The following is a 128,933-nucleotide window of genomic DNA, read 5'->3' on the forward strand; positions in this document are numbered from 1 at the left end:
ATATATATATATAAAATGAGAGAGAGATGATAGGACAGGTATTTATATTTTAAAGCCCAGTACAGAACTTGCAGTGCCTCTGCACTATATTTCCACCAAGACACAACTGAATTAAGTTCAGAAACGGATTATGGCTGATCCAAAACAGCTGATAAAGTGTGATTTTTCTACTGTACCATTAACTCGTACTAATGCTCTGAGCAATTTAAGGTATACTTTCCTCCATCACAAAACTAAACCTTTGCCTTTTTTCAAGTCATTTTGTTTCTAACAAGGTTCTGGAAAGCGAGATAAAATAGACAGTGCTTAATATAGAAAGGCAAAAACTAAATTCTTTCTGCATTTGAGAATATACATGGGTCACTCTTTGCTGCCTGAGGTTTTCCAGAATCATTGTCCAAGCCATGCACAGAAGAACTTACGGATACTGGATGAAAGTTTTTGTTTGTTTGTTTTTAAAGAAGAACACTGAAAAACTCCACCAAAGATTTCCAATCTCTTTCTTTCCCTTTCTTCTCTCAGTGTAATCTAACTCACTCAGCCGAGCTGGAACTGTCAGATTCTTTTAGACAACAGAAAACCAAAGTCCTACACACATTCCAAGCAGACCCTGCTGAGCAAAGAGGCTGCCACCACCAGCTCAGCCCACACAAAGCACCTGCTCGTGGCTGCTGGGTTAGGCACCCACAGAAAAGCCTCTCCGTTTCCCTCGTATCATCACATACTGTACTACTACTGCTACTACCACCAAAATGATTTCTGATTTCAAGTTAGCATTCTGCAGTATCACAACAAGACAGTGCAACATGAATGCGCTTCTGGAAGCTTGAGACACCAGAGTTGGTGTGGAGGATGGAATAGAAACTTCCCAGCACTACCAGCCACCAGAGTTCCATTCTGCTTCCCCAGCAGCTCCAAGGGGCAAACTAAAACAAACACAGATTTGCACTGAATAAGTGGCAGCAGAAACGTGTGGGAGACAGTTGGCCTATCTGCACCAACAAATTGCCATCTGCTGAAAACCTTACGCTTCTAAAACGTCTGATAATTACTTAGATTTGTTTTCACTGTGTCAAGATATCTTTGCTACACAACTCGGTGAACAATTCCATCCTTCTACAGCTCCCTCTTGCCAGCACTTCTTCAACACGCACTGAATAATAGCATCTATTTTCTTTTAAATTTCCAGTAGTTGTAAATAGAGGTAGCCGAGCTACTATTAAAAATCACGTTATGCTTCAAAGAGGAGGAACCTTTCAAATGTTGAAGTTACCACTTAGCTGCACAATCTCTAATAATACTATAAAAATATGAGAGGACAAAAAGAAAATAGATGCAAATAACTTTTGCATTTGGCACCTTTTGTCTAGATATTCATACTTCTCAAGTATTCTCTTTTAATAAAGTTAATGCACACATAGGACACACCACATCAAAGGTTTGCTACATATTTACAAGGCACCAACCCTTTGTCACTTTTTACACGAATAAAGAACTGATAGAAAGCACATCAGGACCCTCATAACTGTAGTATGGACATACTTCAGTTCAGCACAATTCACGACTGTTTGGCCTGGGAAGATTAAAATAATCCAGATCCTTCTTACAATATAGAAACTGTAAACATTTTATAGCTGCCTTTAGGATTGGTGTATTGTGCAAAAGTTATAATTATTACTGTGTATAAGGATTTATGGCAAAAAACCACATAAAAACTCTGTAAGAAGGTGCTATTTCTATAATACAAAAACAAAACAAGGGAGAGAAGTCATAACCATGATTCAAAATGTCACGTTCTTATTGAGAAGCTGGAAGCCTCTTTAATGCGATGAACTCGTAGTGTGTGGGGAAGAATTTCTGTAATTTAAGGCCTAATGAATAAGGCTTGCTTTGACCAATGAAGCGTGGAGATCTGAAGTTTTAAAACAAACGCAAACTGACATAATGGAAAAGCACCACTGTGAAACGTGAGTGGAGTCCCCGCACAACTTGCTTGGTAGATTTTCTGGTAAAATCCCTGCAGTAGAAGGCCATTGAAGTTCAATTTAAAATTGTTCCAAAGTTTCTTATCTGTCAATAATTCCATCCCATGAGATGGCTGACCCTGGCTTTTTCTGTCATTTTCCGCACCCTGCCTGACCTGGAAGTACCAAGGTTCAAAGGATCCTCGGTGTGCACAAAATTGTCATTATCAGAATCGTCATTATACAGGACAGTTCTCCTGCCCTCGTTCCTCGTCCTGATTCGAGGCGGTCTGCTGAATCGGCCTCCAAACACGTTTTCACCAAACTGTCCTCCAAACAGAGTTTCAAATTCGTCATCTGTAATTCGGGCACGTTTTGCTCTGGTGGCTCCTCGTGAGGCTCCTCTGCCTCCTCGGCCTCTTCTTCCACCCCTGCCACCACCTCTTCTTCCTCTGCCACAGCCTCTTCCACCTCTACCACCTCTTCCCCCTCTGCCCCATCTCCCCCACCTCCCCCATCTACCTCTCCTCCCTGTCCCTCTGCTCTGCCAGGTCCTTTTCCCACTGGTGAATTTTCTTTTGATTTTTCTTTTGGGCTTTCTGGATTGTACAACTTTGCTGTAGTCGTGGTCTCCATCAATGTAATCCTGATCTGTTCTAGATGTTGATTCAGAGTCTGAATCAGAGCCACTTCTGCTTTCAGAACTTGAACTAGATCCTGATTCCCCACTTTCTGATGAAGACAAACCAGATTTCTCCTTTAATTCTCTTTTCTTCTTTTCTTCTTCCTCTGCGTCTCCCTCCTCTAGATGTTCATCTTCTGATGCACTTATTAGCTTCCTCTTCACTCCTGTCCGAGGTTCTCTGCCATCACCATTTGTAAGTGGTCCATCGGGAGAGTGATCTAAGCAAACACAAAATTATCCAGTTATCATCATAATCATGTCTGAGCTAAACCGGGCCACGGAAACTGGGATTCACCTCGTACGTCTTTGTGGCATGCTCTGCAGATGATCCAACTCTGAGCTAGCCACCAGAGATGACCTTTAAGTTTTGTGTACCCAAACTGGTGTTCTAAGAGAAAATGTATCGGACCAGAAGTAAATACAGTTCATCGCGTACTGAAGCACAGACTATAGACTCCCTTGACTAAGAGTCCAATACAAACCCACTCAATAAAAGGAGAACAGAGTGACATGCTTGGACACAAATGTCTAACAACACTTTGACAAATCCAGGGACAAGAAAAAAAGCTCCAAAAATCTATTGCAAACCCCCTCAAAATATCCATTAAAACAGCAGCCTGCAAGTAGTGCTTGTTTCCTATCCAACACAGGTTCTCAAAAGGCTTAGTTCAGGGAGCATTTGTGGCAAACACAATTTCAGAACAGCAAACAACCCAAAAATGCTCACTGGGATTTCTGAATGCCTTGAATTAAAACCTACAGTAAAGCGCTTTGCTGTCCTGGGACCAAATTTGTTTTTAAGGTTACTCTTCACTGTCAGGTTTGTAAATATCTTCTTTCACACCAGATGCAAAAAGCTCATCTGCCATACACAGTACTGCTATAGCACAGTAGCATGGATTTGAGAAAGACTACAGAAATTTCAACCAATGATCACTCAATGTCTACCTCAGTGAAAGTTCTGATTGATGCGCCCCAAAGACAAAACAGTGAAGGTTTCAGACTGTTTCCACTTTTAATTATCACTCCTTATTTCAAATATAACAAAAATATGTATCTTTTAAATTGGAATTATTTTATTTATCATCCGTTTCAATTTGATTACTAAAAGGATAAGGTTTTGGGGTGGAGATTCTTTCAGCTTTTTTGCCTTTTTGTCACTCTTTAAGAAACTACTTCTCAAGACATTTAAGAGCAATCAAGTTTTTTCCATCAGGAGAAATTTTAAAGGACTCTGCTGAATTACATGTAGCATTATATGCATGCCACCATTCAGACAAGAACTGCCAAGTAATAAGCTAAATGACTTTGAGTATGGGTTGGGGCTACAGTATATTAGATCCAGGCAAGAATACCATAAGATCAATGAGAAGCACCAGCTTCCTTTTCTAGTGAAATTAGTCATGGAAAGAATAGAAAAGTTATGTCCCACCTTGTTTCACTGGTGTAAGTTTACTTCTGATTGATTTAATTTTCCCTGGATCAATGGTATTTCCACTTCGGTTCTGTGCATTTGAGCCTGAGGAAGATGGCTGGACTTCCACTTCTTCACCAGTGGCTGAACCCAGAGGTTCCTCTGTTGTATCTGAAACTTAAAATGGGATGTCACTAGCTCAACAGAGTATCTTTCATCCTCTATTTATACATTTGAAATACACATCTAATTTTGGGAAGTTCTGTAGTTAGTGGCCTAAAAGTCAGGAGGTTAGTCTTACCAAGCTGCCTCTCCAGTCATGAAGAGACATAGATTCTTCCGCAATGTAACCCAAAGTAACTTAATGTATTTGTAGTTGCCATATGAAGGAAGCCTATATATAGGAAGTCCAAGCTCAATTAATTCTTAGCAAGGACAGACCAAGTTACCCTATTCTCTGAACCTTACCAATAACTTACCAACAAACAGAGGCTCATGGTCTGCTAACATGATCCACGTATTTACATGACTTTGCTCCTTGCTTGTTCAACAGGTAAGTTCTGCACGTGTCTCATGAATATATTTAAACTGAATATTAAATATCCTCCAGTTTTTTTATCATTCTGCAGATAAGCTGCTACAGGAGAAAGGATGCCTATTAGAAAAATTCTCACCATGAGATGAAACTGAAGAGCTGGTCCTAGTCAAAGGCAATGAGGTATTCTGGTTGGTTTTAGGTTGAATCTTCATTTGCTTCTGTTTCCCTTTTGGACTGAAGACACAAAACAACCCAAAGAGATAAAACTGTTAATACCAAAGGAATCAACGACAATAATTTCCCCTGCAAGATATCAGTTTGGTGTTTCTTTTTGCATTGAAGTCATAACACAAATGATCTTTTTCCCCTCATTGCCTGCAGAGATGTAGTAACACTAAACATAGTTACAACATCCTGTTTGATAAAGGCATTTCAGTTTTTAAGAGCAAGGCATGTGAGGGGTTTTTTTTTGTTGTTTTTTTACTCTTACTTTTGAAACTGGAACACTCGGTTTCTATAGATAATGTATCATACAGGAAGTGTTAAAACAGCACTTTTTCAACCTTTACTAAACAACAGCAAAAGTAAATATGCTTTTCCATTTTATCCATAGTAACTACTTCTAATTACATACACTTACACTTAACAGAATTAGGCATGGAATCTGTGCTCATGATTTCACCATCCAAAAGAATAAATGTATCAAGAAATGAGCAGTACCATCACTGGCTGCCTATTTACAAAAGTTTGTCTACTGCTGTAATCACGCATCTCAAATGATACTGATAGCACAGCTTACTAGTATTACGTTACCTAGAGGCTCTGCTAGTTGAGGGTGAACTGCTGCTGCTTCTTAGTCGTTTTCGGTACCGGGGCCTTTTCCTCTTCTGGCATTGCATTGCTGACTTGTACTCAGAGATGATATTCTTCATATGATTTTCAAATAAGGCAGATAGTCGAAGTGTCATGCTGTAAATCTGGGGTAAGAAAGCATGGCCATACTTAACAGAATTTCACTAAATGGAAGATCAGCAAAAAAGTATAAAAAACTGCCCAGACATCAGCTTCTCAGTGCAAAGGAAAAATTCATGGTTACTACAACTAGAAAGATCTTTACAGACAATTTCCATTCATGATATATGTTTATTCTTATGACATAAAGTGTTTATCCTCCTTTCTTAATCACCATAAAGCATGGAAGCAATCCATAAAATAACTCGAAGTACCAAGGGGAAAAAAAACCAAGCAACTCTGTTGTCCCCTCATCTAAGCTTTTCGTTATAGTTCCCTAGTGAAGAGTCCTTGCACTCATCCCTTTAGAGCTGCAGAGTAAAGCTACCTGAATGTCTTCACTCCTAATTTTTATAAGTCAGGTATCAAAATCTTTAATCTACTTCTTTGTCTTCTTTCTAGGCCACACCTCTGACTATCCCCATTCCTAAATTCACTCATGTTTCTCTGACTGTATTTCGGACTATTTACTCTGTTCAAAATTTTACTTTGAATGTTTTTTTTTTTACTTATAATTGTGTAAACTCATAGTTCAAACTAAGCACATACAAAAATAAAACTTATTTTCTTTCTCATGTCTATACTCTTCTGTTGCATACAGTCTTAAGGATGTCACATAAATACCATCAAGACAACAGTATCAATATCTTATACCTCTTCCCATTTCTTGCAGTCTTTCTGAATACCAAACTTCTTTGACAAGGAGTTTTCTTTCCATTCACACAACTTAATTCCTGTCCCCTGGCTCTTACATTGCAGCAATGTCTCCTTAGCTCTGGCATGTACTGTCCTGCCCTTCTTGCCTCCACTTGGGATGCTGTTGCCAAGACAGTAAAACAGACTAGAAAACCTCAGGATGTTGACACACATTTGGCAGTAGATGAACCTACAGTGGCAGAAGGCCCAGCTGTGTGCCCCAGCCCTCCCACAATGATCATCCCATTGAGGCACTTCACAGCATTTAAGCAAATGGATATTGATGGACCACTTTATTAAAGTAATCTGGGAGTTGACTCACAAGCTGTTCAGTTATAAATACACAGGGAAGTTTCCCAGGGGGTGCACAGCAGTAAATAATGCACCACACCAAGTTTAATCTGACGTCAAGCACATATAAAACACCCTGAAATCATCTGTCTTGTTGCAACTCTACTGATATTCTCTCTGCTCAAGCAAGCAAAAATTACTAGTCTTTATCTTCAGAGCTTTCCCCAACCCACCTTTCATCCTTCACATACTTCACTCATGCAAGGCCAAGGTATTTGTAAACAAGAACTTTAAATTTTTACTTACTCGAGACTTTTTATTAGGAGTGTAAGCTTTAGAGTTGCAGAATATTAAACGAATATCTTTGTAGAATTCCAAGGGACTAGTGTAATTCCCTGCTTCCAAGGTTTCTTTCACAGTGCTGAAGTCCATAGGAGTGTCAACAATATCTCGGTAATCCTATAAGAACATTCAAGAGTGAAGGCTGATAATAACAACGTCTATGGCAGACAACCAAAAACATCTAAATTATCGCTCACAACAATGGCTGTTAGGTAATCATTTGCACCTAGGATAGAGATTTGAGAATTACTGAAGCTAATTCTCTGAAAACATCAGTGCACTGAACATGATCCATTCCAGTTCATAAAGGGAAAGATTGGAGACATTTCTAACGTGAAACTTTGCCAAAGGAACATCAGCTTATTAATATTTTAAGTATGGAAATTGTACTTACAGGATAGGAGAAGAGGTCAACTGGCTGTCTAAAAGGTTCAGAGTCCTCTCTTTCATAAATCAGATTTAACAACTGCTTGCATTGCTCTTTCCAAGCATCAGGACTCCCTTTCATGGGCTGCCTTCTTATTCGTCGTCTTACCTGCTGGGAAACAGATATATTCAAGCATCTTTCAAAATATTCAGAAGTTTCACTTTAAGTTTCTATTAATTTACTAGTGTTCTGATTTGAAGTACATTTCCATAATTAAAAACAGAACTGCAAGAAGTTAAAGCATAACTAATGGCACAGCAATAAACAGTTTACAAAATGCAGAAATATGCTTTTTCTGGCAATAGATAATTACTCAAATCCATACAAAGCACACAGTATTTCAGATTCCAGCTTGCTACTGTTGTCACTTTTCCCTCAATTCTGATTGCAAACTGGATTTGTTCTAGATATCTTTCAGATCAAACAAGCACACAAACAAGATTATTCAGCAACATCCTTAATCTGGCAGCACTGACATTTGTGTGAACTGAATTTACACAGTTTGAACTACCGACTATAGGCTGATGAAAGATTTAAACTATTTCAGAACTAAATGACTATTTCAGTACCTGTTCTACCTGTCTTTGTAAGCTAAATCGACCAGAAAGATTTACTCACTCGTCGTTTTCCAGAGGAAGTTCCTGGAGCATCTGAATCTACATCTACTTCTGCCACCTAAAGGAAAAGGTGATGATTACACACGTGAAAGCTTCTGTGCACACAGAGCAATGGAAACAAGGAGGGTTACAACAAAATAACAGCTAATACAATTACAAACTACTCAAATGAAAAGACAGATTTGAGCAAGACCGAAACCAGTTTCAAATCAGAAGTTTACATAACTTCAGAGCAGAAAGTAGAAAAAAAGGCAGAAAAGCACTGCATCTCTTTTCCAATCCCAATTTGCTTCCATAGAAATTACACGTAAACATCTGAGAAATATCAGTGGCTTGTCTTCAATCCTTGGGAATTCAGCTAAGTCTCAGTCCTGCTGAGCTACATACCTCTGCCTAAACACTCATGCCACAAGCAGCTGTACTGAGTGTATTCTGACTTCATGTAGTCTCTTACATTAAATCCAGTAACTTTTTCCAGATACTGAATTTAAAAATATAAGTTCTCACAATGATATATAATGGTCTTACCTCTTCCTCCTCGTCGGTACTGCTCAGATCTTCTGCTTTCACCTTATTATATATATCTAATATATCCGTACAACTCTGATCCCTGTAGAGCAATAAGAAATGTCAAAATATATCATTCATTTTCTTAGAAACTCAGGACATCAGGTCTATGAAGATGACAAAAAAATAAAGTAAAATGCCTACCCAATGAAGCGAAGTAACACATCTGTAACGATTTTGGCTGCTTTGACTATAGGACTGTCTGGCTCATTGAAAGTCCTGGCATTGTGTTCAATGTATCGTACCTCCCACATCAGTGCAGAGATCCTCCTGAAATAAAAACAACAAAAATGAAAGGGCAGGGGAAAAGAAGGGGTACATCATTCACTTTCTGATTTCAGTAGATATTTTGAGTTAAATTTAATAAAGAAATAAAATCGAGTAGTTCAAGTACACAGGAAACAGGTTGCCAGAGACAGAAGGGCGAGAGGTTTTTGTTCAGACACTGCTTACTGCCCCATTAAGTGTGCAGGTTTTGTGTCCAAAAGAAATGATCATATAATAAGACTTACTTTCTACAAACTCAAACAGAATCTCACTTTATGCTTTCAGTTTACCAAATACGTTGCCTAAGCGGTATTGCATGTTATTTAGTTAAACATATTTTGCTCAAATAGTCTACAGAAAACATACATTACAGACAAGAAAATAAACAAACTGACCTATAAAACCTGTTTTCAAGTCTCCTCCTGATTGTGGTGAGGTCAGTTGGATAAGCAACTACAGTGCAATACATGGGATAGGCACTAAGGTCCACTGGAACAGCAAAGGGATTAGAAATATCTGAAAGACAAAAGATAGAACTAATTCATATATCTCAGATGATATCAGCAGGAATGTTATAAAATAAATAGATGCCTTATAATAGCTTCTGTGTTTCATTCCTAAGAATTCAGCAAAAGTAATACATGGATACCACATACACTAACAGACTCTTTTCAATTATAATGCTAAGAACATTTCAAATACTTCATGCCAACTCCCAGCACGCCACCTTATCTACTATCCAGTCACGTGTAGCCACACTGACATCCTTAATACTTCCACCTTTTCTCACCAAACATACCAAGGGAAAGAAGTTGCTCAATTCCCCGAATTACTCGTTCACATTCTTCATCTCTGGAATGGGCCCCCCATTCTCCCTCCTGGGGTTTGTAGAGAAGAGCTGTCAGCTCATCTGGAGTCACAGGGACTCCGGCACCAACCTCCTCTGGATAAGCAGCTAAATATGAAGAATTCAACAACAGTCAGCACTGGCAATGACACAAAACTATTTTCTTTAAGTACAGATATGAATTCAAGACATACTTACTTCCTTCTGGAATTGGCTCCATGTCCCACGGACTCATTTTCTCTCTTTCATTATTGTCCCAGCTTTTAAAAATAAAGATAAAATACATTCAAATACATAAATTATTTAATTTTTCATCTGACTTAATATAATAACAAATATTTTTCCTCCCATGCACTCACAGTGATGATACTTATGATAGAAGTGTTGCTTTAGGAATAAGATAATCATTAATACATAAAAAAAAAAAAAAAAGCAGCTTATTATATATTTAAATGGAAAAAAGCATCCATGTTCCTGAAGTATAAACCGAGCACGTCAATGTGTCTGATATATTACAACTATGTAAGTACTTACTGAACAGAGTAGCACTGGAAGGAACTATCAGGGTATTCTGCCTGAAAAGGCTGCTGACTCTCCACAGTTCCAAACCACCAAGCATCATCTATTATACTGCGAAACCTATCCCCTATAAGGAAAAAGGACTTTTGCAGAATTTATCTTTTCTCTTTTCTGTTACAGGAATTGCAGTAAACAGCAAATAAAGTTTCCAGTGATCACTATAGTATCAAGTGTGACACAGACTTTTTGCATCGCGTTATAAAGATGCTGCACATCATCTTACAAATCACAAGCCTGGTTCTAAAAATTCAGGCTGTGGGAGTGCCACAGGAGTATCAGGGAGTGACAAAACACAAGATTTGTAAATTAATTACAAAATAAAACTTATATTCTTCTAGAATCTTCACCAGAAAGTAAAACTATTAATAGAGTATTTAGTAAAATTATTTTACATTAGGATGAACACTGCTTGAAAAAGAATCTGTATTCCTAAACATTAGAATTTGCTGTGATGTGAGCACTTCTTCCCCCCGTTTCAATGTCTGAGATATTCACAGAAATTCAAAAACCACAACCACTAAATTTTAGCCTATTAAGCAAGCAAAGAAACTGCAAAACATATGGAAGTGGAAGCCGTTACCTATTTGCCAGTTCCTCTCTTTGGCTTCATTATAAAACTGATGCAGCACAAGGAAGTCAATAACATCCGGCATATCATGATACCTTTGTGAAATAGAAAAATATTACTTCTGTTACCCACAAGCATTGTGCCACATGTACAATACAGTCTCCAAACACAAACAGTCATGCATTTTCTTTTTCATGTTTGGTATAATAAAGAATTCATGCCATCGTGTCTTGAAAGAGAAGAAAGAAAAATGGGGGAAGCTTCCAAGCCTCAAGAAAATTTCTTAAAGAACACCATCAGAATTTCAGTTACTCACTTAATGGAAAATGATTCTCCTGTCATTTTGCCTGTGATTGGATCTAGGAATGCAAGCTTCAAGCAGCAAAGTGTAGGGGGCCCAACTTCATATTTAATTCCTACAGTCTTCACAAATTCTTGTTCCTATTAATCAGCATGCACAGAACAACATCATTTTAACACGCTTACAATAGAAACATCCACATTAAAGAACCAGACCTATAAACAACAAATAAATGTTTCCAATTTGCAGCCCATATAAATTCACCCAAAAAAGTTTACTTGAGCAAAAACTAAAAATTAATCACAGCCTCCTTAAAAAGAAAACTGAAAATAAAAGATGTTCACAAATACACCAAGGCTCTGAGCAAGACGCCCACAACTTATTTAACTTTTGTGAGAAGATTTTAAGTCATGTTACTTTCTGTTTCAACCACACTGATGGCACCAGGGGTTATTCCTGACTAAAGCCAAGGCCTCTCACCCTTGTATAGCAACATACAGGGGAATGAAAAGGAAACTCTTCCTTCTGAAGAGGACATTCAACATTAGCATTGTACAATCACATCTTGTCAACCATGAGCAGGTGTTAAGATGGGTATCCTATGTGAAATAGTATTTCCTTATTCTTTGAAAGGCATCCTGGTGATGTCTTTAAAGATTACAGGTGGAATCACTTTGTACCTAGCACTAATGTCAGGATATTTTTCCAGTAAAGCAATTCTTTTAATATGTATATGAATATTAGCACTTATTTGTGTTCTTTGCTAGATATGAAATCTAAACAAAGCAAAACATAATATGAAAACATTGAGCACTTGGTGTCACTGGACTCGGTAATTCAAAGTAAAAAGGTTAAGAAAACATAGAAGAACTTAGTAAGCATGATATCTAGCTAAACAATCTACAATACTTTTATTCTGTTAAAACATGTACTGTAATGTCTAACTCTTCCAAGAATTTAAGAACATACACAATTATATGTTTAACTACATTTTGTTCAAGGAAGCTTGTGCATGCATTAAGATCTTTACTTGCTGCAATCACATTTAAAACAGTGATACCACCTAAACGTTCAGATCATTGCAGAGCACTGATAGAACTATAAACATCTTTTTGTGGGGTGGATTCTGATTGAATGAGTTAAGAGGGAAAAGAAATAGAAACACAAAAGGGACCCCTGGCAGCCATCTAGTCCAACACTCTAATACTGGCTTATAATGCCAAGTTAACTACAGGGGCACTGAGCACAGAATCACAGAATGACCTGGGTTGGAAGGGACCTCAAGGATCATGAAGTTCCAACCCCCTGCCTGGCAGGGCCACCAAACTTCCGCAATTACTAGATCAGGTTGCCCAGGGCCCCATCCTACTTGGCCTTGAACACCTCCAAGGATGGGGCATCCACAACCTCCCTGGGCAGCCTGTTCCAGGACCTCGCCGCTCTCCTCGTAGTAAAAAAGCGCTTTGAAGTAAAGAGCACTTGAAGTAAAAGAGCACTTTGAAGTATCCATTTAACTTACCCTGAGTTCCATTTTGTTCCATGGTTGTTTTTGCATGTTAATACTGTAAATTTTTGCTTTTCTTACTGCCCGCACATAAGCTTCATGGCCTTGCCTGAAGTATATGATCTTAAATGAGAATTAAAAAAAAAATAAAAAAAGTTATTTTGCTGATAGTTTTGTTCCTGTATAGACTTTCAAACTTGAGATCATTACAAAGCATACACATTTGTTTGAAAATGCACAAACAATTCTTCTTTCTATTCATTGCATGTGCACATAAAGGGACATAGAACAGCTACCTGTAAACATCTGCTTCCCTAAGTCAGCTATCTTGACCACGAGTCACTGAAAGCTACATTTAATAGAGCCAACAAAAAAAAAAGTTCCTCAGCCTAGATGGGAATTTAAAGACTGCTACAGTCAGTATTACCTCATCTCCCATCTGTGGGACAAAAGGTGAGCGGCGGGGTATGGTATCCAAGATCCACTGTGGGGCGAGCCACTCTTCACTGGGTTCCCCTTCCATTGAAAGCAGTCCGCTTGGTTTCTTAAATATATTAAATTTAGAGCACAAGCTGCAATTATTGTGGCATAGTATGCAACACCAGATTATAAAGCGTGATCTAAAGATAACTATAGAGGGCAAAATCAAATGCTGGAACCTTCCAAAAATCTCAGCTAACTTACAGATGGTAAGAAACGTTCATTATCAATAAAACAGAAGATTAAGATGTTCACAAATAAAGAGGCTATGTTTCTTTAAAATACACTGCTGGTCTTCTTTAACAATTATTAGGAAAAAACATAAACCATTTAAAAAAAGAAATGCATATTTATGCAGTAAAAAAGGCTCTCAAATTAAGAATGCCAACCTTTTTTCTAGGTTGTTTTAGCTTCCTTCGTTTTTGCTCCACTCCTTTTGTTCCCTTCAAATTTTCATCTTCAGAACTACTACAGATTTTCCGAGCTGCCTGCCTTGTTTGTCTCTTTGGAGGCTGGAGATTAATTCCAGCATCTGCTGTCCAGTCAGAATATTCACTTGATGAATCACTGTAGATAGCAAAATTGTAAGAAAGAAAACAGCATTTCAGTTTTCACACAATGGAATGAAACGTCCAAACCTTCTACCTGTTTTCTTGGTTATGTGAAACAGGAGCCAGGATCAGGGCATATTTCCACTCTCTTAAAGAACAGTTAAGTGATATCTTAGCAGATTGTTTTAACAATTGAAAAATCCTGGTAAATCTAAGAATTCTGTTTGGTACTTATTCTAAATACCTCACTGATCCATAGACTGCCTTTATAAGAAGTGAATTAATTGCATGGAAAATAATCAGAAAATCTCTTGAAAATACATTTCCAATTTTAATACCCAAATAAAACACACAGTATCTATATTAGCTCATGTCCCTTTCAGTCATAAAAGCACAGCATTAAGAAAAGAGACTGTGGAATCTGTACATATTGACAATGGAAAAGTTAACTACTGAAACATGAACAGAAGATATGCATGCATTTCTATTGATATTTCTACCAGTTACTACTAAATGGCATTAATTTTTCAGTAAGTTATTAGTTTAAATGGGGATTTTCATAGAAATGTTCTTTCAAAATTGCTCTTCATTTCCAAAAATAAAAAGGAAATGCTTTAAGTAGGATTAGGAAAGGAGGCACTCTTCAAAAACTAAGACTTTCTCATACAGATTCAAGTCAATGTATTAAAGTCACTCAAATACACAAAAGTATTTACTTGAGAAGACTCTGGAATTTTTTGTTGTTAACATTTTAAACAACGTTAGTCTAGGACAGTTTGCTTCAATCTGTCATAGGCTGTAACAAATCTGTATCTTTACAAGGTTTATTCAGTAACATTTCTTCCTGAACTTACAATCATCGTTTCACAATATCAAAGCAAACGTCCAATTTATCTTACTCAAATTACTTAATAAAGAGGCTAACAGATCTACCTGGAGCTGCTGTCACTTTGCCATGTTGCCACAGGATCATCCACAGATGCATCACTTGTGCCAACTGTCTCATCTTCCTGTATTAAAAACAAAAAGGTTTCACTCTGGGACAAGGTTTTACATGTACCATTTTTATTTACAAGTTATACAGTCTGCTTTACTTGAGGAAAGCATAGTTAAGGACTAATTTAAATAATTCCACAATTTCTTTCTTTATCTTATTATTATGCTGGATACTTATGTAATTACTGGTGAGAATTTTAACAGTACTTGCACCATAGAATGAATTCTTCTTTAAGTGCTTGATTAATAAATTTTGGTGTCACCTGTCCTTATAGCTATTCTGTATGTTCAGTGCATTTACAATTCTCAGTCTCTCTTTACTTTGCATGTATCCCTACTGAGACTTAGTTATATATAATCTGGTATATTTTAAGTTCTTCTATTGTCAGTAACAATGATTAATATGATCATCTCTTTCAACAGCAGTCTAAAGACGTAGATGAAATTTAAGTACTGAATCTGATCTAGAATATACGTGCAGCATGAACTCCACTACACGTGAATGTCCAAAACTACAAGTGGTTTAACCCGATCCATTTAAAATTACTTGAAAATATTTCAGATTTCCAAAAATACACAACCTGTTTTAAGCTAGCTTTGAATATTTTACTAGCACTGAGGTAAATGACTGTCCTCTCTCCAATATGCTACAGTAACACCACAAATCCAAAGGATTCAACAGTTTGAGTGTTATTTTTTAAGTGGAGAAACCCTTGAGCCCTAGCAGTAACAGTGCTCTCAGCACATCTGTTGTCAAAACACAATGTTTGTGAACCAGGAACATTTGGGAGGAATCACTTGACACATCAGACCTCTGAGGAGCTGTCTGACTCTTCCCGTGCACGTGAGTTTTGACTTGCTCCTTGCTGACTGTGCTCTATTGTGGAGCGGGTCTGGTATGCATGCTGGCGCTTGCGCTGGTTCCTTCTCAAAGATCTTCCACTTCCTGGTTGGTAATCGTTCTTTAATCACATGAGAGGAGAGACAAAAAGAAAACAAGTACATATTCCATCCAGTAATGAATTATGGAGTTAAAAGACGTCTTTTTAAAGTGACTATCAATTCTATCCCATCTACAAGTGCCAACCAGGAAACCTCGATTTAGAATCGAAAAGACATCTTTTACAGACCCATGGCTGCTCATTTCAGTGTAAGTTGGGTTTTTTTGTGTGGGTTTTTTTTTTTGTTTGTTTTTTTAGTTGGATGGTTTTCATTTGTTTGTTTAATATTTAAACTACTTTTTAACATATCTTTCTTTCTAAGGAGCACTGCTATGATAAAACACAGTTTTCCTAAAACAATACCTGCAGCCTCTGGATAAGACAAATATTGGCCACCTAATGGGTGGCACCTCTAATCTTACTCCTAGTTTCTGTAAGTCAGTCTGAGCATTTACCATGACACTGTTCTTTTGCTTTCCCAGAGTCATCCTACAACTGAGCCTTACAGACATAGATTTACCACTATTTTCTGCATAAAATATAAAAACAGACAAGTTACAGTTACAGAGAAAAGTAGGAGAACCAAAGTAATAATTACCACTATTGATCTTCTAAATCATTCCCTTTCATTTTATTTTTTAGCTGAGTTCTCAGAACTGTTTGACACCCTGGTTCTCACTTCTGGTGAATCAACTCACCCGTTGTAAGGTATGGGATGGTTTTCTCTTCTTTTCAACAGTGTATAAACCGATTTCAATTTCACCTTTGGCAGCTCGACATTCTTCTTGGACCCTAATTATACACAGGAAACATCCATTTTATTCACTAAATCATTATATACTCAATAGTCTCTCTATAAATGAAAATACTTCTGTGCCTCCTGCTACAAGAAATCTGGGCACAGGTCCTCCTAACAGCATTCACGTATACTTCACTCCAAGGAAACTGAAATGTATTACTATTAATGTGGGGTTTGTTTGTTTTTAAACAAAGCTTCACAAAGACAGAAGAATCAGAAGATTGAAATTAAAATGGAAAAATGTATATTTTGAGAAACACTGAAAACAGATTTAATCGAGAAGGAATTACTATTCTTAAACCTTCAGCAGAAGCTACCACTATTCCAATTCTACTGTCTGAATTTCCAAACAAATCCCCAGAAAACTGAAATTATTTCTGAAAAATCATTTTTTAAAACCTACATGAGGTATATGGAAGAACCACTAAACATCATACAACTTAATCTTTTTCTGTCTCATTTGGCTTCTTACTTGCTGATGCCTGGAGGAAGCTCATTCACCACCACTCTTCTGCTCCATGCCATGAGATCTCTCTCTGTTGCCATTTGACTTCGGGGAGCGTTGTGATGCATTTGCCGGACCCCTTCAATCTGACCACTTCTCCGGAGACCAACATTTGGTGGAGATGCAATTTCCAAGGCTGGACTTCGAAGAGCTGAGGGGGTAAAAAGATTTTTCTTCATTTCTATGACCGATCAATATAACCCAGAATTTAATGATTGCAAAACATCTTTTTGGAACGCTAATTAGATGTCAGGTGGCTTTGTCTTTTGATTCAGATGAAGGTTTTTACATATTGGCCACAGACTACTGCAGATGCATTTGGTTCTGTAATATCACTGTGACTTGCAACACCTTAGAGATGTCTGTGGCAAGAAGAGAACATAACTATGAGAAAAATCATAAAGGCACTTAAGTGACCCTCAAATCAAAACCCTGTCTTCTGTTTCAAGGCTTTTAAGTCATGAGTCTTAAACTCTGTGGTAGAAGAAAAGAGGAGATCATCACCTAAAATAACAGACTGCTGCAAAGTTTAACATTTCTCTTGTGCCTGTAGCTGTATTTGTAATGTTTACCTAGTGTGCACAGGCACGCTTTTCATCAGGTGGCAAAATAATGCAGTGTTACACATTCAGAAGAAAACAGAGACTGAAACTTTGTGGTAGCAAAATGAGAAAATAACGCTGATAAAATCAGAATTGCTGCTGTCACTACATTAATTTACCTCATTACTTGGGAAAGCATCAACAATTCCTACATGCCTAAATATGGCTAACAGCATGAAAAAGAACTGCATTTACAATTGTACTACCCTCCATAGAGATATTCAGCTATTAAAATATAAATCGCTTCATATACATTCTAACTGATTCACATAAATGGGTCAGTTCATGTGGGAAAAACACTGACAGTGCCAGTACTGCAAAGTAACTAAACTCATTTCTACTCTCACATACAGAAATTCCCTCTCACACAAACACAGGGGCACCTGTACATATTTTGCCAATACAACTGAGGACTGGGATTACACATCAGCCTATCATAAGAAGCAGAAAGGACTTCCTGTGAATTGAAGCTGCCTTCTAAGCCACATTCATGACAACACCAATTCAGATCAAAGTGAAAGTGTATTTAATGCAGTTTCCAGTAATATCTTTCTTGTTCCTTCTTGCATTTAAGCTCCAAATTTAGCATTTTAAGATGTGCCAGGAAATTGTAATACAAAAGTATAATCAGTCATATAACCTAAAATTAATCTATTAGTGATGTATATTTTTTCAATGCTCAGGATGACTTGCAACACAAGTCCACAGCATCTGTTCTGTTATGACAACTGCACTCAATCAGCTGCTTCACAGTCAGCTGCTCATATCTGAGTTTGTTTTAAATTTTTAATCACTTTGCATATTAAAAATACAGTCACAGTAGCAGAACACTCACCAGGAGAACAACCTCAAGCTTCCTCGGGAAACACTAAGGCAGAGCAGACATGTTTATTTTATAAACACTGATGCTCAGCTTTAGCATTTGTGCTGCACAAGGAAGCCATTAGCCTGTCACAACATTGTATTCCACTGGCATTCTCTAATTACATACTGTTAACTTGACATTATTCAGTTAGAAAGTATAATCTCCATAGTGATTAAGTGACATCAAGACAATATAAGGAACTTTATTTTTAGAAATGATTTATAATGGAATTAACACATTAACAGTTCTAATTAATCAGATAATGCCCAGTTAGTAAGGTGATCGGCTGCATCTTCCACATTTAACTCCTTTGACAGCATTAGCAAGTGCCCCAGATAGCTTAGTAATACGTGAAAGAACAAAAGAAAGTGTACTCAAAGACATAGTCCTAAAACACAAACTTGAACACATTTTGATTAGTATCTTACTGCTCTTTACCTAAAGAAATGAGAGGGGTAAAGAGGGGAAACTTACCTCCATTAACAGAGTGAGATCTATTGAGTGGAGGGTTTGGAAGAGTTTCTCCTTCATTAATTAGTCTCAGATCTTGTTCCCTCTGTAGCTCTCTGATCATCCCATCAAGGATACTCTCATCTTGGTCATTAGTTTGCTGCCCAATGACTTGTTCAACTACTTCACCATCACCTTAACAAGAACAGGGTCATGACTGCTTAGAAAATGCTTAATTTCTGATTTATAAACACTACGGAAACAACCAAATTTTAAGTTGTGCTGTCTGCCATGTGGATGTTTATCTGATTACAGGCCATCTTTCTGTTCTTAGAATGGAGGCAAAGTTTAGAAGATCATCTACAAGAAAAACCTACATCTACAGACTTGTGCATAAAATAAAAATAAGCACTTGGCAATAGCAGAAAGAAATTATACTTCAGTAGGTAACAGTGGAAGACCTCTATCAGAGATCAGTATTATGAAGAGCCTGTCTTACTTTCCTGCTTCCTTACTGACATACATAGTCACATCAAGAACAACCGGACAATAGTTTAAGCATGTTGCCATAAATGTACTTAGAGGTCCATAGATTTTGGAATACTGGATTTTGGAATTTTTGTCTTATCTCCAAACTAGTTAATCCCATATGTTTCTTTTATGCCATGAAGGTACCCCATTTGTTCTTCTACCTCTAGACTGATTTTAAACCACTTGTTTCAGAAGAAACTAAATTAATCTTTACAGTACTATCGTGCTGAACTGGTGCTCAATACTGTGCAATACATGTATTATGCACAAGACTTAAACGGCGTACCATTAGCTACATAACCCAGCTGAGGAATAAGTTGCTCATCCTTGCAATTTTCTCTCCCTGGTACCAGCCGCTGGAATCTCGTGGGATGAGGATTTCCATCAACATCCACCAGAAATGGAGGAGGCATAAGATGTGGAGCCTGTTGAGTCTGTTCGTCCAAAACATAGTTATTTGCATCACGGATCAGTGGTCGGTAATCTGTATGGAAGAACATCTGATCTGGAATCTGCAAGAAAAGCAATTTAGTAAATAAATAAACAGCCATTTGCAGCTGTTGTGAAGCTTTGGAATGGCTCCCATACCCACATACCACAACTCCTACACTTAAAATCAGCAGATGAAATGTTATGACAGAGAACAGACGCCTACCACAACTGTGTTTTATTAACAAGACTTGATGCAAATATTCAATAGTAAATTATGCCAAGGTGAATTGAAAGAAAACGTCTTGTTCCCTTATCTAGAGATTCTCATCTAAATCTTTTTTCTTTAGATAAACAATAACTGCTCCCTTATTAAATAAGTATTAGTCCAGGGCATGGGGGAGACAACAAACTAACACAACTACTCCTAAGACAAAATGAGGTCAAGAGAGATGAGATTAAAATTCACTTAACTCACCTTTTCATAATATTTACTGCATCCAAAGCCAAATAGCAGCAGATGTCCATGAGAGTCTGTGCAGGCAAAATGCTGTCCATCTGGTGAGAACTTGCAATCAAAAACAGCTCCATGGCCTTGGCCCTCAATCTGTATACAAACAGAGCATCCCTTTCAAAACCATGTATTCTCTATGGAAAGAAAATTTCACCTGTGCTTCATCAAGTACTAAATCTTAATTCTGTGAACACTCAACTCACTCAATACTTGCTTTTACTTTTCTACTCAACTATTTAGTCAAATTGCTTCTTTGCCCTGAAATTTCAATGCTACTTTTAATGTATGTTCTGAAACAAGAAGTCTAGATTTATTTTAGTGGAAGATACAGAGCAAGCCTGTGGCAAGGAACTCATACACATATTAGCTTCATACCAGCACGTTTCAGAGCCTCAGGTGCCAGGAAGCTAGCTCAGGTACTGAAGCAGCACAGCTACATTTGCTCAGCAGTGGAATCAGACCAACAAACCTGACACTGCAAGGATTAAGATAGATGCCACACAAGACAACCATACTGTTTTCCAGACCATAGCACTGTGTTACAACACAGAAACTTACTGGTTTTCATTGCTCTACCTTGGGAATGACTATTATCTTTTGCACATACGCAACTATCTAAATGAATAATATTCTGATGTAGCAGATCTCATGGAAGACTTGCAGCTACACTTAAACACACAGTAAACATATTTGGGTGTTGTTTTCTGAAGAGGTGTTTTTCTGTTCAATATGCAGGAACTTTCCACTAATTTTGTTGTAACACTGCTGTCAGAAAGTCCATGATGAAATATACTCTTGCCTCAAGTCTAGTTTTACACATACGTAAAAAAACAAAACTCCTTCCCTGATTATTCTTACCATGTTAAAGTAATTACGAATTTTTGTTCCTTTGTCTATATCCCAAATGAAAATATTTCCATCGTGACCCGCAGAAAGTACGATCCTTTGGTCAAATGGATGGGCCTCCAGAACAAACACTTCATCATCATGACCCTACAGTAAAAGCAAGGTAAAAAAAGAAAGTCGTGTTTCTCCACATAATATCTCTGAATATGCCAATATTTAGTGTGAGGGTATCTAGAACAGCTCATTTTATTAGATCTTAGACTAGAACTGCATCTATACGTAGCTGACATTTTGTCAGAGGCTTGGCGTTATCATACTTTCTGCTTCAGACTGTAGCTCAGCATAAAAGGAGAGGGGAGAAGAAGCAAAAATCAGCATCAAGGACAGCTGAAGCCCTCTAGTCAGGGCAGAAGCTGTGGCCTCCTCCCCTCTCAGCCAGCAATCAGCAGGGTCTAGTAGCACTTTGGTCATCAGCTCCTTTCCATGTGATACACATCCTCCCAAAAAGCACGAGACAGCCGGCATATTTCTGAATAAAGCATTGCTTACCAGGAGGCATGAGGTTGCAGCTCAGTCTCCAATCACTTTTAGAGATCACTTATAACAAATAGGGATTATTCATTTGAACTTTACTCACAGATAAGCTATGAAGAAGCTGCCCTGTGGACGAGTTCCACACTTTGAGAAGGAAATTGTTGACTGCAGTGATGACAGTGGCATCATATCTATCCCAAGCCACCATTGTAACCTTCAGTTTAGTCACCTTGTCCTCCCCAGATGCTACATTGTTTCTAAGAAAATTCATAATTTAAAGAAGAAATAAATCAGTAACTGCATACAGAAACATTTAACAGCACTAACTCAATGTGAAGTAAGGGAGAGCACGACCACTGCTGGCTAAGGAGAAGGAAGGGGAGCTTCTGCTGTAGCAAAAGCCAGATACAGAAAATACTCAGTACCATTAAGATTTATAGTTCTCTCTCCTTAAAAATAACAAGTTTCCCTCCTGTTCTTCAATAACCATCCTCACCTACCATAACTCCTTCTTCCACTTCTATTAAGTCTTTTTCTACAAGACATTTTTTCTTATCGGTCATCAACACAAACAACTCATCTCTTACCTGAAAGCTTAGGGAAAAATGCAATGTTAAGAACTGCTCTATATATGCTTTTCTATATTACAAGAAATTCTGCAAAGCAACTCAGGTTATTAAAATAACAGGTTATTAACTCAGGTATTAAAATAAGAAATCTAAAAGTGTGTTTAGACAGGAAAGAAGGTTGTTATGGAAAAGAACCAGTGTCAAACCTCTCACCAACCTTCTGCCTACTGTCAGTCGTCCTCAAGTGAGTAAATAAGTATTAGTGGCCTAAATTTGTTTATCAGAATAGTAGCCGAAATCACAAAAGAAACTGTTATTTGTAACAATGGTTGTGTAACACTAGAAACTGCCAAATGTCCATATTTACATTTCTATTATATAGTGTGCTTTTTGTGCGTGTGTGTGTTTTAAACTCAATTAACTCATTATAATGTTAACTCTATCCCATAGTACAAGAATAAAACAGTATACATGACATAAAATGAATACTAATGACCGGAGGAAAATAAAACAGTAACAGCTAGAACTTTTTTGAGAGGTGAGAAAAAACAAGAGTTGTTTTGAACACGTATATGCATATGTTTATTTTAAAAACATACGGGTCTGCGTAGGATCAATGAGGCTTTACTACAACTCTCTTTCCATGAGATGAACTCTATTTGACATTCTTACTTCATCAATAAAACATCAAGTATTCCCCAACCACTAGAATCAGGAACATACCAATTAATATTTTCTTCTGGGGGCTAATTAACAGATAGGCCCATGGCATTTTCAATACACCACAAACATGCATTTTTAGTTAACTTAAAATTAAGTAAAGAGTTTTAAATTCCATGGAAAATTTTGGTTTTTATATAAACAAGGGTAAGCAGCATGCTTTGTTTAGTTTTCTTTACCCCGTCATTTTGGTTGCCATATCCAGGACTACACTCTTCCATTCTTGCTGATGATATTGCCATATTCTTGCCGTTCCATCTCTGCTTCCACTGACAAATCTTAAACTATGGGAGGAGGTGAGAAACAAAAACAAAGAAATGAATCATGGAATTGTGAATAAGCATTAAGTCACTGCTGCTTCTGGTCTAATACCCAAATGCCCTTCTAACATTCGCACTGTCTGGTAGCTTCACTACGGAGCTTTCTATCCTCAGCAGCATTGCTCAGGGCATACTAAATCCTGTGGTAAGAATGTTAAGCAGTTTGGCAGAGGACTGTGATTCCCTCTGCAACAAATATACACACAGGTACATGTATAGAGGTAAAATACTTGGAGATGCATACTTGTGTGCATACTCTTGCCTTACTCTCTATATGCCCACAAACAGGCACACATAATTTGTCATAAAAATCTCCACAAACTACTACCACAGAATAAAAAGCAGCTACAAAATTTGGCAAGCCAAGAGTCCACGTGTTCAAGTCAGTACAGAAGCTAGAATGTATTTAATACTTTTTCAACACTTATTCTTTATATTGTTTGCGCATCTCTGATCTAGAGAATATAATTAAAAGACAGCAAGGTTACAATTTTCATATCAGATTTTGTACAGCAGAAAACAGTTTATATCTCACAACACTAATTACGTTTGGTTATAGCTAGCAGATGGCCTTGGAATTACTTCAATGTCGTAATTCATACAAGCTGCACATTCCCTTTTTAATGACATCAGCAAATCCCTTGAGCAGTTCATGGTGGAAGCAAAGAAAAAGAAATGACATGCCAAGAGTCTGCATAAATTATAATACATTAACTTAGGGAAAAGGTGAAGACAGAGAAGGGAAATACCCATGCTGAACAAAAGTAGTAGCCCTGCCTGTGAAGCTGAACACAAAACTATACCTTAAAGCTTTCACCATCAATATTACAGAAGTCATTTTTGTTGAGAATTTTGACAAAAGCTCCTTGAATAACACGTTTTCCCAGGAAAGCTGACTCCTTTAAAAATGCATTACATTTACATACAGAAACAATTGTTTCATGTTTTCACATGTCTTGACCTGGAATTTTTCATCATCATGAAAAGAGTGTTTGAATATACCCATGGCAAGTTTTCCTGCTTTATTTATTGTTTTTTTAATATAAAGTAAAAACACGGTCATAACTTTTCCATTTAGCACATAATATTCAGCAACTACATGACTTAATACCCTCAGTGGGACTTGTGCTCTCACATTCCTTGGAAGGAACTGTTTGTACAGTTATATCAGTACATTCCCATATAATTTTCCACGACAAAGGTTTCTGAGTACAGGTGCAGTTGCGCTGTCAAAGGCACTGCTTTGCTTGGATGGCTCCTGCATGCACAAATCCCTTAAACCTTCTGCCAAGCAAAATAAGGAAAATGAGCAAAAGCTGGCATACAAACATTTACATTAGGATGTTGGTCACTAATCATAGCTTGTCACACAGCATTCCAACACAGCTGTGCTGGAGAAGCTTGACACACAGATATGCCTATAGGAACCTCTCATTGTGGGCATCCTGACTGCAGCTCCTACCGAAGCAGCAGCATCCTGACTTAATGCGTGCTCAAAAACCAAAAGCTTTGGAGGTGGGAACAGTTCATTTAATAAATATTAGGACTACAAGATTACTGTAGTCATCTACAAAAATTAGCCGGAAATTCATAGATTTGCCTAAAGATTCACAGTTTTGCAGACGTTGTCAGACAGAAGCAAACTTTTGTAAATAATAAAGCAGACCAATAAACTTGCCCACGAGACCCAAAGGCCTTTATATCCCACTGAAAAGCTGTTCTACATATAGCGTAGTTCTGAAGTTCATTTTTTAATTATGCACAACAGATACTCAGCTGCCCAAGTATTTGTGACTCCTTTCCATCACAATTCAAACAACACATCAATTTCTATTTCTACTATCCTATTCATCTTCCTTTCATCAGCTACCGCATGAGGTTGTATAACCTTTTGGCCTGTGAAGATAGGATTTCTCCAATTCTAACCTAAGAGCGTACTTCTTTGAAAGTCACATATTTGAGAGTTCCCATACTAAAGAGAGGATGGAACAAGAGTAGCTGAAAAAGAGGATAAAGTGGCACTTTTGTCTGTACCTCACTCACTACAGAAACATGGGAGATCTCCTTTGAATGCAACAGCTAACTGAAGTGCTGCTATCACTGGTAGCTTGTCCAGTCCTTCGCCCCTAAGCTGACCATCAGCACAAGCTAAATCTGGCACAGAGAGGTGTGGTACAGCCACCATAACACCCCTTTGCTTTCTGGTGCTCCAGAAAAAATAGATGGTCAAAAGTCACTACCAAATGACAGCCACAGAGATGAACAGGCTAAGTACATATGTTTTCTCTTCCCCTTGTCCTAACAGGACTGAAATGATAAAGCAAAGTAATTGGAAAATGAAACCCCAGATTCTACCATAAAATCTGAAAACCTGAATACATTCAGATGTTAATGCCAACCTTCTCAGGTAAAAGCATCTTGCAACAAAAACCTCATTAATGAAGATCAGATCACAGCTCTTTGCAGATGATTACACGCCAGACTATGAAGAACACTTGCTTCTCTGACCATCTATGAATGTGTGCCAGTTTTAGCTTTTGCTTAGCTTATGTTTATTACAGTGCTCTAACTCCAGGAGTATCTTTTTCTGTACTAAACAAGCCTACCTGTGAGGTGAGACACTGAAAAGATACAAAATTTGGTTTCCTCAGTTTAAGGAGAAAAAAAACCAACAGCACCAAGAAAAGCCCAGTCACAGAACATTTTTCTTGTTACAGCAGAAGACAGCAAGACTAAGCTTGTGGATATGGCACACATCTTCCACTACATCTTAAATAATTTGCCTAAGATTAATCAGAGCCCATGTGTAGTCTTCCTGTTGCACTAAGTTTACTTTGGAAAGTTGTTTATAAAACTAAATACCATAATTTCAATGGAAAAATCCCAGGGAGGCCACTCACCTGTCTCCATTGTTACAGAACTGGACTGCGACAACTTTATCCTAAACAAGGGAGAAAAAATAATAGTAAGTGCTTTGTAAGATGAAACGCTCATCCAAAAAGATCTTATTGTTGAACTGCTATTTGGCAAATTACACCTTCCTATGCATCTCCTGTAATACACGATCATACAAATTTAAGAAAAGTCACACCACATTAAAATTTCCCCAAGCAGGTATTTTGTGTTAGACACTGGAAAAGAAAAATCTCAGGAGCAGTGAATCCACAGCCTTCCAGAAGGAGCTCAGAGATGCAAAGGATTTCTAGCTCAACCTCCCCAATACCTGCATATTTAGGAGGAAGAAGCTGCAGCAGCTCTTCTGAACACAGCCTTCCTGCAATGTGTGACAAGGCAAACCTTGCCTGGGGACCCCGTACCTTTTACACTCCACTGTTAGCAGGAGTAAGGTACTCCCAGCATCCCCAAGGCCTGGTAGGTATTGCACTCCATGCAATGGTAAAAGAAGGACTTGTCTGCATGCAGAAGTCTGCAATTTTTAGGAAGGACATTAAAGCAGTTCAAAATATTTTGTCCAACAACAACAGGAAAAGCAAACAAACGTTGGTTTTAATTCCACTTCTTAGTTGTTGAGAAACTAACATTAAATTTTAGACATTTGTTTAAAATCATTATTTTATTTTGCTTAATACTTGTATTGGCTGTGTGTGCACTTGGTAGTCTTTGCTCCAACGAATGTCCCCAGGTCCTGACAACAAGTGTCCAGCCCAGGACTCTTTCAGGGGCAGGCAAACAGCAGTCTGAGGTACTGAGCAATTCCAAAAAGTCAAAGGAGTTTTGGTTTATTCCAATGCTGATGTGCTGAATACAGAAGTCAGGTTCTTCCCAGACAGCAAAACATTTGCTAGATTTACTGACTTGAAGCTCTGAGGCATAAACACAGAATTCATGACTCCCACTGAAGTTCAGTTAATCAATTTAGTCCTCAGCCCTAATGCACAGAATATTATTAAAATGTGCGGCTGGGCTATTACAGTATAAAGATAAATGCTTCAAGCTCCTCATCATTGAGAAGCCTATCAGTGCTGTTGTAAGTTGGCCTTTCTGATATATTGTTTACCACAAACATAACAAATAATGCTATCATCCTCTGTTCTCAGTAACAATTAAGAAGTGAAGACAGATTTGACATTATTTTAGTAACTGCTTTTTATCAGATTTGAGTAAAATCAAGACATTACAGAACCACAGAATCACAGAATCACCCGGGTTGGAAGGGACCTCAAGGATCATGTAGTTCCAACCCCCTGCTTAGCAGGGCCACCAAACATACACACTCACTAGATCAGGTTGCCCAGGGCCCCGTCCAACCTGGCCTTGAACACCTCCAAGGACGGGGCATCCACAACCTCCCTGGGCAGCCTGTTCCAGGGCCTCACCACTCTCCTAGTAAAGAACTTCTCCCTAACATCCAACCTAAATCTTCCCTCCTTCAACTTGGACCCATTTCCCCTAGTCCTGCTATTGTCTGCTCTTTCAAAGAGTTTACTCCCCTCCTGGGTGTATTTAATGGAAACCATCAAGACTCAGAAACCTGGAAACTAGCACTGAAGGTTATTATACAGATATTCCGAATATTTTCAATTTTAATGAGAATCCTTCTGCATCACCTGAGAAAGGGCGCTCTTAAGTTTTCCTTGCATTCTAAATGATCCAGAGTCTGATGCCATACTCCAAAATCAGAATTACTCTGAGATCATTTTTATTACATGGTTCAGTCACAAATCAAGTTAAATATTCAAGAATAAATTTAATAGGAATAATTACATCTTGCATGAAAACTGTTTAAATTTCCCACCCCATCACAGACTCTCTTCAGGATGAAATGAAATCACCCAGTCCCTCCATTTCCTGGAATAAAGGTTTTCTTGGGGGGCAGGAGGGGGGTGATGAAATAAAATACATGAAATATTTTGCACACATCTCAGGCTTCAGGAGTATTTTAAAATAAGTATACGACAAATTTCAAGTCATTAAAATACCACAGTGTTGAGAGCCAACCAAACTCTAAAGACAGAAAAAAAGTATTACACTATTAGTGTATACAAAGCCTTAGTTCTTGAAATAAGGTACAGAAGGGAGGAAAAGGAAGATTTCCTTTCTGATTTGTCTCTTACCGTGTGAGATTCCAACTCAGCCATTTTCTCTGGAGACTCTGAGCCCAAATAATATATTCTTATCACGTGGTCAGTACTACCTGTTGCAATGAACATGCCACCTAGGACAGACAGTGGTTTTGGTGAGAAGAAAAGTCACCCAAGGAACAACTAATTTCAATTACTGCTTTATTGTCAAAGAAGCAGTTTTAAAGAAGTTTTAAACTGAATAATCTCAATGTAATACAAACACGCATCCTAAAAAAAATAAGTCAACTCTGACAGCTTTTGCTTTAACTTGTACTTTTTCAGACTATATCAACTTTAACATAGCAATGAGGTCTGCAACATTTTACAGCTGTGACCAAAGGAAGATAAAATTGCAAGTTATAGCACTCATCAACTAATTCTGCTGCTCTCCCCCATACCTTCAGAAATTACCACAGTGCTCTCAGTCAGCCTATGAAGAACAATAGAAAGAGAATAACTTGATATCCTCACTGGCCATACCAAGTATGGAAGCACATCTATTTGAAGCGCATTAGAGAAATTATTGCTGAACTGGGAGTCAGTGATTATTTTCTTGCAGTGTTTGTTCGCACTGCTAATGATATTGCAGGAAAAAAAAAAAAGGGTGCTTGTGCAGCTTATGGCACTGAAATGGTTTTAGTGATTTCAGGACTCCAGATCTTAAATAAGGATCATGTTAAGGGTTGCATGGTTCTAGAACAGTTCTCAACTTCAGGTAACAAAAATTAATCAGAAATTACACAATTCTGCTTGTAAGAATCACTATTTTTGAGGATTAAGAGCTGTAACAAAGGATGCCACTGAAGCGGATATTTTCATGCACATTCGAGAGAACATAAGGACTTGGCCATTTACAAATCACTCACTAGATTATTTTATATTTCACTGTTCAGTACTAAGTAGATTACTGAATAGCTGCTCACTAATGAGACAACTCTGTACCCTTCTGTGCTCCCAGGCTGGTCTGGCCTCCACAGTTCTGTTAAGCAGCAGCATGTGCAGCCTGGGCAGCCAGGGGGAAAGAAGGAGGGCAGAAGTGCCCTGAAGGAAACACTGTGAATTACTGAAGCCCAAAGAAGTCTCTAAGTAAGGAGAACCGATTCTTCTAGAATACAGACAAATCTGGAATTGGCAAAAGAGCCATCTCTAAACAGAAGCCACCTGTCTGGAAGATTTCAAGAGCTTTCTATTGAAAATCTCTAGTGAAAGACTTCTTACTGAGGTGGTAAAAACAATTAAACAAGCACACACACACACAAGAAAAGAGATTGTTTGAAGAGATTCAAACAATCACAGTTTGACAGTGCTGTGGTTAACTGAAAAAGGCTTAGATATCATTTGTATTTATAAAAAGTAATAGCCCTGTCACCCACCAAAGGAATTATGCTTTCCAACTACCTCATATTGCATACGTACCAGAACTGAAAGATGAACAAGATATCTGAACACCAGGCCTGGATCTCTCCGCAAATTTCACAGGGCGATCCCTACATGTGACATAACAGCATTTTTATTCTTCATCACTTTATTCCAGCACTGCAACTCAGCTGGTAATGTCAGCACGTTCATCCCAGAACTCTTTGTTTCATAATTCATACCTTATTTTGATAGAACTGATTTTCATTTGTTTACTAATAAAAACCATCATTTTCTAAATTGAAAATATTTAACTTATGTATAATTATATTAACCAACTTAAATCTATTTAAAATAGAACTTGGCAAGCCATTTGTACAATAGGATTTATTTCCTATGAGGTGTGATGTGATGTGGGTTTGATGACATTTATAGACCCGTGTTCTTCTGATCAAAAGCAATGAAATATCTGCACTTGTACATTTCACACAAGGATGTGGTCCTAAACACAAAAGCATTAAGTTCTTCCACAGCACTGCCTAGCAAAGCACAGACAAAGGAAAAAATATCCTCCACTCTGCATTGTAATGCCATGGACTCTGCAACGCATGTAAGCAAGTGTTCTCTGCCCCACACACTGCTGTTATGTATGGTAGTCACACCATAGTCATCCAGCAGCAAGTATATAGCAGAATGCATCCCCAAGGAACTTGTTCATTGAGAAAGAACATGCCCTTAATTATCCCAGCATTCCTCTCCACTTTAAAATTCCAAATAAATTTGTCCTTCTTTAAAAATAACAATAATCTGAACAGGCTTACTTAAACTTCATGGTGTTAGCATGCCACTGCCAGAAACAGATTGTTCCATCAGCACCAGTAGAAGTGAGGTATCGTGTTGTGCCTTTTCTTGCTGGAGAGAACTGAAAATAAAGTTTTGCATTCAATCAGCTAATTTCATTCCCCCCTCTTACATGCTACAAGTTTGTAAATGAATATTGACAAGAATCCTTTTCATTAGCATGTTAACTTTCTCCTCAGGATTACAGAGAACAGGAACAAGCACAAACATGGAAAATGAACTTCCATAAAAATAAAACCAAGGAAATAGAAACAAAAATAAACACATTTTGACTAGCAAGTCTATTTTTGCCATAGAAAATTTAACTCTGAAAGGAAACAAGCTTAGTCCCTCTGACCAGGGCAACAAGACGAAAGAATACCACTGTAATTCTCTGTGTGCATGACATTTTCCTGTTTTTTTTCAAAAAGTCATAAAGAATTATGATTATTTTCTAAATTATCAGAACTTAAAAAAAAAAACAGCTTGCTGGGGACATTATATATGCACTGCATATGTATACAATATATAATATTTTATTTATATAAATATATATATAATAAAAAATGAGGTTGTATAACATTATCTTAATAATAAAGTAAATAAATTGCAACAGAATTAGAATTGGAAAAAAATTGGAAGCATAGGCAAGAGAAAAAGAAATGAGGTTCCCAATTGCTGTGCACACAGCTATCAAGGATGCCAGCCATGCCCTCTGACCCTGCCAGTTCATCTGATGCTCCCAGCTGTGACAAATCTACACTGCCAAACACAATGGAAAGAGAACTTTTATTCCCATTTGCTAATCTACATTTGTTAGCACCATTTTATTTCAACAGCTTATGAAGAAGTGTTATTCCTTACCTGTATGGAAGTAATGGAAGCGGAATGGCCCTGCAGGACAGCAACTGGGGCACAGGTTCGAAGACACCACACTCTGACAATCTTATCACAACTGCCCGCCGCAAGCAGTGTGTTCTCATAGTTAACAGCCATGTCAGAAATCTCGGCTGAGTGTCCCCGCAGCGTTGAGAGCAGGCGCCCATCATCTGTGGCCCAGATTTTGACCAAGCAGTCATCTGACCCCTAATACAAAAAAAAGTTCCAAAGATTATAAAAAATAATACATTATTTGTTCATGATACACACATGAACTGTGGATGAACAAGTATCTAAAGCACCTCGTGGTCATGAACTGCCAGATGAACAACTTCAGTGAGATTCCATAGAGACACATCTGAGTTTGGGAATCATTTTGTGATGGCAGAAATTGAGATGTTTCTAAAACAGAAGCTGCTTTTTTGATATGTACTAATATACACTGCAAAGATAATACCTCTGAGTACCTTCAGTAGTAACCAAATTTCAGGTGAGATGTTCAATTATGTATTTCTAACAGGCACGCTCATCTGCATGAGCAGGATCAGTCCAATACTAAACGTAAGGTGACCACAAGGCTGGAGGGAGCTCTAAGGAAAATGAGAACTTAAGCACATGAGGCACCTCAAAACCTCTAACAGGTCCTGAGAGCTGCCAGTCAGATGTACCATGAGGTTTAATTTTTGTTAATGGAAGAAAGTTGGACCACTAAAAGAGAGTTCATGGATATCACGCGCAACTGAGAGAATTCAATTTGGGACAGGATACAATCCAACAGCAGCTTATTGTAAAATTCTTCTACCTCTAATAGCAGCTATGTAACCTCACACTCAGTGAGGTTATTAACAATTTTTAGGCAGTTCACAGATACCTGAACTATTCAAATATTAAAAAGAATACTAATTTTAACCCTAATTCAAGCAGAAAAAAAGAACAGCAGAGTGCTACATTCAAGTCTCAATCTCTGATCCTCCAAAGTTCTCCAAGGATTAGCACTAAGCACTCAGGCACATCAACACAATAACACTAAACGTAATGCCAACACCATTTGACTTTAAATTACATTTTATTAGTTTCAGTACTTCATAAAACTGTAGATGAGAAAGATTTTTTTTAAGGTACAGATAAAAATGGAAAGGCCCTCACTGTGATCCAGAGTAATTACCATAACAATATCTCTGTTTGACCAATCCATAATTAGTGGAAAAGCTAGCAAAAAAAACAAAGGTTATAATTAGCCTTCCAGGTAAACTGTGCTAGATAGTTATCAATAAAAGACAAGGGCAAAGAAATGCCAAGACAGGGATTAGCATTCACTGTTTAAAAATGCATTATTAGTTATTAATTTTAAAAATCTGTTGGTCTTTAAATACATGCAACAAAAACCAAGCACAGTGTCATAGAAATGTATGGTATATATAATGGAAAACTGAAAATGTTATTCATATATTCATATGAATATATACCGACATTCTATGTATTCTATAAAGTACATTTAGCAGAGGTGTAAATTGCAGATGAAGTAATGAGGCTCTTTCTTTGTCACCAGGTTTTTACTGAAATGTAAGAGAACTGCCAGGATTTCCAAGGTTAACAAAGGTAAAATGTAGTTTAAAAAAAAAAGAAGCATTAAGACTGAACTCAGCAAGCAGTAACACAATAATTACAAAGTCCAGAATAATTCAGGTGCCATTCAGCAAGGAAGTCGATTAACCAATAAAAATGAGCACTCATTTCAAGTGAGAGCTACAAGATCTGGACTGGAACAGCTCTTCTGGAAGGGCTGGCAAGTAGACAGCTGTAGATAGCTGTTTCAGTCTACCGGAGCCAGAAGCAATTTTAAAACATCAAGTCAAGTGAAAAGAGAAAACTAACAATGAAAAAGATGGATTTTCATATGTATCAAAGTTTTTCTCCCCTTCTTTTTCTGGAGGCTGTTTCTCCATCAGCAACAAAGAGGCTTGTTAAGGAACTCAAAAAAAAAAAAAAAAAAAGAAAACCAAACTAAGCAAAGTAATCTTCAAAGAAAAGTAAAATTATTAGGCTTACTGTAAAAATTCTTCTCCCACTGCGATCAAAGGCTATACAGTAAACAGAAGATAGATGCCCTAATATCCTCTTGTGCATCTTCATCTGTTGGTAGGTGGATGTTGGGAACAAGTGGCTGAAACGTCCACATCCAGTTAATTGCCGTGCAGAAAGGATGTTTACTGGAAGGAAAAAAAGTAATAATAAAAATTAAGACCTGGATTTTGCATCCAGAACTCATAGTAAACAAATATTGTGTCAGTATAAGGTTTGGTAACGACTTTTATCATCTATAAATCTGAACCTCTGCCACCTTATCAGAACATTCTGTACAGTTTTCCAAAAAATACACAACCGTGAAGGAAAAAGTTTTTAAAACCCATTACAACACACAATACCCCTGGTTTCCTAATAAATATTCACAGAATCATAGAATGACTCAGGTAGGAAAAGACCTTAAAGATCATCAAGTCCAACCACAACCTAACCGTGCTACCCTAACTTTAACAACCTTCTGCTAAATCACGTCCCTGAGCTTCACATCCAAATGCTTTTTAAACAAATCCAGGGACAGTGACTCAGTCACCTCCTTGGAGAGTCTATTCCAGTGCTTAACAACCCTTTCTATAAAGAAGGTTGTCCTGATATCCAAACTAAACCTCCCCTGGTGCAACTTTGGGCCATTTCCCCTTGTCCCCAGTCACCAGTGAGAAGAGACCAACCCTGCTCTTGCTGTAAACACCTTTCAGATACTGCAAGAGAGTGATAATAATAATAATAATCCCCTCAGCCTCCTTTTCCCCGGACTAAACAGCCCCGGTTCCTTCAGTCTCTCCTCATAGGGCATATTTTCCAAGTCCTTCACAAGCCTTGCTGCCCTTCTTTGGACCTGCTCCAGCATCTCAATGTCCCTTCTGTATTAGGTGCCCAAAACTGAACACAGTACTCTGGGTGAGGCCTCACCAATGCCAAGTACAGGGGCAGGATGACTTCCCTAGTCCTGCTCGCCACACCATTCCCAATACAAGCCAGGATGCCATTGGCCCTCTTGGCCGCCTGGACATACCAATGGCTCACATACAACTGACTGTCCGTCAATACACCAAGGTCCCTTTCCCCCAGGCAGCTTTCTAGCCACACCTCCCCAAGCCTGTAGGGTTGCCTAGGGTTGTTGTGATGAAAATGCAGGACCTAATAATTGGTCCTATTGAAACTCACAAAGTTTGCCTTGGCCCATTGACCCAGTCTATCCAGGTCCCTCTGTAGTGCCCTTCTCCCCTCAGGCAGATCAACACTCCCTCCCAGCTTGGTGTCATCTGCAAATTTACTGAGGGTGCACTCAATCCCCCCATCAAGATCATTAATGAAGATGTCAAATAGAAATGGCCCCCGTCCCAAGCCCTGGGGGGACAGCAGAACAGTTTTCATAATCACCAGAAGTTAAACCAAGAGTTCAGATCATGAACAGGCAACAGATACACTCTGTGGACTTTGAAAATTTGGTATTAGTAATTCATAATTCCCATATAACAATTATCACAAATTTATTTTTGGATGGCATCACTTTTGTTTGTTTGTATTTTAATATGCAATAGAATAGATTCATTTTCCAAGGACCCTACATCGTATGTCAGGATCCAAAGTTTTCTATATGTTTTCCATAAAGCCTCTCTCATTATTGGCAGTAGCAGCAACTTCCTTTCATTTTTATCACAATATAAGAACAAGAAATACGCAGCACTGATGGAAAGAGCTTCAGTCAAGAGCATCAAGCACCAAAAAACTGGAACAACAAATGATATCAATATTATTACTCCTAGGGGTCCTGACCAAAAGAGGCTGAAACCTCAATGCACAAAAGCATGAGGTGGAAACAAGCACCGCTAGCAGATTTGCTGGAAGTAACTATGAACCTTTCCACTAGGAAATGAGAGGAGAGAGTAAGCATGAAATTGACTTCCAGGGCACACCACTGCAGGAAGATCATCATGGCTGCAGAATACAGAAAGACGCTAATTCTAATATTTGATCCAATGTATAATTTGAGATAATTCCTGGTGTTTAATTTTACCTGTCCTAATTCATACCGCTTGAAGTTTTGACTTAAGAGTTTTGAGAGTTCTTTCTGAACGCCACTCGAGATAGGGTTTGCAGAGTGCTTGCAATAGGAGGCTCCCTGCAGATCCCCTTATCTTCTGTACTGCACATTGCAGTAGGCAGGACTTCCCAGGAGCCATGGGAAGCTCTTGAGTGCCTTAGTTTAACAGCGTAATGAACAACTTGACCCGTTTTCTTAATTGCATCATCATACTTTTTACTTGTCTACACAAACACCAGGGGAAAAAAAGACCATGGAAGATGTTAGAAAATTACAAAGTCAAGAAGCATCCTTTCAAAGAGTTACAGACTGGTTACACATTGCCGTACCTTTATAAGATCAAGGCATTTAAACACAAGCAGAGAGATAAGCAGAGCAGAAAAATGAATTGATCCAGGTTTACAGAAGGTATTTTTCTTTCTCAGTTTTATGCCCTGAAATTTGGGCTATTTTTGATAATGCAACAAAACATATTAGGAAAAAGGCACAGTAGCACAAAAGAAGCCTGTGCTTGAAAAAAAATCATCAGGCTCCCACCATGACCTTATCTTCAGTCAATATTTGTTTTTCATGCAAAAACACATACCCAGCAGTACTAAAGAAGCAAAATGCACTAAGCCAAATTAATTTACTATCTTCCTACTGTTCAAGCAATACCTGATATTATATAGGAACTGTTCTATTATATAGAAACTGCCTCCCCTAGCAAAGTAAAAATGAAACTTCTAACCTTTCTCCCCACCTCTTACAGGATGGAACTGAGGTCCCTTTGTGATAAATGCAGCACAATGGTACCTTCTGCTTTCAGACAAACCAGCTTAACACCTGACTTCTTAAGAGCACTACAGTTCCTTCTCCCCACTGCTGGAGAGTTGTTAGGGAAAAGCAGAGATGGAGCAACTGAGCAACACAGTAATTCTTTGCCCTCCAAAGCATTCAAACACACAGTAACAGCCTACCTGACTTGAAACAATTTCAGATGGCTTTGAATATTTTTAACCACACACACACAAGAGTGTGAATCAAAAAAAGCCTAACTGTATTTCAATGTATTCCCAATAACCACAATACCTTCTGTGCACTGCAGTGTTCTCTGCTGGAAATGTACCACTGCTCATTGTTGTAACTCACACCAAGGACACACTGTGCACAAGGTGTAACAACAGCCAGGCACAAGTGCATCTTTGAACAAAAAGAAGGAAGCATTCAATGCACCTGATTCTTACCGTAAAAAAGCTAAATGTACATCAGAAATGTTTACCTCACACACAAAGCCATCACCAAGATCTCAGTCTACCTTCACTTCATAAACTCTCACTGCCTTCAAAAGAACTGCCAAGTAGCACTCATACATACATCAGAAAACAACAAGCCATACACAAATCTAGTTCTCCTATCTTTTGGTGGAAGATTAATGAGTGTAATACCTAAGTAGAAGATAAAGAGCCCTGGGAAACCTGTTTTCTTTAGTACAATAAAGCTATTATACTCAAAGTCTAAAATCATAAAACAAAAACAAAAAACAAAAACACAAAAACCAAACTGATTCCTACAGAGAGATTTAGCAAAATAGCACCCCTAAAAACTTTGAGCAACACATCTAATTATCTGCAGCACTTTGTGCCATACTAGGCCTAACAGCTGTCAAGTCCACTCCCATTCCCCTCACTACTTACTCCTAAGAAAACCTTTCAAAACTGTCTTGATGTTACGTGATATTAGCTGTGAGCATACCTATGCTTCATTTCTTAAAAAGAAGACACTTCTTTCTGCAAACAGAACTACCTTCTCAGATAAAGTTCTGCTCTTCCAGCTGTTAACATGACTGCTACCCATGTGCAGAGATGCCATGAACCTCGTTGGTGCTGATAGCCTTTCACCAGCCAAAACATTCCTTACTCACAACCTTCACAATCTCCAAAACACTCGTAACTGCCACAAAGAACTTGGCACACACTCCCTTTGGGAAGGAGAGATTGCTGACCTAAGAAATGAGCCACGTTTGTGTGATCCTTCTTGCAGCACACTGGCAGGAATGTGGACTCCTGACTTCTTGAGCTGGGGAAAGCCCTGGCTTACAGAAGCACCAACCTGCAGCATTATCTTGGGGTGCCATGCAGTAAGACACATGCATTTCTCTGCTTCTCAGAGCCCTTGGTCCTTAAACATACACACTTCCAAAAAAACCTGCACTTCTAGTGCAAGTACAGGCATCACTGCAGTGAGTTCAGAGGACTCTAACGCACTGTAAAACAGTAACTCCTCATAAGGGGCAATCTATACTGCTAGAGAGAGCAAGACAAGTGTAACATCAGGCCTGAAGGCTGGGTACCTCTCAAAGCATGCAGAAGAAACACATCATGAGCCTGAACTTCACATGGACACTGGGACACACACACAGTTGGCTCACACATGCCAAATACTTTCTCAAAGAACGGATGTGTCACCAAGACAGCCAGACCCGCTAAAAGCACAGAAAGAAAGCATTCTGGCTTTCAGAGATGCTGACTTCACGGAGCTTCATTCAGTTCTAAACATACCACTACCTCAAAACCAGCAAAGAAACAGTCTGAAAGGCCACACTCATCAACTTCACCATGGTACCCTGCTGGCAGCAAGCTTAAATCTTTATCAGTAGAATGGAAATGATATAAGAATACTTATACCCACTATTTCTACATGACTTAACTGTCTGCACAGGCAATTACACAGCGGTTTCATTGCATGACTATACGTGATGCTGGGCACCCATTCCCTCAGCACAACTTCTTCCAACACTTCAGCAAGTACTTCCAGAAACCTCCAGGCTGTCCATCTGACTGCCACAGGCCACCCCAGCCTGACTAAGTCAGCACAGCACAGGAATTCACAACCACGTTGAAATATTCAAGAGCCTTTGAGTACTTCTTTGTTTAGTGATTTAAAACAAGACACAGACGCTGCAGCACCACTCACCAGAAAAAAAAATCCCCCTCAATTTTGCACAAATACACACAGAATTTTTTGACACCCATTTCAGGAACAGCCATTGGGAATAACAAAACCAGTTTCTGCCTCCTGTACACCTTTAGAACAGGACATTTCTGTATTTTTAAACCTTGTTCATATTTTTCTCTCTGGCTGGTAGTTTGTATATCTACTCCAAGGAGGGTTGTATTCTTCTAGAAATTGGTATTTACAGAAAGGATCTCCTGGCTCTAAAGACTCGTTTCCACAAAACACTTTTGTGTTTCTTAATAGCAGTTTGTGGGAAAATACCAAAAACAAGAAAACATTCTGTTCTCTAAGTCACTAAACAGACACCAAGCAAGCAGAAGAGACCTTTGTTATGATAGCATGACAGTAGTGAAGCACAATCCACCACTATGTTTCATCAATAACACCGTGTATTCCAAAACCTCTTATCAAAATGTTCATCCAAATTCCCCTTATGGAAATACAACTTCTACAGTAACTGAGGTTATACAATCAATCTACAATCCAGCTCATTAGCAGTTCACCAACCTAAGCACTAATTTTAAAGTCAATTCAGAATCAGTCTAAAAGAATAAATACAGATATATGCACAGAAGTAAATTCTCCAATATATGGAAATAGTTCCTTCTTTTTTAAGTGACATAGCTCAAATTACCTGACAAAAGCAGGAAATCTACTAAGGTAATAGTTAATCATGAACAAACTCTAGGCAAATATCCATTTCTTTTTCATACAGAAGATCCATATTAACTTCACTCTTCTGACAATGTTGCTGGAACATCATGGACCTTATGCAAAGTGTGCCACTGGTTTCAACCACAAGCAAACTCAACTTTGTCACTTTTATGTCAGACAAAGGTTAATTTTTAGTGAGAGAGTGAGAAAGTACAGAAACATAAACAGAGGAACAGACATAGTAAAAGCAGAAGACTGTCACCATGATCCCTGCATCTCTAGAGGAGAAATGGCTGTGAAGGAGGATGGAATCTCCTTTCAAAAGATAAATTATTTCCAGAGATTAGACAAGGAAAAAGAAGGGAAAAAACAAACAAACAAACAAACAAAAAAAAAACAACACAACAACAAACAAACAAACCAGAAAGAAACACTATCCTAAGTAATCCCAGCATTCTGATTTTTAAGTTACATTAATCATGCTAGTTGGATGGAGTTCAACAGAAAGACTTCCCATTAAGGATTTCCACTCAACAGATAAGAGAAATGCACATGAATGAAGCAAATCAGGGGATGTCCACACATCTGCACAAAAACTCACATGGTAATCATATAATCAGATCAGATCAAACACCCCAATATGAAAAGAAATCATGACAGACAGAGCTTACATTTTCGCCTGCAAGAATCAAACTTGTTTGCTGTAAAAACGGTTAATGAAAATTCGGACCGTACTAGGAAAAGATCTTTCAGTTTAAGCAAAACAGCTCTTTGATGATAACTAAGATGAATGCATATAAACATTAAAGTTCTATACAAGTTCTTTATTCAACTGAAAGCAAATATAAGTGTCGGTTTGGTGATTATTTCCTTTTATAGAGAAGGATGTTGCAAGTAGTCTGCTTTCTGTCATTGCTGAACTAAAACCAATTCTTGAGACACAAAAGTTATCTGGGAACCAGGTGCTTTATTCCAGCTAAAGTTCTTGAATGAAAGCTTCTCCACATGCTCCTGTGACCATGCTTATTCAATCATACAGGCTTCTTACCTGGCTGTATCATAACAAATAGATTAAAGCCTATTTCTTTCTCAACAGGAAGGTGACGTGCAAAGTCATTTATCGTGAACGCAATGTTTTAACATGTGTGCATATATTATAGAAGGCTGAAATCAGAACAGTGCAAAAACAGTTATTCTACTGTCAGTGAAGACTGTTTGTTAGATTAATTAATGGTGACGTCACAAAAAAAAAGCCACTAATGAAAACACAAATTAACATTTAAGCCAGAAAGAGTAAATTTAAGATGGAACATTAATAATAACACATAGAAGGAAAAACCACCTCATCTGTTTCAAAACTCACCCACGTTTGGTGGTTTCCCATAATTTACAGGTAGTTCGGGAGGCCGGCCTCTGTGAAGAGCTGCAAATGCTGACCCCTTCCATAGCGTATGTCTGAAATCTGCATGGGAAAGATTAACAGAGGGTTAGAGAAACCATCGGCCAAGCCAGGCTGACCTATTCTTCATAGAAGAAACAGCATCAAGGAGCACTCCCAGCATCCTTGTCTGTCATTTCTCAGTCTCTAGGCTCAACTGTTCTCATGGAAAAATAAGATTCATCTTTTTAAGTAGTTTGTCATAAATTTAATTGGGGGAAGTTGTTAAGCTGATTTCTCTTTCCAAAGCAATACGACTGTAAACGTTTTTAGCTTGGTTTTGCTTCATTTTGGTGAATGGTGTCTAATCTGCTGGTAAGAAAGAGAACAAAACAGTAGGTGCACTTTGTATTGACTGAATTCTGATGTGATTTTAGTCTTTTTGGAATCCCAACACGTACAGGATCTCTCCTTACAAACTGTACACTTGAGAATACACTCACATACATTTTCTCCCTGAAAAGAGAATTTTTTTTCAATAAATCTGTTTTCTTGCAGTTGGTGGCAATGTGCCCTATCTTCAGACACTCCTCTGCACCCCTGTGCCCCTTCCCCCGAAAACAGCTTTTAAAACGAAGACTGCTTTCTTTAAAGGCACTCCAGCTACATGCTGCCAACTGGCCTCAGAGAGCCTTCTCTCCAGAACAATAGCAATTTTTCTAAGACTGTTCAGAGAGCCTCAGAAATTAGACCTGGACTTCTTCCATTTCTGGCCATCTGGAGGGGAGAAACGAGCTGCCACAGTGAATAAGAACTGAAACGGAAGGACAGTGCCACAGATTGGTAGATCCGCATATCAGCACCTAGATCTCTGACTATGCTGTGTGCAAGGTTACATGACTCAGAAAGACTCCTGAGAGCACGGTCTGATTACAGTCCGAACTGTGCCACCAAACGTTACAATGTTGCACCTTAAAAACAGTACTTAAACTTTCCAAAATTGATCAAAATAACTGCAAATGCTAATGGTAAATGGAAGCTTCCTACTGAGGCACAACTAAGAGTAAACAAACCCATGTGTGTCAATTTTAAACAGGTGCACTGTTCCACACTAGCGAGTGCACACCAAGTTGCACAGTGTCACAGCATCTTTTTTTCCTGAAGGAAAAAAATCCCGTCCTAAGTCCAGCACTACATATGTCAGCAATTCATCTAGCCTCTGTTCCCTAATTTACTCAAAGATCAGCTCCCAGCATAGATACATTCATTTCCATGTTTTCTTCTAAGATGCAAAGTGATGTGAAATGAAGAAATGTTTTGCTGCAAGCCTCCCTGCAAATCTGAGGTTCCCAATCATAACAAAACATGGATTCATCCCCAAGCTTTGGATGAGTGACTGCAGGCACCACATCCATCAGGTGACATCAAATGGATCAGCAAGAAGATACCACCCTGGTTACACATCTGAGTCTGACTTCAAATGCAGAAATTTTAGTGCTTGTTTGCCACTGAAACAGGAAGGTCCAGCTCTCCACCCCTGCTCCTCTCTCAGGAGGATGCTCCTGCTGCCTTTGTCACCTCCAGCACTCTGATCCATCAGCTCATTTAATTCAGTGCTGTAGCAATACCAAGTTTTGCAACAGTTGAGCTCTGAATCAGCACATCATAGGATCAGACAAGTTCTGGCTCCTACAGGGGAGAAGTGGCAGGGAGGAGGGAAGGGAGGAACCAACCACTCTTTTCAATAGCAAATGGCTCTCAGATCCACTTAGTTGTAACACAGAAGTGTGCTTTCAGGAACATTATCTCAAGCAGAGCAGTTTTTCAGAAGGATTAGACTGGTGTCCGATTCAAGAAGGGAACAGGGGATTTTGTTCAAATTAACTTCAAGCGAGGACAAGCAGGAAACTATCACCAAAGAATGTCTAACTCTCTCCAGCCCTCTAACTGATGCCCCAAATGCCACCCTACCCTTCAACCTGTCTGCACGGACAGACAATCAAATAATGGGACACACCAGAAAGACAGCCCAGCAAAATATAAACTGTGGTAGGTTGTTTCAGACACACACATTTATGTTTTTGGAAAATATATGGCTATTTTTCAGGTGGATCAGATCTCCATTCCAGTTCATCACACCATTGACACATATACCAGTCCAACAAGCTGGAGAAGTAACAAAATCAGGCAATAACAGACACAGAGATAGCATTCCCAACCAAAGCCACACTAACAGGGCCAGCAATAATATGGTCTTGCTAAAACACAGTTAAGTAAGCAGGAGCTGAAAAGCAGAGAAGATAAACCAGAGTTTACGCAAACGAATACAGATAACATAATATGGATTGAAATAAAAGCTTTTACTCCTCAAAACAAAATGCAGACAGACACAAACTGAAAATCTTACCTTTTGCTGCCCTTAACAGAGATTGCCGCCCAACACCCAGCAAAGTCTGCACACCTAAGACACTCTGTGGGATTTCCTTGTCTAAAAGCGGTCCAAGTCTCTCACAGATCCTAAGAAGATAATCCGGAGGGATGTGTGCATTGACAGCCACCTAAACATACAGATAACACAGGTGTCCGAAAATTGGTTCATTCTTGCTTCTGCAAGTATTTTTCTTTTCTTTTTTTAATTCCTATTCAGATATTAAAATTAGTTACTTTAATCATTTCTAAAATGAAGATGGTGAAAGCATCCTCAAAATTAATTATACCTAAGGTATCTTTTAACATGTCACAGAATGTGGAATAAGTCAGACTAGAAAATCAAGGCAGTAACACCCAGAGTAGTAATTTAGGACGCTCTTTAATAACAAAAGATCCCAGAAACACAGCATTCTCAGTGCACTGGTCTAATCAAATGAAGTATTGCCTGGGGGCTTCTCCAGCCTGTTTTACCCTTCAGTTCATTCTTCTCACATGTACTGTTTTGCTTAGCTGAAAAACCCTTGCGTTACTGTAAGAAGTGCACATACAAAGCCTGAAAACCCTAAATATTATACTTACAGCCATACCAGTCCCTATTTTCTAATTGCTAGGAACTTTAAGATCCACATTTGTCAGCTCCTAATTTGTTATCCTGAGAAAACATTCCTCCTTTTCTGCTTCAGAGGCTGTTTTCTACGGGGATATGATAGCTTCCCCAACAGTCTGTGCAAACAGCAAATAAGCTTTGCTGCCTTATCTAGAGTGCCCTGTACCTGCCTGACTCCTGCTACACCCACTAGCTGCCAACAAAAATATGCAACATCAGAGTCCACTTTGCTCCTTCAACCCAGGATGTAGAGCTACAACCACCTCTTTTCTAAGATCAACAACAGCAGGCCCTTCAGATCCTCGGTACCTGTGACTGAAGACTGAGAAAACACTGAACCAGAACTATATACAATTGCTGTAAACGTTGCAACATAATGAAGAATAAGATGACACTAAAAGAGTTTTTTTTTTGTTTTCCCAAGTCAGAAACTAATGCCAAGTTATATTAAAGCCAACCTGAAAAGGCCAGAACAGCATTCATTGTAAAGAAACAGCAGCAGGCACATGCCTATGCACATACCCCCTCCCACCCAAACACTGCAGCTGTGTCCAGTTGCACCTGATGCTGGTGAGGAGCTCTAAGCACTCTCCAGCAATGCAGGCACCTCCCCACAGTGCAGGACAAGTTTTTGCCCAGCCTGACTACTCAGTCGTTTCCCTTGGCATCAGCCCTGGTGCTCATCTATCACACTGGAAGCTGTTTTGGCTCCCCAGATTCAGAGAACATTTAACCCACAGAAGTGAAAGGCTTTCTGCAGAGCTGACTGTGATTCAGACAAGTGTCAGAGCTGGTGAAAAGGAGAAGACCACTTCTTTTAACAGTAGAGCATCACCAGACAGGTCTGGCTACCCTGTTCACCTCCACCCCCAAGAAAATGCCCCAGAACAGCAGAGGGAGTGGCAAGCAGCAGGAAAGAGGAACAGACAACCACTTCATTGATGTGTGCTGCCAAAACACTACTGGTTGCGCTGTGTCATCACGGGTGTTATTACCACATGTCATTGGGAAATGGTTCGTTCCAATTGGGCAGCAGCAGTGGTGCTACAGGGCCCAGAGCAGTGAGTCATGCTGTACAATGTCATCACTGCGGCGCAAGCAGGATCAGCACTGTTCCACAAATCAAACGAATCACAGCCTTTTCTAATGATACATACAAGGTATTATTTAATTGAAATCACTCAAACACTCCCCATCTGAATGGAAACTCTTACAGAAGGGTAAGGATTCACCATTCAACCTCTCTCAGTCACTGCATGCCAAAGATCTGCAAGGCAATAGCAATCCATGTGAGAGGCAGGCTCCTCCAAAGCCCTGATCTTTGTAATTCTGCAAGAAATATAAACCTGGTAACTTCATTAACGCAGGCCCACATCATGAATTTTCATACTACGAGCATTAAGGAATGAACGTCCTGTACCACAAATGCCATCCTGTGATGAGCAGTTTCTGCAGCCATTCAGACTTCTTTTTCCAAAACCACACAGTTCTAAAACGATATCAGCAGTTGCCCAATTGTGCAGCCAGTGAAGTTCAGGATGTAACTACAAATTGCCACTAGTTGTAAACTACTCGATGTAACAGTAGCCAAAATGAGATACAAGAATTATCTGAACTTTTCTATTTATCTTTCATTCTTAGCTGCTGTGGTAGCCTCCCTTCACTAGTAAGAGAAGGATGTGAAACAAAGGCAATGGAAAATATGCAATTTGTAAATTCAGAGTACAAAATGCTCTTTTACATCTCTGATAATTAGTAGCACGTTTCTCAGTCAACAGCTATCAATTTTAGCAGTTATTCAAGCTCAAAAGATGAAAAGAAAGCCAGCAACCAATCCAGAAACGGAAAAAACTCCCATTTCAGTTTTGGAGTAGAAATCCTCCTCGCTCTGGAAACCTGACAGAAAGGCCAAACCATTCTCTCAATGTAACACAGCGAAACACGTCCCTTTTCACTCAGGAAGGTGTCGTTTGAAGCCTCGCTGCTATTCCACTTCTGGAGAGAGGTGTTGGATTAAGCCTGGCAGCAGATATCCTACTGTGGAGACAGAGCCTGGCTCTACTTACACAAAGCACACATTATTCAATGAGAACTGACTGACTCAGTACATCTATTCAGACACGGAATGCTACTTGATTGCTTAAAGACCTTTAAGGCAGTTGGGTTTTTTTTTTTTTCTTTTTTTACAGAGCAGCAAGGGAGTGAGCACCAACACATCTGCAGACCTGCCAGCACTCAAAGATCAAAGATGGATGCACCAGAGCCCCAAGCATGTGGCAGCTATCTGCAGATGCCTGGCAGTGATTTGTCTGGGTGGCTGAGACACTAAGCAGCTCAGGACACAGACATCTGGCTGCTCCCTGCCAGACCAGGAAAGTTGGCAAACCCAGCACGGAGCCAGAGCTAAACCAGCACCAGGGAGCTGCCGGAGCAGATAGATCTCAGTGTTCAGTTTTATTAGACTGTAAACTTTCCTCAGTAATATTTAATGTGGAGCATATTGCACAGACTGGGCACCTATCAAAGAGGTCGTTCCCTTTATTAACACGCCCTACTCATCAGCTCTGCCACCTGCAATCAGAACCATACCACACTAAAGAAGAAAGGCTGCGTGGCTCTCCTTCCCCTGTCATTTACACGTTTCTACAAACCACAGCAGCCTAAGTGGCCCCTAATCTGTATATTAATATTGTTATTACCATAAAGCTAGGCAGGCAGACAGCAATAGAAGTAAATTCTCCTAGAGATTTTTTTCCATAGTAACTTCCAACTAAAACGCTTCAACTGCAGCATGGAGCAGAACAAGCAATTTTGTTTTCAGGTTCCCAAAAGAACTTGAAACAAAGCTGCTGCCTCTCACCTCTGTGTGAGAGAGCTGTACGTGGATTTTAAAGACCACCCCAAAACATAAAGCTGCAAATACATGGCAGAGAAAAATGAAGCCTCCCACATCAGATTTGCATTCACGGAAGGACAGAAAAAGGCAAAGCTTAACATCAGCTACAGCCATGTTTGGCGTTCCACCTTTTTGCCACTCGGCAAGATTAAACTAGCAGTAAGCACATTAGCACCTCCCCAGATACATTAGAAAATATCGTTAGAATATTAAAAGCTATTTTTGAAAAATAAATAGAAAACTAGGGGGAAAAAAGAAAGCAAGAAACTCATAATACAGGCCAAAAACATGCTAAGCAAGGAACTTTTAAAGGACTGCTTTAAAATAACTCAGAAGAGCTGAAGGCATGCTAAGTGAGAGCCAGTTCTACAGTCATACTGGGATAAATTATGAAAATGGTTGTTGCCTTTAGATGCAACAATCCTATACAGGTTAAAATATCAGAGCATGAGATCGGCACAGCACCACAGAAATACTCTATGATAAAGCAACTTTACTGGTCTTACAGATCTAAAAACTTGAATAATCAAGTAAAGTCAGTATGTCCTTCTAAAAACCTCCATGTAAACAGCTGCAGGTGAACTTAATCACAACAGCTTGAACTAATATGCAAATATGCTGCTACAGAGATAAGCAGCTGCAAATAAGGAACTATTACTGAAGTCACGTAAGGGCTAGGAGAAAGTCATACCCCAAAACCTGTTTTTGTTTCTGATGTTGGAAGTATTACAACATAATCTCAGACTGCTAAGAAAAGAGTCCTTACTGGGCAGCTACGACACAGGCAAGAAGCTTGCTGATCCCTGAAACAAACAAACAAATCCCCTGGAATTACTGCTGACAGTTTTTCCTCCCCAGAACGGCTCAATAAACAGGAAACAAACAAACAAAAAGACAACTCTTTGTGATTACTACTTATAACGAGACGTCTGTATTCCCAGGGTCTGGAATGAGATAGCTCTGAAACACCTCTTCAGGGAAGCCCAGGGAAACACTGCTTCAAAGCACTAACTCTGTCTAATGCAAAAGCCGCACAGAGGAGGGAAGGTGGAAAACAATGTGGGCCTTGCAAGGCCCCTTCCCACCAGGTCCTGGGGCAGGCAGGCAGCTGTGCAGCAGCAGATTTCTAACCTCCAGGCAGCCACACCACGCTGCTCTCATTTGCCAAAACAACAATCAATTAAGAATCAATTGACAACTCTATCAAAAAGCAGCAGAGGAGACCAGGAGGACCAAGGCAGCTGAGCAAGCAGGAAATTGCTCTAGACCTCAAATATGGAAGCTCAGATTCTGGACTTCCACAAGATGTCAACAATATGCATATACACAGAAATTCAAAAGCCATTATCCACTCAATTTCCCCAGGCAGGGTAGGTTGGATCTATCATATAGCAATGACATTTTCCTGAGGTGAGAAAACCGCACCATCTCTCTGCTGCTAATGCTGGGATTGGCAATACCTATAAATAACAGCACCTTGGATTCACAGCTAGTTTTAAATCAATGCAGATGGACAAGGCAGAAACCCAAAGCCAAATCCCATAAGCTGTTCCACGCTAGTGCAGCCATCCACAGATACAAATTCCCCACTCAGATACACTGTCCAACAGCTGACGTTCTGTCTTTCCTAAAATTAAGCTTAACTTCAGCACAAAGAACAAAACAGTCCTTGCCAGAATAGGCCGTCCTTCAGATAGTTCTTGAAAACCAGACCAGTCATTTTTATCAGGAATAAACAAAAATAATTTCCAAAAACTGTACGCTGATAATCTAAAGCAGCTCAGCTCGATTTGGCTGTTCAGCAGCTGGCTATACATTAAGCTGCTGTGGTTAATTTAAAATAGAAGCACTAATAGCGTGCAAGTTCAACATACCTAAGACCCTCATTATGAAAGTAAGGACCCTCCCCCTTTACAAGCACGTTTCAACATCCCAAGACCACCAGCAGCCAATAGCAAAGTAAAAACCACTTGGAGCATGCAGACCTTTGGAGCACACCTGGACAATTATCTGGACAGGCAGCCATATGTTGCACATAAAAAGTGCTCCAAAGTGGAAAGAAGCAGGAAACACAAAGGGAACACAAAGGGAACGCAAATGCACAACATGCTCTTGTTCTCTGTGTGGCTTTGCTCACTAGATACAGTGTATCTTCAAGTATTCTCCTGCCTGAGGGTGCCTGACATGTAAAGTGAAAGACTAAGTTCAAATAAGAAAGAAAGAAAGAAATCTCTTTAACTGAGAGATTTTGGATCTCGACTGAAAGCTTGAGGGATGTGGGAGTAAATGTTAACTAGATAAAAGCCACCTGGTAGGTGATTTGGTTGTTCCATCTTTATCATTTCCAAAAGCCCTCAGAGCAATAGCACACTCTACAACAAGAGCATCAGTATATTCTCACAAAAATACCAGCTCTAAACTAAACAGTCAGACTGAGAATGGAAAACTAAGCTGAAACATCAGCAATCAGAACAATAAATTCTTTGTCAGATTTGCAGGAGCAGAATATTGGGCAAACAAGCAAACAAACCAACCTAACTTCTCTGGGTTTGCAGATCTCTCATTTTGCTCAATTACCTCAGGCCTGTCTGACCAGTGCAGTTGCAACACAAGGCAAAGATTGTAACCGATTGCTTCCTGCTTCTCAGTGGTCAAGCAAGAGAAATGGGCAGAAAAATCCCCACCCCTGCCAGCATCAGTAATTATTATTAATTTTTTTTTCTCACGAGGTAAGATAATTAAAATCAGAGTTTTTTTCTTCTCCACAGCCCTGGCTTTGTTCTAAACATTACATCCAGCCATCTAGCTAGCACAGAAGTCAAGTAGTTCAGGTTAATATACAATCACGTGTACTCAAAGGTCCAAATTCCAGCTTCATCACACTCTAAGCGGAGAGGGAAAAAGGCTTTCCTGCTGCATCCTTGACAGCAAAAGCTTCAGCCTGAGGATAACTGAAGTTCAGCTCATCCCATATAGCATCAACCTGTGTTGCTGCAATGATTAGCTCGTGGTCCTGTTCATTAACCAGCTAAACAAAACTAGAAAAGAGATTATAAGAAAGGACAATTGTTGATTAACTTAAAATAGAAGAAAAAGATCTTATACTTGGCTTTGATAATTCTACACACCAAGAAGCAACTTCCCATTAATTCCAAGCCTCACTTTACTCCAATTTGCTTCCTGATTCTGAAAATCTTAAAACTGTATGTCTCCAGCAGCACCACCTAACACAGAAGAAAAGGCTTTAACGCTTTCCTACCCACACCTCACAGAATGAAGTGGAAAAATGCAGACACGGTGCAACTGATGAAGCAAAACAGTCTGAAATCAGACTTCACATTGTAGCTGCTAGCACTCCTCACTGTGTGCAGGCACAAGCTGAACCTGAACTGGCCTGATGTTAGATTTCTGATTCTCTAAGACAATCGCACACAATACTGAGATTTATTGAATGCAGTACTTACTCCATTTCTGCTTACTCAATAAACAGCTCCAGAATTATCCACCAGAGGAATGACAAAGCACAATCACCTTAAAATCTCAGTATGTTTCGGAAAGGGAAAGCCAGCAGGTACCTCAGTGCCAGGAGCTCTCCCACCTGTACCTGAACATCTGAAGTAGCACTACAATGGAAAAAACCAACCGCAGAGCAAACTGCAGGGCAACACTTGTGCTTCAAGCTCACACCGCCACGGTGCTCTGTGAGGTGGGAGCACAAAGCTCCTTCGGGTGCAGAGCAGGATGCTCACCGTGTGTCCACACGGCTTCGCCAAGCTGACGGCTGCCAGGTGCAGTGTCAGCGCTGTCACCTGGAGCCGTGGGCAGTGACGACAGGGCCGCTTTTTTCTCCGGCCCTCAGCGGCCATGCCTTCCCCAGCGTAAGGCAAAGCCGCCCTTCCCCAGCGGCGGGCACGCACACGGCTCTGACCACCGCTGCCAGCTTCCCCACAGATACCTCACAGACTTTTTGTGTTTTCAACACCACGCTTCCCGAGCAGGGCCCGGAGCAGGCCGCGCTCGCAGGCCCAACACCACGAGGCGGCCCCGCCGCTCTACCCCCGCCGCCGCCCCCGGCCTGAGCCCGCCGCCCGCACCCTCAGCGCCCCGCAGGCCGGGCGAGACCCGGAGCTCCCAGCCCCGCACCCCCGCCGCCCCACCAGTTCCTCTGCGGCGCCGGAACCAATCAGCCGCCTCCTTGCATCGCCGTCCGCGCTACTCCGGCTTGTAAGGCGCGGCGCCATTCGCCAGGCCGGGCCCCGGTACGTGCCCTCAGATAACCCGCCCCGGCCCCACAATAGCGCGTCGCAACCCCCACAAACCCCGTCCCGTTTAACCCCCCTCCCCTCACCCGGCCCGGCCTCGCCGCCCCGCCGTGCCCCCATTGCCCCAGCCCGGTGGCGGCTTCGGGTTGGCGGGGCGAAGCCGTCGGGCTGGGCGGGGGGAGCGCAGTGTGGCGGTGCGGGGACTCGGGGCAGCCGCCGGCGCGAGGGGGCTCACCAGGTCCTCGAAGCTGCGGCGGTGCTCCTTGCCCTGCCAGTCCAGGCGCCGGGGTATCAGCTGCGGGAGGGAGACGGGGAGAGAGAGAGAGAGCGGGAGGAGGGACGGAGCCGGCGGTCAGACCCCTCCCCGGGCGGCCGAGGGCAGCCGGCCCCGCTCTCGGCCCCGCTCAGCGCCCCCAGCCCGGCCGCACCGCGGCCCCCGCAGCACCGCGCCGCGCGGCCCCGCAGTGCCGGGAGGGGCCGGGCAGCGCCGTCCCTTACCTGGTGCTCCTCCAGCTCCTCCACCAGCACCTGGGGACACACACAGCACGCACACAAAGGACGTGAGTCCGAGCCCGCAGCGCCGTGCCCCCCCCAACCCCCGCCCGCCGCCGCCGCCGTCCTACCCCGTCCCTTCTGCTTCCCTTCCCGGCTCCTCTCCCCGTCCCGTCCCATCCCCTCCAGCCCGGCCCGGCCGGCCGGCAGCCCCGCTCACCTGGGCGGATTTCTTGCAGGGTCCGGACTGCAGGAACCTGGCGATCAGGTAATAGAGCTCTGCGTCGGGACAGGGAGGGGAACGGGAGAAGGGAACACGGTTACAAAGCGGGCGGACGGCGGCGGAGCGTCCGCGGCCAGCGCTACCCACCGGCTTCCAGCTGGGTCGGGGCGGCCGCTGTCGCCATCCTCCTCAGGAGGCCCGAGGGGGAGGGGAGGTGGCGGATCGCGCCCCGAGGACTCGGCGCTCCTACAGCGGCCGAGCGCCCATGGAGGAGCCCCGCTGCCCGTGCGCGGCGTTCGCCCCGCTGCCGTTCTCCGCCGGCTTCATGGCATCGCCGTTCGCCCCATAGATAGCCCGGCCCGGAGAAGGCAACCGCCGAGCTGGGTGCAGGAAGCGCCGCCGGCCGCGCGAGGGCGGTGCGGAGCGGCTGCGGGCAGCGGGGAAGCGGCGGGGCGGAAGGGCCGGGCGGTGACGCGCGGCGGAGGGCCGGGGCGCGGGGAGGGCGCGCTGAGGCCTATGGGCCCCGGCAGCCGGCGGGCGGGAGACCCCGGGGTGTGCGTGTGGAAAGAGCGAGAAGAGCGAGCGGGCTCCGCTGCGCCGCGGGGAAAAGGGCGAAGCCGAGCGGCGTTCTGTTGGGGGTGGGAAGGGGCAGGGCGAGGGCCGCGGGTGTGCTGGCTGCTCTGCTGGAGGGCCTGGCTGGAAAAAAAAAGCCGGGGGAAGCATTTTGTTCGATTTTATCAGCGCGTAACGCAGTGAAGGTACGGGAAATAAACTTCAGTTGCGCTCGTGGAGTTGTTGCCTCTGAAGAAGAATCTGTTTAATTCACCAAAAAGACAGGGAAAACGTGAGATTTGGAACACCCAGGAGTGTCCTTGCACACCTCACACTGACTGCCACAAACACAAAGGGGTTCCAGGCAGAATGCCGGGTTTGGGGCAGTCACAGGGCACCCTTGTGATGGCATTAATGAGAATTCCACCGTAAACACAGAAGTCTCGAGACAACATTCAATTTCTGATGCCTCGGGAGTGCCCTCATACTCTATTAACATAGATGGGAACTTGCAGCCATCGATACGTGATAGCTGTGATCATGAGTGACTCAGAATTTCAGTGGGGCTGCTGTCATGGTCCCCAGTATACCAGAGGCAAGGCGATGTGGTAGATAGAAATTGGGCTGCGATGGCTTTGCTAGATGAGGTGCTTCTTGTCATCACAGAAGAGCCCGAGTTGGAGGGGATCCACAAGGATCATTGAGTCCAGCTCCTGCGCTCACCTTAGCTCACAGTCAGTGCTTCAGGAGCTGAATCGCAGTTGTTTCCTCCCAGTGTCCAGGAAATAAAGACATGGATGATGCCGCATCTGTTCAAAGAAAACACTGTGCAATATCAATCTCAATAGACATTCTTGAGGGAAACAAGTACTTTTTCCAGAAGAAGTATCCTGTCCAAGCTTCACAAATGTATTTCACTTCAGCAATAACTTACTAAAATATTAGGTGAATTGACAGCATTCCTTCCTTAAGATACGTTTGTGTTTTGCTGCCATAAATACCTGATGTTTGGTGTTAGAATTTCGTGAGCCTTGGCAGGGTAACAATCACTGTCATAACTGAAAAATAAAGGAATAAGACAAGTCATCTTCATGCTTTGAATACCAAGAGCTGAATCATAGTAAATTGATGCAGTTGAAACATTAAGAATAAATTCATTTTCACATGTATTTATAGTGTGTGTGCATGACTAGACACTGTGGAGTGCTATTGCAGAGTTCTTCCTGCTGTTACCACAAGGATGCAGCCCATCCTGTTGGCAGCCTGCTCTCAGGATGCTTCAGGACACCGGAACGAGTCAGGTGTGTGACATCCAGGTGCTCTGCATGACTCGCCTACACCTTAATGCAGGTGTGGAAGTTGTTTGTGGCAGGCGCTTGGGTTAGCTGGCTGACGCATAAACTTCATTTTCTTCTTCATCCTCCAAAGCTCTCAAGCTGCTAATGAGAATTTAAATAGCCAAAATAAATAAATGAAGCATCCCCGCTTAACCATCGTAGCTCTTGGAATTTTTTATAAGGCGGATTCTTGGTTATCACTTAAAGAGATGTGGGGAGACACCTTCCTAAGCTGTTACCTCAGCTCCAGGGGCTTTCCATTAGTAATAACTCTTCCAGTGTGACACTGGAGCCTTTGAAGTTAGTCCTGCTAGTCCTATGGGAGTTTGGGTGTAAAGTAGTTCTGGAAACAAATTACCTTCTAGGAAAAGAACCTTCTGATATTCTATATCTTTAGAAGTAATATTGCTCTTTCCTGTCTTCAGAACTGATAATTGCAAGCTCGTCTTATTTTGTATGCTAGGAATGCAAAGGAAGAACGTAGATAGTGTATTGTAATATGTTTTGAAAGTGCACATCAATCTTTCTGAGCTAAATTTAATTGTCAGGAGAAAACACAGCACCATAAACATTGTGTAGCACCAGGTCCTCCTGTGTTCTAATAATACCTAATATATTCTTGATGGATATGGCATGTTTCTTTACCCCCCTTGGCTGATGTCTTGCTGAACCTTTCTCCTCACAATTTGCTTTTATGTGAGCTCGGAGGCAGTAGCATATAAGCTGCACCACCACAAAAAGGCAGGATTATTCTTTTAGGGCCTGTCTGGAGCCAGTGGGAATTCCTACAGGAACTGAAATGGGCTCTCAAATTGAAAGCCAAGTTAGAAAATGTTCCCAAACGAAGCTCATCTATCCCTTGTGTGTGTCCTCCCCACACCATTAGCACTGGAAGCCTTGCTGCATGCCTAGGTGTTTATACATACAGGTTCTCACAGCTCAAAACTCAGAGGTGCTCTTTAATGCAAAAGGCTGTGCCCTTGTTGAAGCCTAGGCTGATTCATGCATCGACAAGAAAGGAGCACATTAGTAACTATGCAGCTATTTGTTAGCTATGTGTTGCAGAGTATGGGTGTACAGACCGCGGCCTGCATTCAGGCGAACACAAACAGCTCATTAGTCATGCCTGGAGCAGCCACTGGATAGCTTCCCTTGGCCAGGCTCCTTCAGGGCAATTAGGGCTGGGGTTTCCATCTCCGCAGTGACCCCCCAACCTTCTTCCTGTGTTGCTGTTCCTGTGGCTCCACAGCTTCATATCGTTAACATTCTCCCAGTTGCTTTATGATCCCCCAGGGCTGCTCAAAGCACTGTGATCAATAGCTCTTCCTGCTTCTTCTGAGCTCTCCCCTTAAGGAGTCATCTTCCTGGTGAGTAATGCCCATCTTCAGGTGCACCTTTCATTCCCTGGGAGCTCCGTGTCACAGCACACTGCAGCCACACACAGATCTGCAGCTCCATGACTCATCTCTTTCTGGATCCTCTGCATCCAAGAAGCATCGTGCTGGACAGCAATAGTAAATCTCCTAGTGAAAGCCAGATTCTGTGCTGCTGCTTATTCCTGTTTCTCCAAAGCAGAATTCTGTTATATAAATGCCAGCAGCAGCAGTGGCACTTAGTGCTGGAGAGAAACATAGTGATGCAACAGTCTTTGCTGTTGAACAACAGATGTACTCAAAAGCAGAGATACTTTGAGGAAGAAGCTACACTGTTTCTTTCCATGCTTGTTCTTTTTAAATAATAGTAGTAGTAGTAATAATAATAAAGGGATGCCTTTGAAGCCTTTTGAGTGGAAATTTTAGATAAAACTTCAATCTACATTGAAGTTACATCATTGTCCCACAGAATAAAATCAGTCTCATTCTGCTATGGCCAAACTTGTCAGATGTTGCAGGGTCACTTCCCTCTCCCTCATGTGACCTTCCCAGACAGCGCAGATCATCACAAAGTGTCTCTGTAGAAAGCCTGAAAAGATGGGTAAGGAGTGCTGAATAAGTACGGGGGAAAATCGTGACAAACACTGCGGTGAGATCTTGTTGAGGTTCCAGATATGGGTCACAGGTGAAGCTGCTTCTGGAGATTTCAATTTCCTGCATGCATGTGCATTTTTCATACTGTCACAGACTCAGTTCTGCCTTTCTGCCCTCCTACTGATACTGCTTAGTGCTAATAAGTACCCTGGTTCCCCAGCATAGCATCTCTATATATGCATCTTACTCCAAGTGAGAACCTGCAGGGAAGAAATCTCAGAAAAATGCCTCCTACTTGTGCCGTTGTACAATTAACTTACCGAGACCATTCTTAATATTAAAGAAATATGATTAACTTTGTGCACTTAGCCCTCTGAAAAGCTTGGTTCTGGCGACTCTCACCTCGAACGCCCATTGCTTCTGCCCATTTGATGTTGCAAAAACCTCTCAGAAAAGCTCTATTTTGTTTTTCTTGGAAGAAACCTCCAGAGGTCACGCAGTCCCCATCCTGCACAGAGCAGGCCTGAAATATCACGTTTGACCAGGCAAGCCTGAACACTTCCAAGGAAGGAAGATTGCCCAACCTCTCCGGGCAACCCAACCCCTTCCAGTCTGACCATCCCTGTGGTCCAAAATCGTTTCCTTATCTGGACTTCCCATGTTCCAGCTTGTGTCTGTCACCTCTCACTCTAATGCTGTTTTCTAGCTTTAGCACAGTGTCAGGACATGCCTGGTGAGTTTTCCCACCACTGGACAGAAATACGGCACAGCTGCAAATCAGAAGGTTGAGGTTAGAACCATGCGGGTGTGCTGGGTTGTACCTGGGGCTGTACCTTTCCTCTCCAGTAAATGTATATGGGATTGCATGTATCTGAATCCCTTTGGATTTAGACTTTATCATCCATTTTTTAATATGCATTTTGCTAATCTTGGGTGTTTCCTTATGCAGCCAGGTGAGACACAGGGTACTCGTTGTTCCTGAAATGAAATCCAAGTTTTTCTGTAACCGATACAAACATAAGTGCTATTTAGAAGCAGTTTCAGAACTGGTGCTTTGTACTTGACAGCTGAAACCAAATACAGGCATTGAATAGTCAAGTCTTACTTTAAGATGGTATCAAAATGCAGTAACCTCAAAATGAAATTTTGGCATTGTAGTTTGTTCGAGTAAATAAGAGGTGCGAAATAATTGACAATCATAATTAACACTGGCTGGCGTGCAGAGGTCCTGTGTGCCGACAGACATCCTCTCTTGACAAAGAAATCTCCTTTCCACGTTTCTTTTTCTCTTGACGGCATGTGTTAAATAACAATCCGGTACCTGCCGGTGGTTATGTAAGATCTGCTGGAGGATCTTTGCTATTTTTACGTACCCGATCATCTCGCTTCTGCATCCCTCCTCTCTGCCCTCTGGGTGGTGCTCCATAACCAAGAGTTCCGGGTAGCACTATCCCACAGGAAAGGCTGTTGGGAAACAGGGCAACGCTGTCCTTTGTTTCTAAATTCCGTCTTAAAATAGTTCGTCTAAGTTGAGAGATTTGTTCTGTGTGATGTAAACGTGGTGCCTCTTCCTCTGGTGAAGCTGCAAATCCGTTTGCTAGCACACAAGATGCCACCTGCCTGGAACAGGATCAGCTGTTATTCTGCCGGCCGATCCATATCTCATATTTCTTATGGCAGCCATTAACTGCAGTTAGCTGCTGCTCTGCTTGGAGGTACGTACATCACCCCTGCCGCTGTGCAACTTTTATTTGCTTCGTTTTCAACACAAATTAATTCTCTCTGAACATTATGTAAACATTTGTGTCTCTGTTTTACATACAAATAAATGCAGAATTTCAAATATGGATGGAATGCATACAAAAACAGGCAACAGCAGCCTGCGTGCCGATGTGCCCATAGCTCTGGAAACAGAAGAACCGGGTGAATAATGCCAGCACAAGGCAGTCTGCCACCGCATCACCGAATCTCAGCGCTACCCCTGAAGGCGCCTGTAACTCATCAAGCTCTCTAAGCAGGAAAAATTACCTATAGCTGCAAGTGTCGAGGCAGCTCTCCTCATTGGTGGTGTTGCGGTGGCAGTGCCCATGTCTGTAGCTCCGGATCGGGTCCTGCCTCTCCAGGAGCGCGGCTTGGTGCATGCTCTCTGTGCCCGGCGTCGTGCAGCTGCTGAGCGCAGTGCTCATGCAAATGGCTCCTGCTCTGCTCTCTCGGGGGACGATGTGCACAAAGGGCTCTCCTCAGAAATGCTACCTGACATTTCCCGGCTGAGATAATTCAACAACTTCACATCCTGATGAATCCTTGTAGAGACTGTTGGGGTTTTTGTTGTTGTTGTTTGTTTGTTTAATTTGCAGGGCCTGATCCTGCATCTTCAGCTTTTCGTGCTCATAGCTTTCCAGTCAGTCAGCGTGGCTCAGAATTCAGCATGTCTGTCCCCGCAGAGCTGGGAATGCAAATGCTGCTGTCACTCCATCCACCAAGTGCGTTGCTTAGACCCCTCTATTCTTTCTCTTCTACGTTGTCAGATTTGTTTTGCATTTTAATTTGGTTTTACAAAAGTAATGAGTATTTTTGTGAAGGACCCCACCAAGTTACTAAGAGTTTTATAAGGTGCTGCTTTATTTCACTAAAAATGCACATTAATTTTCTAAATATGTTTCTCAGCATCCATAACATGTAAACACGGTTAGTAAGTTCATTAATACTCTTTTAGTACAGTCTTATAAAAATAGAAATTAAATAGAAATTAGCGCACAAGGTGATATATTAGAAAACTGCCTTGAATAAGTTTACCCACAGCAGAAAGGGTTCCTAATGGGTCTGCAAAGCCACTGATAAAGCTGCTGGGCAGGGACCACATCCCCTTGTGGGTGCCCCCTCCAAACAGCAAAACCCAACCCTTTGCTCTCACAGGGCAGCTCCAAGCCCCACTCCCTTCTGTTGTCCTCCACCTTCTCTCACACTGCTGTGCCCGTTTTGAGATGGGAGGACTAAAACTGCAGGTTGTCCACTGGCATCACAACACTTGTTTTTATTTGTTCCCCGTTCCTTCCTGTTAGCCTTTGACTACCTCTGAGCATCACGTATGTCACTGCAGAGCGGTCAGCACAATGAAGCCAGCATCTCATTGAACTGTCGTAGCTCAGAGCCCATTTCTACTTATCTGTAGTTTCCATTGGCATTATTTTGCATTATCTTTGTTTAGTTTCATTTTTTGTTCCATTCCTTCAGTATCAGGCCTGGCTCTGGCCAATGAGCTTCAAACTAGTCAGGCAGTCAGGTAATTCATGTCTGAGCCCTCCTCTAGGACTTCTGGTCATTGCCATCCCATACTGGAATTTGGCGGCCATTCATTTTATTTGTTCAGCTTAAAGCCTTCTCTGCTGATCTTAATAGTGAGAAATGTTCTCAGTCTCATCCCTCTTAAAGCAGGGCTTTGATTTGGAAACCTCCATCAATTCCTCTGTAGGAAACAGTGACCCGTGTAGAACCATCGAATCACAGAACCACTAAGGTTGGAAAGCACCGCTGAGATCCAACCCATCCCACCCCCACCATGCCCATAACCACGTCCCTCAGTGCCACATCTCTACAGTTCCACCACACCTCTGGGGATGCTGACTCCACCACCTCCCTTGGCAGATGTTTCATTCAGCTCTTGAACTCGCAGCATGTAGTGGATGGATACATTCTTTTATAGCCTTCCAGCCTCTTATCTTTGCAAATACTTTTTTATTTATTTATTATTATTTTTAATATCCTCGGGAGTTCAATTTTCAGAATCTCCGATCATCAGCTCCTATTTTCTTTTTTGCCTCAACTGATCAGAGCTTTAGAATCCGCTCACCACTACGTGTGTTTTCTTTCTTATCTCCATTGGAACACGGCTCACATTTTTGGGATGTTCCTTAAAGCTTTTCTTGATAGAATAAGTAATATAATTTTAATGTCTGGCAAAGTGCTTTTCAGCACCTCCAAATACTTACCCTTGTGTCTTTTATGCCAATAAGGAAAGCTTTTCTGTAGAGTTATGAGGTCCATGAGCTCTGTGTGGCTGAGTGCTGTCCTGGTGTTCGATGAGAAACAGCATGGAAGGCTGGAGGATGTGGGGTGAGGCTGTGAAAGGCAAATGGGAGCTTTACAGACAGAATTCCAGTCATCCATATTTATTTTCATGAGGCATTACAGCCTTACTGCTGGGCTGTAGGAAGTGAGGAAGGCAATTGCACAGGCTATAGGTGAAAAAAATAAAAGCATCTTTTTATTCTGCACATTCTTGGGCAGTTTGCTAAATTACAGGAGCCCTGCCATGTTCCTGCTGAGGTCTCCTCCTCTCTCTGAGATGTCTGTGGACACCCTTCTGTCTTCCCTGTCAGTGCGGTAGATCTCAGCCCCTTAATATTTTTACTTTGTGCTTTTCTCCTCTTTGGATGACCTGGTTCCCTACAGACGCCATCGTTCTGATCCTCACCTTTTCCAAAGCCCTTCTTCTCATCTTAGCTTTGTTGCTGCTGCATGCAAGCTGCCCCAGACACTCCAACCCTTACACTGGCACTTTTTGTCTCTGCTGTAACCTTCTGAGATGTTCCCAGGATGGCTCAGCACCACCTCATCTCTCAACAGCTTCACCCAGTTTCTGCTAGGAGCAAATTGCTCCTGGCACGTCCATGAAGTTCTGGCAGCCCAAAGACTTGTCTCACTTGGTTACCCTTCAGCAGGAGCCACGGGCTGTCCCCGCAGCCCAAATCCAGCTTGGAATTTTGGCAGAGGGAGGAGGCCTTCTGCTCATGGTTAGGTTTTCATTTGGGCAATTAGCAGGCAGACTCTGAACTCCCTTCCCCACATCCCTGCTGCAGCCCCGGGATCCGACCACATCTGGGCTGACGGTTTGTTGGGCTTGACAATGCGAGCGCAGTGAATAGGCTGCTCAGCACTGCCAGCCATTTCCCTCCAATGGCTGCAAAATAAATGGTGGGATGTGTTCCAGTGCAGTGCTGCAACCACCCAAAATACCACTATAAAATTCACAGGCACAAAATAGAGTGAGTGCATTAAGCAAGGCTTAGGGGGATTATCGAATTAAATCGGTGCCCTCTCCACCCTTCCCCCAGTCAAAGATATTAGGAATCGAAATACAAAAAAGGGTGTTAAAACGGCACAATGGGCTCCACTAAAACCTATAAAAGCAGAGAAACTCATTGTTGAGGCCGTTGCTTTCTTCCAGGCTCCTATTGTGTTTGGGCACAGTGATTCTGCCGGTGATGGGAAGGCTGTGCGTGGGTAATCCTGGGAGCCACCACAGCCCTAACGCTGCCGGAATGGCTGCGCCGGTGGCATTCCCGCACAGAAAGGGAACGTCACAGGGCTGCGTGCCCCCAGCGCTGCTGCCTGCTGCTCTGACTGCGGCGTCCCCGCAGCCCCACAGCCGCACAGCCCTGCAGCTGTCATCTGCTGCCTGCATCGCAGCGAGGCTTGCAGCACCCACGGGTCTGCTGTGTGCACGCAGCCTGTTTGTTAATCCGAACGGGGCTTATTGGGAATTAAAAAACGAAAGCAAACAAACAAACAAAGCAAGCAAAACCAGCCTTTAAACGTGATCTACGTGAACAGCTTATGGTGGTGCAGCAGAACAGTGCCCAGCACGCAGCCACAGCTGATGCTGTGGCATCATGGAGTGGGTTTTAGGCTAATGTGTGGTTCTCTGTCTCTGCTTTAATTAAAAGGAGTACAGAAAAAAATAATGAATTTAAATATTTTAATAACTTCATGGCATGAATCATAGAATCACCAAGGCTGGAAAAGACCTCCAGGAGGACCTAGTCCAACTGTCCACCTACCACTAGTATTTCCCCACTAAACCATGTCCCTCAGTACAACATCTCAGTGGTTCTTGAGCACCTCCTGGGCTGGTGAGTCCATCCCACCCCTGGGCAGCCCTTTCCAGTGCCTCACCGCTCTTATGGTGAATGAATTTATCCTGATTTCCAACCCGAACCTCCCCTGGTGCAACTTAATCATCTGTCACTGCTACTGGGGAGAAAGGGCCAACCCACACCCTGGCAGGCAGCTGTAGAGAGCAGTAAGGTCTCCCCTGAGCCTCCTCCAGACCAAACAACCCCAGTTCCCTCAGCTGTTCCCCATCAGACCTGTGCTCCAGACCCTTCACAGCTTCACTGCCATTCTCTGGACACGTTCCAGAGCCTCGGTGTCTTTCTTGTAGTGAGGGGCCCAAAACTGAACACAGCACTCCAAGTGCTGCCTTAGCAGCGCTGCTCACAAAGGGAGGATCGCTTCCCTGCTCCTGCTGGCTGCACCATTTCTGATACAAGCCAGGATGCCATTGGCCTGTCTTGGCCACCTGGACACACTGCAGGCTGATGTTCAGCTCAGCTCTGACTAGCATCTCCAGGTCCATTTCTCCCACACAGCCTTCCAGCTGCTCGGCCTAACTGCAGGTATCGGCCCTTGGTTGTGTTGAAGCTCACCATGTTGCTCAGTGATCCCGCCTATCCAGATCAAATGATTAGATAAGACTAGATTAGATATTTAATATATAAATACTTACAATCAAATCTGAATTCATACTACATGTACAGAATACATATTACCCAAATGACTACAGAACCATTCCCTTACCAGGGAACCCCTTTTCCTCCTGCCTTTCTTATTGCTATTACAGACCCCTGTAATCATGTCCCACAGTATTTAAAGCCTTTACTTTAGCAGAGTAATAAAATAAACTCGTTGTGCCTGGGATCTACGGAGCAAGGAAATGAGACACCTGTGTGGCAGCAAATGGGATTTACGGGATTCTGAGCTCTCTGGGCTGCACACGGGTTTTGTTGCTGCACGTGCACCAAGTGCCTGGAGGGAGAGCTGCGGGCACAGCCAGAGAAGCATCGTTAATAAGTGCTAATTAGTAAAGCCACCGGGTTTCCTTTGACCTTCCTGCACAGCAGCGCTGTGAGGTGTGGATGGAAGGACGAGATGAGAGGAGCATCTTTGGGTGGGAGCCCTGCGCTCCCCCATGGCCCTCCCCTGTGCCTCTGTGCTGCAGTGCAGCTGAGTGCAGCTCTGTGCTGTGCTCGGGGTGCTGCCTGCGTGTGACAGCATGGCCTGGGAGAAAACCAAAGCTGCGGCTTTCCAAACACGAGTAATATTGCTATGGCAACAAAGGAACTCACCTGAAAATGAAATGCGTGCTGGAAAGCAGCCCTATGTATTCAGGGAGCAGAGAAAGACAGATCCTGGTTTGTTTATTTATTTATTTAGTAGCTTTCCTGAACTCTTGACCTATTAAAAAAAATTCCATTTCTACCCGAGATGAAACGTAAACTGAACGTGACCCAACCTCTGCCGCTAAAAGAAACTCCCCCCTGGATCACCCCACGTCCCCCACGCCTTCTCCCCATCGCTGAGGCTCCCATCGCTCAGTCCTCCACTGAGCCCATCCATGCTGCGCACCTGATAGGGAAACGCAGTGGTCTGTCACGCTCATCTATAATAATGGATTTTTATCTGTAGTTATGGGTTTTTCTCACTGTTAATTGCAGTGAGTGAAGAACTGAGATACTTTCCATCGTATGTGCATGTTACCCTATGAATTATACATCTTTCTTTCCAACATAGCAGCCGTTCCAACAGTCAACCCAAGCTGCAACTTCAGCCTCTTCTCTTGAACGCTGGAGGGATTCCTCTGCTCGCACCGGTGCTGAGTCAGAAGGACTTCCCAGCAGCAATGGGGCAGGACGGGGCACCCTGCTGCCCCACATCCCAGCCCCAGACACGGCCCTGAGTGGGGGCTGCCTCCCCCTCAGGCGTTTTGGAAGGGAAATGAAAAAATCAAGGGAAAAAAGCATGGTTGAAGCTGCTGCGCGCTGCCCTTTTCCTTCCCACTTTGGAAGCCCTTTTGAACGTGCAGTTTTTCAGCAATTTGAAGGAAAATTGCCCTGAAAGAATGAAACGGCAACAACAAAAAAATCTGTCTTATTTTTTTCCAGCAAACCCCCCTGTGCCACACAAGCAGCTGCAGAGAAATTCTCTTCCAAACAGATGATGTAATGGGCTTTGTCAGCCAGCGCTGTAATGAATAAAAACCTAGACCCTAAAATCATCCGAGCTTTTGATGAAGCCCATAAGGTTTGTGGTGCGGGCAATCCCCAAAAGGCCGGAGCAGTGGGTTTTGTCATGCAGATGGCAGCGGGAGGGCGGTGGGCACTGGGGCTGTGCCGCACCGGGCAGCACAGGGGGAAACGGGCAGAAAGCAGGGCTTTTGTGTTCCCTTAACATAAATGGGTTGAAGGAAGATGCTGACTGGTGATGTTGGGGGTGGAGGCACGGCTCTGCAGGGCAGGAGTGCAGCTTCTGCCCCGACTGCTGCCCGCTGCTGCCAAAGTCCAAGGAATTCATTTTTCTTAAGAATAACCAGCCCTCGAGTTATGAGAAGTGAGCCATATAAAAGGTGTTAGATTTCAATCAGGAAAGGCAGCTGAGTCGCGCTGGCACGCTTGGAGTAGAAATAGATGGGGATGGAGCCCTCCCCGTGTTCAACCTGCAGAGGGATCTCCACTGGCTGCCATGGGCCTCAGCTTCCAAATTTGCTTGGATTTCTGCTGTTCCTTTCCCTTTGGGCTCAAAGCATTTCAGCAAGAAGCACAAAGTGAAACAGGGCACCTACTTGCTCCCCTCACTGCAGGATTGGCACTGCCACGGTCCCTGTCCCTTGGGCAGAGGGGCACCTGCATGTGGGTTCTGCTCCATCCCGCTCGTCACCTGTGCTGCCCAAAATGCAGCCCAGAGTCACGGATGGTGAGGAGAGGAGAGCCCCAAGGCTCCATGCTGGAGGCTGGAGCCAGGCTGAGCAGAGCTGGAACATGGCTGGGACGAGTCCCCAACTCTGCAGAGCAGCCACCGCCGTGTCGTGGAACCGAATGCACAGCAGGACCAGGCAGCAGGGACGTGGGGACAACTCAGGGCCCCCGGCGCTCCGTGCCCCCCGGATTTGGGGATCCATTTGGGCAATGAGCTCCTCAGCTTAATTACACTCTGCGGGAAATGTGGCCGATCTGCATCTGCCACTGGGTAATTCCGTGGGGCACCGCTTTGTCTGCTTTGTCTTCCAACACAAGAGCCACCGACCCCTATTCACTTCCCCGTGCCACCGCATCAGTCTCTCCACCTCCCTCCTCCTTGTTCCCCTCTCTGTCAATTCTTTGCAAGACAAAAAGGGCAATTTATTTAATTGTTGCTGATATAATGTGCTAGAACTCTCAACAGTTAATTACACTTGTTAATTATTTTAATTAGTCCCAGGGTAATGGTCCAGGTATAGTAGAGCACCCCACTGGGCTGCATGAGCACGGAGCAGAGCGGTTGGGGTTTATCCCGAGGTGCTGTGTCTCTATAGCGCACAGCACAACCGCCCTCCGACAACATGGGTGGTGAAATAGGAGCAGGGAATGCTTGGCCTAGATTTGCAAATTCCTGTTTGCAGCGTGGAAAGATTTATAGGAGGAGGCCTGAAGGGAAGGCAGCTCTCACAGGGCTTCCCTCAGACCGTGAGCTCAGCCCTCCTCTGTGCTCCTGGTGCCAAACGGAGCGGGGTCCTGACCTGCAAAGGACAAGCAGATCAGCTCCAGCACACAGCAACCCTGGGTGGAAGCTGTGGCTGCGTCCCAGCTGGAGCGCACCCACCTCCACTGCAGCAGCATGCGGATCCAAGCAGCTCCCTCATGGTTACGGAGCAGCATCCAGCGGGATCCCCGCAGCGAGGGTGAAGGCAGAGAGCTGCTGCCATCAGAGCCTTCCCTCCCTGCTGCTGCTTTCATCTTCCCAAGGGAAAAGCAAACAGAGGGGAACCAGAAAGCTTTGTGGCTACGAAGTCTCACATCTGGTTTTAGCTCCAAGAAACGCACTCCCACCCCCTCCTTGAATTGTTAATGTTAAACAAACAAAACCCCGGTGATTTTTCTGGATTTCAGTGCTTGGACCACTTACAAGCAGCTTTCGCTGCGAATTCCAGGATTGCTCTCACCTCCATCCCTAAGGAAAGCAACGCATCCCTCTTGGCAGGGAGGGAGATGCTGCCAAATGGCAGAGCTCCATGGCTGCAGCACCACAGGATGAGCAGCAGCCCAGGGCTGCAGGGCGGGCAGTGCCTGGCGGCATGCAGGGCACAACGCTGCTCCCCACAGCTCCGAGTCCTCAGCCGGCAGCCATCTCTGGAGCAGCACAGTCCTTGAGTCCAGCGAGATGAACCTGGTTTAAATCTGGCCCTGCCATTGTATTTTTAGGTTTCAATGCTGCATTTTTGTCTGCATCGATTCCACCCCCCGCCCCTCCAATCCGCTTTTTTTTTTTTTTTAAGGAACGTCTGGAAATGTTTAAGATGTGTCCAACTGTATTAAAATGCCTTGGAGAGCTTTACGGTGTCAATTTGATTTCCGCTCTTTTAGAGAGCGCTTTCCGATTTGCCTTTTTGTTCATTTCATATCACATAAGCACCTACTTCATTTCACTTCTTCCAGGTGTCACCTCTTGGTGACAGTCCTGGGCTCGCTCCAACGCACTGTGCCGACACATGAGCGTTCCCTTGCGGCACGTTGCGAGCAGCTCTCTCCCAAGCCAGGCAGCGTTTTGCTTCCCCGGGACCCTCTGCCATTTGCACGGGCAGTGGTGATTTCTGTCCCCCACCTCCACGCTCCCTGGTGACCTCCTCCCCCCTCTGGGCTCTGTGATGCTCTCTGGCCAGCGGCCACGCTGACATTGTTCTCTCAGAAGGAGAGAGGCTCCTCGAAAGCCGCGGCCGCAGCCCGAGGGGTGTTCTTGGCTCGCTGGAACCCATCCATCAGGATCAGGTTTCAGAGCGGGGCTCCTGCGCCAGCTGCATGGAGGAGGAACATCACCATTGGGACAATTGGAAAGAAGAGCCATCCGTTTCTATTCAGGGGATCCAATTTTCTTTCTGCTTCATCAGATTAACACCAGTGTAACTCCATTAACTACCAGGGAGTTGCTCTTGATCTGAAAATCAGACACATCGGATTTTCTGGCTTTTGCATGCAGTTACTTCACTGAAAGGAGCAAAGATGGACATAGGATGTATCTACAAAAGCCTTTCCTGCCCGTGGGCTGGGGGGCGTTGTTATTCCACCCCCCATTTCAAACACAAGCTTTTACTCCCACCTCCTGTTTTGTTGTTTGTTTTCCAAGCATGAGGACCTCCCTGATTTCCACCTTGTTTGTGCCTCTTCCCTGCTGTTCCTCCCTCTGTGCTGCCCCAACACATCACTCACGATGGACCCAAGGGAGAAGTTCCAAGGTGCCTCCTCTTCCTCCAAACCTCACTACCCAGGTGCTCAGCAGTTTCTTTACGCCTCTCATTGCTCTCACAGAGCAACAGAGCAAACACTTTCCCACGTTCTGCTGAGGCTCCTGTACGAGCAAGCATTGCAGTGAGGAGCAGGAGGCCTCAGTCCTTTATCCTACGTTCAATACGCATGCTGAAGTCAGCTCAGCCCCACGCTGCACCAGGAGGCCGCGTCGTAAGTTACATCATGGGGTGTTTGTGCACTGAGCCTGTTAAGAGTGGCGCAGTGAAGAGCCTTGCTTTGTCCAATGATTGCTACTAAATGAAATCATTATGGAGAACTTCCCTAACAATACGATGGGTCCAAAGCGTGCACACGATCCCTCCAGTTGCTCTACAATGGGTTCGTTGTTCCCTGCCGTCCCGCTGGGTGGAAGCACGCTGTGTTTCTACGCTGACGGCGCAATGTGACCCAGCACTGGTTCCCACCCAAGCTGCTTCACTGCACCCAGAGCACCTCTCTGTGTTCCAGCAGCCCTGGCCAGTCAAACACCCAACTCTGCAGTACCTTGTAGGGCTCCTGCATACTGGGTAACAATGATGGCAGTGCCCGCAGTCTGCTTGTTAAGCTGAATGCAACATTCATCAAACTACCTCCACGTACAGAGTCTGTAGCTGATGACGAGCAGCAGTGTTGCCACCCTTCACCAGGTCTCAGTGCAGAACACAAGCTGATGGCTCTACGTGTGCCTTGCTCAAAAACTGCGTCTTACCTGGCATGAAATCTTCTCCCTTTGCTGAGAACCCCACTGTGCCACTGCAGAACCATCACTGTCTTAAGACTCACTAAGCTGTTTGTCACATCACATCTCGTTGAGTCTGCCATTGTTATCATCAGTAATGATAATCAAATGCTCACAGTCAATTCTGCCTGCTTAGCCATTTTTAGAACCTCTCCTAGTCAGAACCAGAATAAGAAACACGTTTCTTATGCCCCAGAGCTCTGCTGGTGGAGGGCCAAGGAGCTCGGTGAAGGGTTTCTCCATTCATTCCAGCTGAGCTTGGAACCAGGGACACCCAAACTGCCTGGTCATCAAACATTCCTCCCACTGAAACCGCTTTCTGGTCAGCCATAAACCGGAGCTACCTTTGATGCAGCATCAAGAGTCCCAGATGAGGAGGGCTTGGCAGAAGGCAGCAATCCATTTCATTGTGCGACTCACTCCAACATCCAAGTTGTGAACTTGAGCAAGGAGGATGGTTTGAAAAGTTCTTAAGCAATTTTCTGAGCTTATTTGAAACAGGAATCTGGTTGTAACAATAGTTATAGAATTAAGAAAACTCTCTCGCTGGCACTGAAAGAGGAACTAAACAAAACCAAACACTCAATTGTACGTCTCTGTCTAACAGCCTCTGTGTTAGAATGGAGAAATGTGACCTAACACACAGAATGACCCCGATTAGCGGGTGATGGGCTGATGATAGTTTGGCACATGGATGAGCGCTTTGCTAGGAAGAAAGTATCAACCATACTTATACTGCCAGCTCCTATTTAAATAACCACACCCGAAACACTAAGGGAGAATGAAACTGGGAGGAAAGGGGTAATTGACACTGAGACTGGGACAAAGAGCTCACCTTCCTGCTTACAGATGTGCTGTTTTAAGCCCCTGCAGAGCAACCACTAGATGCTGGGAGGAGACACCGCAGGTATGATATGCTCTACTCCAACATGCAGTCTATCCTTAGAGCTGTGCAGGCCCACTGGTAATTTCTCACTGACTTCAAGCAACATTTGGTCAGACCCTTGAAACCATTGCATCATGTCTCCAAAACAAACTGCTGTGTTTACTTGTGACCCTTTATTGCTCAAAAGCAAGCTGAATTCAGTAACTTTCATGTGCAAAAGTGTGGGGATGGCGTCTGAATTGTCACCAGATTCCTTCAAACTGAAACATGCAGAGTGCTCAGGGAGCAGCCATTTCATATGGGGTGCTGCACTGAGATGCTGAGTTAGACTGAGGATAGGGGATGAACTATGCAGGCTCCTGGAATTCCACATTTCTGAGCTGCAAAACAATCTGTGCAAAAAAACAAACCCACCAGACCACACGCTTTCTGCATTGCAGACATTTTTCTTCCTATCAAATACATGATGAATTTGGTCATCAGTGTGAAGAGACTGTAAAGAAGGTGGCTTAGAGAGGAAAATGTGAAGTGTCCTTGAAAAGAATTGTATAGGATAGCTGAGGCAACAGAGGTAAGACTAGGTAAAACAAATGTTAGACCCCTATGTGTACTGCCTAGTCTAGCAGTGATTCCCAGAACAGGCTTGCATTCACGGAAACCACTTTCTGTACACACACACATGATCGTGCTGGGGGAAGCTAACCAAGTCCAAGACAACACTCCATCAGTAGAACACTTTAGAAGGAGACATAAGTAAAGGCAGGTGAGTTTAACTGGTACTATGAGCATTCCAGCACTGCAACAGAAAACTATTTCACACTACTAGAAGTCAGCACGGTTATCTCCAAGCTCACCTGCTATTTCTAAGAGGGAAGACCCCTCTTCTAAACTCAACATAAACGAGACTACACCCACCAAGGCTCATAACACCAACGGCTCTTAAGGCACGTTGGGCGACACCAAGTATCTCAGCTTAACTCGAGGCAGCAGAGAGCATAAGCTTCCATGTGGAAGTGCTGGGGTAGCGCCCTGTTGGTGCAAGGCAGCGCGTTTCCTCTGGAACCATCTGTTCCCTTCTGACTGCATGAAGTCAATTTTGTTGACACAACTGCAGTAGCCAGGGGCCCAAGCACCGGCCGTGCTCTGGAAGCCAGGTTCCAGCCGCACAGATCCCATCATCTGCACGGGTCCCATCATCTGCACGGGTCCCTTCAGCACGGAGCCCATCCGGCAGCGCTCCAGCAGCGCGTTTGCATCACAAGCAACGAAGCACAGTCAGCTTTTGAGGAGTCTTTTTTATTAAGATAAATCCAGCAAAATTCCTAACAGTGGGTACATAACAACCGACCTGCCCTTTTAAAAGAAACGTTCGTCTTTCATTTAAAAACATGATTACGCTTTTTTTTGTCATTATTTATTTATTTCTCAAAACCGACAAAATAAAATTACATTTGGGAAAACAACAGATTTTCCAGCTCTTAGGTATTTTTTTTTTATTTTTTTTTTCATGAAAATAGCTCACCTTCTTTATAAAAGCAACCCACAGAACCACTGGAATGTTTAACACAGTTATCTGTTTTGAGACCTCCCCACTTTAAGAAACCATACAACACATACGAGGGTAAAATTAAAGTCTGAAGTCTGTAAAGCATGACTTACACAAGAAGGGACACACTGACAGAAGTCAAAAGCTACCACCACTTATTCTTTCCATGTACCATACAAACTATTACAATCACAAAATTTAAAAACAATGATTTTCTGCTTTTGTTTTTTTTTTTTGTTTGTTTGTTTGTTTGTTAGGGATTTTATTCCCAAGTAACCGAGATGAAGATGTTCCATAATTAAATTCATGCTAAAAAAACCTGCATTTATAAAATAGTTGATAAAAATATTCCTCTCTGTTAACAATACAGCATGGAGGTACGGATACCAAATGATGGAGATATAGGGCAGGGTTAACATTACTCGGACTTGGCTTCCTTATCATCAGATGCTTCAGCAGCTGGTGCCTATAAAAGTGTTTGGGAAGAATAGAAATATTATTTGTAATGCTAATCGGATTCCATTCTAACAAGCATCAAAGAGAGACTACTTTGTTAGCACGCACACGGACAACATTCTGTGTAGATAAACAGGAAAGCACAGCTACTACCAATAATATCAACACAACAACACGTTGGCTGATACATCTACAAATCAAACCACAGAGGAGTGTTATCTGATGATCGGGTTAATATCAGCACGTTAAGAGAATCCAAAGAGACAGAAGCGTGACAAGAGTTTTAGATAAGGATCAATCATGAGCTAGGGGAAGTTCACGCCCTCATCTCCATCCAGTCACAAGGAAGTGTAAGAACTAAACACGAGGCTGCCATACTTGTGCACTGTACGAACTTTGGGGAAGCTGATCTCACCTGTTCTCTACACAAACATCTGCTATTAGTTTTTAAGTCAACACGTCAAAATCGCCAAGCTCCTATCAATGATCCTTTGAAGTACAATGGTGCCATATTAATTTTTAGCAGAGAAGCTTGAGAATTGTTTTTTACAATGAACCCATTTACTGTGTGATGATACCGAGCACACGAAGAGAGAGCTGTAAATCAAAAGCACTGCAGTACACAACAGGCTAGTCTACGGCTACAGGGATAAAAGGAGCCTGTAGCAAATGCTGCACTTCTATCAGCAACAGGAATGCTAGGAAAAGGCCTTGAGGAGCGGACTGAAGCTTGTAGCTAGTCCTAGCAAATGGCAGCTCTTACTTAAGTAGCTGATATGGTAAGAACCTGTATGGAAGAGGCTTGCAGATCAAGGGACAAGACCAAGAACCTATAAGAAAGAGGCTTGCAGATCAAGAGACAAGACCAAGTTTGTTTTGAAGAACTCTTGTTGAACTGTTCTGATGCGAAGAATTGTTTTAAAGAATTGTGTAAAACTTAAAACCAGATTTCTGGCACAGTACCAACCCGTGCTGAGCAGAATAGGCAATCCAGCAGTCCAGAGAGGATATGCAAAGTCAGCTCAGGGTTGGACAGCAATCTTTCTGAGCTCTATTGTTCCCCAGATATTCTGCATTGCTCTTGTGCCAACACAGAGAGGGACACTACAATAGCACGGACCACCTGTGGAAGGGCTCTACCACATAGCAGGAAAGAGTTTGAAGGAGAATGCTATTCTTTCAGGCTCTCCCTGGGAGTCGCCCTGCGCAGACACTGCAGCTGGTGTGCCTTAACAGGACAGCAGTGAACACACCACCTTCCGACAAGGAGGCCCCAATCATTAGTTCCAGCAGATGCATTACCAATACATCTGTGTTTATTCCCATGTTTACTGTAGCTAAGGTACCTCATTAGTTTTGGTATCTCCATTTTCAGAGTGGTTTTCTTCTTTTGCATCCTCTTGTTTAGTTTCATCTTTGCCTTTGGCTCCTTTCTTCCCTTTTGTTGCTGCCTTTTTGTCTTCCTTTTTATCGTTTGCTGCCTTTTCTTTCTGTTAAGAAAAGAAACTGTGATTTGGTAAATGCTGATTTCCAACTCGTTCGCCTTCATCCGCACGTTCCCAACACTGAAACTGTCCACACAACCTGCTTCTACACACAGAACTTCCTAGTGACAAAGATGAGATGAAGGTTTCTATGGAGAAGTGTTTTCCTTCTATTCTGCCCCAAACGTGCTACTGGGAAGTGCATAATATAAAAGCAGCCACAGCTGGGGTTACAAGAATTCCTATTTTAAATAGGCGTTCAATTAAATTAGCTAAAAAATGCTGGAGTTGAGCTGGCCTGTATTTCTGCCGTGCTGCTGGAAAGCACAGCAAAGAACAAAAAGAACATGTGCAACTGGTGGAAATACCAGAATACTTCAGATGTGCTATTGAGGCCTATTTAGAAAACTGTAACAAAGCTGCAGTCAAAGGACTTTCCCCCTTGACTGCCCAAAATATTCCTTACTATAATAAACCGTTTGTGTGATACACAGGCTGGGGGCCCAAGAGCATCACTTCAATAACAGCGCAAGCTTTGCAGTTGTTATTTAACCACGGTTTCTTGTGTGGCTGATCAGACTAAACCAAAACAAAGTTTGACGTCACAACTTCTGTAGTAAGTTTTCTATATAGCAAGGTCGGGCCCTGACCCCAACCCAGAAACAAGCATGGTTTCTTATCAGTTTCACTTGCAAGGATCTGCCTCTTGCTGCCAATAAAGAACCAGCAAACCAGAAACCGTCAAAGAATCTAAGCAAATCAAGCTTGATAGACATGATTCCAACAAGAGAACGATAAATACCTCCAGACTATTACCAAAATGTAAAGCTAGGCAGATAAACCACGAATAGATACATTTATCTACTCAGATGATGGAGTTGTGTCAGTGTCTAATAGTTCTATAAGTCTACATGCTTATTTCAACTCCCAGCGTATCAGTTCACAAAATTAATTCACATCAAAAATGAGTTGCTTGCTAATGTCAAACGCAGACACAAAATGCTAAGAGCAAAGCCACCTGATTATTCAGTAATGCCGATGATAAAAAAAACTCACCCAAATTAAAACCTGTAATAGTGCAGAAAGCTCAGACAGGAGGTTGGCGGCACCAACCAGGTGTGTGGCTTTTTCCTCTCTATCCTCCTACTCCCCAGCCTGACCTTCCTGAGGGATTTCAGCCCACCTGAAAAACTCCATCACGGCGGCATTAGGAGTCTCTTGCCCCTGGGCGATGCCCACTCTCCAGAACCTTCTCCTCCACTCTGGGGACTGACTTATGAAGGATACACAATGGCTGTTCACCAGAGTGAAGGAAGAGAGTCATCCAATAGAGAAGGAAGGAGAGCCATCTGCCTCCGCTCACCCTCTTCCCTCAGTTGGAAGAGCACCACTTACACTCTCAAGAGGCAGAGTGGAAGAAGGAAAAGGTCAAGACAAATAACCATCAAAGTAACACCAGCACATAACTATTCTGGAAGCATCTGGGAGCGTTAACGTTTGGAACTGCAATGCTGCTGTGACACCGGATTGCTCTCTGTCACTTGAACAAACTTCTGGAGGCCTCTGAAGCACACAGAAGCAGTCTGCTGTGAAGGGCTCCTCTAGCAGCACACACATGTGTTAGTCACTTGCACTGCAGACTGTTGGCAAAGCCTCTTAGAATAAGACTTGAGAAGAATCCAGAGAAACTACTTTCCATGACTGGACTCTGAATGGAGAGAACGTGCCTTGCAGCATATAGCTGTGACTGGGGAACCCGGGATCCTGTAAAACTCTACTACAACCCCTTCTGCACAGATATTGGTCCTGTATTAGATAGCTTCAGAGAGCCAAAATGCAGCTCAAATCAGCTAGAGTCAAAGCAGCACCTTAACTGCAAGAACAATGCCACTACCCTGGGTGAGGGGCAACTCCCAGCAGAACTCGTAAGTATACAGTCCCTGAGGGAAAATGCACCATGCAGCTTGTGCAGCACGGCACTGGAGGAAGCTCTCACAGTCACTTACAGTCCTTAACTTTCAAGTGCATAGCTCTGCAACTCCAGTACTCTGTTGACACAGCTGCTGGGTGTAAACCTTTAGATTTTTCTATAAGTGAAAAATAAAAAAGGAAACCTGAAAAAAAAAAACACACCCACCACGCATCATATGCAATTGCACTGACCTCTGCACTTGTAATCAGCGGAAGCTGACCCCAGCACTTGCAGACCCCAGCTCACTTTCTAGTGGGGCTACAGGAGCAATGTGGGCTAAAGGGGAGCAGCCACTAGAGGGAGGTGCAGCGCAGAATGCTGGCGGCTCACACCGCAGGAATGCAGAGCAGCAGGGCTCCTGGGTTCCCCTGCAGCTCTGGAATGGGATCTAGAAGTCCAGGCTGCACAGCCAAGATGTAGGCTTGAAAACCTTGCTCTGGACACCACTGCGATCACAGAACTGAGATGGGGGATCCCTAGAACAGCACAAGGGTTCTCTTTCTTGTCCTCTAGTCGTGACATCTTTGCTGCTCCACACAGCAGAACTTGAGGCAGAGTACTTTTTTTATCATCTGGTAACCCATGATGCCATATGTGACTGCAAAGGGCTTTCGAGTGTATAGGTAGAGGTTCTGGTTCTCAGCCCATCATATCCTTCTGTAACTAAAACTCTCACACCTGTGCTTTGCTCAAAACCACCAATGTATGATGGAAACAGACTAAAAGGAGAACATTTTGTTTTGTTTTCCCAATAGCGAATGTCTAATAATACAACCTGAGTATTTACAGACAGCTCTAAAATAAAAGGACTGCAAACCGTGATCACTGGGAAAGCACGACAGAAAGGAAAGATAAATACCTCGTGGATCACAGAAGGAGCCCCCTCTTATGTATCAAGTTGTTGCTCCAAAGCACAAAGAAAATGTCAATATTTCTGGTTTAACTATATTGCCAGATACGCTGATATTTTTGACATTTCAGAAAATACCCAGCTTAAGGAAATGAGTATGTAGATCTTTATCTCCAGTGATTGCAATCTGATAAGCTGATAAACGAAAGGAGTGCCTCTGAATGAAAACTCAGTAAGAAACCTCAATTAAAAGCACGATTTTCAATGCCTTCCCTAATTGAATCTCTGATCTCTATTGAAATCAGTACCATCTCCCAACAGTACGTGGTAAGAAACTACAGAACGGCCTCGCAAGGCAGCAGTAAAGTCTCACCACAGCTGACTTAAAATCTGATCAGTTTACCACTTTCCTTCAGGAGAATTTGGATTGAATTAATTTTACGTCTTTCACGTTGTTTTAACCCACAAGATTCAACCTTAAATCTTTAAAAGAAGACTGTGAAAAAAATATATATAAAAATCAGTTGTGGATGTTGTGGGTTGTTTCGGCGTTGTTTTCTTCCTCTGTGGGTACCTTACAAAGCAGAAGCGTTAACTTCAGCTCAGGATACCTTCAGCACTTACCTTGGGTGCTGCCTTTTTGGGCTTTGGCTCCGGTTTAGGCGGAGCAGGTTTCTGTACAAAACACATATAAGAAACAGTCAGATGAACCCTATACGAGTTTTAGCATTACGCTGGTAACTCTTGAAAACTACTCAAAACAAAAGATATCTTGAGTTGACAGCTTCTTTCAGTAGCAGTAAGGAATTTAAGTCGGTGATGGGTCAATGTATTTTGTTGTTCAAACTCACATTTCCTCATCCACCTTACAGTGGCTACAGCACAGATGCTGTCTAGCTGTACTAAATCACTACTGTGCCTGAGTGTTACTGTCTGCTGTGAAGGCGAGCATGTGTCAAAAATGAAATGTATTAACATTTGGACATAGCTCTAGAAGTCAACACACAGCTTTCAATGAAATTAAGAACTTTCTCTTTTAAACAGCAACTGTTACCCACTTGGCATTTCCAAGACTGCTTAAAAAAGGGCTGGGCACACTAAGTGTGTGGGAAAGGTTGCCAAGAGCCTGTATGAGACTAAAACTGACTTTGGGCTGAACCCTACCACTCCACAGAGGTTTACACCCTCTAGATCTCAGCTTGCCCAACACTTGGGCACTGGAAGTCAATGGGCAAATTACAAACGTAAGGGAAGCGTGGGCAATTTAAAGAGTTACGGGTAGTGAGGAGACCTACAGACACCAAGTTTGTCTTAACATCAATAGTCCTTGAGTCCGGATACCTAACTCACGTGTCCAGACGTAGGTTCACTAATACAGATGAACAAAATGACTTGCACAACTCACGTGAGATGTAGGGAAGTGAGCCCTGCAATGTGCTGCTGCTCAAAACTCAGACACATGAAGTACGAATTTCGCTCTTTAATACTTTTATACTCTTAACTTGGTCTCTGACAATAGCAGCAGGAAAAAAACCAGCCTCTCTGTAACTGTCCCCCAGAATTAACACCCCACGGGATGGAATACGAAGAGATTAACGAGGGATACTCACAGCAGATAGTCTGGCCGACCTTCTCTTTGGCTGCATAAAGAAAGAGGCGTCACTAGAGCTCAGCGAGCACCGCGCAGTGCGTTCCCAGCACCGGGACAGCACAGCACACACCGCTACACACCCCAATACTGAGGAACCTCTGGACACAGCGTCCGGTGCCGCTCCCTACACAAGCGCCCCGTGCCTTACTGAGGTGCAGGTGATTGCACCCCCCTGCTGCCCTATAGGCCGTGAGCTGGAAGGGCCTGCAGGCCCGCGGCCTTAGCTCTGCAACAGCCCACGTCCGCAGGGCGCAGAGGGGCAGGCGGTCACTGGGGGTCCTGCAGTGTGATGCAGAGGGCTCACACCCATACGGAGCATTTAACCCACACCACCACAGAGGTCCCGCGCAGAGAAATCCTACCTCCTCCTTCGCCTCGCCTTCAGCTGGAGCCTGGAAGAGAAGCGAGAGGAGCCGTGAGTGCCGATGCGACCTCCCGACCTCACCTCACGGGGCCGCCCAGGCTGACTACAGCTCCCAGCGTGCCCCGCGGCCGCCGAGCCGCTACGTCACCACGTCGCGGCGTCGCCGCGTTTAAAAAGTTCCCGCCAAATCCGCGGCCGCAACAAGGTCGCCGCCGGCCCCGCGCAAGGACAAAGCTCCGCGCGCCCCGCCGCACAGCGCCGCGTCCCGCCCGGCGGGGCCCATCCCGCAGCCCGCAACAAGGCGGGGAGCGCGGAAGGCGGGCGGGAGGAGGGGAACCCCGCGGGGCCGGGCGGGGGGAGCTGGGGAAGGGGGGGGCGAGGGGGGCGAGATGGAGGTGGGGGGTGAGGGGTGGGGGGAGGGTTGGAATCCCGGCGGCGTGGGCCGGGGGAAAGTTGTTAATGATGGTGGCGGCTCCTTCCCCGCTTCCCTTCAAGGACGGTTTCAAACTCTGCGCCGCCTAATGGCTCCGATTTACCATTGCACAACCATCTGGTATGACAAGAAGTGGGAGAAAAAAAAAAAAAAAAAAAAAAAAAAAAAAAGAGAACAAAGGCAAACGGCGGAGAAACGGGCACCGTCCGCCGCTCCGACACAACGGGCTACGGACCGACCCGCGCCCCGATGCCGCCGGCGCCGCCCAGGGCTGCCCGCGGGGCGGTGGGCGCTCGGCGGAGCGGCGCGGCGCGGCCCAGGCGCGGCGGCACTATGGAGGCGGCGGGAGCAGCATGGAGACGGCCGCGCTGCGCCCGGCGGCGGCCCGAAGTGAACTCGCAGCTTCGCGCCGCACGGCCACGGCCCTCCGGTACATAGCGCTGCTGGACGGGCACCAGAAACCGATAACGCCGAAACTCTGCGTGCACACACACACACACACACATATACACACACACACACGGCGAATCGGTGCTGCTGGTGCACAAACGGCCGCGATCCCCCCGCCCCCGTTCAGCCCCACTCACCTTTCTTTTGGGCATAGTTGCGCCTTAATAGTTGATCGCAAAGCAGAGAGATGGGCAGAGAGGTACGAGATAGAAAGGGAACCGCCGAGAAACTGTGTTGGGGCGTCCTGCGGGATTGCCGAAAAAAAAAACCAAACAAGAAGAAGAAAAGAGAAGAAAAAAAAGAGCAGCCGGCGGGAGCAGGAGTTAATTGCGGCACAAACTGAAGCAAAAAAAAATCCCCCCCTCTTTATTGCAAACAGTAAAATACACCAACACGCAACCAAACTGCATGAATGGGGAGCGCGAGATGGGCCCAGCCGCGGACTGACGGCCGCCGCGGCCAATGGGCGCGCGGGAAGCGGCGCGGGGGGCGGGGCGGAGGGAAAGGGGCGGGGTCGAGGCCGTAGCGCGAGAGACGCTCGCACACGGAGGGCCGGCGGCGGCCTTACGCCGTCTGCGCAGCGGAGCGGCCTAACGCGCGCGGTGAATACGGCGCGGCGCCGCCGGCGGCCCCGGCGCGGCCCCGTGGAGGGCGGGAGGGCGTCCGCGCGAGGCGGCCCCGCGTCACCGCCGCTCTCGGAACGGCTCCGCGCGTCGCGGTGCTGCCCCGGCGGCCGCCGAGATCCCCCCCCGCCTCCCCCCGCCTCCTCCTTCCTCGCGTCCCCCCAGAGGCTGGGAAAGAAACTTCCCCAAAGTTAGCGCAGGCCGCAGGACGACAACATGGCGGCCGCTCCGTCCCTCGCGGGGCCGCCATGGCGCGGGGCGCTCCCGCCTGGGGCCCGGGGAGGGGGGGCGGCGGGGAGTGGGCCGCGGGAGCGATACCTGAGGAAGGGGCTTCGGGGCGGCCCCGCGAGCCGCCGCCTTTGTCCGCAGGGGGCCGAGGTCGGGGCGCGGAGCTCCGTGCGGCGTCGGCGCGGGCAGGAAGGTGCCGGGCAGGGGGCAGGAGGAGGCGGCACGGAGCTGTGCAGCCGCGCAGCCCGAGCGCCTCCGGGACGGGCAGCGGCGGGCGGGGGCTGTCGGCCCCGGCTGGTAGGCGCCGTTTGCTCGTCTGCGTCTCAGCCCAGCGGCCCGAGGTGCTGTTTGTAGCGGGGCCTCGGGATGAGGTAGACCCTGTGCGGAGATCCCGGGCAAAACCGATGCTTCGCTTTGTCCTACACTACGCGTTCCAACGGGGATTGTGGCACCTGTTATGTCAGTCTCTCTGGGGAAAGCGAGGGCATACGCGCACTGGAGCCACTGCTCGAGGCATGGCCTTACTGCTGGCAGAAGGCAGTCGAACCTTTCTGGAAACACACAGTAAGGCACATTCCGCAGTCTGCCAGCAGCATCTCGGAGCTTAGCTCTGTCCGTGCAAATGCACGTGTTGCGCTGGCATCTGAACTGGTTGTGAGTTAACTAAAGCTTCTCTGCCCAACACCTAGCTTATGTAAGAGCAATCTGCGACTTAGAGCAGTTTTAGATCATGGTTTCACGTAACATCACCACGTCCTCAGTTGAAACTTCATTTTTCTAGCAAACTCTCATGTGTTCCGTTCTCATAGTTAATATTTTCCAAACCTTTTGTCATTCTTAAGCTGCTTTGGAGCCCTTTCAGCCTCGCACTCTTCCTTACACCTACATCAGGTTAACCAGATAAGCTATCTCAGTGTGGTGTTTGCCATCTTTGCAGTGGCATCACCACATTGGTTCAGATTCTTTTTCTGATCCCCTGTAATCCCGGGACCCTTTCAGCAGTGCTGTTATCTGAACTGCTCCCCGCATTCTTTACAAATTCATAATGACTTTCTGATTTGTCACTTTTTCAATGACCTGCTCCTCAAAGTACGCACACGTCAATAGTTTATTATCTTCCTGGAGCCTTGGATTTACTCTGAATGGTTTTCCATTCACAAGTTCACCTTTCTTCTCCTTCCCCCAGTCAATTGGTGGAGAGCAGCCCGCAAATTCCACAATATTTTTTGCAGATACACACCAGTCATTTCAGAAGTTGTCTGGCTGGCCTCCTAAACCATTCGCAGTGCGTTTTCCAGTCATTGCCAACCTGCATAACCACGTAACCAATTCATCGTAGTGTGTTCTTTCCTGCTGCTACTTGTTGCTGTCACCTCCCAAGAACGTTGGGTTCAGTAACAGGTTACGAGGCAGTTTTGAAGGCTGAAGAAACTAACGTGCTTTGTGGGCTTTTTTGTGTGTGTGCCTTTCTTTTCTGTCAGCAACGAGTGATATTTTCACTTGTTTTGCTGTTATTTCCAGTGCCTACAGATAGGACGTGTTCCCATATCCTTCCCTGGCGCTCAGTCTGGACCTTTGTCTCTCATTTTGTTCCTGCTTGCCCGCATTATTCCGCAGTGCTAATTCTTCGCTGTGTGCTTGTTTCCACTTTTGCACAATTTGGAAAGACTGCTTATATATTCCAACGCTGCCATTAGTGCTGTGTTACACTCGTGTTCGTGTTGGTTGTTAATGCTCTCGCCCTGCGTGCCTTCTGTTAGGTAGTTTGTTGTTCCTTTGATGCCTTTCTTTCAGTAACTGCTCTCTCCTTTCCCACTGATCAGGCCACCTTTATATTTTCAGCCATCCTCTTTTGTTAATCAAGATTTTAAATAGTGTTTCCACTCGTTTCCTCCAACTTCTAAATGAAAAAATGGCCTAAAACACATTTCAAGAGCGCTGGGTCTTCTTTTAAGGGCCTGTGTCCCATAATAGAAGTTCTCCATTGCTAACAAGATTTGTGCTCCCGTTGCTTTTGTCAGAGGCCTTGCAGGGTTCCACCTGTCTGTAGTTACGGTGCTGCTCTCCCTGCGTTCTGTGAATAGTCTTTGTTTGTGGAAGAGGAACAGGAATTCTCTCAAGAGCAGGTCAGCCTGTTCTCCTGGTGAGAACAACTTGCATGGCAGCACTTTGGTTGAAAGCTCGGGTCAAAATATGCACTGGGAATTAAGGACAGACTTAAATTCACTTGGAATTTCACATTTCATGTGCTTTGCTTTTGCATTTTTCAAATATTTTGACTGCTCCAAAAATGTTTGTTAAACCGCAAACTAACCTGAAAAGTCATTAATTACAAGATCACTTCCCTCTCAACAGATAGGATAAACTGTGGCATGGTACCATTACGCTGCAGCTGTTGTGCAGACATACAGATGTGATTATACCCACAGATATTCAGGCCAAGTGGAAGGAGCACTTAAATGCTCTTTTATGTAATATTAACTGGAAAGAACAGGAAGTCACCTATCAAATAAATGGGAAGGTGGCCATGGCTGGTTGACTTTTCTTCTAAGCTACACAAGCAGCTGTATGATCAGCTGTGATCGTAACCAAGCAGCAGGTAAGAGAAGCACTCACGTGCATGGTCACAATGAAGACCTTTACTCTTTGCTGCTCACCTTCCTTAAAGGAGGCCATGCTACCACGGGCGTTAATGCAGTAGTACAAATCTGATCCAGATTCACAGATGTTAATCCCAGCATACAGCATGAGGCTTACGCTGGCTTTATGACTGTACAGTAGCCTTATGTGTGCTGTGGGAAGACAAAAAGTACTTGATATGACATGTTAGAATATCTCGGGGTAATACACTTGGCAAACAGCTGCCAGCACAGAGTTAGTTGGCCTGGCCCTTCTGACAGATTGGGTCCAGGGTGTAAGTTTAATCTGAATCATCGATTTGTGTCACATGATCTTTTGGGGTCGTTTTTCCTAGAACTGGTATGGTGGGTTTAGTACAAAAAGGTCCAAGCCTGAATTTATGTTATATCACCAGACTACAGGGAAGTTATTATTATTGTGCTACTGTTTCTGCTAAGTTTTGTGTTCAGCGTAGGCAAATGAAGCAGGTTATAGACTCACAGAGGCAAAACCTCCCCATCTGCAAACAGAAACATACCACGACTATCTCATAACCAAAACAACACAGCCAGCACTCTGAACTGATCTAAACTGCCCACACTAAACTTATAGAGCAATACTCACATGCTGACTAATTTATAGAAGGCTGGGAAATTACAAACAAGTGATGTGCACGGAAATGCTTTCAGACTGAATCGATCACAACTATGCCTGCTTTTTGCCTCCAATCGTTGCAATTTCAAGCAAGACTCAATCTTCTCTGCTTTGGTCCTGCATTGGTTTGACTCCTGGTTGTTCTGTTCATCAACCAGTCATCTCAGGGATCTTTATCCCTCCAACGTCCCCCAAAGTGCTGTTAACCATGTCTGGAAGGGTTTCAAGATGTTTGCTGGTTCATAACGTTTGGTGAATATTTATTGCCCAAGGCAGGAGTTTCCTGCAAAGGAGAGCCGAACCCCTTCCTGATGTCAGAGGACACCCCAAGCATTTGATGAATATTTTCCTGAGCAATTCAAGACATTTCTGAACGGAGGCAAAATATCCACAGAATCGCTGCTGAGTGTTTGACTCCCATCCTTCTAGAAACGTGTAACTCTGACACACACCCTGCAGAAAGACTGAAAAAGCTTTTCAGTCTCATCGGGAGCAGAAAGTCTGAGAGACATTTTCTAAAGCCACTCTGCTATCAAGGTCTACAAAGGAATACACAGAAAAGACATAACTGGAGCAGAAGCCCCAGCTGAGCTTTCTGCACGTGTTTGTTGCGAAGGAGGCTGGGGTAGTTCCCAGACAGGAACTCACAAGCTTGTCTGAGGATCTGTCTGGCGCTGGAGCATCAGTAAGGGTTAGAATACATCAACAAAGTGAATAATAACAAACTAACCATTGCCAGATGGTCCTCACCACGCTGCAGAAGTGTGCAAGTCTTCCTTTAAAACTGCTTCCACACAAAGCCTTAGGAGATGGCTAATGCAGCACCAGGTTTTATAAACAACTCGGCACATGGGAGAGATGCGACCAAGAGAGCAGTGAAGATTTTTAAAGCCACACCACCTTTACACTTCTTTTTTACAAGCCTTCCCAGCAGCCATTTTGAGATGCCCAAAACACAACAGGGCTACGCATGGCACAGCTTGGGGCCAGTGGGATGGATTGCCAGTGCTGGGGACAAGGTCAGAGAGAGAGAAAACCACACGAAGGGGTTGCAGCTGGCCAGCCTTTGTCCGGATGGAGGTCAGCAGGGGGATGAAGTGCTTCAGGGGCAGGGAGCAGTGGGAATCCCCACGAGGCCATTGCTGCTGAGCCCCGGATTTGCTGCTGCATGCAGTCATGTTACAGCTTGTGCCCACAGCAATGCAGGGTGCTTGTTTCTTGTAACGTACAAGATACAGTCTGCCAAAAGTGTTTGCCAGAGCTGTCCTGTGTTTGTCTTGGCACACCTGCTCACAGCAATTCTGGTTGTGCCTACCTCTGTGGGTAACGTGGTGCGATGGGAACACATCTGAACAGTGACAGAACTGGTGCAGAGGGCTCCGTGTCCACACAGCTGCCGGAGGGTACTGTGTGCATACCTGGAGCCTTCCTCCAGCCCGGCATCACCTGAACAACATGAGATGGGTGGCTGTGAGGCTGCTCCGTGCCGGCATGTCCGAGCACGGTGTGGGAGATGTGCTCCAAAAGCACACTACTGATCCAAACAGCAGCACTGATGCGGGTGCTCCAAGGTGCTCAAAATGGACGTCCAAAATGGAGGTCAGGAGAGGCGCTCTGTAAGCACTGAACTACCAGAACAGTGTAACAATATTAAAAAAAAACAACAACACAAAAGTAGCATTCACCCCCTCCCCCCAAATAAATCTTTATCTGTTTAAAAGCCGAACTATCGAACAACAAACATTACTCGAAGAACTAAAACCGCCCGCTGCACGCTGAGAATCACACCGACGGCTACAGCGCAGCCCAGGGGTGGGACCGCCGAGTAAAGCCCAGGCCCGGCCGCTTCCCCACCTCGGGCGGCACCGCGGCGGCAGTGCCAGCAGGGGGCGCGCCCCGGCAGCGAGCCGCCCCCGTCACGGCCTTCCCGGCTGTCCGTCCCCGCCCGCCCGTGGCTGGGCCCAGCTCGGGGGGCGGGCCGTGCAGAGCGAGGGCTGCTTCAGGGAGGTCCCGGCGTTTGAACGTGAATTGAAACGTGAGCTTCCTCTTGGCGGAGGAGTGTGAGGTGGTCTTGCATTGGCAGCGGGTTTCAGGCGCAGAGGTTTGTCAGGAAATCATTGTCACTGAAGATATAAAAAGCTGTTTTGACTGGTGACAAGCAAAATGTTTTCCGTGTAGCCCTGCTCTGATCCTGATCTTATCTGTAATATCCATAGCGACGATGTCCAGTGATGCTTTCGGTAACGTAAACAACTCTACAAAAAACTAGTACTGGTGCAAGCCAAAGTCCAGGGAGGGAGGTGGATTGATGCTACTTTTGTTTGCTTTATGTCATAAAGACACACACCTGTACACTGCACGGGATTTTAACACCTCAGTGTCTTACAGCCTCGTGCTGCCTTACCCAATTGCACATGGGAGCACAGAACCATAGTCTGTCTTCATTTCCAGAGGAGAACAGGAGAGGCAGAGCTCCTGGAGCACCCCGGCACCTGCACCAGCATGCTGGCAGGAAGCTCCCACCCACAACAGCCCAGTGGGGACATTCCTCTTGCAGGGCAAAGCCAGAGGACACGCTCTGAGTCACAGTTGCCTTCTGGCTCGAGTTAGTGGCAGGCACGGCAGTCTGCAATTGGGAACGAATAAGATTTCTTATTTCCTATTGAGAAAAATCAGCTGAGCTGATGTTTCTGACCACCTGCACGTTCCTGTATTTCAGTTCAGACAAACCAAGACCATCTTCTCCAGCAATATTAAGAACAAAATAAGGAAACCCGGTGCGTTCTCATGTGACTTGACAAATGACTAAATTCTGGATTTATTTCTCTCTGTTGCTACGAAGAAGCTGTGGAGCATTTGGAGCACATGTGCTTCCTGACCTTTTGTACAGGAGGGATTTTGCACTTGATTAGTGCAATGTCTTTTATCTCCAGATTATACTCCATTTGGCTTTTCAAGGGTAGTTTACTTTGCCAGTACTCAAAAGGTCCCATCCTGGCCTTCAGCTGAAGCAAGAAATAAGTAGACCTTTGCCATTACTTGCAATGTTTTACCTTAAATACCCAATGGCCCATCCACTGGGGGTTCTGCCTCGCTGGACAAGGCAAGGGCTGGTGGTGGGAACCGAAGGAGTATTTGCATGCACTCTTGCCTCATAATAATTCATCAAATAACCCACAGTGAAGTTAAAGTCAGCCCAACTGTACCATTTTCCTTTCGTGAAAGAGACAGGAATAAAAGATACGACCTGACAAGACGACCTTCTGCAAACATACGCTACAGTAAGTGAAAAAAGGAACTGAAGAGACAATTACTGCTGTTACATACAAACTATTTTCTTGGCTGCACAAGAACAGGAGATTTTCCTCCTAGAGGCATAATATCAAATTTATTCATGTTGAGGTTTCGGTCTACCTGGAGAAGGATAATTAAACACTTCATAGTTGTTTAACGGTGAAAGCAGAAATAACGCCATGGATTTTACATGGGTGGGCTGGGAATAAAAAAAAAACATTGCACTTTTCTGCCAATAAGAGTAGAAAATTTACTATAGTGAGTCAAGAAAACCTAGTCACGTCTGTAATACCCAACTGGTGTGTAACTCCTAACGTTATAAATCTTCCTTCATGAGGATAAAATGCCTTTTAAAGTGCACTTTTGAGAGCAATGCTTACAGCAGGTGTTCTCTCAGGGAGGAAAGGCAGGGTGCAGTGCACTGCAGAGGAATTCCAACGCTGAGAAGCTGCAGGGTGTTGTGAGGAGGAGAGCTGGCCAGAGGGCAGTCGCTCAGCCTCGCAAGGACAGGTAAACATGGAGTGCAATTAAATATATCTGCCCAGGTTCCACCTGTATTCTTTTCATTTTGGCTGATAAGCTTTAGTTTCTGCCTCTGCTGTTCCTTCCTGCTAATCAGATTACAGAGAACTGAGCTTCAGAGAAGCTTCATTTTCTGTGAAGTTGCTACCAGAATGCATACCAAAACATTTAAGGTGGTAGCTGGAGTACTTGTCTGTAGAGGTAAGTGGGAGACCAGGTGCTGAATACAAATTTCCCTAACTAAAGTGTTACCATGACTATAATAATTAAGAGCTCTTTGAGGTCTCATCTAGCTGCTGTAATTAATAGAAACGATAAAATACCATGCAGTGAAATTGCAGTGTTATGGTTCCAAGTTTCCCGCTGGGGCTTTAACTGAGCAGCAAAATCCCTTTCAGAGGCACAGAACTCAAGGAGATGAGGAGCAGAGGGGCTGTGGGCACACTCAAGTGGGACCTGCGAGAGCATTACTGTCTCATGCTTTTTTGATGCTTTGTGTGAAGATGCACTACGATGCTGGGAAGCCAAAGAACAAACTACAATATGCTCAGTCTGCCTTTGTTCTGGCATGGACTAAGATTTTGGAGAGCAACTTTTACAATGGAATACATTTTAAAAGGCACTTCAGTGCTACCGAACAGTAACATCTACCCATCCCACTCACTCTTCTCACCCCTCCGAGTAACAATCCAACCACTGCAGCATCTAAGCACGTCCATGGGTAGAAAGCTCGATGCTGGAATTGCAAGGTGCTGCCACATGCGCTCACACCAACATAAAGCCGAGGAATGGGGCATCTCCTGCCAGATCATATGCATACAACTCAGTATGTTTTCTTAAGAGGGCCTTTTCCTGCTCCCTGTACCGCAGGTGTTATACGAGTCCCGGTCTCTGTAGAACTGGCTGATTTTTACTTCCAGGGCTGTGCGGCAGAGATGGGAGCTCCGTGCGGTCTGACAGGCCGTAAGGCGCTCTCCGGCGCACGGAGAGCCGAGAGCCGAGCCGCGTGCCCCGCCGAGCACTCAGGTGTGCAGCGGTGCCTCACACACGCTCTATTTCACCTTCCTCTCTGAGGATCGCCCGGGAGAGGACCGTTTTTGTTGCAAAACCTCCCACTTAGGCGCGGCCCCAGCCCCTCTCCGAGGCTTTTCGCTCCCGAAGCTGCTGCGACGGTGCGCGGCGCCCCGCGGGGCTGGGCCGCCATGGCTCACGGCTCCGCGGATCCCGCCTCATCGCCTCCCCGCGTCCCGCCGTGCAGCGGGCAGCCCCCTCCTCCGAGCACGTCTCGCGTGGTTAGTCGAGAATTCGCCTCACCCCTGTCTTTCTTTCTTTCCTTTTTATTTATTTATTTGTAACCATTTTCCCCTCTTCCGGGCCGGGCGGCGCTGACTGCCGTGCCGGCAGCCCAGTGAGAGCGGCGAGGCGGGGCGAACCGAGCCCAGGAGCGGCCTCCCACCGCCCGCCCTCCCGCCGCCTCCTCAGCGCCAGCCCTCGCCGCGCCGAGCCGCGCCGCACACACCCACCCGGCCGGCTCCGCGTCCCTTCGCTCCCCGCCAGCATGGTCATCAAGGTGTACATCGCCTCCTCCTCCGGATCCACGGCGGTGAGCGGCGAGGCGGGAAAGTTGTACCGGGCTGAGGGGGCCCGTCCGGGAGCATCGGCGGGGCTTCTCCTCGCCGCCTCCGTCCGCGGCTGTCGCGTGACACGGCGGGGAGCGGCGGGCTGCGGGCTTTGCAAAGCGTGGGGACGGCGAGACTGTGGGGAGAGGGCGGCGGGGCTGCGGGGAGACCCTGCCTGGAGCTGTCAGAGCTGAGGCTGGGCTTGGGTAGGAGCTGGGGATGGTTGGGGCTGGGCTTAGTTAAAGGCTGGGGGCCAGCTGGGACAGGGGGCTAGTTAGCGTTGGGTCTGGGCTTACCTAAAGGCTGGGGCTCCGAACCACCCCAAGTGTGCAGAGCTCCCTAGGGGAAAGCTGCCCTGCCAGATGAAGCAAAACCCGCATCCTCCTCACCCCTTGGCCCCGCACCGTCTGAGCAGCAGCATCCTGCCCTGGGAGGACGATCTGTTTACTGCACAAGTAACATGTCATTTCCTTCGTGATTTAGCAGCTTGTTCTGTGACTTCTTGCGTGCCGCTCCCCGCTCCCACTGTTGGACTATTTTTAACACATCCAAGTGGATAGCACTCTTTTGCTCTGTTCTGCACTGGAAAGGCAAAGCGAACTAATTTATCATTTATGAGTTTGTTTTGTTTTTGTTTTTGAGGTTCGTTTCTGATCTGTTGTTATCCATCATGTCAGCATTGGGTTCTGATGCTCTCATACCGAGTGGTTAATGAAGGTGGGCGTGCGTGGCTACTGTTCGAGCAGCTGCAGCTGCTTGCCCTGTGGGAGTACCGAGTTTTGCTTTCTGCAGCCCCAGCACTGTCAGCATAGCTGGCTCAGAAGACGGTGCTTTTCCAAAGCTAAGTGAATGAAAGAAAAAAAGCAGGAGTCTTTGCCTAGGGTCAGATAGACCTCAGCAGCAGCAGCAGCATCCCAAAAGTTGTCTGATGTCTTCTGTGTGACCTGCAGGAAGGAGACGCAGAGCCTAAAATCCAGGGGATTTTGTTGCATTGTGTGAATATACCAGAGACTTTCAAAATGCCAGTGAATGCAGTTAATGATCAGTGACTTTTGCTGTGTTTTGATAGAATCTAAGCTTTCTGTTAGTGGTGTTGCTGGTACTTCTGTGAACTGGAGCGAGCTCCCGGACTTTTAGAGGCCAGCGATGTGTAGGAAGAAGAAAGACCCCTGTCCATTTCACCAAATCCTCCTTCCCTGGTTCAATGCAGTTGTTGATCTGTGATCTTCAGCAGAAGAAATACTATGCTGGTGAGCTGTGGTGTGGTAGCCCCTTGTTCGACTCTTGGTCAGCGACTGAGCCCTGCTGCAGAAAAGGGCAGTGAAACTCATGCCTCGGGTGGCCCTGTGCTAACAGATCCTGTGTCGCTTTTGTTACTCTCAATGTCAGTGCTACCACTGACACGTTGATGATGGAAAGCTGATGATTTTCAGATGCACATCTTGAAAGAGTATTGGCATCCTGAGCAGGTAGTTTGTGAATTGAAAGGTATTACATATATTTCGTATATTTCATATGTTTCATATGTTTCATAATCATATAGAAGGAAAGAAGCGGTCATTAGCAAATAGAAGAAGTAATTCTTTTCTCTAACACAGCTGTTAATAGCTTTCTGGTTGACAGGCTTTGCTGCTGTAGATTCTTATCAGTGACCTCTTAATGGCAGTTATTGATTTTTGGTTTGTGTAGTGGTACTAAGCTCCAGGGAGACGGCCACTGATCTCGATCTCAACTGCATTTTGCTGGTTTTAAAATAGGTTTGTAATCATTGACTTAGTGGTTTCTGTGATGCTGCCTTGTCTTTGTGTGAACTGTACGTGTCACAAGACTCAGTGCTAACTTTGTCCCATGTTTTAGGGTCCCTCATGCATCCTTGACCCTGGAATTTGGATCTCAGCATTGGTGTGGGTTGTGTTTATGGAATATGAGTGTAACGGAGTCATAAATACCAATTTTATTACATATGTCTGCCCAGATCTAATGTGACTTCAGCTGAAGTGATGTCAAGCAGTGAGCAGGACTTGCACGTTCTTGGTTTGCTGAGTGCACCGAGGGTGTTTCTGTTGGCCAGGCTCAGCCATGCACCTCACCGGGTGGCTGTTTTCTTTCTGCTATAAGAATTTTAATTGATGCTTGAACTTAAAGCAAAACAGAGAGGCACCTAACTGAAGGAAAAGTTTCTGATTCACGTGAAATGAGCTCAAAGGGAATGAGTTATTTTTATTGTGTCTTAAAATGAGCTATTGGTGGGCCAGTCTCTTGGAGGGCCAGAGGAGTCTTACCGGGGATCTTCAGGGAGTGGATCAGAGGACCCACATCGTGCTTCAGAAGAGTGGAACCGAGTCGGAGTTGTTGTCAGTTTCTAACATCAGCCCCGTAAGCCAGCTCCATCTCACAGAGGTGGCTTTGTTTTGCCAGCAGCATCCAGTGCACTGTTAGTTTGATTTCCTTGAATAAACCCAGAAAGAGGTGGAAAATCGCCTCCTCTCCAGAAAATGACGACTTGGTAAAGCATTCGTGAGGCTCTGGAAGCATTATATCTGCTGCAGGGAAAAGGGATTCAGGCAGCTTTGCACCTTGCAGCCTCGGGCTGTCGGTCTGGGAGGGTGCCCAAGTTTTGTGGTCTTTCACTGCCAAGGCAATACTTTGTTCTGCAGTCAGTTTTCCACATCTTTATAACTGTTTCCCCAAGGCACTGTTCTCCCTAATATCTTTATTCGGTAATATGGATCTGTGAGGAAAATCTACAATATGCTGTTGGTGTCTAAGCAGGGGCAGATCACAGGTATGTGTTGAGGGGCTTTTGGTGATGTACACTCCACTGGTTAACACCTCTGTTCCTGTGTGTTGTTGTAAGTGCTTCATTATGGGTGTCACAGCCCTAAGGATGGGTGCTGAGCTGCCTGTTCTCCAGCACAAGGAGTTGGTGAGTACACAGCCTTATCTTTGCTGTGATTCATCGGTTGCTAAGCCCTGTATTTAATCATGGGTTTTGCTGTATACCCTGTACGGTAAAGGTGACTTTGTGTTTGTTGTGGTTTGGTGCTGTGCCTCTTAGAGGCAGAGTTAACTGAATGTACCTGAAGGTTGTACTTTGGGAGTCTTCAACTGAAAGGTGCCTTTCTCCTTTGATGTTTCTGGTTCTCAACCCCAAGCTGGGCGATGGAGCACAGGTGGCTGTAATTATGGAGATGAGCTGTAGGCACCAATGTGGGAATGTGCACGTGCAGCTCCTGTCCAGGAGTCTCAGTGGCGTGCAGCCAGAGTGAACAGCATTACCTAATGTGAGCCAGTGTTGGAGGCCATGAATGTGAAATGGCAGACACAAATGCCATATTCAGGAGCACCCAAGCATTGACTTGAATGGGGATTGTGCAGGCTGTGAGACTGTTTGGCTATAGACTTCTATTCAATTCCTTTAAGAGACAAAAGGAGGAGAGGCCAAGGAGTGATTGGCACTCTAGCTCTGTGAAGAAGTATTTAGGGATTGAAGAGGCTGAATTGCATCAGCCTGTGAGTTTCTCTGTTTGGGCTTTTCATTCTTTTCGGGTAGGAGATTGTCCCATCTTTCCGCCAGTACCAAAAGAACTGGCATACTTCTTCCTGAAGGCAGCTGCCTTACTGTTTTTATTGATATGGGGTGGAAAGGAGCCAGCTGTTGAAATTCCTCTCACTCTTACAAGCGCACATTTGTTGCCAGTAACTGCCAGCGTTGCTCGTGGTGCAGAACATGTCCGAGAGGACTGTGTCCATTCATAGGGTACCCTACTGCCAGCTGCAGTTCTGATGGCACATGGCTGGTTCTTCTCACTTGCAGTGTGCCATCATTGAGCACAATGGCCAAACCCAGAGAGTGCTCTAGAATCAGATCCATCTTATGTCATGGACTCCCACTGGTAAGGATGACTTTAAGAAGGAGAGGAAGCTTGAGTTTATTTTTTCATTCTCAGAGTAGGGGATGGGAGGGTGTAAGGTTTTGTATTTTCATAGTGTTTTCTTGTTTGGGAAAAGATTGAGGTTTTCACCCACCAGGAAATGGAGAGGAATGTGGCCTGTCATCTGGAGCACAAGTGCTTGCTAGCAATAGTGCTTGCTCTTCTTTCTTCCCATGTCACCTAAAGAAGCACAGAAGCACCTTCTGTCGGTCTGTATAGCCAGCAGCAGGTGGTTTGAGGCAGAGCATCTTTGTGTGAGAGTGGCTGGAAACGAGCAGAGTTGTCTGCAGCCAGCAGCTCTTGCCCCTGTTCGTGCTCAGCAGCTCAGGGCTATGGGGTGGCTGGTGAAGCTGCATCATTCTTCTCAAGCAATCTCCAGAAAGTAATAAACTGAGAAATTGAGCCTGTACAAAGATGAGTATTTTGCATTTAAATCTCTCTGGGGCCTTTTCTCTATTCTTATCTCAATAAATACAGGTACTACTGCCCTAAGAGAAGATGAATGAAAGCTAAGTGCTTTCTGTTCCTGTACTGTTCCACTGCTTTGTGGTTTATGAGCAGAGTGGTGCCATGGCCGCGGCACTGGCATTCCTTGCACCCTGCATTTCAGCACTGTGTGCAGTAAGCATGACTCCTGCTGCACTCGTGTCCATGGTTGCAAAGTTGTTATCGAAGCCCTGGTGCACATGTTTGTGTTTGTCAGCCCAGAAGCTATGAGCAGCTGGAGCACACATATTAGCTGGCAAATGCCTGCCTAAATGCTCAGTGTGTATCACTGCTGTTAGCGAAAGGGAGTACTGATATAAATCTTTTATAAGTGGTTGTGTAATATAATGCAAGTTCAGGTGAAACCATGTAACGTGGGAAAATACGGCGTGTTTGTATTTTTAGGGTATACAGAGGCTTGTGATACTTTGCACACAGTTTGTGTGCTGTGGGTGAGAACTGCCTCGTTAATAGGTTTGGTATTGATTTCAGACCCCTCTCTGGTATGGACATTATATGCATGAAGTACTTTTTTGGATATCCAGTGATACCACGCTTAATCTCTCCCTCAAAAAGAATGGTATGAATTGTTCTGAGTTAGAGCTCTCAGGGCAGGAGACAAAATATGTAACATGAGTCTAGGCAGTCAGCTAGGATGCCTTCCGTCTGCCTCCCGGCTGTCTCTTTTTAAGTCATTGTTCTAAACTCCAGATAAGTCAAACATTTTTGCTTAAAATATTGCATTCAAATCTTTAATGGAGCCAAAGATTAAATTGATTGCAGTTGTTGCAAAAGTTCTAATGTATCGAAATAAAAAACATTCTACTGTGCTTAAATAAAAAGAGCTTTCTGGCGGTGTGAGAGAGATTGAAGCGATGCTCTGCAGTTGTGGCTGCAAAAGGCTCTTTGTTAAGACTGCATGTGGCTGTATATGTCAGGATGACAGTGTTTATGTTGGGGCAGTGTATGGGGATTTTGCTGTCCCTGGGCAGGCTGCACTGGCTCTGCTGGTTCCAGGGGCTCAGCGCTTCGGGTGGGATCCAGGCAGCCACAGGTCAGTGCTGAGCACTTGCACTTTTTTAGGAGATATTTGGAGAGCTGAACAAGAAACATCTCCTCTCCTGAGTCATTAAGGTTACACTCAGAAAATTCCTGTACAAGTCAGTGAATTGGCACGCATACAATGAGTGGAGGATGCCAAAGAGTCTCTGCAACATTGTTATTACAGCTCATTCCTCCCAGAGCAGGGGGAATTGGGGAAAGAGGAGACAAATGGAACTGAGCAAGCATTGATAGATATCAGCTGTTCAAGATGGAAACAGAACAAAAATTTTTCCCCCTGTATGATAAGGAGAATGGCTAAGGGTGAGCCATCACAGCAGGAGAGGAGTGAGCTCTGCCTTACGGGGCTGCTCTGAGAGTCCCCAGTGCTGAGTTCTGCAGCTCTGCAGCTCTGCTCTGAGCTCTTGGTGCTGTCTGGGCACCATTTGTCGTGCTGATCTTCATGACATGCAAGAGCACATCATTTTCAGGAGGCCAACTGAAGAGGCTGCTGAGACCACTTTCAGAAATTGAGAAGGTAGGGAGATGAGATTCAGGTTACTGAAAGAGAATGTAAAGGATCGACATCAAACTGAGCAAAGCTGATGCTGATAGCTGAGGTAGACTCCATGTTCTGTCTTACAACTTCTTGTTGGGCTTAGTTTCCCCTGTGAGAAGTGGATGTGTGCATTGCTTTAATTAGCTATTTGAAGGTTAATGTTACTGGGGCTCATTTTGCATGCGTGAGTACTGCCACACTTGAAATACTGAAGGCGCTCAAGTGTGAAATTGTAACTGTTGCCTGTTGAGGAATCTCCTGTTTGGGGTGCTGTGGTGTCCAAGGCAAAAGGATTTTGGAATGGATCTCAGGAAAGAGTGGGAGCTACAAATACCTTTCTGGGCTGGACAAACTGATGTTATTTGTTAGACTTCCCCAGTGGATGTGTGGACAGATGCAGCACAGGGAGGGGAAAGCCACGTTGCTGAGTTCCTTGGAGAAGCCACTGAGAACATGAGTAAGGACGATCCTTTTCTGTAAAGAAACCAAGCTGCCAAGAGGAAAGGACTTTTTTTGGCTTGCATAATTGATTACACACCGGTTGTATAAAGCAGATAACAATCAAATTTGCAACACACAGACAGCTCTCGCAATATACAGGAGTTAGGAGGGGATGCTACAGAGGTCTGTGCTGATCAGCATGATCAGAGGCAACCCAGAAGGAGAAAGTGAGGGGAGGGAGGCTGCTGGTGAAGTTGCATTGCACCAGAGCAGCCCCTGTGCCTGTCCTGGGTTATCAAAGATACACGACCACAGTGCTGCGCACTGCTGAGCTTTAACTGATACTGCATAGCAGAGAAGTCTTGGAGCTGAGCTAGGTAATTCTACAAAAATACCATAATGTGGTCATAAAAAAAACAAATAAAATACCAGTTTTTAGGACCAGAGAGAGCAAAGTGTAAAACAGTAACACTGTAGAAATCTAAGGTGAGTGCGTATCTCTTTTAGTCTGGAACAGTTGCCATTAAACAATAAAACAAAGCTAAAAGAGAAAATAGGAAAGGTAATGTGGTCACTGTACGAGGAACAACCAAATAAGGGAGAATTCTGTAGCTGAGAGAGGACTGAAAAGGTTATATAGAGATAAATCACATCCGGCATAGGAGGGCAATGAGGAAGTGGTGTACGTAACTTTTTGTGCCATAACAAAACTGGGGGAGAGCAAAGGAGACTTGAAGGTGGCAGGATCAGGATAAATGATTTGCAGTGTTTGATGATGTGCAGTGCTTGACAGCATGCAGTTCACCAGAAGAACTCATTGCCAGAGAACGTATATAGCAAAAATTGCATGGGTTCAGGAAGCAGTGAGACAAATTAAAGGGGAAAATTTATTATAGTTAATAGCCTAAATAGCCCTTAATTGCTACACCTCTGACTCAAAGCTGCGTGTTATTTGCATCTGGCAAAGTACAACGTGGTGTTGCCCCGTGTGCTCTGTCTTTTGGTGTGCCTTTCCGTGGAGGAGGCAGGATATTGGGGCAGACAAGCATTGGATCTGACCCAGCGAAGCTCTTCTGTTCGTGGATGAAATTGGCTCTGCTCCCAAAATTATGTTAACAGTTTGCATTTGAAGTATCGAAGAATGTGTCGTCCAGGAAAAAAAATGTTTGGTGGAAGAAAGTACATGTCTTTGTTTGGAATGTGCGGGTTTGTTTTTGGTTTGGTGGTTACGACAAAGGCTGTAGATGTAAAATAATGGGAAGGCTCTGTATACTTAAGTGTAATGAGAAATATCCTCTGAGTTGTGAAGGGTTTTTGCGTCTGTTTTATATTAAGCCATACTACTGTGATTAAGACCTTACCTCTTTCTGCTTTGCAGACACTGAGATGCTTCAAGAGACTGTAGATATGGGAGGAACTTTTAACTGTATTTGTCCCCTGTATCTTAGAAACCAGAAAGAAAATAGTGGAAGCTTAATGATAAATCTCCTCTTGGTTTTATTCTGAAGAACTGCAGTCCAGCTCAGCAGCGGAGGATAGGGCTGTAAGAAACTTGGCGTGGAGCTGTTGGTTATGTGGTGGCAGCGGGCAGGCACTGCAATCTCAGTACTTGGGTGTTGGGAATACTTTGCGTTGGGAGGATTTGTTTTTAGGGTTTCTACTTTATGTTACATGAAATACTCTATGGGATCCAGGTTGTCATTGGGGCGTTAGTAACTCGAGGAGTCATAGAATCATAGAATGGCTTGCTTTGGAAGGGATGTTAACAACCATCTGGTTCTACCTTTCCATTGAGGTTTTGCATTGTACTTGGGTGTGACTGGGGAAAGATTTCCGTGATCGAAGCTAGAATTTCTCCTTCTTTCCTAGGCTCTCAAGATGTGCCTTTCAAGCCACCCAAAATGTGCACAAGAGCTCACAGGAGCATGTGACTGTTCATCTTGTCACCATCTCAGTATTTCTTACACAGGAATCATCAGTGTCTGATGATACAGGCAGCAGGTGGTTCCAAAACCATCATGATTTTGCAACATGAACAGCAGATGCTGATATACATCATTTTTAGACCTAGACAGTAAGGTAGGTTTATCAGAAATCCCTACTGCTGTAGGTCAGAATAAATTGGCAGGCCCTGTGTAAACAGAGAACAGGCAGCCCCTGGGGAAAACAGCAGTCGTTTTCACATAACACACATTTTTATGAGAGTAGGAGTTTGCAGGCAGGTTTAAACAGCACATCTGTATTCACCTCATGGGATGACCATCTTGCTGTGTTAATGGCGCTGGAGGTTTTCCATGGACTACAGTGGGGCAAGATTTTGCTTTAGGAAATCCTAAATGTTGCTTATCTGAGGTCACTCCTGTTCACGTGGTGAGAGTTTACTCAGCCGCAGCAGCAACCAGCAGAATGGGGGAGGAGCAGAATAACTCGCTGGATGAATTAAAAATCTATCCCCAAACTTTTTGAATGGATGTGGATAGAAGTGAAGCTCCACCAGAAATCATTTATTGATAAAAGGCGTAGGATTTTCTTTTTCCTTAGGCGGGAAATGCAATATAGATATGTAGAAGTACAAAGGAGGCACAGTAAAAGGGGCAGGTTTGCAGACTTGTATGTTAGTGAGCTGATAATCCTGATTAGAAACTGGAAATTCTTTTCCGCCCTGTAATGCAGATAAGCACGTCTCATGGTTCTGGTGGCTAAGTCCACGAAACCTTTGTGCTTGAGCAATCTTTCTCTACATCTGTTTCCTTTCATCGTGTCAATTGAGCAATCTTTCTCTAAATTTCTGTTTCCTTTCACCAACTTAGAATGTATTGGTAGTTAGCCACAAGAGCCTTCATTTTATCTGCAGCAGGCCAAGGTTTGAGCTGTACATGCTGTGAAAATATGGAAGTCAGTTCATAAGGCTCCCTCAGGGTCTGCTTCCTCTAGGAATTCACACCTATATAAACTGAGGAACAGCTGGACCAACAGCTATGTCTTCCCCATAACAATTTGGGACTGAATTTAGCAGCATAGAAGGCATTGGGATTAGCCATCACTTCCCAGTGCCAGCAGCTGAGCATGGGGCTGAGCCTGAAGAACAGCAGGGGAATGAAGCTATTTTGGCTGCTTGCCTGAGTCTGGAGAACTCCATCCTACAGCAAATAACAGCTGGGACACTTAGTCTTTCAAAAAATAAATGCAGTTTGTATTTGTCTTGATGTTTGCTTGTGGTATGCAAATGTTAGCTTGCACACTGGCAGAAGGAAGCTTGTGGTTTTTTAAAAATAAAAAAGGCCGATACCACAGTGACAGGAAGGCTCTAAAACCTCATGGCAGGCAGAGCAGGAGGCTGGGACATGGCCATGGCTGTGCTGGTGGCTATGGCTGCATGGCATGGGCAGTGTTAGGTGTGGGCTGGAGGTGGCGGCTCCCCATCAGTGTGCAGTACTTAGCCAGTGGGTAGCAACAGCTGTTGAAAAAATGCTCAGTTTTTTGCATTCCTGTAAGGGAAGAGTTGAGAATGTCACCTGAGCGGTCCCCTGGATGGCAAACCAGCAGGTGATGGCAGCAGAAGTTGGCCAAGTGCTGCATTGCTTTGGGAGCTGCAAAGCCACTCTTTGTGAGCTTTCTGTTTATCCCCCTCTCACTGTGCTTCAAGGCAGTTTCTAAAGTTACATACAAAAGTTAGCAAATCTGCTCTAGAATAAAAAAGGGATTGTGTGCCCTGGGTCAATATGCTCTCAAAAACAAGCTGCAAGCTAGCAGTGCAAAGGGCTGGTGCCAACACAGGCATTTGTTTGCCACATCTTTTGCCTTTTGGGTGCTTCGGTGTGGATGCACCAAACTGCTGTTCTGTTTTGGAGCAGCCTGACTCTTTTTGGAGAGAGAAGGAAAACTTATTCTTTAATCCATAGCTTTTCTCTTAATCCTCTCTTCCTTTGTATTATGATAGTTTGGTATTTTAATTCAGGGGGAAAAAATGCTTGCTTGTCTTGCAAGAATGTATTTGTTTTAATATAGCTACTTTGATAGCGGTCATCCAAAAGACTTCTCTGCTCAGTGGTGCCTCTGGTATATGAGTTCTTTGCAGACAGAAGGTAATACAGAACAGAAGCACCTGGATTTAGAGTAGGATCCCTAAGGTCGTGCTGTATGTCTTCTTAAAGTAAGCTTTATTTAAAAATAATGAATACCTGGCAGTATAAAGGCAGTGAAGCAGCAATTAATGCTGTAAACTTTTAGCCTTGTCGGTTAATTTAGTCTCCCTGTGTGCTAAACTGTACAGGAAATAAACCTTCCTTTTATTGCAAGCCACAGGAGCCTCGTGCAGTGCTTGTCTGTGCTCTTAACTCATTTGCTAACTAGAGTTCTGCTCTAGTCAGGCAAATGAAATGTCAGATGTTTTTCTTCTCTCTGCTGTTTGGCATGGAGGGCTCCTCATCACCAGCACAAATCCACTGATTCAGAAAAATAATTACATTAGCAGCTGTTTCAATAAACAGCCTGAACTGCACCCTTCTACTGTTTATGGTGCTGGCCCTTGGGCTGTCTTCTCAGGCTGCTTCTCCAGCAAATCCCAGCACTGCGCAGATACAACATTTGGAGCGTAATGATGTGTGACCTGCGCTGTTGTACCTGGTGGGATGCTGCAGACACCAGTATTCATAGATTGTGTCTGCTGCCAACATTCAGTGAGCTTCCTCAGCCTGTCCAGGAGACCTCTGTGAAAAGAAACATAAAGGAGGATTGTTTTGGCTTTCAGAGGGAGATGGGCTGAAAAAAAACAACAGCTTGAGAGCTGAGGGTGGTGGTGAGATCCAGATCTGCAGGACTGAAGTCCTTGTTCAAGTTCCCAGAGCAAGGAGCCAGTTTTCAGTGGCACCTAGAATGCCTTTTCCCCCATTTTTCTCAGCCATGCTGACTACTTCCCAGAACCTAGCCTAGCTATTTGTCATGTTCCAGGGAGCTTTCTGCAGCTCATGTGATACTGAGCCTGATTGACTCATTGGAGATAAGTCTTGTGTGTGCTAAATTGCATTATGGTTGATGCGTGCAGCCTGTCAGTTAGACTGGGCTGTGGTGTATCTGTAGTATTTTCCTGCTTGTAGAAACAGCCAAAAGCAGTGACTTGGGAAAAAAAAAAAAAAAAAGTTAAAAAAAAGAAAAAGTTTAAAAAAAAAGTATTATTGCTGACTATCAGGTAGGAGACGAAGCTTTGTGATACAAAAGCTGCATTCAAAGTTATGTGAGGAGTGCGTGACAGAGGTAGCATAGCCTGAAGAGTTTTTTCTCTTCTTATTGTGGAATTTCCTATTTCCTGACAGCGTGCTGTGCTGCAGGTAACACAGAGAGGCTAAGGCCAGGTGCTGCTGCTGCAGAGATGTGTGCAGTGCCCTGAGGAGTTGTGCCAGCAGGAGCTGGACCTGCAGGCTTCCTGCTCACACCTTCTCAGTGCTGCCCTGGCACTTTGGGCTGAGTGAGCAGGGTGGGCATAAAGTGCTCCACTGCTTCCAGGGCTGAAGGATGGGCTGGGAGGAAGATGTGGGGGGCCTGGGTCTCCTCCAGCCTCCCCGAGGCACGGGCACGCACAAATCCAGCTGTAGGATTCGCATCAATTCGCCTGGAATGCTTCATCCACATCCAAGTGGGAAAGCCGCGCTCAGTTTCTCAAGGCTTGTAGCTCCGTGCTGTTGTGCCAGACATCTGACTGCAAACAAAAGCAATGATTAATGAGGGAAAATTCAGAAGCCGTGACAACAGGTTTGTTTTTAGACTTCTGCTTTCTTGCAAACCATAAATTGGTCAGATCAGTGAGACTGCTGGAGATGCTCCGACTGAAGAATGGTGAGCTCGTTCCAGATCCTGGGGCACTTCAGTTTTTTTTAAGCAGGCGTTTCCTCCTCCTGGGGCAGCCTTGGAAGCCTGCTGATTAATACAGAGCGCTGCAGTGGGCACTGAGTGCATCTGTCTGCTCTCCCTGGCATTCTCACAGCTCTGACGCATCGAGATGTGCAGCAGCTAGGCTGATTTTATACCCTTTTTTGGGAGGAGCAGAGCTGTTTTTCTTCCTTTAACCCCATGTGGAGCTTGGATGCTGTTACCAGGGGCACGTAGATGTTCAGGAGAGCATAGTCTGCCAAGTTCCAAGTCTGCAGCACAAAACAACTGCGTGTAATAAATGGGGAGTTCACATTGTGCCACTGCTTATGCTGCATTAATGGATAACCAAGATAATGGAGCCTGTATTCCCGCAGTAGGAAGCTGTCTCTCTGTTGGTTTTGGACCAGGCAAGCAGTTTTCAGCCTTATAAAAGTCAAATGCCACAAAACTGACTTAGAAAATTGCCAAAGGTCAATTTATTTTGTATTGCGATGGTGGTGTTTTTGTTTTGAAGAGGGCAGCTCTGGGTGCTGCAGTGATCTGCGGAAGTTGCCAGTGCATGTGGTTGATGCTCTGACTCTGCAATACATTGATGTTCCTTTACATTCTCATCTAAAGCAAGATAAGGGGAGGCTTAGGACTGGCAGCGTGGCTTTGCAAGATATATTCATTTTGGCCCACTTCAGCTGTCTACTCATAAAAGAAATTATTAAAAAAAAAAAATTCCTGATATGTGAAGATCTGCACCAAACAGGGCAAAAGGCTGAGATAGGGATGACCTGAGGCCACAATACAATGTGCATAATGCTGTGGGATGAGATACTGCCATGTCTCCTGGCTCATTTTCTTCTCCGCTCTGTGCTACTGCAAGCACAGAGAGCTGCATCCAATCACCAGACATCCCCGCTGTGCTGCAGGGGCTGTTGGCACAGGTCACAGGTAGGGGGAACTCACTGGGCACGCCATGCTGAGCAGGGGACTTGAGCAATGCTGGGGCATCCCCCGTTTTCCAGATCTTTTTGAGTGAAGTGCAAGTCTGACACCTTTCCAGGTGAGAGCTGCCTCATACAATATTCAGCTTCATTTGCACATCACTGTCTTTCTCTTCTCAGGCTGACAGGCTTTCTAACATCATGTACTCACTGGGGCTTGGGGCCTCTTCTAATACTAGAAACCTAGACTCCCAGTGCTCTGCTGTCCTAATGCATCTGCTGCATCCCTCCTTCTTTTCTGAAAATGGAGCGAGCATCTCTGATCATACCAGTAAACTAATTCTGCTTTCAGCTCCTTCCTCAGGAGTGTGTTACCTGTAGCTGCCCAGCCTTTAACTAGGGAAAACTTTTCCATTAAAAAAAAAAAAAGTGAAACCCATGAGAGAAATGTAACACAATAACCTAATCCATATTTGCAGTAAAACCTTGGAGTAATGTTTTTCTTGTAGTATTTTAACAGGCTGTGGCTTCTGTAGGGAAAGAGTGTCTGGCATCCTGACTTTTGCATTGCTCCAATTTGGCAGTTGTGACTCTTTAAGGCCTTTACAGGATGAATAGCTGCATGGAAAGCAAGTGATGGGCTGTGGCAGGACAGGGAACGTGAGGCTAGTGGCCAGTAAACCCTGTGGGGTGACAAGTGAGGGGAGAGTAGAAGGAGTATGCACAGTGTCATCCTTCTTTTCCTTGGAGCCAAGAAAGAAGAGCAAGATTTGCTTCTGAATTTGGTGGCTTGAGGAGGAAAAGGGTTGGGTTTTTCTCGGCAGAGATCATTTTCATGTCCGGGAGCAAAATCTAAAGTTTATTAAATGGTACTTCATAAATTGTCTTCAGGCCTTTCTGATGATGGGATGTTCTGTGTGTCAGAAATGCAGCAGTAACACAACAGCCCTTTGAAAAGCAGGCATAAAAGGACAAATTAATTCTGTGCCTGCTCTCCAAGTGCTTGAATATTATTTGTTAAGAACAGAATTTCATGCAAAATGTGCTAATATATTAATCCATAAGGTGCCTTCACAGAAAGCAAGCTTAAAACACATTATGAAGTAATTGAGGCTTCACTAGGCAGTGCTTCTGCAGCAGCTTGCTAGTAGCTGAGGAGATATAAATAAGGAAATGTTACTTCTCCTTGCATCTAAGTAACGGATGGAGGAATCTGCTGTGGGCCACTGCTGGAGGAAGGGAGCCAAGCAGATCTCTGACGTGATGCCGATGTGCTTATGGCATTTTAGGGTCTTTGTTATTAGAATGTGGTAGTAGAACTGTCTGTTTTCTGTCTGATACAAAAATAGTGACATTTGGAAATCCTGATGCAGTGCGATGCTCAAATCTTGTGTGCATTTAAATGAAAGGAATGATGCCATTTGGGTCTGAAGGTTTTCATAGAATCATAGAACCATAGAATGGCCTGGGTTGAAAAGGACCACAATGACCATCTAGTTTCAGCCCCCCTGCCAGATGCAGGGCCACCAACCACCAGACCAGGCTGCCCAGAGCCACATCCAGCCTGGCCTTGAATGCATCCAGGGATGGGGCATCCATGACCTGTTCCAGTGTGCTACCACCCTCTGTGTGAAAAACGTTCTCCTAAGTGAAACTTCACCTGTCTTGGTTTAAAACCATTTTCCCTTGTCACTATCACTATCCATCCTTGTAAACAGATGTTCCCCTTCCTGTTTAAACACTCCCTTCAAGTAATGGAACACCGCAATGAGGTCTCCCTGGAGCCTTCTCTGAGCTAAACAAGCCCAGTTCCCTCAACCTTTCCTCACAGGAGAGGTGCTCCAGCCCTCTGATCATCTTAGTGGCCTTCCTCTGGACCCACTCCAGGAGCTCCCTGTCCTTCCTGTATCGAGAGCCCCAGGCCTGGATGCAGTACTCCAGATGGGGCCTCAGAAGTGCCAAGTAGAGGGGGACAATCACCTCCCTCTCCCTGATGGCCACCCCTTTTTTAATGCAGCCCAGAACACAGTTGGCCTTCCAGGCTGCAAGCACACACTGCTGGCTCATATCCAGCTTCTCGTCCACCAGGACCCCCAGGTCCCTCTCTGCAGGACAGCTCTCAAGGAGATCTTCCCTCAGTTCATATAAATACCTGGGGTTGCCCCGATCCAAGTGTAACACCCTGCACTTGGCCTTATTGAACCTCATTAGGTTAACACAGGCCCACTTCTCCAGCCTGTCCAGGTCCCTCTGGAGGCTTCCCTTCCTTCCAGTGTATCGACAGCACCACTCAGCTTGGTATCATCCACAAACTTGCTGAGGGTGCACTCAGTGCCATCATCTGTCATTGATGAAGATGTGGAAGAGCACCGGTCCCAAGACTGATCCATGAGGGACACTGCTCATGACCGACCTCCACACTGACACAGAACCATTAATCACAACCCTTTGGCTGCGTCCAGCCAGCCAATTCCTAATGCATCATACAGTCCATCCTTCAAATCCACATCTCCCCACTTTAGAGAGAAGGATGTGGCAAGGGACCATGTCAAAGGCTTTGCAGAAGTTCAGGTAGATGACATCCTTTGCCCATCCACCGAAGCTGTCTCTCCATCATAGAAGGCCACCAGATTGGTCAGGCAAGATCTGGTGAAGATTTTGACTGCAGATACCACACAACACTGACAAAAGCACCCATCTTCCAGCTTCACTTCTGTCAGCTGCCCGTGGCACAGTTAAGGGCTGCTTAATGTGCTCCAGCCAGGCTCCTGCGCTGGGCTTCATGATCTCAGCACTTTGCATCAAAGGGTGAATAAAATCCAGTGTGTCTCAAGGTGCCTTAGGCCCTATTGGGAATCCCAGTCTCCAGGACTCCATGACACAGAGGTGATGCTAGTGTTGGTATCTCGCTCTGCTGAGAAGAATAAAGCTGTCAGATGCACTGGAGCCTTTTGATTTGGGTTTTGTTGCTGTGGGATTTAGCAGATTTTTAGGCATGGGGTTATTGAACGAGTGCACTCAAAATGGCATTATAATCCATAAAAGAAGCTTTTATTTTTGTTCTCATGATTCAGCTTTTCCGCTTACATAATTTTCTATAGTTTCTGGAGAAAGTCATTATCTTGCTTTGGGAAGCAAGGACTTTGCTCCTTGTTCAAGTTGTATTCTTGGCTTGTAGAGGCCAACCAGCTGTGTAGCATGGTACCGTATGCCTGGATCATACCCTGTGCAAGCAGACTGTGTGCTTCCAGATGTGATGCAACCTTTAGGTTATGTTGCAGAAATGTTTCACTAGCCCAGACTTTTCCCTCAGCCCTGCACTGAGGGGTGGTTTTGCATCTTTTCAGTCCTGGACTTTTTCCTCCTTTTATCTGGTGTCCTCCAGAGCCACAGGGGAGAAGCAGGAGCCCAGAGGTGAGCTGCAGCCAAGCTCTGGGCTAGCGTTAAAGTGGCTGATGGGGAGAGCAGCATCCATACAGGAGGCTCCTGAGTTGCTGGGACAAACCACACGAAGGCAGCTCTGCAGCAGTAGCTGTGCTGGACATGAGCTGATATGCCCTGGGCTTTCCCAGCATGAGACAGTAAGTACATGTGGAGCCCATCTGGATGCTGCCTCACTTGGGAGGAAAAAAAAGAATTAAAAAAAGAAAAGAAAAAAGAAGTGCAAGTACAGTGTGAGCTCTTCCAGCCTGCTGTGTTTGGTTTAGGTCATGTAAGTTCGTGGTGGTTTTGCTGTGTTTGCCCACAGCTTTCTTCCTTACAGACCAGTAACTGAGCATTGGAACACATAATGATGGCATTGCTACGTGTCATGTTTGGCTTAAAATAGTCAGAGCAAAGCAGTGGTTTGAGTTCTGTAATGATAATTGCCCAGACCTAAAAATAGGTGAGTGTTCTACCAGGCAGAGAGAAGTAAAAGAGTGACACAAACCACTGGGAAACACTTCAGAGACATCCTGCAAAGCTCTCATCAAGCACTACTGGGCTGTAGGGGACTGCAGTGTTCAATCCTCTCACCACAGCTGATGACAGTGGCGGCCACCAGCGTCATCGCAGCTGGCACCTCTGATTTGTAGCTAATAAGGGGAAAGAACAACTGGCTTGTTCCTGTGAATGAAGAAAAGGAAACAGCAAAAGCTTTACACAGACCCCTGGGTCCTTCAGAATATCAGCACTTCGTGGAGTCCAGGAAGGAGCCTCATCAGAAGCATTCTGTCTGTGGAAAGAGTCCTGCTGCAGAGTCCTGGGGTGGACAGCAAGTCTCCAGGAATCCCTGGCATTTAAATGTTTGGGTGAGCTGCCTGCTGGTTGGCTCCTGCCAGGTGTGTTGTATGGGAAGGTGAAACTGGAAGGCCAAGCAGGAGCATTCTGCTGGGTGCTGCTTCCTTGGCTGAGATAGAGGAAAGGTCTTCTTTCTGCTGAAGGCTCTCATTGCTGTGCTTTTCCTGGTCACAGCTGAATTGGAATTTCATCTTCAAAATGCACCAGTTTGAATGGGCAGTTTGAAGATCCAGTGGCTGGGTCTGACTGCACACAGGAATGTCACCTGGGGACTGAACTTCTCACCTCTCTGTACAAACAGATATCCTGTATGATATACGGAGTGGCCCCCCAGTGATTAAGCAGCTTGTTTAAAACCAGCAGTGCCTTGAAATGCAAACCCTTCCAAGATTTGACTGCTTTTTCTTATCTCAAATTCTGGTGAAACCCCAAAGGCTGGAATTGGAAACAGTAAAAACCTTTTCAAGTGGTTTTTATCTTTAAGCTAAAATGAGAATTGTGCAAGATCTCATTTCACTGCAGTGTCTTTGTTCTCTGGTGTCCTGGTGCTGGTTTGGAAATGAAATGAAACAGCGAAGCAGCTGAGAGGCGGAGGGGGCAGTGCAGGTTGGGGCTGGAACTGATGACAGAACCATGGCTGAGAACTTTGTAAGAAAACTTGTAAATTCCTTTAAACCCTCACAATAGCATTAGAGCCAGTCTGAAAGTAACTTTGCAAAACATACATGTAGATACATATATGTGTATGCATGGATATATATGTATATCTGCCTGGAAGTGGGGATCCATGCCTGCCCAAGCAGCAGGAACGTCTCATGCCAGAGCGGCAGAGCCGGAGCAGAGCCAGCAGCAGCAGGAAGGTCAGCTTGGGGCCGGACCAGCAGCACTCAGACTGTCAGCTTACTTTGGGTTCCTGTGCTCCAGAAATAGATTTCCAAAACACATCTATTGTCCAGCGGGGAGTTTATTTATAAACTGAAGAAATAGCAAGACTTAAAAGCAAAACCCTTCTTGGCCAGCAGTGCAAACAAGACTGTTTTGTATGCTTCTGTATACCAAATAAGACATTTCTTTGAAGCTCTTTGCAGTGATGTGTTTCAAACAGCAGTTTCCTTGCAGTGGGTTGGTGCTGGTCAACCTTGTGTTTGGAGCCCGAGGTCCTCAAGCATTGCCCTGCGCTCCTGCAGGACCTGCAGAAAGAAACTTCCAGCAATCCTGGTCACGTTCATGTCGGATTCTTCCATTTTCCTTCTGCTGTTGCAGATGTTGCGGTTGCTTTAGTCGAAGAACTTATATGGGCAGCTTGTTAACATCTTAGCTCAGTGCTGTCAGAAGTCTGCTGATCTGGACAAATTGTTTTAGGTGAAATCATTTCCTTGAAAGTGAACTAAAATAATGGAGACATATTTTTACTATATTTGGAAGTGTTTGTCAAAATAACCAGATAGCCTTGAATCACGAATCAATATGTGCCTTGGTCAGCCACGGTGAGAGAGAGCTGGATACCAGCTTGGTAGCTGAGCTGAGAAGCTGGAAGAAAATGGAGTTTGGCTTGAAGCGCAGCAGTAATGCCACAGGCCTCTTGAAGACTTAAGCCAGCTTTGTCCTCGGTCTCCTTGTCTCCTTTCTGTTTATTATTGTTTAGTTACATTTTGTGTGTGTGTGCATGTGAGTGAGCAAAACATGGGAAGAAACAAAATTATTTTGAGACTGAAGTGTCGCAGCATTTGTGGGAAGTGTTGCCCATTTTGGAGTTCAAGTTCCACTTTGATGGACTGCCATTTGTTGGGCAGCATCACCCACCTCCACTCCCAGCAGCTTGATGTCTGTGTTACTGACGGCATCTGCTGCTGCAAGCTGGACCCTGGAACAGCAACATTCACTTCTGGTGAGCATCCCCAGGAAGGACAGTACTTGATCATAGTCCTAAGCTGCTCGTTTTCATGATGTATTTCTATATGTGTTCTCTGCTGAAAGGCTGATAATTCATGGCTGGCTTGTAACTGCTGAAGAGGGTGCCTGTGCTCCCACAGCTCCACACTCCTTCCCAAACTTGGGCAGCAGGAACCATCTCTGGGCTTCTGTCCTCAGCACTGTGCCCATCTGAGTAAGACAAAGCACCCCAGAGCGGCAGCAGGCGCCTGCTGCTCTATTTCAGGCGCTTTCCTCCCAGTGGTTCTCCGATGCCTGAGATTAATAGTGGTTTTCTAAATAAAATCGCAGTAAATAATGCACTCTGGCAGCCATGGATGCTGTGTTTCTGGAGCATTCAATGTTCTGTGTTCCTTGTGTCTGAGGAGCCAGGAGGGGGATGTCCTGTGAATCTTCTAACTCATTTCCTCAGCCAAAAGAAGAGGGTTTCCATGTGCGTCAGCACTAGTTCATTCTTTTCAGGGCATTCCCACTGCTGTGGACAGAGAATTGTCTCCTTTGCCCATAGATGGGCAGTGACCAAAATGCTGCCCTTGCCTCCCGCACAGTGCTACTAGCAGAATAAATGCACAGCCAGCTCCACTAGCTGCTCTCAGACCAGCAGGGAGGGTCACCTGCTGAGCAGTCTTCTAAGCCCTAAGCTTGGGCCCTGCTGTGCTACCTGTGGCTGGAAACAGCCCCGAGCCTTCCAGAGCAGCACAAAGCCAGGGGATGAACAGAGGTAGATAGTTCACAAGTGAAGGAACTGAGAGTAATGAGAGTTGGCTGGATCTGTAATACACAACTGGTGGGAAATGGTTAATTGAAATGTAATTAGGGAGAAAAAAACCCTCCATTTATTCCCAGGTCAGCATGTGGCCTTAAAAACTGAGTACTGGCAGAGCAGTTTACAATTACAGAGACCTTTCCCATATTCTAGTCCTGTAGAAGAGTTTATGGAGGAAGTGCTGGCTCTTTTTTCTTTGACCTTTGTAACATGATGGAGGAAAACTTTCCCTGACGGCTCCCCCCTGCTATGACCCTTGTTATTAAAGGCAAATGAGGAAATCTCTTACCAGTAAATCTGTGTGTGCTGAGAAATGTTCTTAAATATCGCCTGTAACATGAATGACCTCCTTGGGGCTGTATTAACTTGTCCATTTTATTTATTTTTAGCCATGATGAAAATTTGCTAACGCACAACTATGTTGCTTGAGGGTCTGCACTCACATTGGGTGCACTGACCCCTCTGGGAGGAGCTGTGTGGGCTCTTGCAGGATGAGTCATCACTCTGCTGAAGAAGTACATAGAAAGGGATGCTGGATGCCAAGCAGTGCCACTGTGCATCCTCTTAGGGGTCGCAGGGTTCTGCTCCTGCGTGCTGCTCCCTCCCTGCAGCCATCTCCCATATGCAGGATGCAGAGCAGCTGGTGGCCAGAGCTGGCAGTGGCACAGCATCAGTGTGGGGTGCTGCCCAGGGGCCGTGCTGGGATAAAGCTCTGTTTGCAGTGAAGGGTGAAATGTGAAGGGTACAGATTTCCCATTAATCCTTATTTTTTCATTGTTTGCCAGGATGCACATGGTTATAATTTCCTTTTTGGTGGTAAAGTCATGTAGAGGAAGAACAGAGCACAACAGAACATCTCTGCATCAGGAAGTTAATAATTCAAGCATGACAGTAATAAAAAACACTTCTCCTGTAAATAGCCAGCACAGCCTTTGCTGCAGAAATCCTGCTTTTTGCTGAGGTTCTACTACATCCATGTGGGCTCTCTGGCCAGAATGCAGGGTCAGAACTCTCTGTGTTGGAGCATTGCAGGAGAGGCCTTCTGACTAGAGAAATGTGAGCCAGAGCTGCGCTGGGATCTCTCTGTTAATGGGGATGGGATGAGATCTCTGTCAGGAAGTTCATATGTGGGCTGGGGGCATGGAGGGTGCAGGCTGCACCTGGCATATCCCTCCAGCAAATTTCACTGCTCCTGTTCTGCAGTATTCCTGAGTTAGCTGCCAGGCTGCACAGGGACTGCTTGCACCTTTGGTGTGGTGGAAACTTAACATTGGCAGCACTCGTGTGTATAGAGGCAGCCTTTGTACTCCAGCCTGTTTGGTTATACAGGAGCCAAGCTGAGGGACTGCTTGTAAAGAAACCCACTCTCTGAATTTTGCTGATGTTGAGAAGTAATGAAAAGAAACCTTTAATTTTTTTTTTTTTTTTTTTCCTAAGAATTTTTGCACAGTTTTCATTTTCGATCTGTTTTGCACTCCCTCTTTCTTGTGTCGAACCCAGGTACTGCATAATCAGCAGCAGAAATCACTTGACTGATTTTACTCTTCCTCCCTTCCTTTCTTTGTGACAGATCAAAAAGCAACAACAAGATGTTCTAGGCTTCCTGGAAGCCAACAAAATAGAATTTGAGGAAAAGGATATCGCTGCCAACGAGGAGAATCGGAAGTGGATGCGGGAGAACGTCCCTGAAGACAGCCGGCCAGCCAGCGGGAACCCGCTGCCACCACGGCTCTTCAACGACAGCCGCTACCTCGGGGTAAGGGACAGCCTCTGGTGCCCCTCCTTGTGCTCACTGCTGTGCTCTTGCCCTGCTGTTGTCATCAGCAGTGCTTAATTCTCACCAATCTAACACTTGGCAGAAGTCTAGTAGTGATACATTGAGCTGCAGCAAGTTCAGAGAGCTGTCCACGTGGGTTTTGCATGTAGATTTCAGATAGCTCCAGTCTGTTCCTCTCCAAAATACTTATGGGGTGATGCATCCCATGTCAGTACACGAGTTTTGTGATCCTTGGGATGTTTTGTGATCCTTGGGATGAGGTTTTGTGCTGCTTGCACAAAATGAATGCAGCTTGTCACGGGTTAACCGTCCACTTCTCCAATGCTTTGAAAGATTAAAAATCACGTTGAGAATAGAATACCTCCTTGTAATTATTTTAATGCTTGATCAAAAGTATGCTGCCCTGCGGCACTTCTACTCAGCAGGCCATGCTTGAATGCTTATTAGATTAACTGTTAATTTTATTTTTAAAACCTAATATCTTCTGAAAAGAGCTCACAGTATGCATTGCTTTCTGCTGCGTGTTCACTTCTAAGTCATTTTGCTGCCTGGTCCTGAGCTGCAGCATCTGTCATTCACATCTGCCAGTGCTGAACCTTATTTCATTCCTAAAATTCTGGTTGATGTCACTTTGAACCTTTGAAGTTCAGTGAATTTGTGTAGCTGGTTTCGAGTTATTAGTTTAGCTCTCAGAAAGGCAGAAGTGAATTCTGTGCACACACATTTGAATACCCTTATGCCTTTATCTGACTATCCTCAAGCATGAACTTCTCTGTTTGTTTCATCGAATGCAGTATAACTGGCAGCAGTATGAGCAAGCTGACCTTTACCGGCCCATGCATGGCAGGGTGGCTATAGTAGTAGGTGCTGTGTATCACCAGGCTGGCACAAACCCTGCTCCTTATGCGCAGGCATTCCTTTCCTAGTGGATGCTCCAGAGCAGCCTGCTGAACTATGCACAGGCAAGATAAACAGCTTTGTTATCAAGCAGCCCCAGCGCATAACAAGTGCTGTCGACAGAAGGGCCTCAGGAGGATGTAACATACTTGTACACGTTTTTATCAAACTAGCACCTGAGTGCCGTGTGTACAAATCGAGCAATAACTTGACATCCCTGATCTCTAGGCTTTTCAAACCCTCTGTTCCCTGTAGTTCCTCTCTTCCAGCTTGCAGCCTCTGGTGAGAAGCAGCCCAGCTCTGAGCACAATGCAGGTCCTGCAGCATTTGCTGTTTCTCGGGCTTTGACCAGGCAGGCGTGCTGAGCCCCATGCCCTTAATGGCAGCTCTCTGCCTGACTTCAGCCCATGACTGAGCCTGCTCTGAGCTGCTGCCTCTCTGTGGAATTCTCTGCCAGGACTCCTGCAGCAAAACATTCCCCAGTAAAGCAGGAGAGAGTCAGTACTGTTGTTTCTGTTAGAAAGGGAGAAAAGGCGAGGCATAGTTCAACGTGCTGCCTTTGGAAATCAGGGAAGTGTGTGGTAACTTGGACAGCGGTGAGCTTGCACAAATATTCTGGGTTCCTTTGCTTGGTGTTTGGCAACAGCTCTTGCTGAGCCACAGTGTGGGGTTTTTGCTTGCTGTTTCCTCACCTAGCAGACAACTGAGCTGTGTTTGTAATCCACACAGAACTGCATTCTATCTCAAACATGAAGAAAGGCAAAGAAGGAAGCGTGGGTACTTTTGGATTGCTTCATTGTTTTTACCTTAATTTTCTTGGGAGGTGGCTGCGTGCTTATTTAGAGCAACTGCAATGCACTTCTTAACACAGCGCCAAACAGTACAGCGCTGGGACGTGTGCTTTTTTACTAGGCACATGCACTAACAGGGCCTGTGCTGAAGCAGCGTCTGTCTGCATGCAAGTCAGTTGGTTTTACATCAGTCTCACCTGGCTTCATTTATTTGTGTAGGCTAATCACTAAAGGTGAAATGTGGGGACAAAAGATGTAGTCTCAATTTATGGGTTTAAATTTAACTTTTGACAGGTATGAGAGTTAATGTCCATAGCTGCCCATTTGTCATTACTGATGAGTAATTAATAGCGGCAGCTATGAGCATCAGTACTTCTGATGCCAATGAAGAGTGGGCTTAGCCTGGTCCTGGAGGAGACAGACCTGTGACAGCAGCTATGGAGGTTGTCCCTTTGGGAAAGGCTGAAGCAGAATCTGTTACTACAGAACCCCAAATTCCCAGTCTGTCACTTTTCAGACAGTACAAACCCTGCAGCATCAGTGCCAGTGATACAGGTAGGAGATGACACGCTGAGGTCTGCATTAGGCCGCAGGAAGCAATTTGCTCAGTGCAGGTTGGGTAACACCCCAAACTGAACTATGATTACTTTTGAAAAGTAATAATTACTTTGTTTCGTTTTCCCCTCAATCCCGTTGTGAAGGATTATGAAGCTTTCTTCGAAGCTCGAGAGAACAATGCAGTATATGCATTTTTAGGCTTGACTGCGCCACCTGGTTCAAAGGTAGGTGTGTACATTTACCACAACCTATATTTTATACTTTGTTCTTTTCTGCTCACGGCAGGATATTTTGCATGTTCTGAGGGTGTCCCAATGGATCTACATACTGGACTGACATTCAGTGTGTGTACAGACTGGCTTTCAGGCTTTAACATCACAGCAACACTGTCATTATATGCTGCTTGATTTGGAGAGTGCTGTGTTCTCTGGAGGTATCTTCTTTCTCCTCCTTCTGCCAGAAAATCTGTGTTCAGTACTGACGTCAAATCACAGAATCACAGAATGACCCGCATTGGAAGGGACCTCAAGGATCATGAAGCTCCAATCCCCCTGCCTGGCAGGGCCACCAAGCTTCCACAATTACTAGATCAGGTTGCCCAGGGCCCCATCCAGCCTGGCCTTGAACACCTCCAGGGTGTCCTTTTGGTATCCTCAGCATGGAGCTTCCCTGCTCTTTTCCAACGTAATGGAAAAACTTTTGTTGCTTTGGAAAAAAAACAAAATAAGAGCTTGGTAGAGTTGTGCAGCAGTATCACTGTCTCTTACCGTGGGACTTTTTGCCAAACTGCACAGCTACTGTTTGCACTGAGGAATGCACATGCAATCTGGGTGAAAAGATGCTGCCACAAAACAAGCAAACAAGCAAACAAACAAGCCAAAACCAACCAAAAAACAAAGGATTAATTCAATGTAAAATAAACAAATGAACACCTAAATCATGTGAAGCTTTGTTTGAGGAAATACCATGAAACCAGAATCACTGCTTACTTCAGAACAGTTTTTCCTCCAGCTCGTTATCTGAAGCCTTGTTTTCCTTGCCAATTACAAACCAGGCTGCTGCTTTGCCGATTCAGTGGGCTGGAATTCTCCTTTTGATTTTGATAGGATAGGACAAGCCTGCTTTATACGTTTCACTGGAGGGCAGCAGGATCCTCCAGGTCACTTCCAGCTTTCTTGTTCCAATGGGTAAACACGCCGTTTCCTTTCAACTTTATTCATGTAAGAGTTGAAGGTCACACTGTGTGCATCACTCAGAGACCTAATTTTAAAAGAGGATGACGATCAGTTAGTATTAAGCATTAGAACTTGCAGGTCAGACTGAGACAGTTTGGGGCACCAAACTAATTTCTAGGGTTAATTCCACTAATGAGCGGTGTGGTGAGGAAAAGCTCTGCCTTGCATGATGTTTCAGGAGCAAACCCTGTGATATGTACTGTGATGGTGCATTTCTGGCTTCAGAAGGCCAGCTTACACAGTGCAGTGGGTGCTTAAATCCTGTTTATTTCTCAGAACATCTGCACAGTGTTGCACTAAAGAGTGAGCAAAATAGAACCAAAGAGAGAGAAGGCGTGCAGGAAAGACTTTGCATTTCCTCTTACATTTGAGGTCCGGGAAATGCAGCTGGTGCCATAACGAATCAGGTCACTTGTCTCCACAGCAGTTACAGACACTGCTGCTTACCTAACCTGCTAGATTGTTGTTTTGGCAGAAACAGTCTGTGTGGCTGTTAGTTGCTCAGATTTGTCCTAGGGGGAAAAGATGAGTTTTAAACAGGAGGAAAATTAATGCAGTTGTACACTGCTGGATTCTCATATTATTTGCTACAGCTTGCAATATGAGCTGATGAAGATAACCTTTGCTTAAGTGACTTTGTACCCCGTGCTTCTTGCAGTTGCTCTGACTTTTGGTATCCATCTGGAAATGACATTATGTCAAATCAACCTGACTGCCTGTGCCATGGAGGAGGAACTGATTTGCAGATGCTGCAGTTGGTATTTACAGGATGGCTGTAATACCGTAGTATTACATTATTACTGTAGTTAAAAACCTTGTGTTGCTAGATAAAGTGAAAGTTGTCTGGGATCAACCTGTGTGCCAGCAAGAGAAGGCCGTGGCAGCAAGACTCCATTACATGCCATGAAGAGAGATTTGGAAAGGTGTTTGAATACCAAGTTCCAACATTAATGCTAAACAAAATTAAGAGATGTTCAGAAGTGAGCACAGGAAATGCAAGTAACTGCTTACTGAGCCCTGGTGGTTTGTTCCTGGAGATGAGAGAAATACCCGGAGTCCCTCCAGCTTAGCACTGCCTAAAAAAAAAAGGCCAGGTGTCACTTCTGTACTGCCAGCAGCTGCCTAATGGAGTTGTTAGAAAGCCAAGAGATCCATCACCTCTTGTTTCCATTCAAAGAGCTACATGTCTTCCAGACAATTTACACCATCCTTTTTTTCCCCCCAGCTTTTGTTGTCCTTCCTAATCTTCCCTGTCTTTTTTACCTGCGTTTTGTGCTGCAAACTGATGGGCTGCCCTTCCACGAGTGCCATGGCTCGCTAACATCCTGGCTCTGCCCTGTTCCATGGTGTGTGTGCAAGGAGCAGAGCAGGGCAGCAAAGCTGGCACACATTGTGGGGCCATTCCCACGGCCCGGGGTGGGCAGCAGCGTGCCGGGATGTGTGTGGCAGTGTGCCAGCAGAGCCAGCACAACCGTGTGTGATAATGGAGATAAGTGTGGGGCTGCTGTCCTGCAGGCTGCGGTCGCTGCCCGTGTCTCCCCTCTGATGAGTCTTACAGGCTTCTCAGAAAGTCCTTCCACAGTCCTTCCTCTATTTATTTGTTTAGCATGCTGGCTCATTTTAACAGTGACACTGTTGAGTCTGTTGTCCTGTGGTATTTCTGTGCAGCCACCAAAGCAAACATCTCCCTTACATAAAGGCTGTGTTTAGCAGATTTCCCTTAAAATGAAACGCACACTCCACCCTGAAGTGAGAGCATGACGACTGTTCATCGTTCTGTAGGCCATGTTACTGCTAGCAGGTAATTCATCTTCACTCAGAAGTAGGCAGACAAAGACCACTCTCAGGGAAAAAAATCCTTCTGCATTTCTTCTGTGATATCATTCTCTCACTTCTGTGGTGACTTCACGAAAAAACAGGGTGAAAAATGTAGGCTATCGTTTTTTAATGATCCTGCTGCTATGTACATGACATGCACATGTTAAGTTTTTTTTTTTCCCTTTTTTTTTTTCCTCCTTTAACCAATATAGAGTTTTTTATCAATATATATGATATTGGTATTTGTCCGTAGTTCTTCAGATAGTCGTTTATCTCAAAGTAGTTCTTGTGCCCTAACAATAAACAAGGGATAACTCATTATATCTGTTCTTCTTCCGTTTTAAACGTTCACGGTCAGTCTTGCTCTGTGCACACATAGCAGGAAGCTGAGGAACTGGGGCAACCAGGACGTTTTTTGCGAGTCCTGCTTGAGCTGGGTCAGAATTAGAGGTGAAGCCAGCGCCTGACGTGACTTAATGTCATTGTAGGCAGTGGAGATCCTTCCAGTTGGGTTCAGGGCTGTTCACTTCTTAATCATGTCTGACTGCATTTTTTTATCTCATATGTTGCTGTCTAACAGGTATGTGTACATCGTTATCTGTTGTAATGTACTAATACATATGTTTCTGTTCTGCTGTTTCAGGAAGCTGAAGCACTGGCAAAACAACAAGCATGAATTTCAACTGCCTTAACGTTCTGTAAAGGGAATTTCCACAGCTTTTTATAAAATAGTAAAACTGTCTCTGCTTCAAGAAGAATAGATGTGATTTCTAACGTTTGATTGGTGCTTGCAGCATTCACCGTACATAACACAAACTTCAACACAAGATGAAAATGTGAACGCAAAGGTAGAAAGCACGGGGTGTACTATTACAAAGTTATAAGCATAGGAAATGGAAGCAATTGGACACAAATGGTTTTCACATAGTTTAAACCGTCTTGGCGATTTGTCCATTTTGTGTAAAGACCAAGAAGCTATTTTAATACAGATGTGGTTGTACCTAGGAATCCAACTATTTAAAGTATAAGAAAAGCAACAGTACCTAAAACCTTGTCAGATACTAGCTTTAGTGCCTGAGTTGCCTCAAAAATGTTACTGAAACACACCATTTTTCAGTGTCTTTAAATTCTGGGTTCAGATGGAATTGTAGGTGGTGGCGTGTATTATAACCATTGTAGTCACTGTTGAAAGTTATGTTTGTTCTTTTGTAGGATGGATATTTAAGATTTGTATTGTAACACACTGTACAGATGATAAAAAATAATACGTCGTGTATTTCTCATTAAGTGATTTGTGTGGGCTCTTCTGACACAGAGATGTAGGGCACTGGACAGCCTTTTTGTTGGCAGGTTCATCACACAGCTGCCTAAGCGTGACTTGGTTACACGTTTATGTGCAAGATTCGGTGCACCTCAAAGGAATACATGCTGATTCCCAGGCAATGTTGCAATTAAGCCAAAATGGCCAGAAGTGGCATTTCCTTACCTGTGTAAGGGTGAACGCCTTTAATGTATATCTCTACAAAAAATACCAGTTCACACTGCTTATGGTATTAGGCGTCTTAATGCATGTTCAAGTAGTTGTTAGATTCATATAGTATTTTTTCAAATGAGTCAAGTTACATGTTTGAATAGCAGGAACTATTGTAATTATCCAAGATTTTTTTTTTTTAAGGTTTGAAAGCTTGTTTCCATTGCTGTTGCCATATCATCAAGCTATTACGGGAATTGCGAACCCATTAAAGTGTCTTGTATTGGTGAATTTACCACGTGCAATATTAACCTGTCTGTTCTCCCAGTGCTCATGAGATAGCCTGAATTTCTTGGCCACGCTCTGCAAAAATGCAGATAATTACAAGTGCCCTGAAGGATAAGAACCAGGTTTAAAAAATGTGTGAGCAATTTAAAATGCATTATGCACCACATCATGTACTTATCCCCCCAAAGCATCAAAATACAGAAAGGTAATTAGTCCTCGCTGTAGTTAGAGGATCATTCTAATAGCTCTGCATACACACACGTTGGTTTTCTTTGCTTTATGACGAAACGGGTGGTGCAGTTCAGCAAAAGACTGCAGTGTATCATCGCGATGCGGCTGTTTCCCATTTATGCTGTGAAATGTATGCAGCGCTTTTCAGAGACTTTACAGAATGGTTTACGGTTTGAAATTCTCCCATTAGGAACAGGATAGAAGTACAAACTCAGCCTTACGAAGACGGTTTAAAGTGCAGTAATTAAATACTTCCCTCCCTGACGGTTCTTTGGGGCTTTTGTTCACTCACTGAAACCAATGATTTTGTCAACATCTGTTAACAGAAATGCAGCTACTTGCTGCAGTTGGAGAGCAGCTCTGCTTCTGGAGAGATCACGTTGAGGCTGCTACAGATGTCAGAGAGCAGGATGTAGCATGGAGCCAAGTTAGGTACATTTATTTCACGTTTCATCTTTTCTGATTTGGGAGCCAGAAGGTTGGATTGAAGCTTAAAAATGCAAGCACACACATTACACACGGATAGATTAATGCTGCCTTACCTTCCAAATTCACACACACATCTGTGCTTTCTTTAGTCACAAGCTTTATCAGCAATTACTGAATTTCTGTGAAATTTACTCTTAAGATCCATTGAGTGTGAAAGTTTTGTTTTAAGGTCAGCGTCTTATTTTTGTTCGCTGTAATTTCATCTTTCAGAACGGAGGTGATTTTTCTTTCTCCATATCTGTGTAATCTTTTCCTATGTCTAAACCGAAGGCCAAGTTTTTGAGAAGGTATTTAAGAATCCTGAGTGAAGTCTTGTGAAGAAAGTGGAATTTGACACGCAAGTCAGTATCCTCGTTCCAATTTCCTGTGTTTCCTGTGTAAGGAAAGTAAGTGTTGTGAATTACAGTCATTATTTTGAAGAAGCTGTAATTGAAAGTCACTGCCAAATTCTGTCAGTTCAGCGACCCAGAACGTTCTGAAATGAGGTCAGTCTGTTTCTGATGGTCAAGAGAATTACCAGGTTAAAAAAGTGAACTCACTTTCCTCGTCTGGTCCCCCATCCCTGCCATATGGTAGCATTCAAACTGTATCAGCATTCCTAAGAAAGCTCTGTTGAGACAGGCTGAATCACTTCTTTGTCCAGGGAACAAGGCACCAACGCATACTGCAAAATGCCTGCAGTATCTTTGTTGTGGGACCGTGTGTGGCAGTTTTGATGCGGACATCATGTTTGAATTTGGGAGTGCCAGGAACGTGTTGCCGTTTTTCTTGTTCACGTACCTGAGTTAACGACGGGCACAAGAACTGAATTTGTTCGTGTCTCATGTTCTGTTTTACGATGTAGATGGCAGGCAATGAGGACTTAACCTGCATTACTAACCATTCCTGTATCATTCCAATAAAACTGTTTTAGAGCGCTTTCTCACACTATTGGCTTTTCTCTGTCCTTTGTTTATGGTTTGCAGTGGGCCTCTGAGGTTAAAGCAAAGCCGAGTTTTCCAGTGAAAATAACAAGATTTTTAAGCACAGCATCTGTAGGACACCCTTAAAGTGATGTACCCATGGCTGCTGCCTGTTCAACCTGCTGGATCTCTCACCTTTTGCAGCTAATGGGTTTGAATTACTCGGGATACACCTACGCGGACTCCTCGGAGGCTTTGGGAGAGCACGGCCTACCTGCCATTACCCTGCTCTTCCACCCTTTCCCTAAGGCGGTTCCAAGCTGAAAGCGGACCGGGCCAATCAACGTCACCCCGTGCCTGTAACGCTTGCCAAACGTTCTGTGTCTCATTTTTGGCACTGCAATGCATCAGCTTTGTGCCGGTTACAAGGGGCTCCTCCCAGTACCCTTCCTCCCCATCCCGCAGCGGGCCGCGCCGCGCACACCCCGTAATGGCGGTGCCCGCAGCAGCGCTGTCCCGCTCTCCCCAGCGGTCGCCTCGTGCCGTCGCCACGGAGACCGGCAGCCACTCAGCGTGCGCGGCGGGACCGCCCCGCCCTTCCGATTGGACGTCGCCTCGTCAATCAGCTCTTCGCCCCGCCTCCCGCCTCCTCCAGGCTTCCACTGCGGAGGGGAATGGCGGCGGTTCGGGGTGGTGCTGCAGGCGTGGCCGGGCGGTTCCGGTGGTTAAGCTGAGCGCCGTCCGTCACGGAGCGGCCCCCGCGTTACAAAGCGGCCCCCAGAGGCGCGTCGCCTGCGTTACGGAGCGGCCTTCTGCCCCCGAGCTCACCGAGGCACCGCGGCAGCGCCCCCTGGCTGCAGTGCGGCCACCGCGCAGAGGGCGCTCGGGCAGCGCTCGGCTGGGCGGAGCTGGGGACAAAGCGGCACCTCAGGCGTGCAATGTGGCTTCCGTGGGAGCTACGACAGGTACAGAGAGCACGGTCACACGGGCAGAGCACATTCTCAGCTATAACAGCGCTGTTCTTCAACTCCAGCCACCACCGTCAGCTGCACATTTTCACCTTCTGTCCCCCTCTCCCTTACTTTGGTGTTGTGTTGAAACTGCTTCACAGAGTTGCCAATTCCTTTCCACCAGGAAGGGCTATAAAGTGAGCTGCTGATTCCAAAAAGAGAAATGGTATAAATAACTCAGCTTACATAGACAGAAGTGGGCCTGGGAGTTCAGTTCCACTTTTGAACAGCCTGATGACATACAGACGCCCTGACCTTTTGACCTTCCCTGTTGATTTTAAGTGGCGCATTTAGGTACTTCCTACCCGGTCAGCATCGCACCTCAGTCAGAAACAGTTCACGTTTATATCATCCTCTTTCAGATTTGCTGCCATTCGGTTCTCATAGACTGCACCCTTTTTCCAGTGGGATCGCTTCTGTTTTAAAGGAAAACAAAACGGGGAACTGAATCACGTGTGCTCCAGTTATTGCTCACACAGCAGTGAAGAAATAGTATGGGAGACCGAGATCCCTTAGAGCAGCCGTAGTCAGACACTTACTGGCTGTGTAACGATCCACCTTTCTACTGGAATTGGTAAGTCTGAGCTTGTTGTATTTTATATTTCTATTCACCCCCCAGCCCCCCGCTATGGTTTGTTCCAGAATACAGGCACTATTTATTTAAAAGAGAACGTAATTTTTCTACATTGGCCACCTTTTAGCTTTTATCTTAGCACTGTAACCATTTTCAAAGCAATACAGCGACATTATTAGCTGTTGATGTTCAACAAGGTTTAGATTGCTGAGTACCCTTGTCTCTTTTGAAAACAGTACTTAGTTTCCTGAGTCCCTTAAGAGCCTAAGAAAATGTTGTCTTGTTTTCTGCATGTGTGAATGATTCTGGAGATAAACAGTTCTGCTGATGTAGCTAGAAGAAGGCAGGGTGTACTGTCTGTCTTTGCGCTGGTCTCGCTTGCAAGCATTTCACAATTGCAGCACTAAGTTCAACTTTTGGTGGGGATCAGTGCAATTTAAGCTAAAAATAACCCCACACAACACACTGGGGATGTGTGAAGGTGCTTTAGATATGAAGAAATTAGAAAGACATTTGAAGCACAGCGGAATTTTATTGTGTTCCCCATTCTTCTATAACAAAGTGGTTGCCATCTTCCTTCATATGAATCCTTACCCACTAACAACTCATCTCTCAGCTAGACACAGTGCAGAAGAGATACACAGGTACAGAAGTGTGTTACTAGAGGTGAACAACTTAGTGAATGCCCTTCCTATATCCCCACCTGAGTATCGATGAGATTCTTAGCATGCTTTTTATTAAAATAAATGTTCTGGAGAAAAAGCAAAGTCACAGTTTGTCTTTACTAAATATACATTGTTCATCTTATACCATAATTAATAAAAATATTTGGAAACAAATGAGCTTAAAGTATTTTTCTCATCTTTTTTTCACTCATAGAACTACATGGAGCTCTGGTGATTGGGCTGTTACTCAGTGCTTGTCATCATGTTGGCAGAAGGCATCTTAACTAGGCTTATATATAAAGATATCTGTCATCAAGATAAGCCTCGCAAATCTCATGCAGCCAAAAAGGATAAAGGGGGAATCTGGAGAGAGAAACTTGGAGACAACCCAAAAATTAAAGGTTCTGATGATGGACTTGAGAATCCAGACAAGATCTCTGCTGAAAGTAACAACAGGGAAAACAAGAATGGTCTTCAACAGAGATCCATGACAGAGTTACCTGCAAAGAATCAGAATACAGCACCGAGGAGAACTGTATCACGGGCTTTGCATATCCCTGATAGAGAACAAAGTAATGAACACATGTATTTGTGTCGATCCTGGTCTTGCAACAGCATTTATCAAAACTACCCTGACTTACATATTGGGGGAGACCACGTGGGAGACCATACATGTGATTCAGGTTGTGTTTTGGACCCTGTGTCTGATGACCTTTCTGACGGCCCCGTTATACTGTCGGTAGATATTCCTCTTGGTCAGTCCCCGCTGTGTGAGCATCCTGAAAAGCCAGGTGAAGATTTCCCGGCTGGAGATGAAGCTGGAGAAAGGAGCATGATGTTCTGTGAGGAGCCTCTTTCAAACTCTCTGCTCAACAACTATATGGAAGCAAAAGTGGCAGAGCTCTATAAGCAGCTTTTTGAAGAATTCTTGACCAGGTGTGGTTCTGTAAGAAACCTCCTCACTTGCAGTTTAATAAGAAGTAATGTGGATCAGATAAGCTTTCAGATATCCCAGGAGCAGAATATAGAAACATCAAAAGCCAGAGAAGTGCTCTTACAGTCTTTAGCTTTGTTTAGTTTGCGCAACGCTACCAATAGAAGTAGCTCTGAGTTTAGTACTCCAAATCTGCAAATATCAAACCCAGCAGGTGTGAGAAAAGGCTGCAGGACGTGGTTTGCATCGTGTCTGAACTGCTCAGCTGAAGAGATGAATACAGGCCATATTCCAGGGTCTCACTCTAAGGATTAGGTTGGAAAACAAAAGCGTGTGGGCACCGCAGACTTTTTCAACTGTTTTAGTGCTTAAGCCATACTTTGTCTATGACGATCATTAGCAGAGGAAGTTAAGGTCACCGTTCTCTTTTTTCTCATGCAGGATTTGAAATGCATTCATCTCTAAAATTCTATTTGATTTCCTTGTAAAAATGTGTATGACCTCCTTGTAAGACTGTATGAGTAATGTCCTCGTGTTTCATTGGATTTACTCCTGCAAGAGTAATCAATCAAGGCAGGAGCGCTGCTAAAACTTTCATCTAGGAGGCTGATCCACCCGCCTCTAAGTAAGAGTCTTTGCTGGACTTCGGATTGTGCTATAGAGTTGAAGCTCAAGTTTTGGACATTTGAGTACAAGTTTTGCTTCTGCAAAGCTTGATCCCAATGGCTGGGAAAATATTTCTTCGGATTGAAAATCTTGTTGGCAGATGGAGATGCTCAGGACTGAATTATTTGGCGTCTGGAATCATGCACAGGAAAATGTATCAACATGAAGCATCAATCAAGGCACTCATTGCATACGTATGTTTATACTGCATAGATAGATAGGGTATGTCACAGTGAACGCCCAGGTGAGAGAACTGATCAAGAAATGCAAAATATTTGCTGTAAAAATGTTTTCTTTTAAATAAAGCTTTACCTCTGATAAAATCAGCTTCCCTTCGGCATATTCTGCATACTGCAGCCTTCCTGGAAAGCTTCCTTCTTCTCCATTTGGAAATTTAAATGTACATTTTGATATGAAAATGTCATTACTTAGTGTTCAAACCTATTTTCTTCTTCTTCTTTTTGTTTCTTCTTGGTAAGCATTTCAACTGGAAATTAATCACTGTATCACCGTTATAAAGTGGTATATTAATTAGACTAATAATTTGTCTGCAGAAGTAAGGAAAGCTCTTCACGTGTGCTGTGACTTGACACGCCTGCAGTTCTGGGTTTGCAATCACTAAAAATCCAATTCCAAAATATACCAACAAACTATACTTATGGAATCACAAGCTCCCAAAACATCTGCTGATGTACTAGTTGTTACCTCATCCAGGTCGTGGTGGCACTCAGTGCATTGCAATGGGATGAGTTGCAGTGCAGAGCTTCTCAGTGAAGCTTGCCATCGAATGGCTGACATAAACCAAACCCGTCGTTGCTTTTGAGACATCTCCTAAACTCTGATGCATAATGTGTGCCTTTTTTACATCTCTGTCAACCCTTCAGAAGAATATGAAAGATCGTGTGATCTCTGCGTAATAATACATCAAATGCAAACATGTTTGTGTTTGTAAATCAAGGCCCTTGACATCCGATCATTCCTTTGAAGAGATCAAAGGTTTTATTATTTATTTCTTTATTTATTTTAATGCAGCATCTTCAGTTCTTGGGCTTTTTAAAAACCGAGTGCTGGATTTTATAATGAAAGTACCACTGAGCATGAAAGAATACCCCGGAACACTGAGAAGATCAGAATTCACAAGGGATTCACCTTGGAGCTCTCGAATTCAAGTAATTTAGCTTCATTAGTTGCATTTGCTGCAATAGGAACTGTGCGTTAGGGCTTAGAGTTAAAATTGTACCTGTTTTGGCCTCTAGGGAGAAATATATTTGTATGACAAAAAGTACACTGGACCCTTCATGAGCTGTAAGTGTACAGAGGTTGCACTGTCATGGCATGGGGCATTTTGTAAGGTGGCATGGAGACATCAATGTGGGCGGTCATCACTGTATGTGATGTCACACGGTCTGAAGGTAGCAGCATATGTTGTGGAAAGGGAACTACAAAACTTTCATGTATCCCAAGATTTTCACCCTTTCTAAAACCTTTCAATCTCTTTTAGGGTTGGTGGAATTTGAGTAAAGTGAATTTCTGTACATAAGACCTAACACGCATTCACATGCAAATGCATGGATTTCATAGGGTATGCGCATTCAAATTTGGGACCAAACCTCAAAGCTCCAAAATGAAACCAACCAAATGGCTGGCAGATGAGGCTGCTCTGTCAGAACTTCGGCGTGAGCATCAAGCCAATTCAGAACCAGTGGGGTGAAAACCCTCTGCTTGTGGCTTGGAGTTATAGGAAGATGGACATTTTGCTTCTCTCTAATTGCCTTGATCACTGGGCATTCATTTCCCTAAGCTGCCTTTGAAAATAAATCCTATTTCTGCTCTTTGCATCTAGTCTTGAATGCCTAACTTTCAGTCTTTTGTGGTATTTTGCAAGCAGTCTGCAATGTGAGGTAGGCTTTTCCATGGAAGTGGTGGCTGTGGGGTGTAGGGTGGATATTTCGTGTGCATAAAAGAGACTGATGTTATGTGGGGACAAACAGGATTGAGAAGGATCTGCTCTTGTGGGAAAAGCAATCTGGGTGACCCAAATAAGCACTCTTCTCTCCGGATGAAGATGACAAGGAAAGATGATCTCTATAGAGCATGTGGCAAGTAATTAAATACAATTAAACTCATACATGAGAAGACCTTGAGTAACCTCCCTTGCCTGATCAAAAATTCCCATTGACGTTTTTAGTGCGAGAAGTATAAGTCATAGAAGCTGGTTCCTGTTTTCTAACAGGATGACAGAAAGGTCACTTGGCTTTTACTGTGCCTTGCCCTGAACCCGCACGTCTCATTAATCGCCTTTGCAGCACTCACAAGCAAGTCAGAAGTCCTGTGGAAGAGGCCAAAGGACTTCATTAAATTCTATAGGAATCCAGAATGGGCAGCACTGAAGTGTTCCTTGGTTGAGGCGAAGAGAAAAAGTTAACTGAAGGTGAGGTGAAAGATTTTCAGATGGGTTTGCAATTAACTGTGAAAAAAAAAGTGCCCTATGGCATTTGCTCTGCCCTGGCCTCGTCTTTAGTTCTCCCTGGCACATATTTATAGTTCAATCCAACCTCTTGAAAGGAAGTTAATTGCACAAGGTTCCTCCTCAGGATGTGTGGAAGTCAGAGTTTAAAGCTGAGGTCCAGGTTCTGGTACTCTCTGTCCTTCCTCCCAGCTCTGGGTAATGTGTTAGAGGAAAGCTGTGCTTCTCTCTGCCAGCCTCAGGATGGGGACCCTGCATCTTCAGCTCACTGTGGCTCCAACACCAATGGCAGCAGCAGCAGGAGCTGCAGTGTTGTGAACTGCTGCAGCAAGGCTTGCTGGACCTGCTCCTCTTGTCATTAAGCAATGGAGCTGTGGAAGGGAATATGGAAATGGGTGTTCTGCATTAGGCAGAATCCAGCGTTACCACGAAGCTCCGTCGATCCTGAACCATTTCAGGATGGTTTTCAGAGCTCATTTTTTTTTGTCAGTTTTCTGTGTGGACAATTTTAGCTATAATGTAAATGTTAGAATGAAAACATAGCGCAGCAAGCCATGTTATGAGCAAAGCTTGTTATCTGTAGCTTTTATTATAATTGCAGTCTTTACTATCAGCCGATGGAGGCAAGGAGTGTGTCAGATAATAGTGGCAGCAACCATACTGAAACCAGCCCTGCTGCGGGCCCAGATGAAGCTGCTGTGGGGGAAATACATGACATTTTGCAGACATGTTTTTTTGTCTTCTTTTGTTCAAACAGAAAAAACAAAACAAACAAAACGAGATGATTTGGTTTCTAGAATTTAAATAAACACGGAGGGTGGAGGATGGAGAAGCAAAATGTGTTTGCAGCTAATTTATGTAGCTACTCCTCACCATGATGTGCTTTAGCATTGCAAGGAAACTTGCAAATAAGCGTGCATTATTAATGTACATTACCGTGGAGTAGGTTTTGTTATTGATGTTATATAATTCTGCCCATGGAAAAGTATTGTCTGTGTAGCTTTCCTGATATTTCTTACTCAGATTTAATAAAAGATGCAAATAATGGCTCAGAGTTGTGACTTACTTAAGAAGAGATCGTTGTAAGTGATATGTTTGAATTCGTGGCATGCTTCAAGGTATTTATTTTTTTAGATAAAGATATCGAATCACATTTAAATGAGTAAATCTCCATCAGCTGCACTGGAGCTCTGCCTGTTTTCACTAACAGGAAAAATGGCTCCATGAACTCCAATTACACAGGAAAATCACTTACAAGGTGTGCTTTTCCAGACTGCTGGAGGACAGCAGATGGATTTCATTACCAATGAAAGCAGTGCCTTATTTTACAGGTCACACACACGGGGCTTCATTCTGACTGGCAGCTCTGTTTATGTGTCTGCCAGAAAATCTGAACTGGAAGGAGAAATCGTGGCAGGGAATTTGCAGTTTTCATTTCCAGTTCTCATTCAGGGTTCCCACAGAGAAGTGTTCATTGAGCGCTGCGACCCTGAAGGTCTGGTTCTTTATTTTGCACGTTGTTCCTCTTCTACCTACAAGCTTCTAAAATGTAGGTATTTCATGTAATTCAGTCCGTTTTTTTCTATACCAGAAGAACTCACTGCTGAATTCCTGCTGTATCTGCATGGGGTTAATTTATCTGTGACAACCCTAACCCCCTATGGGGTACCACTCTGGTGCATGCTGCCTGTGGGCCTTGTGCATTTGGTATTGCCTTTTGGATCCCAGGATCTTGGAGGCCCTCCTTCCCAATGCCCTCCCACTGTCATACTGTCCCACATAGGGGCTGTATGTATTACCCTTCTAGAAAAAAAAACAACAACTCTGCTCTCTTTTGTCCACTGTGTCTATCAGGGCAGTGTTTGATTTGGGGCTTTATTTCCTGAAGGAAAACGTGACACTGCTGTTACCATTTCTTAGAAGCAACCCCACACCTTGCTTCTCCTGGGCCTTATTTATAGATGTTTGGCTCAGTGCTGATGGGTGGGGGATTTACCTGGTGAGTGTTAACTCAGTGCCCTGCAGTCCCTGAGAGACTTACAGGCTTCCTCTCCTTCTCGGTGCTGCTTCTCCTTGGGGTGAGTGGAGTGTGGAGCCCTTCCTGATCGTGGCTTTGGTTGTGGAAAGCTGGAATGTGTAGCTCTGAGGGGACAGGGCTTTCATTTTCCTTCTGCTGGTCATACAGTGCTCCAAGCATCAGCTTTGTTGTTTGTGTGTTTTTTTCCACTAAAGTTCTTTGCTTTGCATTAACCGCAGTGATTGGAATTTACTCCCTTTGTATCAGGCTTTTCTGCAACATCTCAGGTTCTGCTGTATCCAGATGTAGGAAGGCCCATCAGGAGGGCTCCGCAGGTCTAAAGGCACGGTATAGAGCTGAGTGTTTTCTTTCACATAAATAGTACCTTAGGTTATGGGAAATAGCTGCTTTACCAAAGCAACGCAAAGCTGGTTGTTCTTGGAGTGCAGTTATGGTCTCAGAAGGCTGTTGGCTCTGTGGCAGGGCTGGTTAGGTTACACATGCAAATACACTTTGTATCAGAGAACATACAAGTAAACAGCTCCATACTTCTAAATGCACCAAGGAATGACACTGACATGTAAGTTCTGACTAAGGTTTTAGTGGTCTGAACAAGTGGTTCTTGTTTTGTGCGGTAATATAATTTCATAACACACTGTGCTGGTGGGTGTTTTTTTTTGTTCTTATTCCCCATCTGTACTGACAACATACTTCTGCTTTCCACGGCTCAATTTCTGCTGCACGTTGTGCTGCTGACCAGCTTCCTTCAGTGCTCTTTCCATTGCTCAAACCTACAAAACGGCTGTTTCTGTAGTTACGTACTGCTCTGGGATGTGACGAAAGCTAACGAGGTCCTGAGCAGGCTGAGGGTAGCAGATGAAAGCTTTGATCTCATGATGTGTTCCAGGTTGTTCAGCTTTGTCCGACTATCCCTGTGGGTAAGCACAGGGTGCCACATCGCCCAATGGGTGACTGATGAAGATACTGAGATACCACTTCATAAGTAATATAAATACTGGTTTTGTTGTTGCTGTTGTTGATTTTTAATGTTTCCTTCTTAGGCTTGCATGCACGAAGTTCTAGGAGAATAGTCAGTTACTGCTTGCCTCATGAGCAGTAAGGAACAAAGCTGCTGAGATTTGGGCTGAGGGGGTTTCTGAGGCTTTTGGGGAAGTACTCATGTCTCACCATGTGCTTCTGTTCCTGTCACTCGTAGCTGCAGTTGTTCATTGATCCTGACATAGATTATATTGTCTAAAGACCCCGAATTCTGTTTTATGTGGGAACAGTGAGAGCAATCACAGATGTGTCTGCTCGTACCTTTTTGTGTATATGAGATATGTATTACTGCTTTGTTTCAAATGAAGGGAATTTGTGAACCGGGAACGTTACTGCAAATGAGGACTTCCAAACAAGTTCTGGCTTCAAGTCCTAAATAAGCAGATTTTGTTCGCTTTTATCCTCCTTTCCTTTTAATGAATTAAAGAAAAATAACCTTACAGTTCTCGCTCTCTTTTCCAAGAAATGTTTCATATGCAGGCGTTGTGCAAGAGAGGCTGTGGGACGATGTGCCTGAATATCTGCACTGGTGATGTGCTCAGAAAGGAACTGACACGACGCCGTTTCCCTTTTCCAACCATTCACCACTCGGCTATTTAGCATGGAGTGTGGAGCAGTGATGGCAGCAGTGAGGCTGCACTGGCCCAGCTCTCAGACAGACCTGCTGAGTGTTTCTGGGTAACAAATATACCCCGGGAGGCAGCCATCTGCTTATGTTTATTCCCCAGGAAGAAGCCCAAGGCTGCATTCAGCCACTACAGGACCATAAAGGTGTGCGTCCCCAGCAGCATGGCTGGCAGTGAGCCCACCTGTGGGCGCTGGTCCCCTCCCACTGGGCTGAAGTCTCAGGGTTAATTGTATCACTGGTAAATAGATGGATTTCTGGAGACAGGGTGTGCTCCACACCTCTGAAGTGAAGCATTTCTGTACTACTGGAGTCAGGTAGAATGATGAAGAAACATACTGAAGGCCCTTTATCTTACTAGTCGTTTAAGCAGTTGCTCAGACTGCTCGAGTTCTTACTGACACAACCAGTATCCAAACAGAAGTTGGTGCTAAAATGATTAAAGTCTACCCTACCTGTACTTGCCCTGTAGGAATTCATTAATCGGGAAGTTGCTGAACTCGAGGTTGTGTTGCAGTCGGTGTGTAGCAGTGCTGCTCACAGAGGTGTGTGGCGTGTCAGGGTGTTTGCAGTTTGGCAGATTCACCAGCTTGATGTTAGGTGTACGTTCTTCCCTGTGGGCTGCAAGTCAGTCTGTGGTGTCCCTGCCTGTAGTAGGTGGTTGGAACTAGATGATCTTAAAGATCCCTCCCAACTCAAGCCATTCTAGTCAGCCTGTGTATTCACCCAGCTCCCTGCAGCACACGGTTGGTTTCTCAGCACGTTGATGCTTTGTGATACGCTGCAACAAAAACCAACACGGTGTGAATGATATGTTGAGGGGTTTTGGTATTTCTGCTTTCCGGAAAAGCTGGGAGTGTGATCCATCCCAGCAATAAGTGTGATGAGGGCTTGGTCTTCATTTCGGTTTTGATTAAATCTTGCTAAACTCTACGTCTGCTTGGTGTGCTTTCTGTGTTTGCTTGTAGGCTTGCATATGGATGAAAATATGTACTTTTCCACCGTTGCTTCTTCAAGAAGATCAGTAGCTTATGCACAGCCTTCACTGAACATTGAAATGTAACAAAACTGCTGGCAACAAGAACTACAAAAAAACAAGGCAA

General features: G+C 44.2%; 4 protein-coding genes across 10 annotated transcripts; 2 read left to right on the forward strand and 2 right to left on the reverse strand.

The window, feature by feature from the left end:
• Nucleotides 1–1,955: 1,955 nt before the first annotated feature.
• Nucleotides 1,956–51,893, reverse strand: BRWD3 (bromodomain and WD repeat domain containing 3). 6 transcript variants are annotated; one of them, XM_072334539.1, is made up of 40 exons: nt 51,642–51,893; nt 51,492–51,550; nt 51,278–51,307; nt 51,015–51,074; nt 42,992–43,142; nt 40,570–40,668; nt 33,479–33,639; nt 31,415–31,636; nt 30,532–30,632; nt 29,771–29,841; nt 28,346–28,446; nt 26,171–26,211; nt 23,130–23,234; nt 21,765–21,918; nt 21,140–21,274; nt 20,246–20,374; nt 19,625–19,850; nt 18,832–19,002; nt 16,858–17,041; nt 16,285–16,378; nt 15,458–15,607; nt 14,583–14,659; nt 13,488–13,665; nt 13,046–13,162; nt 12,634–12,741; nt 11,130–11,254; nt 10,826–10,908; nt 10,201–10,312; nt 9,865–9,926; nt 9,619–9,774; nt 9,215–9,335; nt 8,697–8,822; nt 8,514–8,595; nt 7,987–8,043; nt 7,336–7,476; nt 6,906–7,058; nt 5,415–5,578; nt 4,738–4,835; nt 4,082–4,240; nt 1,956–2,867 (listed from the first exon to the last, which is right to left on the reverse strand). In XM_072334539.1, exons 1-40 carry the CDS (start codon nt 51,676–51,678, stop codon nt 2,074–2,076), a joined length of 5,394 nt encoding a protein of 1,797 aa, XP_072190640.1. In that variant the 5' UTR covers nt 51,679–51,893; the 3' UTR covers nt 1,956–2,073. The 6 variants fall into 6 exon arrangements, with proteins under 6 accessions (XP_072190640.1, XP_072190639.1, XP_072190636.1 ...); XM_072334538.1 differs by having other exon boundaries at nt 7,336–7,479; XM_072334535.1 differs by lacking the exon at nt 51,642–51,893 and having other exon boundaries at nt 51,278–51,545.
• A 17,732-nt stretch (nt 51,894–69,625) lies between these two features.
• Nucleotides 69,626–78,670, reverse strand: HMGN5 (high mobility group nucleosome binding domain 5). The gene is made up of 7 exons (XM_072334981.1): nt 78,498–78,670; nt 77,694–77,800; nt 76,672–76,701; nt 76,269–76,298; nt 75,283–75,333; nt 71,699–71,842; nt 69,626–70,362 (listed from the first exon to the last, which is right to left on the reverse strand). Exons 2-7 carry the CDS (start codon nt 77,706–77,708, stop codon nt 70,315–70,317), a joined length of 318 nt encoding a protein of 105 aa, XP_072191082.1. The 5' UTR covers nt 77,709–77,800; nt 78,498–78,670; the 3' UTR covers nt 69,626–70,314.
• Nucleotides 78,671–86,862: 8,192 nt separating this feature from the next.
• On the forward strand, nt 86,863–117,838 carry SH3BGRL (SH3 domain binding glutamate rich protein like). Its single transcript, XM_072335898.1, has 4 exons — nt 86,863–87,099; nt 108,927–109,112; nt 111,523–111,603; nt 115,076–117,838. The coding sequence occupies exons 1-4, from the start codon at nt 87,055–87,057 to the stop codon at nt 115,106–115,108; spliced, it is 345 nt and encodes a 114-aa protein (XP_072191999.1). The 5' UTR covers nt 86,863–87,054; the 3' UTR covers nt 115,109–117,838.
• Nucleotides 117,839–118,490: 652 nt separating this feature from the next.
• On the forward strand, nt 118,491–121,884 carry LOC140251851 (TLR adapter interacting with SLC15A4 on the lysosome-like). 2 transcript variants are annotated; one of them, XM_072336004.1, is made up of 3 exons: nt 118,491–118,778; nt 119,186–119,397; nt 120,277–121,884. In XM_072336004.1, exon 3 carries the CDS (start codon nt 120,325–120,327, stop codon nt 121,309–121,311), a length of 987 nt encoding a protein of 328 aa, XP_072192105.1. In that variant the 5' UTR covers nt 118,491–118,778; nt 119,186–119,397; nt 120,277–120,324; the 3' UTR covers nt 121,312–121,884. The 2 variants fall into 2 exon arrangements, with proteins under 2 accessions (XP_072192105.1, XP_072192106.1); XM_072336005.1 differs by having other exon boundaries at nt 119,229–119,397.
• Nucleotides 121,885–128,933: the final 7,049 nt, after the last annotated feature.

Source organism: Excalfactoria chinensis, chromosome 4 (genome assembly GCF_039878825.1).
Source record: "Excalfactoria chinensis isolate bCotChi1 chromosome 4, bCotChi1.hap2, whole genome shotgun sequence".
Taxonomy (NCBI): domain Eukaryota; kingdom Metazoa; phylum Chordata; class Aves; order Galliformes; family Phasianidae; genus Excalfactoria; species Excalfactoria chinensis.

Excerpts from the sequence above, each read along its gene's own strand:
- SH3BGRL (XM_072335898.1), top strand. The coding sequence starts at position 87,055 with ATGGTCATCAAGGTGTACATCGCCTCCTCCTCCGGATCCACGGCG. Across the intron at positions 109,113-111,522 it reads ACGACAGCCGCTACCTCGGG|GATTATGAAGCTTTCTTCGA; the intron begins GTAAGGGACAGC and ends CCCGTTGTGAAG. Across the intron at positions 111,604-115,075 it reads CTGCGCCACCTGGTTCAAAG|GAAGCTGAAGCACTGGCAAA; the intron begins GTAGGTGTGTAC and ends CTGCTGTTTCAG.
- BRWD3 (XM_072334534.1), bottom strand. The coding sequence starts at position 51,451 with ATGGGACGGGACGGGGAGAGGAGCCGGGAAGGGAAGCAGAAGGGACGG. Across the intron at positions 51,075-51,277 it reads AGGAGCTGGAGGAGCACCAG|CTGATACCCCGGCGCCTGGA; the intron begins GTAAGGGACGGC and ends TCCCTCCCGCAG. Across the intron at positions 31,637-33,478 it reads GTGGGAGAAGAATTTTTACA|GGGTCAGATGACTGCTTGGT; the intron begins GTAAGCCTAATA and ends TTTTTGTATTAG.
- HMGN5 (XM_072334981.1), bottom strand. Across the intron at positions 76,299-76,671 it reads AAGGCGAGGCGAAGGAGGAG|CCAAAGAGAAGGTCGGCCAG; the intron begins GTAGGATTTCTC and ends TTCTTTATGCAG. Across the intron at positions 75,334-76,268 it reads GGTCGGCCAGACTATCTGCT|AAACCTGCTCCGCCTAAACC; the intron begins GTGAGTATCCCT and ends TGTTTTGTACAG.
- LOC140251851 (XM_072336004.1), top strand. The coding sequence starts at position 120,325 with ATGTTGGCAGAAGGCATCTTAACTAGGCTTATATATAAAGATATCTGT.